Below are 144,179 nucleotides of genomic sequence, written 5' to 3' on the forward strand. Positions count from 1 at the left end.
TGGCAGTTGTCGTGCGTTTCACGTGTGCTGCTAAAATAAACTAAATGTGCGGCGGCAACGTCTTTGACCAGCGTAAGTGAAAAGTCGGCACGCATTTCAAAGTTCAACGATAATCTTTAAAGATAAAACTTTAATGTCACTGTAAGTAAAAAATTAACAGTTAGGGAGATTTTTTTAATTCAATGGCATTGATTGCACGTCACAGGAGAACAACCTCGTTTCAGTTTGAGCTGGCAGGTCAGTTAAGCTGGGGCAGTGAAGTGACCTCGCAGCCTTGGCTCTGGACAGTGGCCTTCTTTTTTTTTCTGTTGTTAAGATAATATTGACGTATGAAAGCTATTTTAACGAGCCACCTTGACCGAAACGTCACGTTCTCATGACACGTCAGTACTATACGTAGGTAACAAAGCTATCGATAATAAAAACGTAAGTAAAGCTTCAAAACTACGTCAGCACAGCAGACGTAAGTACTGAGAGTTTCAGGTGTCTTCCGATACAACGTTTTCTATTCTCTGGCAACTTCTTGTCGAAGGTAACTTCGCCGTCAACGTCACTACTACACCTAGGTAACAAAGCTATCGCTAACAAAAACGTGACGTCATCGTAGCTTGCACACGTAAATGAACCAGTAAGTGAGGCTTCAAAACTACGTCAGCACAGCAGACGTAAGTACTCCGAGTTTCAGGTGTTTTCCGATACAAGGTTTTCTACTCTGGCGAACTTGTCGGAGGTAAGTTCGCCGTCAACGTCACTACTATACGTAGGTAACAAAGCTATCGTTTACAAAAGCGTGACGTCATCGTAGCTTGCTAGTGTAAATGAACCGGTAAGTGAGGCTTCAAAACTACGTCAGCACAGCAGACGTAAGTACTCGGAGTTTCAGGTGTTTTCCTATACAAGGTTTTCTAGACTCTGGCGAACTTCTTGTCGGAGGTAACTTCGCCATCAATGTTGTTTCTTTCCTTGCAGAATCGTACAATTTCATTGGCAGCTGACGACTCATAAACGTATTTCGTTTTGTTTTGTTTTGTTTATATGACACTTTTAGGGCCAGTGGCATTACCGAGGGGATTTGGTTATGAAAAAAGGGGAGCAAAATGTACAGGTTATATTCAGTTCTTGATCATACGATTCTGGATAAAAATTATGAGTTAAAAACAATAAGATAGAAAGTTTTGGTTAGGTTTTCTATATACAGTAGCTGATGAGATGTAGATCAGGTTTGCAAAAATGAAAAAGAACAATACAACAGTTGTCATGCTCCTGGGTATAGAATATTAGCAAAGGCTGCCCGAAAACGCGTATGATATTATCAATCGCTTTAGCCGATTCTGAAATCGTGTTACAAGGTATATGAGATCAAAGACTGCTGAACGGCACCTTTCTTTGGTATAATATGAAGAATTCCTGTTTCTTTCATGTGATCTAACTTAAATCCTTATTTCATAACGTATTGTTTTCAGTTACAATTGCATGACTTCACTGTGTTTAACTATATTTCAGTTATTTTGTGTGATTTGTGGGAAGACGTAATAAGTTTTTCTGTGTGTGTGTGTGCGCGTCCGTGCGTGCGTGCGTGCGTGCGTGCGTGCGTGCGTGCGTGCGTGCGTGCGTGCGTGCGTGCGTGCGTGCGTGCGTGCGTGCGTGTGTGTGTGTGTGTGTGTGTGTGTGTGTGTGTGTGTGTGTGTGTGTGTGTGTGTGTGTGTGTGTGTGTGTGTGTGTGTGTGTGTGTGTGTGTGTGTGTGTGTGTGTGTGTGTGTGTGTGTGTGTGTGTGTGTGTGTGTGTGTGTGTGTGTGTGTGTGTGTGTGTGTAGTATGTTTCACACTTAGGGGAAAAGTCGGACCGCCTTGCAATGTGTGTGTGTGTGTGTGTGTGTGTGTGTGTGCGTGCGCGCGCGCGTGTGCGTGCGTGCGTGCGTGCGTGCGTGCGTGCGTGCGTGCGTGCGTGCGTGCGTGCGTGGTCGGGTATACATTTCCATTTTACAGCAACTTTACACAATTGCTGCCGGTCGCCAATGGTCGCACTGTAGGAAACCGGGTCCCGTCAAGCTCCTCAATTTCTTCCGTGGTTTCTTGTATAGTGTACTTGCGTAACACAGAATTAGGAGTATTGTATTGTAATTAATTAAATTGTAATTTTCTCGAAAAGATTGGTTTAAACGTCCCCACATTGCAGATTAGGTTATGAGGAACGCTGTATTGTTGGTGGGCTCCGGATTACTGATTTATGGCCACCTGGGGTCCTTTAACGCACACCTAGATCTGAATACACGAGCTCTTTTGCTTCCGACTTAGGCTGGTGGTCATTGTGAGGCGAGGTATACGAAGTGAAAAAGGTTACACAGTTTTTCAGGATTAAGTAGCCCCAAACTTTCCGAAATAACGATATCCAGGAAACTTTACGACGAGTGGCAAGCGGGGTTTAGTTGTAGTGACGTAGTTTGTCGTCCCGAAGAAGCACTGGTGCTCATTAATCCGGAGTGCCTCACAACGGCGTGTCTCATAATCAGATCGTGTTTTTGGCGCATAAAAACCCAGATTTGTTTAGCACTGGTGCTATATGCGGGATGCCACAATGGGGAGCTCTGGATTTCTGCTTAGTCATCGCGACAGGTTATTAGCAGATGGGTGCAAGCGATACAAAATGTTGCACATCATCCAGCAAATGGCATAGGTAGCAGCCTCCAATGATCACGCCTTTGGTTCTCAGTTTGACTTAAGGCTAAGGCATCACCCCCAGCTACATTGTTTTAAATGTTATAGCATTTACTCACACCCTCGGGCGGAATATCGTCGGCTCCATTTATTTTCTCGAGCAGTACCTAATCTGCTTCCGCTACCAAGACTTCCGGAAGAAAAATAATATTGCTATACAGGTTCTGATAATTCTGGACACTGAGAACTCCATTATGCCCGAAGTATGTCTTCAATTCAAATGAGGCGGATTTAAAGACACATTCTTCGAATGAAATATTCCGCTCGTTCCGCGTTATTTTCGGACAACACGTACAACTTCTGACGCTGAGCGTCGACGTGCCTCGGCGTCGTACCTTGTAACCGAGAGAACGAGCACAGCGAAAGATGAAAGCGAACGCGGAGCGCAGCGGGAGATGAAAGAAGAAAGCTTGAGGCAGAAAGCGGAGGAGGAGCGGAGGGGAGACAGCCTGCGCATGCGCTGAGTCGCTGGCGGCCACGGCATCCACCACCGCGTGGGCGATCTCATCTACGCGTCCGAGGGAGGGCTATGCTTGTCCGCGGCGTCAGCTGCTGAGGTCAGTCCGCGGTACCAGCCGTGTCACGGGGATCACTGCTCCAGCAAGGGGCGATGGCGAACGGCTACGAGTAAGGCTCAATTCTAGTACGGCTCAATTACGAGTAATACGACTAAGGCTCACGCTCTCTTCGGTGTTGTCGCCGCTGACACTGGTGGAACGATTTCCCCGCTCTCATTGTTGGTGGAACGAAAGCGTGCGAAGAAACGCGTAGTGCCACGCAAGACGGGTGGTGCGGTGATGATGGCAACGATATGGCGTTGCGCGTCTCGTCCGTATATGGAAACAAAGCGCTACATTAGGAGGTCTGTCTGCGGCGGCTGCTGTGAATCGCGCCCACGCGTCACCCACGCGCTGCCCCTCGCGATCTCCCGAGTAGCGAGGCAGTGGCGCCACACTTCGCTCCGTTTGCAGTGTGCCGCACGAGACAGATTATCCGCGCCAGCTACGCTACTCACAGCGTTCTCTTTATTATATGAACCGTGCACCTATATATAATCCCGATAACAAAATACTGACACGTGAAATGAAAACACGTGTAGAGCTGAGCTCAAATTTCGCATTAGGGAGCATCGTAATCGTCGGTGAATTTTTTCTGGGCTCGTTTTCAAATATTTCAATTGAGCAGTCACTTCACTTAAGCTGTAATCATCGCGCAGTGTAACTTGTTACGCTTTCAACGGTATTTATTTATGCGGCAGCCAATCGAACCCGTGACCTCGTGTTCGATCAACAGCAGAACGCCATGACCACACTGTGCCACAGCGGCAGGTAATTTAATATTCCTACTTAATTTCCCTTTAACATTCGAGGTTGCGGAGCAGTAATTGTCTCGGTCATTCACATTACCAAGTCGCAGTCGGCACTACGTACAAAAGTGCAAACCCTCCTGACAGAGTAGTCCGTGTGTTAAAGCCAGGCATTCGTCTCACTTGCAAAGAGCATTTAAAACACTTTATCGAAACCATAGTCGTATTAAAAGAAGTGAAAGGTCACCATTGTGCATAAAATATTAAAACTTGTCTGCTGGTCCAACGCTCTCAAATGACCCGCCATACTCCGGCTGTCTGTAACACCGGGATAATGTCGAAGAGATTTGGAGTCGCGCTCGAAACAGCAGCGTAAATTCTTGGAAGCAGCAGAACAAGCTACTTGCGGTCAAGAATAGAACCAGCATAAAAATAAAACTGCATTAACATATAGCAGGTGTCTGAGGGCTGTCCATCAGAGTTTTGGAAAGAGGCATGTCCATTATGTGCTTTCACTAGCCCCAGAAGTTTCTCCTTGTAACGCCGTACACAGAAGACATTGTATATACCGGCCAAAATCATATAGCTTCATACTCTAAAATCTTCGAAGTTTTGCGTGGATTCTTTCCGCATAGTTGATCAAGAAAAGTTGTTCATGTTTTTAGTTCTACAAATTAAGCTCTCATCTCCGTGCCCTTTAGCCGCAAAAGCAGTTCATACTACCTGCTCTAAGCACATTAAAGCAACAAAGTGGGTTCTGACTTTCCTTGCTCTCTCTCTTTATCTTTCTCTCTTAATGCAATCAAACGTGAACACATAGTAAAAAGATGTCAACACTTCTTCTATTCGGACACTTTTATAAAGAATATGACTTGTTAAGTTTTCGTCAGTGAATATGCATTTGGCGGGAAAATCGGGAATGAAAGCGAAAAACCGATTGAAAAGCCAGGAGTCACAGCCGACACAAGCATGTGGTGAATAGCTAACAATTTGACATGTACATAATTACCGCGTTTTTCAGAAAGTACAAATGAAAGAGGAGGATACACGCTCTAAAGAAATTATAAGAAAGAAAAAAGATGTCACAGTTTCGCCCTAAGGGCGAAGCGATGAATGCGATAGCAACGCAGCAATGTCATACGAAGTAAGGTGAGCGGCTTTGGTAGCAATATGAATTGTAGTAAACATGAGCTGATTAAGTAAGCAGGTGTGCTGCGGCGTAAGTAGACCGACATGAAGAGAGACTCGATGACCACGAGAAGGCGCGTGTGAAACGGAGGTGTTGATGAGAAGCGCTTCCCGTGGGCAGCGCGTGCGAAGGGACACACCTGTAGCGCTGCACTGCCGATCCGGGCAGCATTGCATGTGTATAGCATGCGTTGTAAAATGTGGCCCGACTATTACTAACTGAATGAACAAGCGTGGTGTGAGCGCACACAAACAGACATGAATATATCACACTGAATGACTGCAGACAACGACTGTCAAAACGCTGGCAGCAAGCCCATAAGCCGCAGCGGGCGAAGGTACGTGCGGTCTATCGCTTCAACGGAAACAACTGAGCGGCGAATGCACGGCGCATAAAGGTCAGAGCCGTGTGGAGATAAGAGACGGTGCGGGCGAGCGACGAGCGCGGTTGTTGAGCAGAGTAGAAGTGCCACCCCCCCCCCCCCCCCCCCGCTCCTTTCGGCGCTGGCTTCCCGCTTCCTTGCTTGCGCGTGGGAGATTGAGTGCGTTCGATCTCCGTGATAGCGTGCGTCCCCGCACGCTTCCGCTCGGGCATACGGCGCGCGGCGAAGATTTTATCTATAGGGAACCTCACGGCGACGGCAGAAATCCGGTTGAAGTGTCCATATAATTGCTATCGTAATAAACGAAGGCAGAGGTGTTAACGAAAAAATCGTCTGTTCAGGTTATCTACGCTGGGGGAAGAGAATAGAAAGAGGAGAGAGAGACCGGGAAAAGAAAAAAAAAGTTGCCGTGGTTGTCCTCCAAGATCAACTCCTGGCCGTCCGGAGAGCTCACGACATCGGGAAAGCCTTTGGCCTACCGGTGCCTACGTGGGCGGAGCCACCGACTTAGCCTGGGGGCTTTTGCCCTCGGGCCCTAGTTTCTCTGGACCAAAATAAAGTTCTTGCCATGCCATGCCGTGCCGTGGTTGAACGTGGTTAAACCAAGTTTTTGGAGCGATAGCACGGTTTTGCTTGCTTTGGCAAAGGTCACAGACGCTGCTCGGCGTCGTCAGTAACTACCGCACTTACAATTGCACCACAAAACAACACACAGACGCTGCTCCGCCCGGCAGCCGCAGCGAGCGAATTTTCAACGCGAACTGAGCGCCGAAAGCACAGCGTAAACGAAGCTGCCAGTACACGACGCGCTTTGTACACATCGCAGATCGCTTTCAAGATATGGGCGTAGCAGCCGTTGGTAGTGGCAGGCCAATTACAGTTTCACCTTGGCTGAGCTTGAAGGTCAGATTTACGGAACCGGGCGTTTTCCGGATTTGTACCTGGCGTATAGCAGAGCTATCGCTCTAAAATTCACCGACGATTACGAAACTCCCTAATGCAAAATTTGAGCGCAGCTCTTTACATGTTTTCATACGCGACGCTATGTCAAGCGGGAACCCGTCGTCTTCCTTCTCCTCAGTGTAGCCACACTGTGGCGGCGGTTCCGTATCAATATGTTGGCTGGCGCGGACAATCCTCTCGTGCGATACGTTGTTAATGGAGCAAAGTGTGGCGTGACTGCCTCGATAATCTAGAGATCGAGTAGGCACCGCGTGGGCGAGGTTCACAGCAGCCGCCGCAGACAGACCTCCCAGATCATGATGATGATGATGATAGTCTGTGACCATTCCCTTTGTAACGGGCAGATAAACTGTTACCCTGTAAGAGTTACGGTAAACTGTAAACTGGCGGGTAAAATACGCGCGCTACTCTGGCGCCAATTCGTAGCCATCGTCGCCGCCCTACGCTTTTATTCTCACGCTTTCGCCATACCCTCCTCCTCCGCTTTCCTCCTCGTGGTTCTGCTGCACCCTCCTCCTCTGCCTTCCTCCTCATGTCTTTGATCCCCGCTGCGCTCCGCGTTCGCTCTTCCATCCTTCGCTGAGCTCGTTCGCTCGGTTACGCTCGCCGTAGGAACGGGTGCCTAAGAGCTGCGCTGCAAAACGCGGTGAACATGTGCACACGCTCAGACAGCACTACGCGAGAAACAAAGAAAGCACGCAGATGTAACGCAACGTTAGAATCAAAGTGACGCAAAGCTTGTTTGCGTTAGCGAGGTCGCAGCAGTATAGCAGATGACACGAGCGCAACCTCGTCGCCTGTAGCTCTCGGCTGTCTATCTGCGTCACTGATGACGAAGGCGGTGTACGATTCTTGTCGGGGGAAGATCGGTGATTAGAGGTTTGTGGCGCAGAGTATGGCGCCCACTGGGTATGTACGACATACCCAGTGACCCAAGCTGCATACTAGGCCAGGCAGCAGCCAGCTGCAAGTTTGTCTATTCGGGCAGATAGTCTATATGTGCGTCCACAAATACTCTATCCTGTAAATTGTGGAGGACGAAGGCCAATCCACAGGGAAGAGGCTTTCGCTTTAATTAAAGTGACAAACGTAGACTAACAAATCTATACAATACCCACACAGTGAAAATATTTGTCGTACGCCGTCGCGACACAGCTCTGCTGGCATGTTTTGTAGCTTCGGTATACGTACAACTGTTACAGGGTTCTGAATTAGGCACAACAAGCCATGTGTGCCTAAATTAGATTTATTAAGGCGAAAGCCTTATATGTCTCACATTGATGTCTCCGTTTCAAGGTCGTTTCAAAACCACGTCGTTGACACGAAATGGTCCTCTCAGGATAAGGGCGATAATGCGCATAAAACAGCGATTAGGGGTGGAAGAATGATTAAGCAAGTGAACTGAAGTGATAATGGGTATACAGAGAGGTGAATGAGAGGCGTTGGGCTTTGGCTCTTGGTTACATACGTTCGTCTGGTTGACGTCCCTGCCTTTCTTCTCCTTGCTTTCTCTCTCTCTCTCTCTGTTACTGTCTATAGAGAGCCATTCGGGCACATCATATACCTTCACGCCTAACTTCACATCATTCTATCCTCTTCACAAGTCTACACCGTCGCCTTGCCTCTCAGGGACATTTGCAACAGATCTATCTCCGATGTTCTGACTAGCGAAGTAAACACGGCTGGATGATATGTGCCACTTATGGAGATGGAACTAGAGATAGAGAGAAAAGGAAAGAGAGAAAAGAATGCCCCCAATATCATACGTACATGCGTGCATGCGTACATACATACATACATACATACATACATACATACATACATACATACATACATACATACATACATACATACATACATACATACATACATACATACATACATACATACATACATACATACATACATACATACATACGTACATACGTACATACGTACGTACGTACGTACGTATGTTAATGCGCATAGCATTCTTGGCCTACTTCAGCCATTTCGATCCTATCTATCTATCTATCTATCTATCTATCTATCTATCTATCTATCTATCTATCTATCTATCTATCTAGCCTCTTACGCTGACCCGGTGGTCCAAGTTGTCTACCAGTCCAGTTTGGGCCATGTGCGCATGATGCCGTCGTGTCGTTCGATCGTCGTCATTCCGGCTTCCTGATCTGACTCTCGTCACGCCGTTGTCTTCAGGCCTTCTAGCGGACCCAGTGGCGCAAGTTATCTAACAGCTTGGGCCCCTAGGTATGTGCTCATGCAGAGATTAAGGTGACACTACACCCTTGATTTTTTTTATTTCAACGCGCAATATACTTGAAACGCACATATTTTCGTTGTCCGGGTCGACGCAGTATAGTCTAGTTCAAATTAGTGTCAATGCTCACAAAAGCTGACGGGAAGAATATGCTTAAAGCACTTCCGAACAGTTGCGCATGTATACGACTTCATATCCGAGATTAATATTTCACGTAATCACTTGCGAATTGATTTGTGAGGGGATTTAAAGGCAATGTGGGCATTATAATGTCGCACGAGGATATACACAAATAAACTCCTGTAGCTTTTCCTATAGCAACCCCTTTAGAAGTTTTAGTGCAAATTTTCTATCACTTGTGTCATATATACAATACACGCCCCTCGATTGCGGGAAGCAAGACGACCTCCTTGTTCAAGACAGATTGCGTTTGTCTCACACAACGCATCTGGACCGATCAGCGGGCCGTGTTTACTTCGCTAGTCCGAACGGCTGTCACAAACGCTTGTGCGAGACAGGATAACGCTGTGACAACGTTGTCAGATACTATAAGGTTAGACGTCAGCACGAGAACCGCGAATAGCTCGTCAAGGCGTAAACAACCCATATGGCGCGGTTCACTTCACTTGAGAAGCCTGCTTGGAAAACTCAGGGACAACTTTTCGGCGGCTAGGCAACGGTTGGCCCGCTCATACGCGCAACCATTTCTGATAATCCAAACAAGAGAGAAGTTCACAGGAAGATGGAGGCGTGAAGTGATGAAGAGTGGTCGAACAAGGGAATGTCGCTGAAGCATTTTTTTTCCTGTAAATTCGAAGCGATTATGTTCATTGTTATTGCATTCTTTAAAAAAACCGGGCACACTGGGTTGGCGGCGCCTAGATATACGCGTAGAATCTTTTACGTTTTTTTTTTTTATCCCCACTTCCTGGAAGAAGCCAACAGCACCAACGTTTATAGAACCTTCTATAAAAGTTGAACAGCACTACCCGCACCGGTTCCCTTCTCCATCACAACACCAAACTTCCTCTTCCTTCCCCCTTCTTTTCAAGTCTTCTTTTTTTTTCAACTCCTTGATTTCGGTGGCCTGTTTTATACGCACCGGCTTATTCTACTCCTCGTCTGCCGTTGAGGCTAGGGGAGGGCGAGCCACGCCTACATAAAATACTGCTAAAAAAAAGTCTGTTGCTGCCCTGGCGAAGACAGGTCACATGTCTGTGTGACGTATACCTTGTTCTACCACTGCTCGTCATTTCGGTTAAGCCATTATTTGCGCTTGGTTCTGCGTGCGCGCCTAACATCGTTTTTCCACATGCGTTCAGCTAGCCTACTTAACTATCTCTGACCGTAGGCCTATGAACTGACCGTAGGGCAAATAAAGACAGATTTCCCCCCTCTGCCAGGAATTTCCGAGCCACATAGGCCGAGGAGCATCTGATTTTCAGGAAGCTTCGAATAGTGAAAGTTCGGACAAGACATTTCATGTGACACAGCGCTCACATTGCAAAACTCGTTTTATCGTAAATGAAGTACTCAAAGACTATTTGCGTGTTCAAAGGTAGCCTTCGGAATCCCTGAGTGGATGCATGTTAGCAGCGCTTGGACGAAGGATGGTTCGTCATCTGCGAGCGAGTGGCGCCGAGACAGAACGCGCAAAAGACACATAAGCAAGATGCTGATTGATTACTTTTTAACGAAGCCGTAAAACGTTAGTTTTACTTTAGTTGCTTCCTTTATTTTTCACAATATCTTCCACTTTTCTTAACCACAGCATTCCTCTTCGGTGCACGTACTGTACCCACATCTCCCCTCCGGAAAACTTCTTGCGGAAGCCGTGTCTCAATCGCAAACGCTGTCTGTCGGTCACCAAACGCTCCCATGGGAAAGATAAATTCAAGAATATGATTTTCGGCTAATGAAATTGTATCTTCACAAAGTAAATTGAAAATATTACGTGTGTTTAGATGAAAATGGAGATGACAATGTCAAGATGCTTTGAACGGCGTTGTCCGAAGAAGAATTAAGAGAAGGCTGCGACGGTGAAAAGTCCATAGGGAAAGTAGGAAACGAGAAAGTGCGCGTGGACGCTGGCCGTTTTCCTTACATGGCATGCATGTCACTGCTTGTGTGTGGCTGACCGCAGCGGCACAAACAGCTTCACGCATCGCAGTGTTGTCTGCTTCTACCGACAACTATGACGTGTCCGAATCCGCCATAACTTCTGCCATTGATTTCTAATCACCCTACTGCTAACAATCATTTTTAACTATAGAGTGGCTGAGGCACTCGCTCTCCAGCAAGCATCCATTCCCGACACTCAGATTTTTTTTTCCGGCATAAAAGAAATAGGAACTTACCTGACGCACCTGCAGAGTGGTCTTGGAGTTAACAGTACGAACCAGTTCATGTGAACTGATTGAATGAACTCATTCAGATTTGAAGGCCAGCCCGAAAATACAAGACGAAAGGAAGATAGAACGACATGACAGCAAGCCAAGTTTACTATCCTTCTACCAAGGTCGGGAAGCTCACTCATGAGTCGACTCAGTCTCGCCTTTGCTCACACCAACCAGTGAGTATGAGTTTGAGTGAGTCCGAATGAGCCTCGCTAGATCTGATTTTGATGAACCTGGGTCCAAGTGAGCCTGCTGAATTGGATATCTGATGTATCCGAGTCCGAATGAATGTACGGGGTGACCCGTATAAGTTTCGGGAATTTTCAAACATAACATGTGGCAGATAGCGTATTTCTTGTCCTTGAGCTGGATTATTCGAAGAAGCGGACATTATTAGCCCGAGAAATCGAAACACATATTCAAATAATTAATAAAAAATCACGAATTACCGTCCTAATTAATTATTTAGGGCACATATTGCAATATACGAATTGCAGCCGGTAAGTTTGCGAGATGTATCCACTTGAAATGAATCTCCAGGATGACACCAGTCCCGAGATATTATTTCCCAAAGTGTGGGACAAAATACATGGGCGTTCCAGATACTTTTGTGCTTCAATGCATGAAAGAGCATTTCCTTTAAAAAGTAGGCTGAACAACAGTGCATTTTTATGAGTGTGATGGCGCGTATCTCCAAACTTGTGTCATAATGAAGACTCATTCCAAGTGTATTTGTCTTGCAAACGCACCGGCTAGAATTCGTAAATTGCAATATGTGCCGTAAAGTAATTATTAAGAAATTAGTTAGTGAATTCCTTTAATTCGTTGAATATGTGGTTTTATTTCTTGAGCAAGTAATGTCCGCCTCTGAATAATCATGTTCGCGGACTAGAATTATGTCATCTGCAACAGGCGATTTTTAACCTAAATATTCTGTACGTGAGTCGTAGTGAGTTTTGTGTATTTTACCGGCATGTGAGTCCTGTATATTTGTATTACCTGTAGAATGGCTTTCCTTTCATAGAGGAAGAATTAAAATCATATAACGTGCGTCCCGCATAGCCGACCGGCACCGACGGGCAAACACGGAATCGAATTTCGCGCCTTTTCAGCAGTCTATGCTAACAATTGATTTAATCAGCTGAAAAGCGATATCAAGAAGATCGGCCCGAGCAAGGACAGTTTATCGGCACTTTGCTGACCGTTATTTGCTACTTTCAGTTTTGTTCTCGCGTAATGAGAGATTTTGCGGAAAACATGGTTTTGTGTTACGGCAACAGGCGTCACCATAGTCGTTTGCGAGTGGCGCGGGACGATGTAAACAGAAGCTGGCAGCATGCGCATGCGAACAACGTACAACGGCACCGTGACTGTGTTACAGTAGGTTCTACTTTAGGCGCTCATTAGTCTATAATTTCGTTGCTTACACAGTGGAAAGTTAGTGGCTATAGTCCAGTGTCACCGATTTGTATAATACAGCATTTATTGTAATAGTGCGGTCATTGTAGTGGCGACTTTCGCACCAACAGCCAGTACCATCGCGCGCCGTATGCACCATGGAGACCTCTAGCACGGACTGTCAGAGCTGTCGGAGCATGCTAAGCTTCAGGGACCTGAAAGAGTGCGGTCGATCCTGCCAACCGGGTGTACCAAACGGCGCGACGTTTTACTGCGGCCTTCGTGTCACTAAGGTCGTCTCCGTGGCCACGATACGATGTCGTAGGTACCTGGCGCACACAGACACATGGCTCGTATCTCTAGACGACGACACCGACTCTATGGAGGCGTATCTCGAGAACGGAGTGGCGAAAGCAGCCGGACTGTCGACGCTGGAACCGGGAATGCGCGTAGTGGCTACTGGCGCCCTGCGTTGGACGCGTGCTGGGTTTCGGTTGTCGCTGAGTGCCATCAGTTGCCTGACGGACTTGACCGAAGAGATACGACTGCGGCGGGCGCAGGTGGCAGCGTACCGTCACTGTCTACTGGCCGCCAAGGAACGCTGGGCGCGCGAAGCGGCCAGAGTGATGTTGTCCACAGTACTATCGTACGGCAACCGCCATCGTTTCGAAATCACCGAACAACACGTCAAGCTTGCCGTCGAAGCCGCCCTTACACACCGCCGACCTGATGAATTTCGGTCGTGTGCCGACAGCATGTGACTGCATCTGTGACTGATTTCTACTTTAACCTACTTCGCGTGCCTTCCCGACTTGCTGAAAAGGACACAATTTATCCTACCATTGCAACGCCCAGGTCGGGCCTGACATAACGTAGATATACGTAGATACTTACAGAATCTGTATTTCTTTATTTGCATAAATACACTAACCTGCACTTTTACTTTAACAACACCTCTGTTTTGTTGCCTTGCCATTGTAGAGGAGACGTGTATTGGTTTAACTGCTTGATGCCAACTGTAACCTGTGTCAGGAATGTTTTGAAACTGATTTGAAAGTTACATTTCTGTGATATTCAAACTCAAGAAATGGGTGTTATAGAGTAGCTTTGTGTGTGTTCAGAGTAGACAGCCTTGCAAGGGCTTCTGTGTGATAGGCGTGAGGGCTGTGTTCAGCAACCCACTGTTCAGTTTGTTTGTGCATTTAGTTAGATGTTACATGAGTGATGTAACAGTCACATATTCTAAGCAGACAGAGTTGTGCATGAGGCTAACAACAACCCTGAGTAATACTTAAAAAAAGATTCAGCAAGTATATGCAGACAAAGCATTATCAAAAAGTTGTGCCTATGAATGGCATGAATGGTTTTTGGGAGGGCGAAAATTCAGTGAAAGACAATCCCATAGTCAGGAGCCCGCTAACATCACATAAAGCCCAAACCCCAAGAGAGCGATTTTGTGTGCGACGTCGACGAGCAGCGGCTTCAAGCAAAGAAACGGGCCATTGCGCCATCAGATCTCTCGGTCTTGTCGCTCAATTCGCTCGGTTCTTGAAATTTAGAATTCGTCGCTCATCGCCCGGAAGTGCTATAGCGTGAAGCGGGAACTGGATGTACTATCGACGTCAAATGAAACGCAAACAGTGGAGTGCCTACCGGAAGGTATAGTGCGCGCCGTCCAGTCGTCACCTTTGACAGGCGTGCACATCCGGTTTGACTGCACTGCATGATGATGGTTGCCCCCCTATACTGCAATATTTTCGTTTCCGTTCTGGTTGTCTTTTATTTATAGCGACAAAAGATGACGGCGCAGTAATGATGACTGTGCAAACTGTATCACACGCAGCGCTATTTGAGTTTTATTTGACGCCGATAGAACGTAAGGTTTTGCCGCGCTTGGCGATAATACTTGCCATATGCTGTGATATTTTAGCTCCTGTTTTCTTTGATTTTTGGTTCTCACTTGGAAATAAAGGAGAGCCAAAAAGAAACGAAAGGAGGGGAGCATCATCGCGTAGTGCGGTGAAACCGGATGTTCGCGCCTGTCAATTGTGATGACTGGACGGCGTGCAATATACCTTCTGTTAGGCACTCCGCTGTTCGCATTTCATTTGACGCCGATAGTACATTCTACCGCTTGTCGCACGGAACGAGCAGACGACAAAATTTTGATACGTGCAAAGATAAGTACCTACTGCAAGACCTTCGGAAATATCTTATGCTGCTCTTTATAGTAAAACAGCATCAACTTAAATTAAAGCACGCCAGTTGCAGCACATATTTGCCGCCCTCATACTGGCAACACCGGGGAGACGTCCCTCGAAGTCGTCTCTCGTATGGAGTTTCGACTTTTAAGCGACAAGCGACCGCGTCTCCATCGAATTGCTTGTCGCCATCGTGTGCAAGATCGCTTGTATCAGGTTTTTACTTTACGCTGCAATATGAAATGTGTGATGCAGTTACTGCGTGAAAATGACCGTGTTGCTGTATACATGATATCAGATCTTAAATTTAATAGGGATGTGTATGCATAATGACTTTCAAAAATGGAAACTGACCACAAAAATTGTCCCTCAGGTATGAGCAAACGAACAAAGAAATCAAACAGTCGCTGCTAAACTTTAAAAAAGGGACCGAAGTGATCCCACATTTGTGTGAAGCATCACTGTCGCAGGTGAAAGTTGACGCTGTTAGCATTACGCTCAAATGTAGTGACAAAGCACCGAATGACTAGTTTACTGCTCACCTCCCTCTAAAATAGTATTTAAAATGGACAATGTTGATCACATTTTTTGATGCTAGGTGCTCAGTGCACCATGATATCCACCTGAAGGACAAACACCGAGCCAAACTTTACATTGACATGCTAAAATGTCTGTGCTAAGCAATTCAGCAGTGCCATTCTGATTTGATGTCGTCTAGACAGTGTTCCTTGTTGCAAAGGCAATGCAGTGCTCCACACTGCTGCATCTGTCCAGGAATACCTTGTCCAAGTGCCATATTCCTGCTCTACCACCTCTGCGATATTAATGCCAACCTGTTGCCATCCAATTCGTTTCCTTATGTGAAATTGCCGCTTAAAGGGGACCATCATGAAATACCAGCAATCAAAGCTACTCCAAGTAATGTGCTGAGGAGCATTCCCGATGAAGCTTTCACAGCTTGTTTCCATGGTGTCCATAAATGGTGGCAGCTGCATTTGGATAGCCGGGGGGTGCCTACCCATATCCAGTCAAATTGGCTCGTTCTTTCTGTCTGTGTCTATTCAGATCGCACTGCAAACATGAATGCAAGCTACCTACTTTGGCAATGCCTCGACTGATGAAGAATGCCGCCACCCTGCAGACTTAGTGCCTCAGTACAGAATGAGATGAAACTGAAGAGAAATTGCCAGTGTTGGTGGCTTGAACGTTACTGCCCATTCCGCTCAAACTATTATGTGCACACAGCTGTGCAGCAAGTATGCTTATGTTTGTCTGCGAAATGCTTATGCTGCGAAAGACGGAATACTGCCCTGGCTCCAATGCAGAGCCGATTGAGCAGAAAGTGAATGTGCGTCCACTTGGCTTAGTCGTTTTTACAGCCAAATGCACTGTGCATCTGTCGCATCTCTGGAGGCCTTCTAATTGTCCACATGCAAACCACGCAGTGACCGTGGCAGCAGGGCAATAGCAAAGATGCATCTTGAGCATCCGTATAATTGCTATTCCAATAAATTGTATTGGGTTACACCAATCAGCACCGAGCTCGAACCTTCATAAGGGTACATACACGCGAGGTAACGACGTTACAAGGTAGAAGAAGGAACAGGCGCACATTCGCTCATGGCTACAGCTACTTGGCAACGTAGCACAACCCAAACTTTGTCTATTTTAGACAGTAGCATTGGCATCTTTTTCTAGTGAAGTTTAGTGCAGTGTTCTATTGCAGAACCGCAGTTCAAGTTACCACTGCCCGAGGATTCGAATAAATAAATCTTTAGCAATATTCACTGATGCGTTTTCCAATGCTCTTACCACGTGCAATATTCAGACGAAAGTCAAACTGCCGCGTCTTGGTTTGCATCCAAATGTTCTATCAACTCTATTGCTTCCAAATGCTGCTACCTGCCCTACCGGCTACTGTGAGAAGTATTTAGCAGTCATAATTTTAAAATATTAAAGGCCATAATTGCTTAAAAAGAAGCTAGATCAACTTGAAGGCAAGTTTTCTTGAGCAAACGTGATTATGCAAGTTGTGTTTTGAGATGCGAATTGACAAACTTCCAAACAGACAACACAACAACAATTTGAATAGCGATCCTGTTGGAGGTTGATTTTCATGCGGCGTGCCTTGTTTTACACCTTCACATTAAGATGTCAGAAGAGGAATGTCTCCGCAAAGTGCGGTGGCTATTTCACTGACGATGAGTGGCCAGAGATGCCAGAGTTGACGAAGGAGCGGTAGCCAACATAAAGCACAACTATGATGCCATGATAGAGTTGGGTAAGTGAGCTCTGAAATCTTCTCCACTGCATGTCATGTCTGTGTCACATTTTTCTTTTTTATTCGTAACATTTAACATTTCAGGTCTTAAACGGCGGTGCAGGACTTCATGAAGCCCAAGCTGGTGGCACCGAAACCTGTGGCCAAGAACAATAATGCACGTGAGTATTTTCTCATGTTCATGTATACTTAGGAAATGTGAATCGCCACCATTTAATTTTGTGCAGGTAATTAAAGTATGGCACGAATGCCTTCCGAGGATGATGCCACATTAATGCCTGTAGGCTTTTAGGAAATTTCTCCACTCTGATTATAGGTGAATTTTTCTTCGCCGAGGGATTTTATTTTTATTTATTTTGTTTCAATGAGAGACCTGTATGGTTTTGCACAGATTATTGTGCTGCAGTCACGTTGGTGGCAGCCTATGATCTCTCAAATCTACCTCTACCATGCATATGTTTCCGCAGCTCATGCATTTGCTTATAATATGGGTGCACACTTGAAGCAGCTTGCAGCTTTTACTGTTTGCACCATTTTTCATGAGAATTCTAAGTTGGTTTGCAGTTGGTTCTTATTCAATATGTGTTCTGCCCTTATATCTATTGTCCCACTGGCTGTGCTGTACCACATTACCAATGCTGCACCACATTCCATTTCCAGGGCCAATTTCCTGCAGGAAAATTCAGCAAAAATTTAAATTATTGTTTACTGTGGTATGTAAGTTTGATGCTTATTTGCAATAAAAGATAGCAGGGCTCGACCACATGTTGCCAAATTTTATGACGTCACAAGGAAAAAGTACACAAATTTATCACAACCAGTTTACCCCATTTACGCTGCTTTCTGGCGTTCCAAGGGCCGGCGGGAAAAATTAGCAAGTGGGCTTGTTGGTAATCCATGGCTAAAGACATGCAGTAAGCTGCAGAAACGACACAAACACAAGAAAGAATAAGTGCAGCTTCCAACAAAGTTTATTACGTAGAGTAGATATATTAAAAAAAGCCAGCGGGGGGGGTGCAATCCTGTAATACAAGCAAGTAACAGGAGCCAGCTGATACGTAAAAATGCCTGTGTGCCGTGCATTGGGTGCACATTAAAGAACCCTAGGTGGTCAAAGTATATCCAGCGCTTCACATAATCGGATCGTGGTTTTGGCACATAAAACCCCAGAATTATATTTTTTTAAACCAAGTTGATACTGTGTGAGTTTAGAAGTTGCCACCCTGAAAGCCATGCTACGATGCATGATTAAAAAAACATAAGCTCATTATCAGACAATTCAATAGAGGGTGAACACACGATTCCCAAACATGGCGATTTCCACGGCCTCAGTAATTTTCCTGGTGACCTTCGAGTTGTTAATGCCAATCAGGGTACACTTATCACCCATGCATGCACCCACAGTTTCTGCAATAAGAACAGATGACCAGAGGCAATGTTGTGAGAATTATTTGAATGCTCGCTAAGCCTGTTCCCTGCACTTGTCCTGTTTAATTTTTATGTTTCCTTTCCTTAGTGCACTGAATATATTCGATCAAGTCAGCTATCGGCCAGATGAAATCACTGTTCTGTTACTCGCCACATGTAACCTACCAATCCCACAAATTTAACCCATTTTTGTTTACACTGTGGCTACACCTGGCATATCTCCAGGTGCCCACACGTAAATACAAAAATAACAAAAGAAAGAATTTGCTGCGTTATACGCAGCATAAACATCACCTGTGTTTTGTCGTATGGTAAAACTATTGCTAAGTCTGTTTTTCTGCAGCCTTTTTCAATTGACTGTGTCAGCAGCCTTGTAAACTTTGTCTTTTTCCAAAGAGATGGTCTTTCAACTTTATCGCAAGAGAAAGCACTGGAAGCTTGAATTGATAAGCCAAGGACATATTCTAGGATGGTCATTTTTGGTTCTTTGTGTGCTGATAGGCTGGTTAAGCAAAAATGGTCGAGCTGATTGGCTGGTTGAACAAAACCACTTGAATAGTGCAATGCGCTGTGTGCTACATCACGTAAAAGTGATAGTACTGCTAAAAGTGATTGTGCGAGAATACATCTCCTAATTGGCTTCCTCTGAAAAACCGAAAGCGGTACAGTATAGTAGTCGCACGCGAAGAATAAAAGCCCCATTTCTTTGTTTATTTGACATCGTGTGTATACTTTTGAGCCTCGTCGGTAGCTCAGATGGCAGAGCGTCTGCTATGCAAAGGCGGTGGTCCAAGGTTCGATGTTTGGACTTGGATGCGAACTCCAAGTTGTTCTTCGATAAGATGAAGATCGCTTCATTTGAAAAAATTGTTCTGTTAGGTGGATGACAATTTTCTTCTTGAATGTTGCTGCAATTTTTGCATACATAATAAAATGGAAATCAGACTGAAATGGCACATATGTACAATCCAATAAACTCGCCAATAATGTACACATTCTTTGTGTCAATGCTTGTTAGGCAAGACAGTACAGATTACAGAACAGTAAACTATGGCATTGTGTGATGTGATCATGTGCACACATGCCTTGTGCATTACCAACACATATGCACTTAGCAACCACCTTTCCAACAAGAGGTCTACTTGGACATACCCATAATTGGTAGTAGACTGTAGTTGCAACCGCACATGAGCTTATATTCCAGGATCTTTCTTCTGCGCCTAATTGCAACAGTCCCCCCCAAAAATTAAAAAACAGATTTTGTTGCAGGTTGTATGTAAACAGTGGAAAGGTGTATGCAAAACCCACTGTCAAAGTTGCGCTCTCATTCTGATATGTTGATAGCGCTTCTGATTGTACCATGCAGTGCCACTTTGAGCTTCATTCTGTGAATCCAGAGGAGAAACTCGCATGATTTGTCGCCGCTACTGTAGATGTTGGAACTCCAATGTGCCTCTTTGAATATGACTGCCTTGCACCACTATTGGCCTGTATTTTTGCTTCCATTTTAGGAAGACATCATGCATCTGCCTTAATATGCTATATTGATGCTAATGTCAGTGTTTCTTCTTTCTATTATTATAAATAGTTATTTTTTTGTGCTTGTGAATAGGAACCCAAAAAAGGGCAGAAAGAGCAAAGACAACAGTGCTGAGGCAAAACTCGCTCCGTGCAGGAAGAAGAGGACAGCTCCCGTCAAAGACTGCGCCATCCCCATGGAGAACAAGCAGTTCGTCAATGGCAGCACTACCGACCACAAGGGTATGTGTTCCCTAACCAACGTGTACATATTGACACTTCTAAATGCCTATTGTGGAGTGTTGCTTGCTGCAAAATCACTTCGGGTTTTCTTAAGTTCCGGAGGCCTTATATGAAACTTTGCAAATATAGAGTGTGTTTGTACGTGTCTATGAGTGTGTGTGCTGTCCGTGTGAACACAAATAGCCCATACACCAGGCGAGTGGCAAGAAAGACCACTTAGGCCAGCAGCCCTATATGTCTGAGAGGCATGGACTTGCTTCGCACACCCTTTCACAAGTGTACACGAAGTGCCTCCTATGGTTCATCTAGTGTGACCAATTGGGTCATGTTTGGTCAATCTGCATGCTAACAGGGTTGTGATTTCATTCTCCCAGCCCTATTTTCACAAAGCTTGTGATTAGCAGCATACATTAGATGTCTGACTTAACTCTCAAGCATATTGGGTTCATGTGAATATGGCTGTCACCAGCAGCCAGAGATATCAGCAGTCACCTAGTGAGTTATCTCTATGCAATGTTCACGGAGGATGAACAGATGTAAATAATTGTGCAAGAATCATTGAAGATGATTGTCCATATAAGCATTCGGCGGGCCACAGAAATGAAATGGACACACTGTCATCAATTCCAACGTATACAGCTGATGTTGATAACGGTGTTCTGTGATGACAGCACAAGTTATTGTCGACATGTTTTGTTAGATGGCATGACAGTGTGACGAATATGACATGACAGCTTGACGTAGATGGCATGACAGCTTGACGTAGATGGCATGAAAGCATCCAAACAAAGCTGTGGTAAGCCAACAACACGAAACAATGCACCTTGACAGATAACGTGAAGCAGACTTTGGCGGGGAACACACCCTGACACCGTCACCTTAGGCAGTGGAGAAATGAGACACAGCCCCATCATCAACTACAGTGTATAAACCTCACACAAAAGAGCTCTCATGCGACAGTGCATGCACATGTATCAGAGAGCTAGTTGGCATTCAACGCTGAATGCCAACTAGCTTTCTGGCCAACCCTTGAGCTCCAGAAACATATGGGAGCCTTTCCCTCTTCCTCGGGGATCTCTTTTCTGTCTGCTGGCTGCGCTTCCATGGCTGCCTTCTCCTCTACCCTACGGCACTAACCTCTCCTCATTCTATCAGCGGAGCAATTCTGGCTGACTACAGAAATGGCGGAAAAAGCCAAAGAAAGCTATTTGCTCTAAAGGTTACAAAATCAGCCTTTCGTGACACTCATACACGACTGCCCTGACAAAGACAAATCCCTTTGTCGAAATGTTGCCTCCAGCCTAAGACATCCCTTGTTCAACCACTTTTTATGATTGCAAATCTCCATTCTTCTTGTGAACTCTACGCTTGTAATTGGAGGTTATAGTGTGCAATGGTTCGCTGTATACTCACGCTGCCTAAAGTTGTTTTAGCAGACTGCTACAATCTCTGTCACCTGTCAGGTTGGCGTAGCTAAACTGCTACAGGTGCATCCTCAGCGCTACTAAGCTGGCATACACAAAACTGGCATGCGGATGTTAGACGGTACCTGTAACGGAAGAATGGTATATTGCCATGGGCTAAAACACTAAGTTTACCAGCAGTAACTAACTCCAAGTGCACGCTCTGCTTCAGGTGCCGACGCAAGCCATGCGGATGGTTAAATGCCATCCTAGGCACACTCAGAAGAAGGTAAACTACGCTGAGTGTGATGGCAGTGAGCAAGAGTCAAGTGACAAACTATTCTGCGAGTGTGTGGGCTGAAGCGACTGCAACTTTGATGCCATATAATTGATTGAATAGCCAATTGGTTGATAGATTTGGCCTTACACCTCAAAGTATCGCAATATACTAACTGCATGGTATGTCATTGTGGAGGACTTCAGATTAATTTCGACCGCCTGGAGTTCTTTAATGAGCCCCTAACGCTATAGTAATATGTTTCTTGGAATTGTGCTCCAATCATAATGCAATGGCCTCACCTGGTATTCGAACACGTGAACTGCTGTTTGATGTCTGTGAAGGACAGCTCATGACGTCGTGTGGGATGAAAAAAGATCACAGATACACATACCAGAGGAGCTGTCATACCAGCTGCTTATTTTGGTATTGGAACGATGGAACGAGAAATCTTAGGAAAGAGCGATGGAACGAAGAATCTTAGGACTAACGTTAAGAGACAGGAAGAGAGCGGTGTGGATCAGAGAACAAACGGGGATAGCCGATATTCTAGTTGACATTAAGCGGAAGAAATGGAGCTGGGCAGGCCATGTAATGCATAGGATGGATAACCGGTGGACCATTAGGGTTACAGAATGGATACCAAGAGAAGGAAAGCGCAGTCGAGGTCGGCAGAAAACCAGACGGGGATGATGAAGTTAGGAAATTTGCAGGTGCAAGTTGGAATCAGCTAGCGCAAGGTAGGGGTAATTGGAAATCACAGGGAGAGGCCTTCATCCGGCAGTGGACATAAAATATAGGCTGATGATGATGATGATTCTGGTATTTTAGGCAATAGAGGTTGTCCACATTGACACCGCGCACATTACTTTCCAGAAGAGCCCGCCACTTATGGACAAAACTATGGGGAAAGCCAATTTAATCTGTGGTAAATTTCGGTTACGGATATTTCAAATCCGGTGCTACGCTGAGGCTTTGGCAAGATTGAGGCAAGACTTTGTGTTAACTTATATTATTTATTAACTGAAATTGTTATTTATTGTGCAAGCAATGTGCACAAAGAGCAATGAGAGCCTTCTCTCTGTTTTGTTTAAATGCTTCTAAAATTGATTCTTAATGTACTTGCAGCTTAAGTTAGTAGTGTGATCATAACCTTTTTCTACGTTCAGTGGTGTTATCAAACCAATTGCCAGAAATTTAAACAGGTGTCATGATACTGAAGAACAAAGAAAGAAAACACGCAACACATTTGTATTGCTCCATGCATTGCAGCCTCTACAGACAACAAACCTTGTGGCAAGTTTCACTATTCTAGGCGGCAACAGATAGAATTGAACTACACGGAAGCTGAAAAGGACTTTGAAGAGAACACTGATGTCGATAACAGTGATGAGGACTCATGCGATGAGGACTCATGCAAGAGGATCACTTACGATCACTTACCTCTGTAAGTGATCCTCTTGCAACATTATTGTTATCTTTTTTTCCTTTGCGTGAGCTCTTCTCTATTCATGGTTTTCAGCAGTTGAGCCTTGTCAATGCTGAAATCAAATGTGCCAGAACAACAAAACATTGTTACAGAAATAAGAGTTGCTCGACAAGCTTAAAAGCTCTCACTCTCCCTCCTTCGTTAACTTAAGGAGAACACTAAACAGAAATATTAAGTTACCCGAGTCAGATTAAATATATCTGAACGTGCTCTTCCATTCACAATCGTACCGTGGGCAAAGACTTGACGTTGACGGGAATCCGAGTTTGTTGTCTAGCAATCAAAAATTATCAGACTTCATTTAAAGAAAACTAAAGGCTCAGCCTGGTATTCTTTGGGAAGTTTGCTGCAGTACAGGACAACCAAAATACCACATTTACTCGATTGTAATGAGGTTCTTTCCAGATTTTCGTTGCTTGAAGCCGACCCTAGTGCTACAATCGAATACCGAAATTAAAGTGGTCTAAAAAATGCCACAATGCATGCAATTCAAATAGACAACTCCAGTTTTGTCCATTTCGCAATATATGCTGGCAGCATGTGCATTGAAACCAAATCCACCAGCTGTCGAAATATTTTAACAGCGGAGCTGTTTAAGCCGGCTGTAATGTGTGCCTCCTGCCACTGCGTTGCCTAGCAACTCCCTCGCGGAGCGTCGCTCGGGAGAGAAAAAGAGAAAATTAGAGCAAAAGAGAGTGCGCGTGTTGCGCGTTATGCTCGAGAGAGAGAAAGAGAAAATGAGAGAGAAACAAATTGTAGCAGCACCAACGAGGCAACGCGCAGATGTGCTGCCAACGCCAACCGCGCTTCTTCGTTACCCCGCATTAGTGCCGAACGCTCGCAGTGTCCGTGACTGCAGCAGGCGCCTCTGGTGGCGGCTCGGCCGAGCTCCCACCAGCTGCATGCTACTGCGCATGCGCCGTGACATCATCCCGGCGTGTCGTCTTCTGCGCGTCGCCCGTACACTATGCATAGCTTCGCCCCACTTCTCCTACGTGTGCTCGGACTGCAAATGATTCGCGAGGCGTTCCCCGATGCCACGGACCACGAGGAAATGCTTATACACTTCGTATAACTTAGCATCACCAGCTAGGAACCGATCAGCTCTGTTGTATCTTTAGCCTTGCGCCGCTAGTGCAAGCTACCCTGATTTTTTTTTCTTTGTTTTCATTTACGCTGGCACCTCGCAGGCCTTGTGTTCATTCTTATAGCAATCTTTTGCTGTGTTCTTGCAGTCTCACGTTCATCTCTACGTCTCCTCTACGACGGTAACGTGTTGTGCTCAGTATGATGCTCAATTCAAGAGGAAAGCCATTTTGATGGCCAAAGAGATGGGCAACTCATCCTCTGCTCGACGCCTTGATCTCAACGAGTCGACGATCCGCTTATTGCAGCTCCAGCGGATGGTTCTCGTCAAGTGCAAGCCTGACCATAAAGATTTTCAGAGGCCCCACCATGGTCGGCACTTCCAGTTAGAGCAGAGTGTCACGGAGTTTGTTACTGAACAGCACAGCCACCTGATGGGAGACAGTATCAACCTGATACTGTCAAGGAGAGCGACGTTGCTCGAGATATGGGAATACCAGGGCAAAATTCAAAGCGTCTCATGGCTGTGTGCAAAGGTTTATGCAGAGGAACGGCTGTTCCCTCTGGCAAACTTCTATTTGACAGAAACTGCTGGGAGATTTCAAATCAAAGCCACGAGAATTACAGCGCTATGTGATTGACCTGCGCTGTTCATCAAGGATGCCACTGGGGCATATTGGCAACGCAGATCAAACGGCTGTGTACTTTGACATTCCAATGGCCAGGACTGTACACAGCATTGGTGCCCCAGAAGTCTGCATTAGGACTACTGGGAATGAAAAGACAAGGTTGACTGTAGTGCTGGTGTGCCTGGCAGATGGCCACAAGTTGCCACCGTATATCATTTTTCGTTGAAAGACAATTCTGAAAGGAACCTTCCCCAGGGATGTGGTTGTTCACTACCAGAACGGGTGGATAGACGCATCACTAGTTCTTGACTGGGTTAAGACAGTGTGGTGCGCTGTTCTTCACCCTGCTCTTGGTATCTGCTCTTGCATCTTGGTATTGGACTTGTTCCACGGGCACTTGACCTTTGAGATGAAGAAGAAGCAGGCAGGGGCAAAGACGCACCTTGTTGTCATTCCTGGCTGGATGGCATCCATTCTGCAATCACTGGACGTGTGCCTAAACAAGCCATTTAAGGACAGAGGACAGGACGTGGGAGATGTACACCGATACGCTTGATAGTTTTCTCCGCCCATATAAACAACTCATAGGGGGTCAGTATTTGAGCTTTGTATGGCCTCTGGATACTTGCTCTTGCTGCCAAGCACTTTACAGTTCCACCAACACCAGTCACAAGCACTCTTGCCATGTGAGGTGGCAAAAAAATTTCATTCTGCTAAAAAATTGAAATCGTTTTCATGGCAGCAAAGGTTCATGGCGTTCTTTTTTTTCTTGTACTGAGAATCCGCACCATCGGAATAGTAATGAATTTTCTTAACTTCTAGTAGATAATTTTTCAACTCTAAAGCTGATTTTCCCAATTTGCACATGAACATAATGTTCGCACGCTGTTTGAACTGCGACATTGCACCGACTGCCCACGACTCACATCCACGTCACACTGCGCAGTGGAACCTGTCCGGACCTGCTCTGCCCGCGCGCAAACATACTTAGCCCCCTATCCAAGCGTGTGCACGCTATCTTATCACTCGTTCGGCTTCAACGAAGCACTGCCGGGAACTTTTTGACTGCCCGTCGTATACTCATTGTAGAGTAAAGCAGTGCTGTCTGGTGAAATCGCATATCCAATGCAGGTTCCTATGGGAGTCCCCCAGCACGCCAACAAGACGGTGCCTGGGGCCTTGTCTGCCTGCCATTAAACCATAAAGGGCACCCAGTATGGTGTGTTCACCCTGAAGCTGCTGCCTAAGAGGCTCTGCTTTGAGCCATACGAGGAGAGTTGAGGTGGACAACAGCGTAGATCACGGCTACATCTGGGAGGTGTGTGTTATCTGCAATCACTGGTGAACAGCGTACCAGGCCAATCACAGTCACCTGAGAGACTATGGTGCAGGGATTTGGTCAACCACGATAAACAACCATGATTGCGAAACAAGGAACATTATGAAAGGACAAGACACATCGCGGAGTGTCGCATCCCTTCATGCTGTTTCTTGTCCAGCAATTCAGCCATCAGTTAATGACTTTGTACTAAGTGGCTTGTATTCAGATGCCCTTGTGCGATGCTGCCCATCGCAGTGGCGACGTGTTCCTGGTGAATGGCCGCCCGTTGGACCACTGTTATTGGAATACGATACATGAACTGCATGACCGATGACACCCAGGAGAACCTGGTTGCCTTCGAACACCAGGGGGCCATCTACTACTGCACTTCCAGGGTGATGAACGCCAGAGAGTAGTTGTTTCTTGTGGTATGGGGATGAGTTTGCAAAGCAGCCTGGACTGATCGGCACTCAGGCAATGCCAAAGCACAGGGCCAAGGTGCGTAGGAGTTTGCTTGCTGTTGGGCTAGTTGGTGCTTGGCAAACAGTAATAATTTTAGTGCTAGAAGTACGATCACAGAAAGGGAAATATGTAAAGACAGAACGAGTGCTTACTTTCAACTGTTTATTTTTGCAGACAGTGAGCTTTCTTCTTTCTCTCAACAGGTGTGCATGTGCTCGCACCTTGCTTCGCATCATCAAAAACTTCCCATACAACGCATTTCTGATTCAAACAACTTCACAGGTGTGTCACTTATGCAATTGCTGTCTTTCTTCTTTGATGAAAAATGCTTCCAAGATTTTGTGAGCTGCTTTGTTTTTTACTCTTTCCTAGGATCCACATCTCCACAAAGCGTGGCTGAGAACCACATGAAGTCACATACATGCTTCAGTGTGCTCTCCTTATGCTCGGCATTAAGCGAACGTTGTTCGCTCACTTTATCATTGACGCAGCACTCGTCTGACGCAGCACCTCCTGCACGTTAACACTATTTCATAGACCACCTCTGTGGCACACTTTGTGTATAGCCGGGCCTGCTTCCTTTTACAGCCTTTCGGCTACTGAGCAACTTTCTCCGTAATGCAAGGGCACAACTTCGTCAGTTTCCTTGGTGCCATGAAAGCCATCGGTACACCACTTTCATCGCTTCAGGCCGTTCTCTCACCCTTTGTGCTTGAGCCGTGCCACGTTTAGCCTTCTGCAGAATGCTTTCTGCCACTGCAGGCAACGAAAGAGGGAACTCGGCACCCTTCCCTGAAAGGGGGCCCCAGGTTAGCATAAGAACAAGCAATGTGCTTCAGCGTTTTGGTATTTACACATCCATCATCATCCCCGACATCATTACAGTCGATGTACAGACCAAAGTTGCAGTTAGACATGTCTGGAGCATGTCCAGTGCTGCCTGAAAAACTTTGGATTCTTTTTATCTCCAGATAATATGCTGCCGGCAACGTTCAAGTTTTTATAATATACGTGGTTCGATGTGAGTTTTAAATTGCTCACTTTATTTCGCTGCAGGATTATCCGACGCCATATTTTAATTTTTTTAAATCAAATCAAGCATTAATGTAACGACACATTCTGATGTTAGAAGTGTAACTGAAACGCGTTCCTTTTGCAATAAAGTAACTTGTATAGGGAACTCGTTCCAAGATTGGGAAGGAACAAGGAATGAGCTTTTGTTCCTGTTTTAGAGGAACGTGTACAACACTGGTTTCTGCCAAGCACGCTCAGGTAGCGGAATTGGTTCCAGTGGCGCTACCGCAGGTTTTGCTGACTTGTCTGCCACTTGACAGACAATGCAAGAGTAGATTGACTGCTCCACCTGTTTGTCAAGTCCTGGCCACCAATACTGGTTGCGAAGCCTCTGTTTCGTGCGAACAATTTCCTGGTGGCCTTCATGCACCGTCTCCACGAGCGTAGATGTCAGTGCAATCGGGATAACCAGGCGCTCGTCCCGCAATATCGGGTTGTTCATGAGTGCCAGCTCATCCTGCTGGCGAAAAGGGGCACAGCTAAGGTCGAAGGCTGCATTTCACTGGTCACTTAGTTGTGACGCAAGTCATCACCTGCTGTAACAGTGAGTTGGACTGAACAGCTTTTTGAAGTTGTGCATTCGTGATGCAGGTGGAAACTAGAAACATGACTTCTTCCTCTTGTTCTTGTACCCCCGAAACAGGCAATCGCGATAGCACATCCGCCACCTTGTTATCACTTCTGCGGTGGTACAGCGCATCAAAACTCTATAAAGACACGCCAACCACCTTGCAATTCTTGTAGACCGGCGACTGGTGCCTCCGGATGAGAGGAGAGTAACCAGAGCTTGATGGTCTGTTCGAAACATCCTTCCCCAAAAAAACGTGCCAATGTTCACACGCCCATACTCATGTGAGCGCCTCCTCCTGCCCTACGGAGTACTTGTTCTCAGCTTGCGACAGAGTTCGAGATGCGAAAGCAACTGTGCGGAGTTCGTTTCCGTACCTTTGTTGGAGCACAGCTCCAAGCCCGTAGTCGGAAGCATCTGTAGTTACTACCGCAGGTAGTGAGGGGTTGCTCATATGCACCGCCTTGCATGTTTCGTGTAGTTGCTTCACCTCACTGAAGCCTTGAGCTGGAAAAGAAGCTCCTTGACGAAGTAACTGGCGAAGAGGCTCTACTACGTCAACAAAGTGGCGACGAGCTGACGAGTCCGAGGAACAAATACAGCCCAGTGATGTTCGTGGGCGCTGGAGCGTGAACTACAGCCTCGACCTTCGATTTCAAGGGTGACCCCTGTGGCTGACGACATGTCCCAAGAATGTCAGTTCTTGGACATTATAAACAAGCACTTATTTTTAAGCCGCAGGACAGCTGCCGAAATGTGGTGCAGAACATCTTGGAAGGTTCACAGAGAGCTCAGCCGCAGATTTACTATAGTTAATGATGTCGTCTATGTAGCAAAGTACACCCCTGCAGCCCCTCAGAATTGAAGTCATCTTCTGGAAAGCGGTTGGTGCAGAGGCGAGGCCAAAACACACTTGACGGAATCGAAAAAGGCTATCGTGCATAACTAATCTCATCAGGTCATGGCTTTCAGGCGTTAATTCCAGTTGATGATAAGCTGAGGCCAAATCAATTTTTGAAAAGAGTGTCGACCCTGCTAGTTGGTGTAGAAGGTCGTCAGTGTGTGGGAGAGGAAATTCGTCAACGATGATAGCTCTGTTAGCCTCACGCAGGTCACACAGTCAAATGCTGCCGTCCTTCTTTATAACAACCACCACAGGGGATATCCATTCAGAAGCATCCGTTTTCTCGATTATACCTGCCTGCTCGAGACGGCGTATTCCCACGGACACCTGCTCCCAAAGGGCCAGAGGAAGTCAATGCAGCATAGCGGCTATGGGAATCGCATCCAGCTTGCGGTTGATGTGATAAGCAAAACCTTTTACAAGTCCCGTCTTGTCCGAGAACAAGTGGCTGAATTCCTCACGAGACTCTGCAGGCAGAAGATCAGAAGCAGAACTTTTCATTTGCAGGCATTACAATGCAGCTCCCTCTATGTGCAAGTCCAGGCTGCTGATGGCGTCCAATCCGAGTAATGCGGTTCCCTGCTGTACAACATGCAAGAGAATGAAGATAATGTGCTGCTTGTTTGCAGGAAAACACCCCTTCACCATGGTCTTCACCAAACACCCCACAACCATTGCTCAAATAATGTGACATCTTCAGCCACTGCCGTCTCCTTAAAAACAAAATATTGAACCAATTAGATGAGCCCAATCAACTAGTTCTACACAGTGCATGAACTGGATTGCCAAATCCTTACACGATCTCTAACCAGAGCTGCGACTGTGTTTTTGCATCTCTGACAGCTTACAAAGTCTGCGCTCACAGTGAGACTGCAATTTCCACAGTGTAATGCGCCATTCTTTTTTGCGGCATAGCACTTCACTTCATGGTCGCTTTAAACATAATCACATTGTATGGTATGTGCGAGAATTCAATAGCAGAAAACTGAGACACACGCACACACATATTATATATTATGTGTGTGTGTTCCCCATCTTCCCCATCAGGAACGAAGACGGCCCACAACTTTGCACGAGGCCAGGCGTCGTCATCGCCAACTACGCCGGTCGCTGCCGCTGCTGACGACGATAATTAGGAGCAGCCAAGCCGCTACCGGCACCGGAGCCTCAGCACCAAACTCCACTGATGAACTGACATCGCCACATTGCGTCGGATGATGGACATGTAACCTGTGAGCCCTCTGCTAAAATCTCATTGTTTCTTCATGCACTGTGCCCTGTTATGTCACATTAGGTCTTTGATGTTATTTCCGTAAACTGTTTGTTTTGCTTTTGTTGTATTTCTTGCCTGTACTTTGATATATAATTAATTCCCAATATAAGTTTTGATTGGGTATTTGCATGTGGTGTCTCGTGACCATATCTCGTGTCCATTCTCCTTGCGTAGCACACCTGCAGGCGTGACACTAAAGTTTCTTACGAAAACTGGCATCCACGACAGAACTTGCTCTTCTTAAGACCCTATAGAGCATCACCTTGCTGGTGTGTGGCGGCTGAGAATGGATCTCGCGAAATTATTGCAACTTGGCAAGGAATTAGGCAAATCAGGCCCAGACTTAAGGAGCTTGATAGATGAGGAGCGGGCGAGAGAAAGAGACCAGCATACAGCTGATCGCGCCGCAGCTAAGTAGGCAGAGGAGATATCCAGAGCTCGCTTACAAGAATAAAAAGCAATCCTTGAGCTTAAGCTGAAGTTACAAGAGCAGCAGGGAAGGTTAGCTCCCGCGGCTGGCACTGATCCATCAGCTAGCACTGTTTTCAGTACTAGTTCGGCGCAGGGTTACCAAAGGCCGCACAAGCTCATTGCCCCATTCAACGAGGGAAGAGACGAGTTGGATGCGTATATCCAACGATTTGAGAGAGTGGCCAACAGCCAAGGGTAGCCAAGTGATAAATGGGCATTATCTCTTAGTTTGTGCTTGACTGGAGAAGTGCTGAGCGCCGTGGGTCGTACGGCAGCAGACGACATAGTGGGCTCCGCCAAGCTGAAGCAAATCCTCCTACAGTGTTTCCGATACACTGAGGAAGAACACAGGGTGAAGTTCTGAAAGGCCAGAACTGAAAACAGGGAGACAGTTTGCTGGTCGTTTTGCCGGATACTTCGACCACTGGCAGCAAATGGCTAAGATGGAGCATACCTATGAGGACCTCCGAGACGTAATCATTTCGGAACAGTTTCTTCGGCGATGTCATGAGAAGCTGACCATCTTTTTGAAAGAAAGGGGCTGCAGAGGTCTGGACAAGCTCGCAGAGACTACGGACCATTACCTCAAAGCACAGGGTCTGATCGTCCTTGGAAAACGCAAAGAGGAAAAGGAACCGGGAAGGTTTGCAGGGCAAGCTAGGGTCTCAGACGGACAAAATGCAAAGTTTCAATGTTTCCTTTGCAATAAGTTAGGGCATAAAGCGGCAGACTGTTGGTCGAAAGCAGGACCACCTAATCCAAAAGGGGCTCCCTACCCGAAATGCCGTAAAGGTGGCCACAAGGAGGATGCCTGTCCTTATGATGCGGGCACAGGTGGCCAAGCGTCGTGCACTATAACCGCTGAGAGCGGCTTAAGGGCTTTAGAGAGAAGAGGCGCCTCTCCCAGTGGCTCTCCAGTTGAGACGCAAGATGGAAAGAAAATGAAGTCGCAAATAAGCAGAATGCCAATGGCCAATGGCATGCTTGAGGAACATGGCGTGATTGTATTACGCGACACTGTATGCAATTCAGTGATAGTGAAGCGCTCACTAGTGCATGAAGAGAAACTGACTGGAAAGATTCACGTGATCACCTTACTAGACTGGTCGGTCATGCGTGTCTGAGGCTGAAGTAAACATCAGCTCCCCATTTCTCACCGACAGAGTGACTGTGACATGCATGGAGAATCCACTTTATGATGTGGTTGTGGGACATGTTGAGAGCGCGCATGATGCTTCTGCTCCTGACACTGGCTGGAAAAGGCTGCACGATTCTTTGGGTATGAAGAGCAGACTCCAGCGGAACGAGGCGGCTGGGCGAGACAATCAGCCGAACTCGATGTTAGATGCTATCCACGATGCCAGTGCCAAGAAAACCAGCGACGAGACCCCGGTCGCCGTCGTCACAAGAGCAGCTTCTCACACCTCGAATCCATTCCCCGTGATGCCAATCAGTCACTTGCAACTAAACCCTTCTGATCTGATAGCGAAGAAGAAAGATGATCCCACGTTACAGCGCTGCTTCGAAGCAGTCGGTAACAGGGTACTACCAGATCAGCCGAGATTGAGTTTGTTCTGATGAAGGGGGTATTCTCTTCGGGAAATATAAGCTGCCATCGAAGAAAGAGATGGAACAGCGTGTTGTGCCAGCCGAACTGCGCGAGTTCATTTTGAAGATGGTGCACGGGGGAATTCTGGTCATCAGGGAACCAAGAGGACATCAGATCGAGTGTTCGAGGAATTTTATTGGCCGGGTGTGCAATCCGACATCACTCGTTTTGTAAAATCCTGTGACACCTGCCAGAAAACTGTCCCGAAGCACTTGGTGGGTCAGGTGGCACTCGGAAGCATGCCAATAGTCAAGACTCCTTTTCAGCGGGTTGCCATAGACATTGTCGACCCATTGTCACCAACTTCTGAAAAAGGAAACCGATATGTCCTTACCATGGTTGATTATGCAAACCGTTACCCAGATGCCATTGCCCTGCCAAGCATTGAGACAGAGAGAGTCGCAGAGGCACTTCTGGAGATGTTCTCTCGCGTGGAGATTCCCCAAGAAATAATCAATGACAGAGGAGCATCGGTCATGTCGCGAGTTATGAAGGAACTGAACCGGTTACTCTCATTCAGGCAACTCCCAACTACACCTTACCACCCTATGGCTAATGGACTTGTGAAGAGGTTTAACGGGACACTGAAGCAGATGACCCATCGAATGTGCTGAGAGCCCAAAGAATTGGGACCGATATTTGGCCCATTGCTCTTTGCATACCGTGAGGTACCTCAGAGCAGCTGGGGGTTTGCGCCATTCGACTTGCTCTGTGGCCGATATGTTCGAGGACCGATGGCCATTTTAAAAGAACAACTGGACAGGTGATCATAAGGATAGCGAAGCAATGAAATCTTATGGATACGTGATGGAATTGCGCCAGCGTTAGGAGGGCACCTGCCGAACTGCCGAAGAACAGCTCAAGAAGGCGAAAATGGCACAAAAGGAGTACTACGACAGGAAGGCCAAAGCACGCCAGCTGTCTGTAGGGGATAAAGTTCTCCTCCTACTGCCATCTGATGCTAATAAGCAGGATACTGACGTGGAAGGGTCCGTTCACGGTTCTCGAAAAGTGTAACGAGGTGGATTGCATCATTTATCTTGAAACACGCACAAACCTGTTCCATATCATTGTGCTAAAAAAATACAAAGAGAGGTCAACAAGAGATGCAGAGCGCAATCAGGCTTCAGTAGCACTCGAAGGTGAACCTTGTGAAGAAGAGGATCTCTCTTTCTTGCAGCTTCAGCAGCAAGAAACGTTTAGAGATGTCTATCGGAGGAGATGACTGAGGAACAAAATTCGCAAGTTAAAGACCTTCTAGAGGCCTACCAAGGTGTACAGACGGATGTTCCTGGAAAGACACACTTCATACAGTGTAAGCTCCAAGTTATGATGGAGGCGTCAATTCAGGCCAAGCAGTATCCGATACTATTTGCTATTCAAGAAACGGTGCAAAAAGAAGTACAGCAGATGCTCCGGCAGGGAATAATTGAGCAATCGGATTCCCCGTACCAGTCGCCTGTGGTATTCGTAAAGAAAAAGGATGGGGCCATGCGCCTTTGCATTGACTTCCAGCAACCAAGTCTTGCTTTCCAATAATGAGCCAATCCCTAGGGTGGACATGATGTTCGCAAAATATGGAAACTGAGACTATTTTTCAAAATTTGATTTCTCCAAGGGGTACTGGCAGGTACCGATGACAGCGTTTGCTTGTTCTTCTGGACTTAACCAGTTTCAGCTTTATGCCCTTCGGCATTAAGGCAGCACCAGCCATCTTCACGAGGCTAATCAGGAAGCTTGTGGAACCTTCTGAACGTCCATCGCTATTTCGATAATGTGCTCATTGCCATGAAAACTTGGGAAGAGCATGTAAATATAATGCAGTCATTTCTTGAGCGCCTAGAACAAGCCAGTCTAACGGTGCAGCCAACAAAGAGCCAGGTTGGCTTCACTTATGTTAACTTCCTTGGACACATCGTTGGACATGGCCTCCTACAACTGCAAGCCGAGACGCTGGAGAAGATTCAAGCTGCAAAGCTGCCGGAAACGAAGAAAGCAGTGCGGTCATTTCTGGTCCTTACAGGCTATTACAGAGACTTCATCCTCAACTTCTCAGAGATGGCCCCCCTTTTGACAGAGTTTACCCGAAAGAAGGGGCCAAGGGGCCAAACAAAGTGATATGGGGCAAAAAAGAACAAGAGGTATTAGAACACCTAAAGTGGACACTTTCCAACCAGCCGATTTTGAAGGCCCCCGACTTCACGAAGCCATTCGTGCTGCGCACTGATGCCTCTTCGAAAAGCGTAGGGGCTGTCCTCATGCAACACCATGACAAAGTTTTCCATCTAGTGGCATACGCAAGTCACCAACTGCTGCCACGTCAGGAAAACTACTCGACGATTGAACAAAGGGTCTGACGCTTGTGTGGGCAGTTAAAAAGCTTCATGTATTCTTCTTGGGCAAATCATTCATTTTGCAATGCGACCACGAGCCTCAAGCCCATATAAACTCCGCGAGACATGTAAACAATCGTGTGCTGCGCTGGAGTTTGACTCTCATGGAATATGAGATCACTGTGCAATACATGAAGGGCAGTGAAAATGTAGAGACCGACTACATGAGCCAGGTGTAACCATCGTAACACCATATCCTTCCCATGTTTTATATTTTTATATGACGCAGTGCATTGGGTAGGGCGTGAGTCTCATTGTATGAAATAGTCATTTTTTGAGGTGAGCGAGACATTTTGATCTGTACGTGCATGCATTTCCATGTATCCTTAATTGGACACACTGTCGCTATGCAAGTGAGGGGAACGATGAACAGGTGCGCCCATATTTGAGTTTGTGTCAGTTTATGTGTGACCAAGACAGTGCAATGGTGAAAAGTTGTACCCCCGGACAACTTTCTTAAGTGGAGGGTGATTATGGTCACTGGAGTACTTCTCTGCAGGACACCAAATACTGCCCCGCAAAGCAGCAGCCAGACAGTGGCATCGGACGACCCGACGGAATTCTCAAGACCCTCCCCAGACAGCCAAACATCAAAAAGCAGACTAAAACGAAAGTGCTTTGGCACAGGACGTCTGGAGGAGAAATAGGCGAAAGAAGAAAGCACCGCCCCCTGGCCGGGCGTCGGATGACCGCGGGTCTGAGGACAGCAGTTGGAGGAGAGACGCATTCAACTTCGGATCAGGCAGGCGCTAAGAGGCCCGCAGGAATGAAGATGACCCGCAACTTTGGGCAAGACCAGGCGCCGTCATCACCAACCCCGCTGGTCACTGCCGCTGCCGATGACGATAATTAGGAGCAACCAAGCTGCTACCTGCACCGGAACCACAGCACCAAACTCCACTGATGAACTGAAATCGCCGCATTGCGTCGGATGATAGACATGTAACCTGTGAGCTCTCTGCTAAAATCTCATTTTTTCTTCATGCACTATGCCCTGTTATGTCACATTAGGTTTTTGATGTTATTTCTGTGAACTGTTTGTTTTGCTTTTGTCATATTTTTTGCCTGTACATTGACACATAATTAATTCCCAATATAAATTTTGATTGTGTATTTGCATGTGGTGTCTCGTGTCCATTCTCTTTGCGTAGCACACCTGCAGGTGCAACCATATATATTCGACTCGGGTAATTAGATTTTGTAGCGTTAGCTACACTGGCATAGCCAAGCCCGTTTCGCGCGGCACATCAAGAGCCGTGCTGCGCATGCGCAAGGATCAGTGATGTCACACGGCTTGCGCACCGGAGCCATCGGAGCCGGCACCTCTCGCGCACTCCGCCGCTGGTCTGCGCATTCCAGAGGAGTGACGTCGTAGCCGTGGTAGACGCACTGGCGCCGGCGCGCGCTCGCTGTACAGTTGCCGTCTGACACTGCGCTGGAGCCGCTGCGCTTCTGACTGGCGTTTGCCAGTGTGGTATAGCCATGGAGAAGGAGAGCGCAAATGCTGCTCAACAGCGCTGAATAACGGAGAAGCTTGACTCATAAGAATAATCTTATCTTAAGAATAAGCTTAAGAATAAGCTAAGAATAATCAGCTGAACCTTTGCTAACGCTACGTATATCCTGGCATAGCCGAGCTAAGCCAGTGCTTTTTTTTTGGTTATTTCGATACCAGCCAAAAGTCCCAGCCAGTGCCTATGCATTTCTATGGGCACAAACTTTTGTTATTCGGGTCCTATGTCCTTCGCCGGATAATTCGAATGTGACCAGTCAGCACGCATGCACCAGATCTTTATGGTGACCCCAGTAGTGACCCCTTTGGAGGAAGCGTGTGTCTCGACGGAGCTTATGGGACAGTGAAGGAGTGGAAAACGCCTATTCTCGGCATCCCTTAGGAAGATTTTCAGGCAATAACCATAGCTCACAATGTCCGATTACAGTATTTACCCAATTCTAATGTGTTTTTTTTTTCAGAGAAATTTGGTTGAAAATTGCCTGCTCAGTGCAAAGAAATAGAAACCAAAACTGCCTTTATGGTGTTTGTCTGCTTTACCACACAACTTAGATCTATTTCTGCAAAGCTGACTTTAGAAAACCGACTGCCATTGAGCAATACACATTAAGACCCTGGCTCATTTTTTTTTTTTTTTAAATTGGGTGCGCTTTAGATTTCTACTCTGTTAAGAGCTTTAACCCAACAGTCGGCAATTCGCTGGTCACTCGGAGAACGACTGTTTCTGGCGATTTTTCATAGATAACAGCACAATGCAGGCTACTTCTAGTTGTTTTGAATTTTACACACTAGATGGACATATTTGTGTACGCTTTCACTAGGAGTTGTTTGTAAAACAATGGAAAGATTTCTGCTCGTCAGACTCCACTCTGTTGTTTTACCGTTGCAATCAGAGTAACAGGCTCGAAAAAAGGGGTACAGGCGTCCGAGTGGGCTCACATTTTTCACCACTTACCACCGAAAACCATAACGCAGAACCATTCAATGCTGTGCTTAGTTTTCGAGGGCCAAGGTCGGAAGCCCGAGAGGCGTTCCGGTTGCAAAAAAACACAAAAGTACACTCCTCATTCCTGCTCATTTTAAACTTTTATTGGGCTCGCTTTCTAGTTCTTTACCACATCTGACACGAATGCCTTTCGGGAACAAAATAAGTCAGACGTTTTGTAAATGCGATGTCTGTAGCAGATTTTGGAGCAATTTTCTTGCAGTGCGGAACACCAGGTGCGGCAGAGCGCCAAACGGGCAGTAGCGAAGGGGTTAGTCATTCCTACATTAGTTTTCTACTTTGTGTACATAAAAATTGGGCATGTGTTTGATTCGATGATGTGTTAGAATCAGGTCAATACTGTCAAATAAATCAGGGGTGTGTTCTGGCGTTCTTTCTGCATCTTGTTTAATACAACCTACCGGTTAGTTTGATCAATTTCGTCAGTCCCATCAGGGTCAAATTGACGGAAGTGGACTTTATAATGAAATGGTGAAATACGTTGGGGTGTATAAATATTGAATATTTTCAATTTCTAAAAAAAAAAGTTACATATAAAGGTTCCTTGAAGTCCGTTTGGCAGCAAAAGGCTTATTGATGTTATTGGATGCGTCTAATACTGTTTACTGGATGTCAAGTCAACTGAGAAGCGTTGCGTTGTGAAACAAAGGAAAAGTTATCGTATCTCGTGCTCTATTACAATGACAGTAACGAAACAAAGGAACAGCAGGTCACCAGACGCCTGTAGTAGAGTGTAGTGCTCGCTCATTAAGTAAAGTACAACACTTCAAAACCACAGATTGTTTTGAAGAAACACGAACATGGTTAGATGGGCAAAATGATAAATTGCTTTGCATAAACCAAGAAAGCAATTTCGTAGGGTGCTTAAAGGGTTACATGCTTATTTAACGACTGTTAACTGTGCATAAGTGATACCGCCCATGCATTTGCTCATGGACTGGTTCAAGTGCACAATAACCGAGGTTCTTCTGCTACAGGATCATTCGTAAGAGCCTCCACTTTCATCGGACCCTGTAGAAAGCAAGAATTGTTATCGCTACAGTATTCAAACAGAACGCCTATTCGACAACATTGAATCGAATAGTAGCAAGAAATTTGATTCGTATTTGAGATTTCGAATATTTGCACACTCTACGAAATATGTTTACGTAATGGCAGAGTTCGACCTTCTTGAAGCTAATCAATTTTTCTCCATTTTTATAAAAAAAACTGTGAACCTTAAAGTAAAATTCTCAGTCTTGCAGTTGGTAGGATTCAGCTTTCTCTCTTAAATACTACAAATTTCATTCACATCATTTCATTGGTTTAACGGGAGCGTTTGTGTGTGTTCCACATACATTTGAATATGAAAAGCAGAGTTGGCCCCACAGTAAAGTTTTCTTTTAAATAAACTAAAAAAAGCATGTGTTATATGCATGCTAGGCATTTCTGACCGTGCTGCCAGTTGCATACTTTCCAAGGAAATCGTGATTCAGCTTAGGTCAAGCTCATTTCTGTCAGCCCTTACAACATTTATTCTATAGACCGCTTGCACTAAACTGGTCCTCCGAGAAGATAAAAAAATATTACAATTTAACATGCAGGGGCTAGTGTTTGACCATTTGGTGGCACTGCATCTTGCATGCCAAAAATAAGACTTCATAATCGTACGAACGAGCAAGGATTATGATGTTTAAAACATGCTGCGTACATTCTAAAGGGCAGCCGCAGCAATATTTTGGGTCAACTAAAAAAAACCTAAATTCTGATAGTGTACTGTAGATACACAGCAGATGCCACTCACAATGTTATGTCTGAAACGTGAGTGGATGATTCACAGAAAGCACGCAACAATCAACAAGAAATTTCATTGCCACACACAGGACCTGGAGAATTGACATCCACCTTAGCACCACGTAGGCAGGCGAGACAGTGAGAATAGCACATGTGTGGGGTTTTATCTGTGCTTAACAGGATCCATAATGAAGATCACCAACTAGACCAATATGCCATGTCACGCTGGCCATGACCAGTGCTACAATAAAGGACACCATACTGATTTTGACTGCTCAAGGTTCTTTATGTGTACCTAAATCTTAGTACACATATGCATTCCTGTGCTTACAAGTGCAATCATCATTGTTATTAATCAAAAGGGTTTACAAACTGCAGGGCTGGGGAGCAAGGTGTGACATAGTTAACTTACAAGGTAACATTATTTCACACTACGTTGTTTGCAGTTCAAAGCACAGATCTAAGTTAATCCAAACACACTAGATGATGAGTATCCTTAGTTTACTTTTTATTCTCTCAACGTTTACTACTTTCCAGTTGGTCTTTTCTAAAACGCTTTGTTGCAATGTAATAATAGCATAACAGAACATGAACTTGTGTGAGAGTGCTTTCCATAACATGATAACAAACTGCTGCAAGTTTCCATCTTGGATTGAAGACGTGTCACAATATGGCAGCTAACTCCTTCTGTTCCCCTCAGAGTTTGTCTCCTAAGTACTGTATGTACACCTATGCCCTTAAGGTGACAAATTTTGATTTCGCACCAAAATGCACTGCTGCTTTTAGAGAAAGCAACAGTGCATTGTATGTTAAAAGCACTGTATGTTCAGCTGCGCACAGGTTCCTGTAATAACTGGCACTTGTAACACATGACGACTGGACCACCAAGGGGAACTGGCACATCAGTTTCCCGATGCAACATAATTGTTGCAAGGAGTCCAAGAAAAAGGTTTTCGCCCAGCATTTGATCAAACTCCAGACATATATTCTGTGCCCTTGCATCGTGTAAGTATATGTCTCCGCAATACCCAGCACGCATAAGAAACTCTGTTCTGTCTTGAGTCCTAAGATGGTCCAAGCGGGTTCCCCTCAGGCCAGCACGGAAGTTAAATGGAGAGAAATGAAGCTGATCAAGCAAGATCCCTGGCAGTGCTGAATAATTTTTCTCGCAGAATGGTTTTTTACCCAATAAGAAGCTACACTTTAGTGAGCAAATGCAAGTTGCTTGTGTTGTTTGCTTGCTCCTCGTGTACTTAAACAGCAAGTTGTCTCTTGCAGTGGGCCACGTGCAGTCCTCTGTATTTATTTGCCGCAATGACAAAAGAAAGCAATTCGTTTTTCAAACGTAAGGCAGTGTTGCCGCAGGCTATACAAATACAGTAGTAAATTATTGGCTTGCAAAATGTGTAGAAATTGGCAGCTTCTATATGCTGGCAAAATAGGCATTCTCAATGTTAGTTTTTGCCGGTACGGTTCTGGTATTATTGTTAGTTCTACTGTGAGCCATCTGTGAATCAGTAACACAATACAATCACCTCTGAAATTCTAGGCACAGTGGGTTGTTTGTAAGAACACGCACACAGCCAATCTTGGATACCATAATTATTGAATACAGTCAAATGCCTTTATAACAAAGTGCTTGGGACCTCCAAAATCCTTTGTTATACAGGTCACTTCGTTGTGAAGGTCGCACATTGTATGTATGTACCACTCACGATAGAGCAGGCTAAGCACGTTGAACAATAAAATTTATTGAACAGGAATTCAAGATAGACTTTGTGAAATAAGTCGCAAATTTTTCTTTGCACACTTTCTCTGGCAGAATGTGCGACTGCAGCCAACCTTATTGTGCTGAGGTTCACAGCATTCCCTGCGGCGAAAAGCAGGAGCGACTCAAATTAAAACTGCAGATTGCGGAATGCCTCTATCGCATCCTTTGCCGTCAACATTCTCGGTTTGGTTTACGGGACTTTTCACTGGGGGTTGACTTTGTTGACATTCGCATCCTTACCGCCTTATGGGGCTTAGAAGATGTCGTAGGTCCTCAGTTACGATTGCATCATCATGTCATCAACTGCGATGCATTCGTCAGCCGTCGTACCCGTAGATGCGTTACAAATAAGTATTGTTTGAGTTGAGCGATTCGTGGAGCAGTGCAGCAGAACTACTACTGATATCGGAACGCTCTCAAATGTGTTAGTGTCCGTTAAAGCTGACGCAGAAGGCACCTTGGTGACATCTGCGGAGGGCTGTGGTGGCATCGCTACATGGCATTCGTTGTAAAGCAACAATTCATCCATCGGGGATACCTAAATTGATTCATTGTACAGGCAAATTCGTTGTAGAGGTCTTCGTTGTAGAGGCGTTCATAATGGCAAATAAATTCTGTGGAATTCCGCAAGGTGGAGCAAGTATTGTGAAAGGGCAAAATCCCGAACAGGTACGAATTTATCTTCAACTGCAAAACAGTCTTTCTGAGAAACCTGTATGTGTTTCCTTTGTAGCTTTGTGCTACATTCTGGTGAATGACAATTTTTCCCTTTCAGGTGTTCACAATACATGTGAAAGATAGGAATTTCGCTGGGACATAATAAATCCTTTGTTATACAGGTCATTTCGCTAAAAAGGCTTTCGTTGTAGAGGCGTTATGTTTTCCTGTACTTGCCCTGTACAGCAAAACAAATCAATTTAAATTATTAGAGCATGCGTCACGCCAGGTTCGGTGCCTATTGGCTGCCCTGATACTGGCAACGCCGTGGAGACGTCGCTCAATGCTCGCGTGGGGTTCAACTTGTATGCGACGAGTGGACGCGACAGCCATCTTGATCGCGTCGCTTGTCGCCATCGCGCCCAGGATCGCTTGTGTGGGGGTTAAAGTCGCAGTGCGATAAGATTGTGGCCTCGTCTCCACTTCTAGTCACCGCATCCGCAGCGGGTGCAAAGAGTAGGCGACTCGAGTAAGCGACTCGTGCGAGCCTAGTTCACCACGAGGACAAATTCGCCGCTGCTGCCGTTCTTCGTCACGCCAGCGTTGCGACAGCAACTGTGTTCCCGGTCATCGAGTGATATGGTTCATGTTTTCCCATGTGCGCCATGCTTGTTAATTTAATTAGTAAGCGAATGCAACTTTGCTACCATGGAGGAAGAAAAAAAACTGAGGAGAGGCCCTACTCCCTCCGCACGCTAAGAGAAAAGTGTGGAGGAAGTGACATAGTCATGGTATCTTTCTTTATTTTTTTCACGATTTTTACGCTGTAGCAGTCATGTTTTATTCTAGGTCACTCTAGCCATGTTGTCGTGGCACAATGGCGGCTTTGTTGTGGTGTGTGCGCTCACACGTGTTCCGCCGTAGGTTTCGTACCGTGGCAAAGGCATCGCGTGGGCAGGTTTGTATTAGTCTCTGTGTTTTGTTCCATGTTTTATCTGGACCGTGCTCTCCTGGATGTTGCCGTTTTTTCATGGGCGTCGCCATTGCGTAGGCAGTGGCGCCATCTATGGGCAGTTGGTATGCTGGCTTAGGCGAATGCCCGTGTTGTATGCTATGGTATACGCTCGGCGGCAGTTTCTGGTGGATTTTTTCGCACTCGTGCGGTCTATTTAGCATGAAATGGCGTCTTCTACGTGAGGTAGGGTCCTGTGAGGCGTAGTGAAGGAATTTAAGTCTGAAGTAATTAAGCGGCTGGAGTTTCTGCTGTCGTTAGGGCGGACGGAGCACCCAGTGCGAGGTGTGCGCGTTTGTTTGAGCTTACAATCAGCCTCGGATATCAGTTAGATATTTCGTAAAATTCGTTTCACGAATGTTATCATAGTGCAACATTCTCAGCACTGTAATTATAAGCTCTGGTTTAGCTGCAACAAGTAGTTACGAAACATTTGATGATCCTAACACCGTGGGTACCGTTCTGCTGGCGAATAAGTTGTACTGTTTACTTCGACAAGCGTTCAAGTTGTGATCTGTGGATACATTGGGCGACTGCCTTGTTTGTTGGGCAAGGTTTCCGCCCACAAATAAAATAGTTTGGTTAATAATAACCCTATACCGTACAGTGTTAATCACTTAAGACTTAGAGATTGACTCCACCAAATAAGGAAATTTACTAGCCCGACGTTTCGGAACCAATTCGGCTCCTTCTTCAGGGGGCATTCTTCGGAGGTGGCGGTGTGCCGCTTTTAAAAGGTCCGTCGTAACAAAGGAGAGGAAGGGGGAGAGAGCGTAAGGTGCGGAGACACTTGGCAGGGCACCTGCTCTAGACAGACAAAATAGGTGGTGGGGGTGGGGGGGGCTTCGGCGTCGCTGGTCGGCTGGGTTGACCGATGCTGGGCGCCCTTTAGTCGCGGGAATGCGTTGACGAGAGACGTTTTGGTGTTGCTGACCTAGAGCGGGGGGGTCCTTTCTTCCCTTCGTCGCGTCTGCAAGGCCATGAACAGACATGAACAGCTTCAAGTGTTAATCACACTTTTCGAGAGGTCGAACGAGCAGCTACAGACTGAGCGAGCTTCCGAGACAGTATACTATAAATGCTGTGTTATAGATCTGTTCTATATAGCGCATGGTCCAAGCATGCGGCACGACCATGCGAAGTCTTATTGCGTCGTTATCACCTGTTCTGGTTTATATTTTGCCGCAAAAGGCGGACATATAAACTTTTTTTTTCCGTTTTTTTTTTCTTTTTTTTTTTTTCATTCTCGTCAGTTCAGTCATCTACGACGCATTCACCCATCTTACGGAAATTGTGTCCTTACAAATAGCTGTTGGATTCTCTTTATGTGATCCCCTTTGTATATTGTGCCTTACAGAGCAAAATGGAAATGTCGATCGAAGCACGATGCTTGTGTATATCATGTTGGTTTGCCAACCGGAGTGCTCGCAAAGCCTTCGGCCTCTTGTGGGAGGCTAACGTAGAGATAGTGATTTGAAGTCTACTAGACCTAACATGGGTGAGAACGATGCCGGTGGCTGATGGAAATGTTTTACAACAACTCTTCGTCGTGTGGAAACCGATACATCCAACATAGTTCACAACACATACACACACCGTGGCTGATGATGCGCGTCGCATTTTTGCACATCCAAGAGAAATTTCCAGATACTGTAGCTACTGCTGCACCTAAAGGCTAGACGGTGGTTGTTCGACAACCTTGTAAGAACTGACATCCCGTAAATTGCACTCGGAACTAGCTAAAACACCTCCAAATCGTTCCCGCAGCGCGCGACCGGCAACACATTCAAGCCGCGCCGCGCCGGCTCGCCCAAGCCAGAGAGGAGGAAAGGCTCGTCGCGCGCCCTTTCCTCCTCGCCCGATGAAAAGGTCTATAGGTGGGACTGAAGGAACTCAAACACATGAGATGAATGCGCATGCAACGCTGTACGCAATGTACCGCGCCACGGCAATGGCCACGGACTAAGGAATATCTGCGGGAAATTTTGCCCTCTTCGTCGGAATCATACTAACGCGCCATTGTAGACCGAAACCACTGTGTTTCAGAATCTGTACAATGAACGCCTTGCAGGTCATGAGTGACAGTCGTGCTTTTGACAACACGGTCGAATTTGTTAAAGAAGCACTGACACAAAAATTTTAGAACTTGTTTTTTCTGCTGTAATAAGTAGCTAGTGACCCAGTAATCACGACGCGAAAACTAATTTGCTTCACAACACGACAGGTAATTATTTTGAGTCTTCTTTGCAACGACCAGTCCAAGTTTCGGTTTCAGAGAGCAACGAGATGGGAGAAGAGGGATTGTAAACACAGTGAGCACGTGATCGCACAAAACTTTGACGTGTCCAAGCTAGCGCGCTCGCAGGTGAGCGAGCTTCGTGTTGCTAGTTCGTCTGCTACGCCTGCACGAGGTTTGCGATATCGTCGCCGTCCTCGTTTTCGTCGTCCAGTGGCGACTATTATTGCGATAGCAATTATATGGACACTCAAAAGCAGATTTCTGCCGTCGGCGTCGCCGTAGCCGTCGCCGTCGCCGTGAGGTTCCGTATGACGTCATTTGGAGAAGAAATCGTCGCCGCGCGCCGAACGCTGTATGTGCGAGTGAAAGGGCGCGAGGGGCGCGTCTTTCACGGGGAGTGAACGCACGGCGGAGAACAAACGCGCGTTCCGCGCCGTGCTCGCTTAAGGGCTGCAGAAGTAGGCGTCTCTTTTCTCCTTTACAATCACCATATATGTAGAGCAAACGCACCTTCTTCCGACGCGCGAGAAGCCGTGGGGGAGGGGGAGGGAAGGGAGGCGACGTTTAGCTGCGGCACCAAGTGCCTATTTATATCACAGGCTCCGGCAAGTCACCAACGCCGCACGCATTTTGAGCGAACGCGGGCAAAACGCCGATGGCGTCGACAACAGTTCTGCGTGTTGCCGATGCTGCTGCATGTCCAAGTTTATACAGCTGATAAAGCTAATATCATTACTCCGTATAGCTCTCTACAAGTTTGCTATCGCAATTGATGCTTCGCCTTTCAGGTGAAACTGCGACCACTTTTATTGCGATAGCAATTATATGGACACTTGAACCGGATTTCTGCCGTCGGCGTCGTCGTCGCCGTCGTCGTCGCCGTCGCCGTGACGTTCCCTATAGATAAAATCTTCGCCGCGCGCCGTATGCCCGAGAGGAAGCGTGCGGAGACGCGCGCTATCACGGAGAGCGAACGCACTCAATCTCCCACGCGCAAGCAAGGAAGCAGGAAGCCAGCGCCGGAGGGAGCAAGGGGGGGGGGGGGGGGGGGGGGGCACTTCTCTGCCAACAACCGCGCTCGTCGCTCGCTCGCACCGTCTCTTATCTCCACACGGCTCTGACCTTTAAGTGCATTCGCCGCTCAGTTTCCGTTGAAGCGATAGACCGCACGTACCTTCGCCCGCTGCGGCGTATGCTTGCTGCCAGCGTTTTGACAGTCGTTGTCTGCTGTCATTCAGTGTGATCTCTTCGTGTTTGTGCGCGCTCACACCACGCTTGTTCATTCAGTTCGTAATAGTCGGGCCACATTTTCCAACGCACGCTACACACGCAATGCTGCCCGGATCGGCAGTGCAGCGCTACAGGTGTGTCCCTTCGCACGCGCTGCCCACGGGAAGCGCTTCTCATCAACACCACCGTTTCACACGCGCCTTCTCGTGGTCATCGAATCTCTCTTCATGTCGGTCTACTTACGCCGCAGCACACCTGCTTACTTAATCAGCTCATGTTTACTACAATTCATATTGCTACCAAAGCCGCTCACCTTACTTCGTATGACATTGCTGTGTTGCTATCGCATTCATTGCTTCGCCCTTAGGGCAAAACTGTGACATTTTTTCTTCAACACAATCAACGTCTGCACATTTATGACGCTCATAACTGACAGTACAATTAGTTTTGCCGACAGCGTTGGTATAGCGATGAGAAAACACGTTAGCAAGGCGAGCCGCTTCGTAGAGACGATTGCTGCAGCGGCTGCGCTGACCGCTTGCGAGCCAAAATCACGCCAACGCAGTGGCGCACCGACGCGGGGGGGGGGGGGGGGTGTAACCTGCCCCCCCCCCCCCCCCCCCCCGAGGCCGAGTTAACCCCCCTTTTGTTTAACCGCTTGTCTTTCCTTGCGCATTTCAGTGCTGCAACTAAGATGTAAGACGCGCAATCGTCTGCACATTCGCAAACTTGCGCAAAAAGCGCATTTTGAAATTGAAATTAGTGCTGTTTAGATGGTATTGGCAAACTAAGGCAAACTGTCAACCCCCCCCCCCCCCCCCCCTGGCAAAGATCCTGGGTGCGCTACTGCGCCAACGACTAACCATATCGCACAACGTTTCATAACATGCACACTTTCGCAAACTGACACTTTCGAGGTCACTTTAAGAGTTATCTCGTGTCAGAAACAATTGAGCCGATTTTTGTGCTGCCGTCAGCGGCGAACGAGGCCAGCGTCTCGACCAGGGAGAAAAAAAGCACCGGTACTACAGTGGCTAGAATACCGGGACGATCCGGAGTGGCGAGAAACTTGCTCGGCGGCCCCGCCATAGAGAAATGGCTCCGCCCCGACGGCAGCGCAAACTCGTGACTTTTGGTTATTTACAATCCTTCCTTGATGTCAATGTCGCGAGGTGCTGCGCTTTGCGGGTGGGTGCGCGCACGTACTTTTAAAATTGATTTTAAATATGTTCTAAAAATTAAGCTATATTCGCCGCTGATATTTTGCAGACGATGTGTGTGTGTCCACTTAAATCGATCTCGCGAGTTATCTCGACTTCAAATATTTGCGTCAGTACTCCTTTAAGTTCATTATGAACTTCTTTCAACATGACGTCGACAACAGTAATGCGATGACACATCGCGATTACATCTTTCGGTCGCTGCGGAGCACGTACTCCCGAGCAGCCCGGTTGCGCGCAAGCGTGGCGTGGTTTCGCGAGAAATGTAAACAAGAGAGGAGAATCTTCCACGACATGATGGCGGAGTAACGCCAACTTCCGGCGTAACTTGGCTTCACAAAGAGTGACGTCAGGGCCCCTCCTCAGTTTTTTCCTTCCTCCATGACTGCAACCATAGCCTCCTCGATAAACTTAGAGTTATCGAGGAGGCTATGCTGCAACTTATGCGACCGATAAAACTACGAACCTTGCGTAGTTGTCTAATACCTTCTTCAAGGGGAAAAAAAAAAAAAAAAAAAACACAGCGCGAGAGAGACCAGGACGAAAAGAAGACAGGTACAACAGACAGACGCTAACTTCCAACTAACATTTTATTTGAAGAAACAAGGGTTATATACATGAACATGAATTGCACCACCGTGACGTCATGAACACTCTATCGCATCAAAAAGACGATCTCTTTGTCGGCAAGTGCCACTGACGGGCAGCTAATGCACGTGCCCCCGGCCCTCGCGATGTAAAGAGCTTCCAAAATCTCCCTTAAATTCGAGTCTATCTCCGGAACGTGCCAGAAACTTGGTACCATAAAGATTCGGACTGCATTTGTGACGCTTACAATGTTCAGCCAAATGACATCCCGCATTGTTATTAACGGCCCAGTTGTGCTCTCGCGCCCTTTCATTGTAACATCGCCCCGTTTGCCCAATATATACCTGTTTGCAGCTTAGGCGGATTTCATACACAACATTTCTGGTCCAACGCGTGTATTGCGCAGCATGTTTGTTAGGGCAGGGGTCAAATTTTGCTTTGGTCACTATCGGGCAAAATTTTGCCAGTTTACATGGCGCACTAAAGACAATAACATTGTGCCTCTGCGCAACTTTCTTGAGGTTGTGGGACACCTTGTGCCAGTATTTCATTTCATTTCATTTTATTTCCTTTCAGCTGGTTTTTCTTTGTCGAATCCCTCTCTTACATGTTTAATCTTTTGAAGAAGCTTATCGCAGGCGCTATTAACCAAATAAGACGGGAAACCGGCTTGGCTGAGCCTTGTAACCTGGTTCTTAAAGCTGCTTTTTTACTTTGTGAATGCAAGATTTATTTAAAGCTTTCTTTAGACACGTCATTGCAACTCCTCTTTTTATTAATTTGGAGTGGGCACTGTCATACGGTATCAACTGCTTCTACAACCTTGGCTGGTATTCCCAACAAACATGCGTGTTCATTAACGTGAGCTTCAAATCCAAGAAACGAATGCAATTGTCAGTTGGCCGCTCACACGCGAAGTTGCATTCGTTTCTTGGATTTGAAGCTCACGTTAATGAACACGCATGTTTGTTGGGACGGCACTCCATGTTGCTCGTTCGCGGTGCACGTTTTTTTTTTTAATTTTTTATTTATTTGCTTTTTCGCTGTGTGCTCGTAGTTTGGTTTTGCGCTTCTTCGGTGAAAAGTCACCCTAACTTTACTGAAACCAAGAGACGCTGCTGCCCTTCTGCTCGAGAGCCTTGGGGGGGAAAGGGAACGATCGAGATATATAGTTAAATGACGACCATGGCCTGGCCACCATGAAGGCCTTTTGTGTCTGTGTGGCCTGATCAACATCGCCATCTAAGAGATTTTGGCCCGACCCGCTAGCGTTTACGATGACCCGTTTTCGACCCGACTTTATCGGGTTCATGTTAAAGCGGCTATAACGAGAAAAAAAAATAAGAAAATACAAGGAACTCGCCGGAAAGAGACGCTGGAACACGTGGTTCTAACCAAACGAACGTGACATCACCGGAGAATTCTGTGGGGCGTGAAAAAGGCGGGGTGAGCACGGATCAGAAGCTGTGGGCGAATACCGGAGCCTTGAGAGGCAGGTTTTGTTAAAAAAACATGTACTTATATATCGGATGTTTCAGCGAACACTTTCAAAAATTCTTAAAGGTTGCCTGTGGCAGATAGCACAATTCTAGTTTATGAGCTGGTCTACTTGAAGAGGCGGACATTACTTGCACAATAAATTGAAATGCATAGTCGACTAATTAACAGAAACCTTCGGATTAAATTTTTAGCTAATTACCGCATGGCCCATATTGCAATTTACAAGTTCTAGCCGTGGAGTTCGCAAGGCGGATCCAGTTGGAACGAATTCTCAGGACGACACCAGTTTCGAACTTTGCAGGAAAATGCATTGGCGTTTCTGTTACTTTTGTGCTTCAATGCATAAAAAGACGTTTTGTTAAGAAAGTAACTGGAACGCCAATGCATTTCTCTGCAAAGTTCGGGAATTAGAATCCCGAAACTGGTGCCATCCTGAGAATTCGTTCCAAGTGGATCCTCCGCACGAACTCCACGGCCAGAATTTCTCAATTGCAATATGGGCCATGAAGTAATTAGTTCAAAACATAATTAGATAATGTCTGTTAATTAGTCAATTATGCAATTCAATTTTTTTGTGCAAGCAATGTTCGGCTCTTCGAGCAGACCAGCTCATAAACTAGAATTGTACTGTCTGCCGCAGGCAACTTTTAAAACATTTTGAATGTTTACTGAAACACCCTGTATATACAGCGCGGTGCTATGAAATTCTTGTAAAAGAGTGTTTCGTGAGAGTGGCTTTTTACTCTAAAAGATTCTCTTAGGTACGTTAACAATTATTTCACGGGCACTCTTTAACAATTGACAAGTGGTACTTCGTACAATGCACTATCCGCAGCGGTCCCGGCTAAAGCTGGGGGTGGGTATCGCCCCCATGACAACCCCTCCCTCCCCCTTCGGACCGCCGCTAGCGCTCGCCTTGCTTTAACAGAACCCCCCCCTCTCCTTACACGCGGAACAGAAAGTTTCACGAGGTGGGCTCCAAAAGAGCGACATGAATGAAAGGGAAAGCTTGAATGTTAAAGCAAGGCGAGCGCTAGCGGCGGTCCGAAGGGGGAGGGAGGGGTTGTCATGGGGGCGCTACCCTCCCCCAGCACGGAACATTGCGGCCTGTACCTCATTCCGGATCGTGAGGGGGGACCTCCACACACAGATAAAGATGGGACGAGCACGTGCATAGAACTTGGGGGCATCGTTGCTCTGAGCCACCAGGCCTTTGTGTCGTCGAATAGCTTCTCGTTTCTGATATTTGACCGCGAATGGCCGACCACGCTGCGCGGAAGAATAGCATTCCGAGAATACTGCGACTTGCTTGTCTAGGAAACGCATAATAAGCACCCCCCCCCCCCCTTCCTTCTTTTTATTTATCTTGTGCCTGACTTTATTATGTTAATAAACTTGAGAAGAGCTTGCTCTTAGGCTAGTTTGTACACGCTGTTAGGAATGAAAACAAGGCAATAAACGGGACAAGAAAGACCTACAGCTACGCTGATTTGCGCACGGCAAAATATATAAAGGATTGGGGTGCTGGGCCAGGGAAGCTAAGAAGCGGCCACAACACACAGGTCGGAGGGCAGTTGGACGAATGGCCTCGAAGTCCACGCAGAAACAGAAATATAAGAATGCTAGGGGCCGCCGCGCCGTTCAACAATCCGGTGAATGTTCAGAGTGCGACAATGACTAAAGAAAAAGAATTTTAAGACGGGGAGTGGGGTGATGGATTCGACGAGGGGGGAGGGGAGTCGCGCATAAAAGGCGTCCGCCGCGAAATCAGCGGATTATGGACATAGAGTGAGCGTCTCGTCACTGCCCGATCGCTCAACACCAGATGGCCGTGGCCAGTCGCATAGCTGAGGCTCACCTACCCCGTAGTAACGTGCTGCTTGCTGCGGAGTGCCCGTCCTAACTAACTGTCTCGGCAATTTTCAGAATAGATGGGTGTCAGGAGACACGACACTTCCGAATCTCTTGGAGCTACTGGCCCTTATTTTACTGCGAACTACGGACAACGTAATATTCACAAAGGCTTCTAAACAGGAAGCAGCCATGTTTGACTTATCCGCGAGTGTGATAAAATAACAATATGCGTCGCGTAATGACTGCAATACAATGGTCGCGAGTTACTTCCAAACATCTCTTCAAACAAGTCAGACGGAGGTCACCGAAAGTGAGTGAAACTGACATCATATGATGCTGTCGAAGTTCTAGCGCGAAGCTTCGTTCCTCTATTTTTAAATCTAGAATAATATAGCATGCCCACAACGCTGAAAGCGCGATTGAGTGATATGCGACTTGCAAAATAGTACCCTTCCTCGTCCGTACGTAGCCGTACCACTCACTAGAATATTTGGGCTGCAACCGTCAAGTCTGGCCTGCAAACAACAAGACACACACATAGTGCGCTGTCTTGTTTTTGTTTGGCCCCGTTGTTAGGGCTGTTCGTTTTTAAAAGCCATGTACCAGCTAGGTCATCGACATACGTTATATAAATGCATCAATTCGTAGACGAAGTGTTAGATTTTGTTATGATCAAATTTAAACATAGCATAATGATGACATAGCATATATATATATATATATAGAGAGAGAGAGAGAGAGAGAGAGAGAGGTATAGGAGGGGGAGGAGTGGTAGTTTCCAGCGCCAACTACCCCCCCAATAAATTTCTGGCTACGCCACTGCATTCGACAGCTTCTCTTCTACCACTCCCAAACCTCTCTTCTCTGCTAAGATTCCTCGACAGTAAGGGCCAATCAATAACGACAGTATATTCCTTCTCGGTGGGCAGGTGTGGGGGAACAATCACAATATTGAATTTTCAGAGTAATACTCTTCAAGCCTTTCTGTCCGCCCTTCTTCCCTGAGGGGGGCCGAACTTCGAAATAGAAATGCAGCACATTGAGCGTTTTGGATTGAGGAAAACGCCTTGCATGTCATAGGGCCCCTCCCGAGGCCACATAGCGAATTACTGGAGATTGTTACGTGCCCTCCTGGGAGCGTTCTACAGCAAGTATTTTTTTTAATTGATTCGTTAATAGCCGAGATAGAAAAATTTCAGTGCTGGCGAGCCCACGATTTCAGGGTGGCAAGCGTCACCGCCAACAAGGACACTCTCTCCACTTGCCCCGTCTAGCTTCTGCAAGCGAAATTCCTTCCATGCGTTCTCCCATGCCATAGTCCCTTTATAGCTTTTCAAAAAGTATTGAGAGACTATGCCCATACCGAAGCTGGAGAATCGTGTGACGCATGTATCATGGGCGCTGCCTTCTCCGTTTTTTTTTTCTTTTCTTGTCTTGTTTTCTTTCTTCTTTTTTTTTTTTTTTTTTTTTTTACAGTGAAGTTGTTACGGGTTAGTTCCCCCAGGATCGTGTCCGCTTGTACAGAAAAAAAAAAAAAAAAAAACTATAGTCATCAGCATTTCAGCTCCATGTGCGTGGCGGTTTCCCGCCAGTTGTGCCTTAGCACAGGTGTCAAAACGGATGACTAAGATGAGTGATAGGTCGTGACATCACGTGCTTGTCAGATACGTCACGATTAACGATAATAAAATCTCGATATGTGGGTATGAGCCAAGGACAAGAAAAAAAAGAGATAAACAAAGAAAGAAGGAAGGAAGGACGGTAAGAAAGAAATCACGTGTGGCTCATACCCGCGTTGGATATGTGGGTATGAGCCGCCGAGAGCATGAGCGGGAGCTATCTCACAGGATCCTGACGCTGCCGTGCAGTGTGCCGCGGCTATGAATTTACGTTGTGGCTCGTACGCTGGTCTATGACAATGGGGCGGACTTGGCGCAGCAAACGCACTACTTGGCCATCGCGCCGGGCGAAAACAAGACGCCGGTGTCCTTGCTCTTTGACGAACATGCCGAAGACGCTCAATATAGTCAATAATGATAATATATAAATTCACTATAGCAGACCCACCACAGTAGTGGAAGGGCTCTGATTTTTTTTTTTTTCGCTCGCTTTTTTTTTTTTTTTTCCTGCGCGGCGCACTTCCGCTGACGGTCGCGCGCGCGAGCTGCTGCGTTTTTGTCTCGTTTCGTGCAGCACACGATTTTGTGCGCTGTGCCAACACCACCTAGATAGCACAAGGCCTACGCACTCCGTTCTACGACGTTATGCTTTCCATTGCCAAGGCTGGCGTGACGAAAGCGGTGACGTCAAAATCACCGTTGCTTACACGGGAGCATCCCCATTAGATTCTATGGCAGTCGGGCCAGGTAGGATGACGTGATAGATCGGAGTGCGTAGGCCTTGAGGTGGTGACGAGAACACCTGACTGGCCGTATAAGTCAGTGCTACACGAACACTGAGGCAGACGCAAGCGCATCACGAGCACAATCGCGCGCTGGAACACGGTAGAAAATTACACAGTTTCGCTCTCAGCGCGAGCGACCGCGCGACGTTCAGTAAGTAAAACAGAAAACACGCAGACATTCGGTTTGTGCGTTTTATTATTTCTGTAAACTTTAATTCGTCGACCGAAGCGACCGAATACACAAATAACAGAGGTTGCCTTGAATAATTCTCGAAGTGCCACGCGTCAGTATGAGCGACGTCACAGCATATACACGTACGGAGGCGCACTTGCTGATATACGTCATAATCCCCTCCCCCCCCCCCCCCCCCCCTTGGTGCGCGGCGCCCGCGAAGAGAAGGGCAAACGGCATGTAGTTTGAAGTTTCAGCTAATTCCGCGGCGCATAGCGATATACTTCCTAGCCAGGCGCGTAGCCAAGGGGGGGGGGGGGGGGGGGGGGGGGCTTCAGCCCCCCTCCCCCCCCCTGAAATTTTTTCGTGCTGTCGTGTACCGTCGACCAAAATAACCACCGGCGCCGGGAATCATTGTGCATTTTGTCTACAATGTCTTTTTGACGCTCGAAAAGACATTTCGGCGAGCAAATTGCGAACTCGGGCTGGATTTCGTGGCAACGCCCATGCACCTGGAGTCGCATAAACGTAAGGAGCCCCAGCCGAGCACAAAGTTTCAAGGGCTTTTCGATAGTGAGCGGGCGCGTCGCGGCATCTTGCATCGGCCCCGGAATCTACGGAGCGCATGGATTTCAATTCCGAAACTTGATGGGTATGAAGTTCTCATAAACTTTTGACGCGAAAGGTGCACTGACACTTCCAAAGGCGTGGTTCTGATTTTTAATTCTGGAACTTTGTGGGTATGAACTTCTTATGAACTTGGGCCAACATGCGCGCACTCGAACGCGCATATCCAAGCCGTTCCAGAAATGGAAGCACGCACTCGCAATCTTCCACACACACGAAAATATTAAATATCACCGTGACTGTCAGCTGCCAGCTGGCATCTGATAACTTTCTCCAAACATTTTCAGGAAGCGCGCCCAATGTGATCGATCAGCTGGACCAGGGCAGGCAAATTAAAATAAGAGAAAACAGAAGAAAGTTCATGGCCTATTAAATTTGAGACAGTTCTTTTTTGCGGGTGACAAGGTCTGGCTCTCCGTGGCGATAGGGACACTGGTCCTATGGATTTAAGCAAAGCCCCCGCTGAAAATACTGGTATTTCCAGAGCGCTTCTTCGCATGGGGGCGAGCTGATTGTGGAGATTTAAACCAGATGTACAAAACCAAATTATAAGAATTTGTGGTGAAATTATCAAAGAAAGCCTAGATGCAAAAGTGAACACTGCAGGCTGCTTCTCCGTACTTGCTGACGAAACGACGGATATTGCTGGATTCGAACAGCTTACTGTTTGTGCAAGGTACCTAAACAAAGACGTCAACGATATCGAATGAAGAAAGGAAGGAAGGAAAGAAAGAAAATAAGAGGTGAAAGGCAGAGAGGTTAACCAGGTTAAGTGTCCGGTTGGCTACTCTGCACAGGGGGATGGGGTAAGGGCAGAAAAAATTAGAAAACAAGAGAACATTAAAAAGAAAAAGAAACGTATCAGTCAGCACATTCTATAGTTTTTCACTAAGTCCTGCTTATCTTAAAAAGCGTACGAGCGCTTTTAAAGCAGTTCGTTCTGACGTCGACTGGGACCAGGGACCCAGAATTCTGGCTTCCGTAAGGGGACGGCTCTCTATCTTGTCGAGCGTGGTGCTGAGGAAACGATATCTGAAGCAATGTATGAGGAACGCATGGTTATGCTGGCGCTTCTATACGCCCACAGAGACGTCGCCATCAACGTGTCCGAAGTTACTGAACGCTTCGCTAAACTTCCCCGCCGAGTGAAGTTTATCGTTTAGATAGCCAAGCAGCAAAAATCAATGCATGTAAAATATCTGTTCCTTCACGTTCCTATATAATCTCATAATTATGAAAATGTATGACTGTTCATTAGCTTTTAAAACCACAGAAATTTTCACCATTTATTGTAACAACATGGTTATCAAAATTATCATGCGAATACAAAAATTACGGGGACATCAATTTGACCGACCTTGCTCATTGAAAGCCCGGCACACGCGGCGTTTCCCAAAAACGCACTCGGATGTTGGGTAAATCAACTTGCAGCATCATCTGTGGCTTTCGTTTGTCCTTTTCTTTCCTTTTTAGCTACATGCCTTTACTTCTTTTTTGAAACGAAGCAATACCCTTCTTTAATTTTGGGTGCAGAATAATCGTTGCCGCTGTGCAGGCAGTTAAAATACGCATTTTCGTATTGATTTCTGAATTCCTTTTCTATTATTCTAGCTACATGGTGCTGCCGCGACCGCAGCATGGCCCAAATGCATATCACGAATTCTGTTATCATAGTTTTGTTCCTGCCTGGATCGTCTGTCTTTGTACTCGTATGCATGAAGTTTACTATCTGTGACTGCGCAACATGTTTATTTGTCTTGCTTGACGCAACATATAAAGTGACGTTTCCTTAGATACGTAGATTTATTGCAGATTTATTCGTATATTTAAATATCTTGTTGCGAGGTTTTGTGTATACAAGCAGCGAACTTGGTTTCCAGCGACACGTTCTTGCTCTTTATCTTCGCATTTGTATATTCCATTCTATCTTTGCATTTCTAATGTATATTTTGCAGAACTCCTGCTTTTTATATGTACTCACTCTTGCGACTATAATTTCGGTGCAATTACAGTATATGACCGGTAACATCTGCTCCTGCGCAATCCATTGCAACGAAGGACAGCGTCATTGAGGTTTTTCCCTGGCCCTTGCATATGTACAAAAATGTAAACAAGGTTGTTGAATAACAAAGGTTCATCAAAATATTTGTGCTCAACTTGTTCATTTTATGGCCTTTACGTTTGTCATATCAGCTGCATGTACTCCTTTGCTCGTTTGGAACTGATAGAGTTCTAAAGTTCGCGTGGTATTTTGTTTACTTATTAAATAGAAAAAACAAAACGCGGAAGCATTGATATCAGTTATTTCTGCCGACAATTTTTGGGACATACGAACGTATTCTTGTATGAAAAAATACATATTGTACTTGTCTTCACAGTGTGTAGCGTTCAATAATTCGTTGCAGGATCTAATATACAATGGCATTGGCAATGGCAATGTAGTTATTATTCATGTATTTGATGCCTCGACAACTTCTATACGGAGGAGGCCGCGCTGCAACTTGAGCCCCCCCCCCCCCCCCCCCCGAACAAAATTTCTGGCTACGCCACTGTTCCTAGCAGACACAATCGTGAGCGTGCATTCTATGCACTGCGCTTGCCAGTTCAAAATGGCCAGATCTGGTGAGGGGCCTTTTAAGATATTGTTGTGAATGGTCATTTGTGCCGCGGAGATCACCACATTTGTCAAGCTACTTTTAGCCAGTACTTGTGAGCTCCCCCTTGGTTTTATTTTCTCTTGGTTTTATACGACTGTGACTAAACCAAATCGGTCCCCTCGTTACCCCCTTCTCGTTCACTCCCTACAGAAAAGCGCTCGCCCAAACCGGACGCCCCGCGTTTTCACCCTGTCAGTTCAAAATAATAATCGTGTTTCTGCATACCGATAAGTCGCCTCGGAAAGCTTGGCATTTCGGAGAAGACGCCATGACTTTGTCAGGTCGTTTTTTTTTCTTTCCTTTCCCCTTTCATTATTATCTGCACACCAACTCACTGACACTCGAGCTGCTCAAGCGGTGCCTCTTTCAGCCGAATCTGCATGGAGAAGCCACGGCGCATATCGGTCTAAGAATCCGGAAACAAGCATATCTGCGCGACACGCCCCCTCCACGCCCCCAGTGAGCTTTCCTCCTCGCCATGATTCACATGGTGTCGTTGAGTCGTCTTGTTTCCACCCGTTGTCCAGTACTCGCTCAGAACTCTCCGCGCTGACAGCCAGTGACACCGGCCTTATCCGTCGGCGTCGCAGTGTCCGACGGGATACCGATGTAGAAGTGGCACCGCAGACGCACATCGTCGAAGCTCATCCACGGTCCACCTCTACTGTCACGGTAAGCGAGTGTTTCTTTCCTTTCGGTATACGTTTCCCTGTAGTCGCTGAACGAGTCAATTCTCAGGTTTAGTGAGGTGTGGTTGACAGTTGAACGACTCTGTATACTGTCTCATACTGGTGAGCGTTGAGTCACCGTCATACCAGAGTCCTTCTATATTTAAGGTATTAGTATTAAAGGATTCCGGTCATACTTAGCCCTAACGCACCTTAACGCATTGTCGGCTTCTCCTGCGGACGTTGCTGGTTATTTCTGATTGGTATGCCTCGAGCTGCTCCTTGAAGCGCGTGTTTGTTAAATTTTAAGCTGCTACAGTCTTGAAGTCCGACGACGGTTGTCGTGCGCAAAAGACACGGAAAGCCAAGATGAGCGGCTCGTTTGTGTCTTTCTGGCCTTTCGTTTTCCTTCGCGCTGAAGCACGTTGTATCGGTGTAAAATAATATGTAGCCAGGACAATGTAAAAAGATAGTGCGGAACGCACTGTCTACCAAACTTTCCGGCAAATGGTGGAGGTGCGGGAATAAGAGAGAATCGTTGCGGCCACTAAACCTAAAATATGTTTGTGTCCACTAAGCATAATTTATATTGCGAAAAAGGCTTTGTTACTTTTTCTTTGCTGCTCGAAGCAACAGCCTATGCACCTTCACACGACCGAGGGTTCACTGACGGCCATACAACTTTTGGGGGGTGGATGATTCATTGACCTTTTAGAAGGCATGGGGGTCGACCACCCGTTTCACTTGGCGCTATTTTGCTTGCGGCTTCGCGCGTGCAATTTTACGATATTCCGAGCTGTTTCGGAACTTTCTTGCGAGGTCGATCAGTGCGGCATGAAGAAAAAACCACCAGCAATGCTCGCTTGTCAAACACGTGACGTTGGCTTGTCCGCTTACTCTCCTCGTTTATTCAGTGTAATCATTCCAAGCGCGATAATGTGTTATCCTAACAGCTTCTAACTTATTTTACTTTCTATTAACAAAAGTACAGTTAATAATTTTACGCCAACAATATCTGAGTGTTAGGCGCTCGCAAATCTCATGTGCAATGACAATGCGAAGGTATACGTGCACCCATTGTAAGACGCCGATGTCCGAGACAGCTCTAATAAAGACTCCGCGCTTGAGAACTTAAGGCATGAGTCATTTAATGACATCTTTTTGTATGTGGGGGGGATGATTCACTGTTGCGGTGTGACTGCGCGAAGCGAAGCGGATTCTCCCTGGCCGATTAGCGCTCTTCTTTCGCCCGTATCTTGAGTAGTGATTTATCGCGAGGTGATAGAAGCAGTTGGCTATGCTTGCAGCTCGAGCTCAGCAAGTGATTTGTTCCGCTCGGAACTTGCGGAAAAGGAGAAGGAGAGAGAAAGGGCAGGGAGTTAAACCAGAAGCGCGTGTGTGAAAGGTGGGGGGGGGGGGGGGGGGGGGGTCTTTTTTTTTGGGTGTTGGCGTGAGTGCGTGTATGTGATCGTATTTGCTCGTGCTCCTAAGTTGTTTGCATAAGAATGGATAGTTGGGCGCGAATGGATAGCGCTCGTCCTGTCTTCTTCCGCCTCCGTCCGTGTCTTCTTCGCGCTTATATCAATAATATCCTAAGTTGTTATCAAGAAAAAAGAAGAAAAAAAAAAGAAGACAGACGCGCATTCAGTCGCTACCCTAGCAGAGTAAAGGGGGTTAAAGGGACCCTGAAACACATTTTTATCGAAGTCGCGAAATGCAACGTCTGCAATTCGGGAAGCAGACAACTTGTTTCAGTCGAATGTTGAGTGTGCACAGCTAATCGAAATTAGGGAGACCCGACGGCTACGTCACTGATAAGCAGTGTGGCTAAATTTAAATTCTAGGCGGGCAGTCGAGTGTTAGCAGATGATAGTCAACTTCTTCTGGAAGTACGTAGTTCCTATTGAAATTCGATTTTTCGCGGGTATTTGGCTTACTTCAGCCTGTTTATTAAATCGTCAATAAATAGACACAATAATAGTCCGAAGGAAGAAGCGCACTGATCCAAACACCCTTCCTCATTCATGCCAGCTATCAGCCAATAGCAACCGTCTGTGGGAATCTTGCATGCGACGACAATGCAAGCAGTTGGCAGCTTCGAAACGGGTGAGGAAAAGGCCGCGTTTGGAAAGAAAGTGCTTGAGAGAAAGATGATTTTGCACTCCGCTTGTGAGCTCCAAGCGCCGCGTACGACGCAAAATTTGGCTTAGTTGCTCACAGCATCGTATGCTATCCGCGGACCGTTTTTTCTTTTTTTATCGAGACTACGGGGAGGTTCAGGACCCTTTTAAGGAACGAAAAGAAAGAAAGGAGAGGGAGGGAAGGATGCATTAGCAGTGCAAAAACATAAAAGAAAGGCGCCTGTCTGAATCGTGTTCCGTGCAGCAGCTGTGGCCCACGTGATCGCTTTCGCGCGGGCTCCGTGATAACGCCTGCGAACCGGGGCGCTATAGCCCAGCTAGGGGGACATCTTTGCTAAATATTGCACATTTGTAGGCCTTAATATTCCTGACGAGCACCAGTTTGAGTTTGATAAAATATACCCCCTATGGCATAGTGTGCTCTCAAACGCGACCGTTCCTGCTCGGATGGACAAACGTATGTACTGACGAGTGACTCATCTCTGAACAACGCGCGCAAGGCTAGATTTAGCTCCGATTACGTCATGCGTGGTCAGAATTACTACACAGTTTTCAACTACGCCTTTTCTCATCGCACGTGTACTTTGAGGTCGCTGTCGCGTGCAATTATTTTTCACAACCATAAGAATAAGAGTGCCCATGGAAAGAAAAAAAAACGCGTAAGGGTGTAAAATGTTTTCTAGTATTATATAGTTCGTCTACGCGGCTAGAGTGGTCAGGGCGTTCCTTGCATGTTTCCAAGCCCCTCCACTTGACGCTTCCTGTAGCGGTGTTACCTAACGTAACTGAGAAAGAAGGAAAGGCGGGGAGGTTAACCGGGACCAGTGCTTCCTCACCTGCTAGGACTGCGCGCGGCTGGCTACCCTGCAGTGGGGGAAGAAAAAAATTAACAGAAGACAAAGTTCATTGTTGATGCCACCGACGCAGCGGATGTTATCTGCTCTGTACCACAGACAGTCACTCAGTCCGGTAGCCTTCAGAAATCGCAGCAGCGACTTTGTGGCCTTCTGCAGCTCTCATATGCGAGGCCATGGTCTCAAGATCTTGTACAGCGAGAAAGGTCGTCCGTCTAGCTGGTTTAGAGTATTGCGAAGGTTTTTCAAAAATGGGCAGTACCTAACTGAGGTGTTGCATAACTCATCGAACACTTTGCCGTTGATGCAAAGAAAACATCCCGTTGTCCATATGAAAACGTCGCGAACTACGCAGGCCCCATGCAGGCCTTCCGCCTGGCGCATAGGCGTTACTGATCTAATGGAATTCGTAAAGTACGAGTTACACACAACCTACAGATATGATAGTGCCGGATTGTAATTTGAATATACGAGAAAATAATTTGGATATACGAGAAAACATAATTCTGTTACGCGGAAACTCAAACACAAACCCATTTTCCAGCTGCCGTTTGAGGTCAGTCTTAGTGTTTTTGGCGCGGCTGTGCACTACCTCCGGGATCGGCCCGATGCAAGAGGCCGCGTTTTTACTTATCAAAGAGCGGCGCGCCGCTCGGTTCCTTGTAACACCATTGTTAAAGTGCGTTCACCCAGGACCGTGGAGGTAGCGTGGGCCTGGCGGTCTGGAGCTCGACCAGCAAGGAGGGACCCCGGACGAGACGAAAGGCGATCCATGTAACGAGTAACAAAACGTTTAATACATCGTCACGGAACAGTCAGCTCTACAAGCCTGCTCTCGGAGAACGACACACAGTCAAGCTTTCTCAAAAGCTAAAGGCGGGGGCGGAAGTGGGACTGCTTCCGGGAACTTTGTCGCGGGACAAATCAATGCTAAGATATGACGCGATCCTGAAGTCGTTGCTGGTTGTGGGCCCACTGTGTCAACCACGAGCCGACGAAAGTGCTCCGTAATGATGGGTACGAGCTTCATTGGCACTCTCAATTTGTCCGCTGACACGCGTCGCATGTCCGCACCAATTGATCTACGTCTCGGCAACAACCCGGCCAATAGCACTCATGCAACGGGCGGTCTTTAGTCTTAAAACCTGAGTGCCCTGACCACGAGTTTCCACGTGACAAACGCAACAGATCCTGACGATATGCCCGAGGCACGATCAACTGATCATACTCGATTCCCCTACGATCAAGGTACTTTCGGTACATAACACCGTCTCTTTCAAAAACGTGGCATTTTTTCTTGCAATACCTTCGCTTGCAGTGCCTCGGATGTTTTTCAGGCTAGAATCCTCTCCATGCGCGGCTATCAGAGTGTTGCGGCAACAGCTTCTTTAGGTTTTCTGACGTGGGCGCAATAAACAACTTGCTCGACTTTTCCAATTTCTCGGTTTCTCCATCTCCGGCCTTTGCGCATCAAAGTCACTTGGCTCCTCGGTCCGCGTTCGTGTGGCTCCATCTCGCGGTGTGACATGGCAGCACGGTTGCAGTGACAAAGCAAGCACTTGCAATTATCGGCCTATTTCTTTAACATGTGCGCCCTATAAAACCCTTGAGCATATCATTTATACAAATTTAATAAACCACCTTCAGGCTAACAACTTTTTCTGTCCCACACAGCATGGTTTTAGAAAAGGATTTTCCTGGGACACGCAACTAATATAATTTACGCATGACATCGCCGCAACGTTAAATTCTGGTGGCCAAATGGATTGTATTTTTTCTCGATTTCAGCGAGGCTTTTGACACTGTAACACATTCGCTCCTTTTGCTAAAATTATCGTGCCTTAACATATCGGCTAACACACTTGCATGGCTACAAGCCTATCTTTCATGCCGAAAACAAGGCACCGTTCTTGATGGCGCGCAATCATCCCAGGCTCCGTTCTGGAGCCGCTTCTTCTTCTTTTTTTTTTATTTACGTCAGTGATCTTGCTGAAGGTGTGACCAGTCATGTCAGGTTGTATGCAGATGACTGCTGCATATATCGCGATATTAAATGCACAGAGGATTCGGAACAATTGCAAAAAGACATCGACTCAGTATTAGCGTGGTGTAGCAATAGAAAATGAAGCGTAACGTGTCAAAGTGCAGTGTCGTTAGGGTTACAAAAAAAAAAAAAAAAAAGCAGCCTCTGCTTACGGATTACTGCATGGAACAGACACCGCTACGTGTTGTTACGGAATATACGTACCTAGGGGTCGTCATTAACAGCACACTGTCCTGGAATGACCATGTTCATAAGGTATCAGCAACAGCCAGTCGCGTTTTAAACTTTCTACGACGTAATTTCAGGAAAGAACCTTCTGTTCTTAAGGAAACTCTCTACGTATCATATGTACGCCCAATATTGGACTACGCCTGCACCGCCTGGAGCCCAGCAACTAAATTAAATATCGATGAACTGGAGCGTGTCCGGAAACGTGCCGCCCGGTTTGTGACGGGCAATTACAACTTCACGAGAAGCTCAAGCGAAATTGTCAACGCATTAGGATGGTTGTTACTTTCATCAAGGCGTAAATATGTCACATTATGGTTCTTCTATAACATATTACAGGACAAAACTGGGATCAATAAACATAACTACATAAAGTCACCTAGCTACATTTCATCCTTTGAAAGTACGCGAATATATGGGCCGAACAAACGCGTTTGGAAATGCACTTTTTTTTTTTTTTTTTGCTCGAACAATACATGAGTGGAATAGCCTCCCGGGGCGGATTGTTAGCTCCCCACTCATAGTCTTTCCCGAACATTTAAAAGAGCATGTGTTGACATAGTGTGTTTTTTTAGACCGCTGTTCTTGATGTCAAGGGCAATTTGTCCTGCCTATGTATTCGTACCATATATCGGATGCTGTTGAACTGTTTCATCTGTATTACATGCTGTCATTTATGTATTTTTTGTAGTAAACCCCCTACAACAATGCCCCTAGAGGGCGCTGTAGGTACATGTATAAATAAATTAATAAATAAATAAATAAATAAATAAATAAATAAATAAATAAATAAATAAATAAATAAATGGACCTCATCTACAAAGGAAAAGGTGATAAGAGTAAGACGAGCTCGTTTAGATCAGTTACGTAACTTAGGTGATATATAGAATAGCAATGCAAGTCATGGAAAAAGACGTGGGAATACTTTCTGTTCAAATCAACGGGAATTAGACAGCAGTTGCGTCACCACATGACATTGTGGCCAAGGAGGCGGGACGTATCGTGGCGGCACGGTGTAAATGTTGAGGGTTAATTAACGCCGTGGATTGGTATGAGGGTAACGTTTAACCACTCGTACCAGTTTTATTATAGCTCGCTGACACAAAATTCTTGTGATAACACATATCCTGAGAGATAACCTCTATGTCTAGGCGTACGACGAACACCGCTTCAAGTACCCTTTAATGACATTGAAGTTACATCTAGAGAGGTTTATACGCGTTATACGCGTGCCACACAGGCCCCTTGCTAGTGTATTAAGTTCCCTAATGATATTTGTTTCGGAGAAACTGTCAAATTTCCAAATTTAGTAATATTTGACACGATGGTGTTGAGGGAAGTACCTACAACACGTGACGCAATACCAAGACATAGTATTCCGGCCAGGAAGAACGCTCGTAGCGACAGCTTGTGGAAATTTCTCCAACCACCACGCGTTTGAAGCGTTTTATGTCACATTTATGTTCTTATATTGCAGGAATATAAGAAAGACATTCGTAGCCCTTCCCCTGTCGGGGAAATGGGGGTAAGCGAAGCTTGTCGTGTGTTTCTTCGGCGTTCCTCCGAACGAATTGCACTGACGAGTACCACGTTGTGCTCGAACCACAACCGGTCACGCGCACTGCAGCTGGCCCCGAAGTTCCGTTTGAGAAACTCGCGTTGAAACCTGGCCATCGCGCCGGGGAAGTTGGTTCTAGCGTTGCCGCGGCGTGCACCAATGTTGTCGGGTTTCTAGAGGGTTAGACGACGCTGACGTTTGGCCTCAACATCGCGCTCCCTCAACTCAGTGTCCGCGGCTCTTCGCTGACGTTTCGCCTGGGCTTCGGAAGCCCTCGGGCTAGAATCGGCGCGTCAGCGACGAGCCCTTTCCCGAGCGCATTCATTCTGAATAGATTTCCATGAAATTTCTTCAATATTAAATCTGTCCGTTACCTAAGACAATGAATGGCTCATACCCCCTTAAGCAATGGCTCATGCCCCCGTAAACGCGGCCTCCCCATTACGACGATTGAAGAGAAGTGAAATTCTACGCTGGAATGATTAGCGGCAACGCAGCCAGCTGTGAAAGCAGACGACGACGACGAAGGCGGGAGCAGTGGCACGAGCGCGTGCCGACCACTTGTGCAGCTCCGAGAGCAGCTGGTTTTTTAGCGTTACATCGACGGCGCAGGCTAGCGTTTACAAGCTTCGCTTGAAAAGGACTGCATATTAACGGTTACGTCGTTACCGGCGCTTTACACCAGCAGATGGGAAGAGTATGATAGGTGACTGCAGTTGTAGCTGTGACGCTGTTTCCTCGCTGTGTAAACTGCGCCACAAGATGCCGTTGTATTGATGGCGCCACTTTGGGTAGCGTGAAAGCAGTATGAACCTTATCTACAAGGGCAAATGTGATAAGGATAAAACGAGCTCGTACAGGCCAGTTACAGTAACGTCTGTGAGAATGGCAATGCAAGCCATAACATTAGAGCCATAGAAGTGGGCGGGCAAAAAAAAAACTATGTCTTGCGGGAGCCACAATATGGATTCAGATCAGGCAGACGTTTAGAGGATAATGTTTTTGTTCTAATGTCTATATGCACTGAGTTAACTTAGTGCAATGATATTTCAATACCTCAGAAAATATCTTCATGGATAGCATTTCTAGATGTTAGGTGATCTTACGGCAGTGTAGAAAAGGAATTGCTGTGGGATATTCTCAAGCGAGAGGGCATCGGTGACGATTTCGTGGAGCTGCTGAAAGAATTATATAGGGACAACCGAGTACAAATTGTATGGGAAGGCCGGAAATGCAACGAAGTGGCGGAAATTGACCGATGACTGAAACAAGGATTCTCCCTGTTTCCATTGTTGTTCACGCTTTATGTCAAGAGCATAGAAAGATGATTGGAAAACAGTGAATTAGGTTTTGATGTAACTTACACCCGTAACGGACAAAGGGTGCAACAGATGGTCCCCAGACTGATGTATGTGGACGACACAGTGCTACTGACGACGGACAGTGCAAGAGATTTACAGAGACTTGCAAATATGTGTGACAATACAGCGATAAATCTAGGCCTTCAGTTTAGCATAGAGTAATCTGGAATTATGATCTCTAATGAAGAGGCAAGCAATGACGTGACGTCAATTCAAGAACGAGAAAAGAGGTAGTTTAATGATTGGAAAATGTAGAGAGGTCGGTCGGAAAATGGAGCATCTGGCCTGCTCATCTACGTAAGGGAAAATTCAGATACAATTCAAGAACAAGTTGTATCCAATGTCAGTCAAGATAAATGCCGGGGTGCATACATAAACAAAAGAAATTTAAATTATGGGCAGACAATCGGGAGTCATGAAAACGAATTGAGAGAAACAGAACAGTAATTTGAATGCAAAGGTTGGGAACAAAAAAAATACCATGGAGATTTACAAGAATGCCAAAAAAAGAAATTAGAAAGCAAAATGTGTATGATAACACAGAAGGCAGTGCCTTGCTATTTGAGGTTCGAGTTGGTTGTCTGAAGACAAAAATATACCGAATAAAATATTCACAACTGGATGAGGCAGGTGTCGGCTGCAGCGAAGATCTTGAGATAACTCAGCATATCCTAATGCGAATGTGTATTCACCGAGCGAGACGCCTAGGTGACGTCCACTTTCCAAAAGCGCTGGGATTTAAAGCGGATGGAAGCATTAACCGAACAACAGTCGAGATAAGCGAAACAGGTTTATAGTATAGGTGCTCGTTGTCTTTAAAAATTGCGAATGTGTATGTTTATAAATTTTAGGGTATTTAGTTTTAGTTCTGATTATGAGGCATGCTGCAGTGGAAGGCTCCGGATTAATTCTGACCACCCGCGGTTCTTTAACGTATACCACAACGCAAGCGCACGGGCGTTTTAGATGCGAAGCAGCTTATGGCGGGGGCTTTGTCCGTTCCTCCCGCGGCGTCCCGCACCCCCACAGCGCATGCGCGTCCCCTCCCCCCCTCTCCTCTCCTACGCTCCCCCCTTTTCTCTCTAGGAGTCCTCTACTGTACGGAGCGGAGCCCGCGTGCCACACCCCCACAGCGCATGCGCGTCCCCTCTCCTCTCCTACGCCCCCCCCCCCATTTCTCTCCTCTAGGAATCCGGAGCGGCGCGCACAACAGGTGGTGCGACAGCTGCATACTCCGCTGGGGGCACCACGGTAGTTCCGCGGTATGAAAATGACGGAGCGCGCGCGCCTCATTCTCTCTCCTGTGCAGCGCCGCGATGAGCGCTCGGGCCGCTGCCGCGAAGCCATCTCCCGCTCATGCTAACCATCTCCCTCTGCTTCGCATCCACACATGGTTCCCTTTAGCGGGAGATGGAGTAATTTTTTGTATTTCGCCTCCATCGAAATGCGGACGCCGCGGCCGGGATTCGATCCCGCGACCTCGTGCTCAGCAGCGCAACGCCTTAGCTAACTGAGCCACCGCGTTTGAGGCGTTGAATAACTGTTGTGGTGATGTTTTTCAAGTATGAATATTAATTGAGCACTGTTTTTGTTGTTTTATTTTTTTCTTGCCTCATTTTGTTTGTGTTTGATTTCGTTGTCTCGTTTTTTGACGAGAATCGTGCTTTACGACGTGCTATTTCATGTATATGTTATGACAGCAGCCTTTCCCTTCTTCAATGCGCATATTCGCAGGCTCATCCTCTACATCCAGAGATATGTCGAAGAGGGAACGGGAAGAAGATGCATCTGTCACGGTTAAAAGAGCGACATGCAAGCACTATAAAAAAGAGCATATGATGGCCCTACCCCTAGTCGACATGAAAGGCGTCCGCAGCCGCCACACGGGCCTGAGCGTGAACTACGCACTACCGTGTACGGCTCGTCCAAACCGGCTGTGTCATGTCTGCAAGGATACTGCCGCCTGGAACGGCTTCTTCATAAACGTCGGTCTTGAGCTCCGAGAGGGGACTTGCGCAGCACTGTCGCTCCTCAGAGCACGTGAAGGCATGACCACAGCTAACATGGCCACGGATGAAGAGAAGGCGCAGGCGGCCACGTTGTTCTATTGGCTGCTGACTCAACACAGGTGCGTCGTGAGGGTGACCATCACCGATGACGTCTTCGGAGGCCACGAGCAGGTCGTGTGCCGCGCTCTCAGCGGCAGTGTGGGCAAGATCTCGGCGCTGACGCTGCTGCAATCCTCGGAAAGGGCAGTGGTGAACAACGCTCTCGTCACGGCTGTCCGTTCCATGAAGCACCTGGCGGAACTGAACCTAATGATCGACTCGCCGGAGCACTTCGCCAAACTTGGGCCTCTGCTTGGAACTGGCTCTTCCCTGAAGGTGCTTCGCGCGCTCCAAGTCAAGACAGGGCTGGGTGGAGCCAAGGACTTTCTCGAAAGACTCTATCGAAACGAAAGTATTTCCTTACTCGCGATCACGACAGCGATTCTTCAAGCTTCATGTGACAGCCCACCGCCAGATATCGGACCTGCCGCATTTGCTTGGTATGTAGCGAAGAATCGCTCACTCAGGGCTCTTCTAATGATTGCTCCAAAGAACGGGCCAGAGGTGGACGTCCGAGCCATCTGCCAGGCCGTGTCAATGAACCCGGTTCTGACTCATCTCGAGCTGGAGTTGTCCACACTGAAGGAAGAGTTCGCAACTCCGATTATGTACCTTGTAGGCTCTACCAGGACCCTAAAGCGTTTGAGCCTAACTTACGCTTTCGTCGATGAACGCTACCGTGAGGCTTTCATACAGGGTCCTGTGCACTGGTCGGTTCCATTGTTTTGCTGCTTAAGTTGTGGCACGATTCACGCGGAAGAAACCGATCGCGTCAAGCCTTGGATCCAGGCCCTGTTGCAGGAAAATGATTCCCTGAATGAGCTGCGATTCTCCATGTTCGGCTTCTGTACGTTGGAGTGCCGCGCTTTCCTAAAGTCTGTCGCCAAGAACACTACGCTGCGCAGAGTCACGATCCACCGCCTGGGCCAGAACGCTTCGGCGTTTTGCAAGTTCCTTACTGCGACGGGAGTTGTGGACAGAGTTAATGCAGACATTGTTTGCGACGTCGCATATCCAAGCACAATGGGATTGCCGGAATATGAAGTAGGCCAGCTTGCTAACGTGTCTTTCTGTGACCTTGAAAGCACACTCTCTCACGTGGCCGCGTGCCAACTCGTCACTCGCGTGCAGCTGAGAGTCTTCTCTTTCCTCTGCCTTACTGACATCATCGAGCCAGCTGCCTCGCCACTCATTAAACTAATCCGTAAAGCGCCCGCCTTGGCATCCCTGGTAATCCAGGTTGACCGCGGCTGTTGCAGCCGGTGCTGGAACGAGTGTGCTCCATCGTTCTGCGACGCTGTGCTGCATAACACGGCCATCAGAAGCCTTAACTTAAAGCTGCCGCAGAATCCCAGAATGGCCCTGCTTCCCTTGGCCGATCTGCTGCAACGTAGCCCTTGGCTGTGCCGATTCACGCTCGAGCCTCCCTCGCCCGAAGCCTTCGGCGAGTTTGTCCGCGAATTGTCAAAACCGAAGCTCGAAGACAACTACAACCTGGCATTGGTGCAGCTCACGCACAACGGACCACTTCTGGTCGAAGAGAAGCTTAGAATACAGAACGTCGTGCGCAGAAACGTCACCCTTGCGACTCGGGCCGCGTACTTCGTCGTTGGGTCTGCCGACTTCGGAAACAACGACGTCCGATATTGCAACAAGGACACCGCAGAAGCGCTGGAAAAAATGTCCGGTTGCCCAATCCTGGTAGAAGAACTTTGCGTCTTTCAAGGTATAAGCAAGAAGCAGGCGCTGGGCAAGATTGCTGCTAGCTTGACAAGCACGGCAGACCTGAACGAATTCATGCGACTCGCCGGCGTGGTTCGCGATGAGATCGTCTGCCTCGACTCTGTTGACGGCAGCAAGCAGTTGGACGATCTGAACGAATACTGCCTACGTCATATTCGGACGTACCTGAAGATGAGCGACATCATAGATTCACCTATGTAAGCTTTCACCGGTGAACTGAATGAACACTACCATAGAGACGCGTCCGCTAGTGGCGCACCAAATACACCGTTGTGTATCAGCCGCGTTATTTCAGTACGTTTAGCTGTACATGTCATCATTTTCATCACTGTGTATAATTTATATTGTGAAACACATGAATCAACCTCATCTGTATATTAAAGATAGTTTCACCCTTGTCCTTTATTACATTTTCTTTAAAACAGCAGTATAAGTGCTCTGATTTTGATACTTCACCGCTGCAATTATATTAATGCGGCAGCTTATTCTAGCTACGTCGGTCACTTTGTATAGTTGGATGATCTCGCACAGCAAACTGGGGCAGATACTCAGTTCCACGAGTTGTCTATACAAGCTTGGACTACCAGATATAAGCTGACTGCTGCTTGCCGTGCAGACAACATGGGCCACTGCGTGTGTATCCGAATAGGCAGCTTGCTATTGGCTGGCATAGTAGACATCTTGCGTCACGGGGTATGTGCCACTTGATTATAGTCAACTTTGGCACTGCGGCACTGCGCATGTGCATTGGTATGTGCCCATTATTGGTCAACCTTCCAGAGTCAATGTGTCAAGGGGACACAAGTGGTATCTTTAAATATACTAAAGCGATAGCGTCCCATCCGCAACAGAAACAGAGGAGCGTCGGCGCTTGATGGATAGTCATTGCAACGAAGCTGCAGCCAGAGTACTAAGGTTAGTGGGGATTGCTAAGAAGTTTCAGCTGGGGGTTTAGTGATTAAATGATAGGATGCATCGTGGTACCAATCGGAATTGTGATTGGTGGCCCGATTGCCAGTTGTTCGCCGTAGATGCGCCCACAAAGTTTCATGATCATAGATGGTGTACGAATGTGCGGCCGGCTACGCACGAAAGTTATTGCTGACTTTTACAATCTTCGATGGTTTCTGCCATCATTACTTTTGTCTCCTTGATTTGATCCTTGTATTGGCAGAGAAGAGACCGACACCCGCGGTTGCCCTGGTCGAACACCCCCCCCCCCCTTTTTTTTTTCGCTGCTGTCGAACACCTTTTTCTTTTTTTTCGCTGCTGCCGTGGTCGCCTTCTTCTTTCTCGTTCTCTCGTGCCACGCATGGCGTTTCCCGCCAGTGCTTTTCCCGCGTAGACTCAACATCCAGGGCCTCCCAGGGCCGCGGTGTTCCCGCCAGTGCTTTTCCCGCGTAGACTCAACATCCAGGGCCTCCCAGGGCCGCGGTGTTCCCGCCAGTGCTTTTCCCGCGTAGACTCAACATCCAGGGCCTCCCAGGGCCGCGGTGTTCCCGCCAGTGCTTTTCCCGCGTAGACTCAACATCCAGGACCTCCCAGGGCCGCGGTGTGCTCGTTTGCCTCCAAAGGGTACAACCGCTGTAGCGGCGGCCGGACTTGCTGGCCGTTTGGGTAGGCGATCTTGAAATGTCTCTCGATGCCGTCCCGGCCTGGAAACACTTGGGCTACTTCGTCGAGTTTCCACTGCAGCTCCGGCACGTTGTCCTCCTTCGCTATTGCCAAGTCGCCGACGCGCATTCGGGACGAAGACGCTGGCTGGTAGTGATGAGCTGAGCGGAGGAAAAGCAAATATTAGACAGTTTTAGTTTATAGTTAGCGTAATAGCGGGGTTAAGGAAAATAGCGTTACCGTTCCGCAAACGAACTTTGCAGAAAGAGAGTTTTAGTATAGCGTGATAGCGTAGTTTACGCGCGGGACGCTATTCCATTACGCTTTGAATTTCGCATACGTAGGGTAGGGCACCTAAGTAATTCAATATGTGTGTGTGTCCGGAAAATGCGAGAGGCAGCGCGATGGAAGCCAGGAGCGCGTTGTATTTTTACTTCCCATGTCCGCCGATCTGCAGCGAAACAGACAAGCAGTACAAGCTGTCTACCATAGCCTCCGAAATCTTCCCATCTCAGAGGCCATATGCCATTGTCACGCCTATCTTCCAACTTTACCGATAGATGGCGCTCGCATCTCTGAAAAAAATTTCTCATTAGCTTAGGCGCGTTCGAAACGAGAAGCGCTCTCGAAAATTCCTCACGGTTATCCAAAATACTCTGTCGTCGAAGCGGCCTGAGACTAAGCGAAAGCCGTTTACACAGTGATTTGCTGCGAATGAAGTGAACTCTACAAAAACAACGCGAAATTCAGTTCGAAGCGGGCGGCCGGGAGCGCCGCCATGTTGTACGTAAACTACGTAAAGCACGCAAACACGGTAACGTTAGCGTGCGTACGGTAAACGGTATGGGTCGTTGAGTGTTCTGTGCATGCGCATTTCGATCCCGCTATTCCGCTATGCCCGCTAATACGGTAAACGCGCTAAACTAAAACTGTCTATTACTTCTTGCATCGTTTCCATAATTGCTGCAGCAGCTCGTCTACGTCTTGCGCGGTGCAGCTAGGCAAACAGTTTGGGGTTCTTACTGGTAGACCGACGACGCGCTTGCCGCCAGTCATCCTGGCCCATCCAGCAACCCATCCGGGCCGATATCCTGTCGTAGGCCGTCAGAACGCTGGAACCTAATGGCGACGGCTGACCAGCGTGACGTGCGGCGACCTTGGCTGGGCAGGCAGTTTTCTGAACCAACTTGTTCCTGCAGTACTGCTCCTCGTGCTTCATGTCCATTGACGTCCGCGGTCCAGAGAAGGGTGGCTGGTTCCTAGAAGCGTTGCAAACAAACCTCAAAATCCAGGCGGTTACTCGGAGAACTCTGGAGAGTGAGTTGCAGTTTTCGAGGCCCAGCAGTGGCGTCGGTTCTTGTATGGCCTGCGCTGACACTGCGGCTGGGCACACGGACGCAAGTTCGCTGTTCAGGTCCTGCACCGTCAGTGTTCAAAGGCCAGTTACTGTCTGGTTCGGCCAACCACAGAGGCCTGGTCCACCACTTCGTCTCTCGTGTTAGGAGCGCTGCGGATACTCCGCGCTCCAAGCGTTTGGCGTTGCCATAGATCCAATGCAACGCTATCGTTGAATCAGTCCAGAAGGACGCAATACAGGCTGAAACCTGACATTTTCTGCATGTAATGCTATAATCTCGCCGCCAAAAGACAAGCAAGCAGCTCTAAACGCGGTATAGAGAAATCGTCTTCAATGGTGCAAGGCGAGCCTTGCCAATAAGGAGCCGGACGGTAAAAGCGCCGTCGGCTAGTTGTTGACGTACAAACACTGCGACTCCGCATGTATGAGCGCTGGCGTCAGCGAAGAATTCTATTGTCGTGCCTCCTTGGTTTAGCGATGCCAGTGAGATGCAACGTTGAATGCGAAGGGTAGACAGGACAGGCAGTTCCGATACCCAGTTCTTCCACAAATCTTCAACATCCGGTGGGAGAGGCTCGTTCCAATCGATGCCCTGCCGCCATAGCCGTTGAAATAGGAGTGGAGCTCTGACGTAAAATGGAGCAATGAAGCCCAATGGGTCGAATGGCCTGGCGAAGGCTTGTAAAATGGTACGCTTCGTTGATGGCTGAGTTGAAAGGTACGAGAGGACGGCTTACGTGGTGAGGATGATGTCAGTTCTGCGTCTGGGCGTGCTCCATTTCACACACACACACACACACACACACACACACACACACACACACACACACACACACACACACACACACACACACACACACACACACACACACACACACACACACACACACACACACACACACACACACACACACACACACACACACACACACACACACACACACACACACACACACACACACACACACACACACACACACACACACACACACACACACACACACACACACACACACACACACACACACACACACACACACACACACACACACACACACACACACACACACACACACACACACACACACACACACACACACACACACACACACACACACACCACACACACACACACACACACACACACACACACACACACACACACACACACTTATTCTAGAAACACACTTATTCACTGTGTGGATGAGGAAAAAAAAGTGGTACACAAATTATTACGTTAATGATAAAAAAAACTGCAGGATAAACTAAACACGCGGAAATGAAAAAGCAAAAAGCAAGAAAGTACACAGGCAAAAAAAAAAGAGAATGCAGAGAGCAAAATGGCGGCAATATGACGGCAGCCGGCAGCACATGGAGTAGAGGGAGAGTGTACTAGACAACATGGAGGAAGGAATGAACACAAGCACATCGCTGTTGTGGAGAGTATGTACAGTTCGCACATATCAAGTGGCAAAAATACTTTATTGAATAATTAATAACACTCATATATAGTACTTTAGAGCATTTTTGTTTTATTTGTTCGTTCTAACCGTGAGTACCAGCACACTGTGAACAATAGGGCATGTTCGCGCTGTTTCCGCTTCCGTTGCTCAAAGGCCATCGATATTTCGATAGAGTTGTAGGGTGCTCCGTTGACTCGATAGACTATTGACTCGGCGGCCTTCGAAACCATCCGTGTAGCAGCTCGAACTTGACCTTTTGAGTCAACTGACTATCGGTTGGAACATAGGCGGAAAGCTTTCATTTTGCCGAGGGGGGGGGGGGGGAGGGGGCTGGGGCCCGACCAGCTTTCCGAAACCTACCAACGTATATATATATATATATATATATATATATATATATATCCATCCTCTGCTAACAATTTTCTATTTCTAGCTTTATGGCGAATACAATTATATCGACACTCCAGGCAAATTGTCGCGGTGGTCGTCGCCGTGATGTTCCGCATTAAATCCAAAAGCCATATACATGAGCGACCCATACCTGTGGGTGCGGGAAGAAGCACGTAACAGTGATCCGAAAAGGATGGCGGCTTGACGGCATTATTTCCCACGCGCTCAATATTCGGGTTAGTTGTAGGTCACGTAATCAAACGCGAATGGGAAGGAGAGCACGCGTCTTCTCCTCTAGCCCTGCCGTAGCTGTGAATGACTGTGCGCGGCTGACGCTTATGGGGCCGGCGCGCCATATCTAATTGTTGGTAATCATTGGTGGGTGCAATGATAAAGGGCGAGCAGGGATGGCTGCTAACTTGCTGCCTTCCTTGCCGGGCTGTCTTTCTGCGCCCCTAGTGTTGCAGAGTTAAGAGACAGAGGTCATCGCAAATCACTCACAGAAGCCGTCAGTAGTGAACATAAAAATAGGCAGATAATGATGATGAATCTCATTTTCAGAGTTGCGGTGAATCGCGCGGCTGTACGAACCATTCGCCTCCGCTGCCGGCGTTCTTCACAATGCTTGCGTTGTGAAAGCGATTGTACGAGGCCATCCAGTGAGGTATTTACAGGTTTACATGGCCCGTGCTGTACTATGTCCACTATGTCCACTATGCTTATTATTTTAATCTTAGGTGAATGTTTACTGCAATTTATATGGCCACTATAACTAATGTATAGACTCGTGTAAGGGCCACACTTTTCTGTCGCGATTTTGACGAGCCTTTCATGGGACCAGGCCATTTGACCTCATTTTTCCAACTACGAGTATCAAATCCGCCGTAAACCTCCGCGATCGCCTCCTCTCGACATCCAGTAGCGACGAGCGAAAGTACGCTGCGAGCGACAATTCGCTGTTGAGCCCCATCAGAATCAGCGCATGGAACGCGATTGCTTCTCTGTTGGATGTCCTTTTTTTAAATATTGGCTGTCAAGTTATGGGTGCAGCACTTACACGGGTGCGATCCTTACACGGATTTGCACGGTAAGAATCTTCCTTCGTGTCTTCTACTTCGCTATCACTAATACTGCTTCGCCTTCCCGGCCAAACTGCAGTCTTTTTTTTTAGTATTTTGAGTCCGAGGATAAGCGCTGCTGCGTATGACTTCTAGACTTCTATTTATTCTGATTTTTAGTGAATCCGGCTTGGCATCATTGCGGTTACTGAGTGAATTCTATATACAGGGTATTTCAGCGAACAGGTTTCAAAAATTTTAAAGGTGGCCTGTGGCAGATGGTACAATTCTAGTTCATGAGCTCGTCTACTCGAAGAGGCGGGCATTACTTGCACAAAAAATTGAAATGCATGATCGACTAATTAACAAAATTAACCAATTAGGTTGTTAGCTAATTACCTTATGGCCAATGTTGCAATTTACGAATTATAGCCGTGGAGTGCGGATTCACTTTGAACTAAATCTCAGGCTGACACCAGTGTCGAGATATTAATTCTCTAACTTTGCGGAGAAATACATTGGCGTGCCAGTCACTTTCTCAACAAAACGTCGTTTCATGCATCAAAGCACAAAAGTATGAAAAGAACAAATTATGGGATTTTACGTGCCAAAACCGCGATCTGATTATGAGGCACGCCGTAGTGGAGGACTATGGAATAATTTAGACCACCTGGGGTTCTTTAACGTGCACTTAAATCTAAGTATACGGGTGTTCTAGCATTTCGCCCCCATCGAAAGGCAGCCGCCGGGGCCTGTGATTTGATCCCGCGACCTCATGCTTAGCAGTCCAACACCATAGCCACTAAACAACCACGTCGGGTAAGCGCAAAAGTAACTGGAACGCCAATGCATTTCTCCGCAATGTTCGGGAATTAATATCGCGAAACCGGTGTTCTCAGATATGACATCAGCGATCATTTGCCAGTGTTTTGCTTGGGCTTTCCTTCTGAGAAAAATTACGTTTTTCCTAAAGAAAAAATGGTGTATCGAGCAATAACTGACGAAACCTTGATGACGTTTCATAACTATATAGCAGAAGAGAACTGGCATGATGTGTTGAAGCAGCGCAGCGCCACACTAGGTTACTAGGTGTTCTTGATGAAATTTCAGCATTGCTACTATTTGGCCTTTCCACTCTGAGAAAGTGTCCAGAAAAGCAAACGGATTAGAAAACCATGAGCTACTAGTGAACTGTATAGAAGAATCAAAGAGAAAAACCGAAAATGCCAACAGTTTCTTAAAACCCGAGACCAATGCGTACTGAATGAATTCAAACAACTGAGAAACAAATTCAACTCGGATCTAAAATACGCAAAGTCCAGTTATTTCCAAACTAATTTCCAGGACGTTCAAAATGACAGCAAAAAGACATGGGAGCTACTAAACAACATATTAGCAAGAAACCAAGCTGGCTGTGGGGTGAAGGAAATTTGCATTGACAATGTGCTTCTAACTGGGAACGATTTAGTAGAAGCAATGAATCGGCACTTCGTCAAAGTAGGTGTTTATTCAGGACGGCATGACACTTCCAGTGACTGCGTACGTATAAATAGCTTGGTGGAGTCAATCATGCTTGCCCCTACGTCTCATGAAATTGAAAAAAAAATAATAGGAAATCTAAAAAACCAAGTCGCTTGTGGTGACGAGGGGGTAAAAGTTTTGCCCATTAAGCATGTGGTATGCTTGATAAGCCCCATATTTTCGCATATAATAAATCAGATGCTTTTTAGCGGAGATTTCCCAGATGAATTGAAGATCGCAAAAGTTACACCTGTCTACAAAGGCGGTGGTGAGACCAACATTAATAATTACAGGCCCATTTCAGAGTTCTGACAGTGTTTTCAAAGGTATTCGAATACGTCATCAATCACAGGCTAAACGGCTTTTTTAAGAAGCACCGAGTAATAACAGAAGCTCAATACGGCTTTCAAAAAAACAAATAAGCGGAGACTGCGCTAATTGACATCAAGGATAAGATAATTGAAAATATAGGGGAAAAAAACTGCTCACTCTTGGCTTATTTATAGATTTTAGCAAAGCCTTCGACGCTGTTCAACATAATATTTCGTTAAGAAAATTAGAAAAATATGGCATTAGAGGGATGGCGCTAAAACTGATTCAGAGTTAAGTAGAGAAACGTTATCAATATGTATGTGTTAACAATTCGTCCTCCAGCAAACTCGAAGTACAACAGGGCGTTCCCCAGGGCTCTATTCTGGGACCCCTACTCTTTCTTATCGATATAAATCATGTTACAGCTATACATGGATCCCCGCAATTAATAATGTGTGCAAACGATACTAATGTTTTTTTCACCGGAGGAACCATGCAACGTTTAGAGACCTCTGTTAATGACTACTTATTACAGTTATCTGCATGGCTTCATAGAAATTGTTTGACTCTAAATATCAATAAAACAAAGTACGTCATTTTTAAGCCAATTAGTAAGTGTGACTGCTACCCGGTTAACATTAGTTTTGAAGGACGTTTGCTGGAACAGGTTACTGAACAAAAGTTTTTAGGTGTCTGGTTTAGCCACAACCTCTCATGGAATACTCACGTTATTCAACTAAAATCAAGCCTGTCTCGCACCATTGGGTGCATTTACAAAGTACACCATCTAATACCGAAACGTTTAAAACAAGTACTATACTACTCACTGGTTTACTCTAGAGTGAGCTATGGAATCTTGACTTGGGGAACAACAACAGTTACTAACTACCACAAACTTAATGTATTGCAAAAGCAAATATTGCGCATACTGGAAGATTTTAAAGGCAACAAGCAGTTATTGAGAACACAGCCGTTATTTAAGAAATATAACATGTTAAAGGCCGAACAGGTGTACTACCTTAAGCTATTGCAATTAGATCCATAAATACAAGTTACATATTTCCACAGTGCCCTGCTCAAGTTCACACAGTACCCTAAACCCAAAACGAAAAATGCCGCAAGTTAGAACCAACTATGGAAGGCAAGCGTTATCTTTTCAAATAACCAATGCGCTAAACAGAACGCGTCCAGCACCGCAAGAAGCACCGCATTCGTCACCAGCGTAGTCGACAATCACGGGACCGTAATAAATGCATCGTAGGTTTCCAGAGTGAGCGCTGCGGAGGCAGAGGAACTAGCGATAGCGTTAGCCATCACGACGAGACCGCACTGGGATTGCGTCATAGTTCTGACGGACTCTCAGACGGCATGCAGAAATTACTCCAGGGCCAAAATTTCCAGGGCTGCACATCGCATTCTGAATGGAGCGAACCAGCTGCCACCATACATACAAATCGTGTGGACTCCGGGGCATGAGTCCTTACGCGGCAATCAGCAGGCACACGCCTACGCCTGAGCGCATGCACACCGGGAGCCGCGAGATGACCGCAGCCGAGCAGTTCCAACCAGAGCCCATACCATTATCCTACACTCACATCCTACAACACTATCGCCTTTCACTAAGAACACTACCCCCACCTCATAATTCTCTGACGCGAGAGGAAGCCGTAATATGGCGAAAACTCCAAACAAACACATATCCACATTTGAGTCTTTACCACGCCATACACCCTGCGCTGTATTCCTATAAATGTCCACACTGTGATCAATGTGCAACACTTTACCACATGGTATGGGCTTGCGCAAACTCACCACAGCTCACACCCATAATACGCCCCACCACACGGCAATGGGAGGCAGCGCTGTCCAGCTCCGACTCGACGGACCAGCGCAACCTGGTCAATCGAGCGAGAATGGCAGCTAAGGCCGCTGGACTCCTGGACTGAGGGGACCACCCACTGCAGAGCGGAGGAGCTACCTACGCTCGCGTGCTCTTTGGATTCAAGTTTATTCTCTCTCTCTAAACAGAAAAGACTTTACTAAAGGTGTACATACATTTAAGAAATACTGTAGGAAGTTTCTTGTGAACAGCGACATTATGTTTTCATTACTGTAAAGTACCTCAAAAAGTGCGCTTTGTTCTCCCTTGCCATTCTTCTCTCAGCTTCTGCAATCTTGATACACGGCTGTGAAATTGTGCTTGGTTCTTGTGACTTGGGTTTTTGTGATGAGTGCCATGGCTATGAATGATGGTGTTGAATGTGCTGAATTGCTGTGCTCTGTATTTATGTTGCAGACATTATGTTGCGTATGTAAATATTTTGTACTAATTATTTGCTGTGATAACTTCATATTCCAGCAGTGACTAGTCCCCTTTTAATATTGCCCACTGTCTGAACCTATGATGCCTGTCTCACTGAACTTTGTTATTGTATCTTGTCTGTGTATATTGTGCAAGGGGGCCGGGGCCCTAGTCAGGTGCTCTGTCGCCTTTAGCCTCGGCCCCCTCTTAGACTGTGTCTGAGGAAACAAGAAAGAAAGGAAGAAAGAAAGAAAGAAAGAAAGAAAGAAAGAAAGAAAGAAAGAAAGAAAGAAAGAAAGAAAGAAAGAAAGAAAGAAACTGGTGCCATCCTGAGAATTAGTTCCTAGTGCATCCACCTTGCGAATTCCACGGCTAGAATTTGTAAATTGCAACACGGGCCAAAAGGTAACATGTTAAAAACCTAATTGGTGATTTCTTTAATTAGTCGATTATGCACTTCAATTTTTTGTGCAAGTAATGTCCACCTCTTTGAGTAGACCAGCTCATGAACTAGAATTGTGCTATCTGCCGCAGGCAACCTTTAAAATATTTTTCTGAGAGTGTTTGCTGAAACACCCCGTATTTATGGCCTCTGCATGCAAGATGCGATGTTTCCATCCCTAATGCGTAAATGTTGTAAATAATTAGTAGAGCATTTTTTTCTTTTATTTTGTCGCCAGTCGTTAGCACTGCCTACTGGAAAGAGAATCAACATTGAGACACATATCACTCACGTGCTTTTCACACGCCGTTGATAGTAGACTCTGCCGAAGGGGTCACTGAAGTCTGCAGGCTTTTTTTTTTTTTTTTTTTCAGGGTGAAAAACGCACGCAAAGTAATTTGAAGAGAGGTGAACATACATCAACATATTCATTCTTTACGTATAGGCTATCCATTTAGTTGGCTACTTCCATCTCTTTAAAAAAAATATAATAAACTTTGTCCTTTGTATATATTTAAATATATTGTGTCTGTGCGTAGTGTTCTCAGCGGGAAATTAAAAAAAAATGTTAAAGTGAGGAAACACGGATGCGGTAGCCGCCGCTGGTGTTTCTATTGCGCTTGTCCTCCTATTGTCAGGATTTGCCGAAATAAAGCGAAAGTATAAATTAAAAGTTGCAGTGGCTTAGCTCGGCTATGCCAGGATATACGTAGCGTTAGCAAAGGTTCAGCTGATTATTCTTAGCTTTCCTGGTTGTCTAGATTGTCAAGGATTAGCTTGATTGTCATTCTTACTGCTGCTCCAATGACACACACGCGGTATACGTATTATGTGGCACATGTATATTTATTTTTGCTCAACGTCACGTTGCTTCTCTATTGCCACAAAGACGGCTCGGTGATCAGTGAAGTAACACGCTGCCATCTCTATGGCCCGAACACAGTATTTGGAGTTGTCTGTCTGTCTCTGATAGACAAGATCAATGGTGCTTCCCCATTGGGTCGTCTGTGCAGTTGGAAGACTGGCTAAGTCGCGGTTAAACTTGTCCTTCAAAGGAACACAAAGAGAGTCTGGAGCACGATTGAAGTCACCAGCCACCACACAGTTCACTTGCCGCACGACTAGGTATACACGTTAGAGCACTGCACGGGCCGATTTTTGCGGCCCGGGCCCGGCCCGGGCCCGTTTTCACATTGGGTGGCCCGCCCGAGCCCGATCAAAAATTTTATGGCGAGACCCGGGCCCGGCCCGGGCCCGGAAATAATCTACGTTACCCGCCCGGCCCGGCCCGCCACCCCTTTACCTTAAGCCCGAGCCCGGCCCGAGCCCGACTCGAAACCGGCCCGAACCCGGCCCGAGACCGAAAAATACAGGTTTTTCAGAGTTGAGAAGCCCGAGAATAACTCGCAGAAAGCCCGAGCCCGGCCCGGGCCCGCGTCAAAAAATCCGAGCCCGGCCCGGGCCTGGGTCAAAAAGCACACGCCGTGCCCGAGCCCGGCCCGAGCCCGTGAAAAAACTCCTCTACCCGGCCCGGCCCTGGCTTTCGGGTTAGCCCGAGCCCGTGTAGTGCTCTAATACACGTAGCCACTACGTCTATAGTGCCTTTAACGGAATTGTTCGGTGGCACATACACGGCTTCGATTATCACACCACTTTCGTCAAGCTGAACGGCACAGGCTTCACCCTTAGGCACCGCTACGTTTGGCACTTCACTGGCAGCAATCCCATGCCTGACATAGATGCAGACTCCCGAGCTTCTGGTAGCGTCAACACGACTGGCATAAGCATTTGCGCTCTCCTTCTCCATGGCTATACCACACTGGCAAACGCCAGTCAGAAGCGCAGCGGCTCCAGCGCAGTGTCAGACGGCGACTGCAGGCGAGCGCGCGCCGGCGCCAGTGCGTTTACGACGGCTACGACGTCACTCCTCTGGAATGCGCAGACCGGCGGCGGTGAGTCGCGCGCGGCGGCGGCGGAGTGCGCGAGGTGCCGGCTCCGGTGGCTCCGGTGAGCAAGCCGTGTGACATCACTGATCCTTGCGCATGCGCAGCACGGCTCTTGATGTGCCGCGCGAAACGGGCTTGGCTAGGCCAGTGTAGCTAACGCTACAAAAGCCGTGCACGTCCCCGCCAACGATGATGCCGTATAAGCTTTTAGCCACAACAAAGGTGAAAATGTGGAGGCAACGCAAGAGAATCCTCAAATTATGCGGGTAACAGAACTCCGGTAATTACATTTTAGGGGCGGGGGGCTCAGCCCGCCCGGGAAAATTCCGGAGGGGGCTCGAGCCCCGGAGCCCACCCGTAGTCGGCGCCTACGGGTTGGAAGGCCTTCCAAACGCCCGTGTGACACGGGTATTATTCCAGTGTTAGAGCTTGTGATGTGGCCGCTATCAGCTATGCTTCCTAGTTCGCGACATAGCTGTAGGTTACAACAGGCTTATATTTTGTGTAAAGGGGAAGGGGGTCATGGTAATTGCAATGTGTTACAAAACTGTTGCGTTCCTGTCCACTGCAAAGCGTTGCAAATAATTACTGAGCATTTGTACCCGCTCCCCCTCTATTTTCATGCGTCATAAGACGTTCCTACTTGGTTTCAGCGATGTCCTCCGTGAACTACACCAGACACTTTGTTTATATTTGGCGAAAATAAAGGGCGCTTTATCGGCAATATGTAGGTGAACTTCAAAAACAGGGACTAGTTATGGCATTTGCAGGAAATTACGCGTGCAAGTGTTCCGTAGCTTTATATGAATGTGTTGTACGAACAAAGCAGAATTTATCTCACTTCTCTGGAAGAACTGTGAACTCAACCGAAATGAAACCTAGCAAAAATTGAGTTGCAAGAAATAAATGCAAATTCAAATGTTTTCTCCAGCCCCCATAGTTCACCATATGTTATTGATAAATAGATCTATGCCTGTTCAATATAAAAAGTAACTGACAGACGCTTTTGCAGACTCTTTCAGTTATTTAATAGTAATTCGCAATATATATATATATATATATATATATATATATAGAAAGAGAGAGAGCGAAGAAAAGAAAGAAAGAGAAGGGTCAAATAATTTGCGGTTTGCCCCCCTCCCTCTCCCCCCAGTCCAGAAATACGCCACTGCAAGTCGTCCACGTAGAAGGGCCGTTGAAGGCGAGCTGCAGTGTCCGGGTGTTTCGTCTTCCATGTTTTGAGGTGGTGCTGCAGGGTTGCTGACAGCAAGAACGGGCTAGAAGAGCAACATGCTGGAAGCCGAGGGCAGGTTGCGCACCTTCATCGACCTGGAGATGAGACTGGCGAACGAACTTTCCAACTTCGGGGACTCTGACATCGTGGCGAACGAAGAGTCGCGTATAAGCGTACTATACGCGGGAGAGAAAATCATCAGTTGATCGATGTCGAGTCTCGCCTAGCGGAAGGCCACGTGGCCGGGCGCGAGCAGCGTGGGCTCGGAGCTCGTGATCGCTGCACGCGAAGTGCGATGCCGAATCGAATATGCAGATATGACGGTCGTTCAGCGCAAGTCGTCCCCGCCTTAAGCGCTTCGGAGGCCCAGCAAAGGTCAGTGGCCTCGGTAGACCTCCGCAGGGCTTGCCTCTGACTCATCACCTACGTGGGTCGCGACCGCGCAGTACTACGTTCGAAAATTGTGGACGCTCCTGGTGGGTCGACCCGCGGCCTCGACCCCCGGGCTTTCCCCCGGGCCCGCCGGGGTTGCCACCGGGCCGCTCCCCCGGCGTGCGGCCCGGTTTCCCGCTGCGGTCTACCGGACTGACGCCTCCCGGTGGCTCGCCTGGCCGGGGTCTACTACCGCCCGGTGGCTTGCCTAGCCGGGGTCTTCCGCCCGGAGGCCCTCCTGGAAGGGGTCTGCCTCCTGGTGTCTTGCCTGGAAGGGGTCTGCCGCCTGGTCGCTCGTCCCTGCGACCCGGCTTCCCGCCAGGTCCACCGACGGGTCTCACGCCTCCACGTCCGCCGGGCTTCCTTCCGCCGCCCCCGCCGGGGCCTGAGGAAGGAGCGCCGCCCGAGGGTGCCGCGCTGCCGCCGCCGCCGCACATGAAGAGCATGCACATACACATGCACATGGAACATACAAATGAAGAGCAGGTTGTCCATGTCCGTCTTGTTCTTGATGTATAGGTCCAACAATGGCGTCCGCTGGTATATCGGCGCGAAGGTACATCGTAGGTCATCACAATGGCGATGGAGCTGCACACTTTTCGTCGTTTTTGGATCAAGTTGTCCACCTTGTAGTCGTTAGGCATATCTGACAGTGGCGGACTCTACGGTGTAGTTGGCGGGAAATAGCGCGGTCGGTCGATGAATGTGAGCCCTCTGGTGCAAGACGTCGGCGCTATGACGTATGATCGGGTCGTTGACGCTGTGCATATGCTGCGTCTCAGGGCTACGGTTTCGAGCACTGCTTTGCCGGTGATGGTCGGTTTCCACGCAGTGGTGGCGGTCTTGCGAGGAGCAAGAGATCGGCGATTCATTTCGCTGTTTTGTATTTGATCTACTTTGTCGAGGCTCAACGGATTGCGCGTTTAGTTTTGGGGCAGATTTTCGGGCAGAGTTTCGTTTTCAGGCGAGTCGAACGTGTCGTCGGTTCTGGTCGCGATCTGAAGGGCTCGTGTAGGCGATCACCTTCGCATTGTTAAGGATGAGCTGACGCTGTACCCTCGCCTCGGACTGGTGCTTCGGTTGTACGCGCACTGTCGGTGGTCTGGCGTTTGCGCTGGCCTCGGTCTGGAGCCATCGGTTGTGGTACGTTCGTCAAAAGGTCTGCCAGGTTGTCTGAGCTCACGCAATGGCGCCAAGTGTAACCTTGGGTGAAAGTATGAATCTCGCGACTACGGTTCCTTACGAAGGTCTTCAAGCCAGAGATCCAATTAACGCTATCGTTGTATCAGTCCAGAAGGAAGCAATACAGGATGAAACCTGAGGCATTTTCTGGATGTAATGCTATAATCTCGCCGCCAAAAGACAAGCAAGCAGCTCTAAACGCGGTAGAGAAATCGTGTTGAGTGCTGCAAGGCGAGACTTGCTAATAAGGAGCCGGACGGTAAAACTGCCCTCGGCTAGTTGTTGACGTACAAACACTACGACTCCGTATATGCAAACACTGCGAAGTGGCACAACTTAGGTGAAACGTATAGGCGAGAGAAAGTCATTAGGCTGCTTATATGCTGGACCCGCACCTCTATCATACCGCTTTCGAAGATGTTACTTTTAATGTGCCACCGATTAGTCAACAATAATAATGACTCAAGAGGAGTTATCGTTTCCAAAGTTTAGCTAAACATCATGAACTCAACTCTTGAAATGGTGCTTTTATTGACACATCGGCAGTTTGAACATTTGTCATTTTTTTTCTAGCGTGCTTTAGCGTACACGTTAATTAATTACGATTATTTATTCATTGCATTCCGTGCGCACGTGTAGAGTTGTAATAAAATGGCAGTATCTGCAAAGGGAAACATTGTACCAATGTTTGTAAATGCTGCGGCTAGTGTTATAGCACAGGTGCTATTTATTTATATGGTAATAAAGTATGGTATTCGAACGTAAAACCCCTGAATTCAATTTTATTTGAAGTGTAATGATAAAATTTTGCACGAACGAAGGGTCAAGAAAATCTTCATCTTAACCTAGCGAAAGACGCGCGTCTCCTGAAGCTTCTTTCCCACCAGCTTGACATGACGTCGCAAATTTTGACAGAGTAGGCTACACCTTGTCGACTGATTATCGGCAAAAAAAGAAAAAAAGAAACTACTTAAAATCAAAGGCACCAAGGGCTGAGCCTAGCAAGGCTCAAAATTCCAACCAAATCCCCAAAATGCAAGAATATAGACCCGTGACGTCGCATTGACATTCCCGCTCAAAGGTGCAAAATTTCAGAAAGTGACCATTTAATCAAGATTTCTTGCCAAGCGAATAAAAGCATAATTTCGAAAAATGGCTGCGGCAGTCCTAAACTTTTAAAAACATTCGTAACCTTAGTCAATAATGCAGTCCGTGTAGTCCGTAAATATTAACATTTCCTGTTACATGCAAGAAATGCCAGAGAAAAACGACTTCCTGCAATTGCGAAAGCGGTGATATCAGACGTATTCTGCATGAAGCGCTACTAGAAATTAAAGTCGACGGAGAATTAGAACATATACTGCTATATAACGCTTCGGGCAGCTTACAGCTCTGCTCGTGCTAGCCAACCGCATTTATTTGGCGACAGGGTTGACACTTGAACCACTTGGTCAAAAATTTAATGGTAGAGCTCAGCGGTTAAACCAACTTAGGAGGAGCAAGATCGTGTCGCGATGAGGCTGGCGCTGTCAAATGACATTTCATGACGGGAAAATTATTATTTTCCCTCCGGTGGTTCTGAGGCATGCATGCAAGAACCGCCGTAACATCAACACGAAACACAAAAAAAAAAAAAAATAGCTGCGGCTTAGCTCAGCTAACCCTGGATATGCAAAGCGATAGCTTGGTTTAGCCTGGTTAAGTGTTGGTTTCACTTGGTTAACCTTTGATTTAGCTGTAATTATTATACTAGCGCCTCCTCTATTTTTTCAATGCCAGTGAAATCGCTCGCTCCGCAATGGGAATTGAATAAAAAAGTTGTCGCAGTTTCACCTGAAAGGCGAAGCATCAATTGCGATAGCAAATTTGTAGAGAGCTATATGGAGTAATGATAGTAGCTTTATCAGCTGTATAAACTTCGACATGCAGCAGCACCGGCAACACGCAGAACTGTTGTCGACGCCGTCGGCGTTTTGCCCGCGTTCGCACAAAATGCGTGCGGCGTTGGTGACTGTTGCCGGAGCCTCTGATATAAATAGGCACTTGGTGCCGCAGCTAAACGTCGCCTCCCCCCCCCCCTCCCCCCCAAGGCCTTTCGCGCGTCGGAAGAAGGCGCGTTTGCTCTACATATATGGTGATTGTAAAGGAGGAAAGAGACGCCTACTTCTGCAGCCCTTCAGGGAGCACGGCACAGAACGCGCGTTTGTTCGCCGTGCGTTCACTCCCCGTGAAAGCGCGCGTCCCTTGCGCCCTTTCACTCGCACATACAGCGTTCGGCGCGCGGCGACGATTTCATCTTCATTGACGTCATACGGAACCTCACGGCGACGACGACGGCGACGCCGACGGCAGAAATCTGCTTTGGAGTGTCCATATAATTGCTATCGCAATAAAAAGCCCTTCCATTGGAGTGTAGATGGAAGACTAGCGAAGCTGTACTATGGTGGGAATTATTTCCAATGATGACTATTAAGATGTGATGGTGTAATTCGTTATTTGAACTATTAAATAATGAGAAATATATATGATCCGGTGGTTTTCATTTATTTAGTGACCATAGGGACCATGACCTTATGGCCGCTACGGTACACCGCCATAGGGTGTACGGCAAAGGCAGGCACGTCCTTCATAAACACGTCACCAACGCCGCGCGCGTTCGGTGCGAACGCGGGCAAAACGCCGCCGCCGTCGACAACAGTTGTGCACATTGTTTGTGTGACCGCACACAACCACTGTCAAAACGCTGGCTACGCGACGAACGGCTAAACACCGTTGTCGACACTGATAGGGGAGAGGCGGGCGAGAGCCCAGAGAGTGTCGGCGGCAGAGGCCGGCAGGGCTGCGCGCATGCGCCGCAGTGGGAGAGCGGGCACGCACACGCAGTCTAGGGTGCCTCGATGGCCTCCTCGCCCACCACTCCCCTTCCACTGGGAAGTCGCGTTTGCTCTCCGCCGTGCGTTCGCTCCCCGCGAAAGCGCGCCTCCCTAGCCCTTGCGCGCTTTCACTCGCACATAAGTCGCGTTTGCTCTCTGCCGTGCGTTCGCTGACCCGTGAAAGCTCGCGTCCCTCGCCCTGGCGCGCTTTCACGCGCACATACAGCATACGGCCAATGAGAATTTTAGATGCGAAGCATCTTATGGTCGGGGCTATGTCACTGCCTCCCTCCCTCCATCCATCCGCCGCGCGACATCCACACCCGCCTGCCACCTCCCTCCCTCCATCCATCCGCCGCGCGACATCCACACCCGCACTGCGCATGCGCATCCTCCTCCCCCTCCTCTCCTTGTATGTATATGTATAGTATATGTACGCCGAGCTCCAGCTTCCGGAACCGGAAGCCGGCTTCTGTTTCCGGTTCTGGTTCCGCTTCCTCTTCCGGTTCCGGAAGCCAGCTTCCGGCTTCCGGAGAACACTTCCGTCGTTTTGCCCGAATGATCCCCCGGTGCTTCGCTCACTAATAATCATTGACTTCGTCCTCTCATTCTCCTCCCGCAACGCCGCGATGAGTGCCACGGACAGCGCCAGCGTCAACGCCAGTGTCAGTGCCGTGGACAGCGCCGCGGAGAAGAGGGCTTGAGCCGCTGCCACGAAACGGCAGCGGCGACAGGCCGATCTGAAAATTAATGGGAACTTGAGTCGACCTCGGAGCCGTTGGTCCGCTTTAGTTCAGTTTGTTGCCGCGTGTGACGCTACCTAGAGGGTACGACGAAAGGTACGACAGCTTGCGTCACGCGTGCGTCTGAGCGCGCAGCTGTCGTTCGGGAGGAGATGCGGTAACTCTTCACGCGTCTGTCAGGATTACTTCCTCTGACTTCCGTCGTGAGGCGCCACCCAGAGGGTCTTTAGGTACTCTCCCCCACGACCGTAAAGCAGGCGCGCTGCCCGACGGGGGAAGTAGGAAAGTGCGATCAGAGAGGGTGGTAAACCGACCGCATCTGGCAGGCATTGAAAAAAATGTCACAGTTTCGCCCTAAGGGCGAAGCAATGAATGCGATAGCAACACAGCAATGTCATACGAAGTAATGTGAGCGGCTTTGGTAGCAACAACACGCAGAACTGTTGTCGACGCCATCGGCGTTTTGCCCGCGTTAGCTCAAAATGCGTGCGGCGTTGGTGACTGTTGCTGGAGCCTCTCATATAAATAGGCACTTGGTGCCGCAGCTAAACGTCGCGTCCCTTCCTTCCCCCTCCCCCACGGCCTCTCGCGCGTCTGAAGAAGGCGCGTTTGCTCTACATATATGGTGATTGTAAAGGAGAAACGAGACGCCTAATTCTGCAGCCCTTAAGCGAGCAAGGCGCAGAACGCGCGTTTGTTCTCCGCCATGCGTTCACTCCCCGTGAAAGACGCGCCCCTCGCGCCCTTTCACTCGCACATACAGCGTTCGGCGCACGGCGACGATTTCATCTCCAAATGACGTCATACGGAACCTCACGGCGACGGCGACGGCGACGCCGACGGCGACGGCGACGCCGACGGCAGAAATCTGCTTTTGAGTGTCCATATAATTGCTATCGCAATAAAAAAAAGGTTGTCGCAGTTTCACCTGAAAGGCTAAGTATCAATTGCGATAGCAAATTTGTAGAGAGCTATACGGAGTAAGGATAGTAGTTTTATCAGCTGTACAAACTTGGACATGCAGCAGCACCGGCAACACACAGAACTGTTGTCGACGCCGTCGGCGTTTTGCCCGCGTTCGCACAAAACGCGCGCGGCGTTGGTGACTGTTGCGGGAGCCTCTGGGGGCGGCTCGGAGGTTTTCGACGAGATCAGAACGGGACACTCGTCGAGCAGCGTTGGAAGTCTTTACCACCTTCCCGCCTCACAACGTTTTTATATAAATAGGCATTTTGTGCCGCAGCTAAACTTAGCCTCCCCCCCCCCCCCACGGCCTTTCGCGTGTCTGAAGAAGTCGCGTTTGCTCTACATATATGGTAATTGTAAAGGAGGAAAGAGACGCTTAATTCTGCAGCCCTTAAGGGAGCACGGCGCACAACGCGCGTTTGTTCTCCGCCGTGCCGTTCACTCCCCGTGAAAGCACGCGTCCCTCGCGCCCTTTCACTCGCGCATACAGCGTTCGGCGCGCGGCGACAATTACATTACCTTTGACGTCACACGGAACCTCACGGCGACGCCGACGGCAGAAATCTGCTTTGGAGTGTCCATATAATAATTGCTATCGCAATAAAAAGGTGCGGCCTGCCGCGTGCATCGAAAACGGTGTGATCCGCCGCGGCGCCACACGCCGGGGTCTGTTGTCTGGCATCGACATAGCAAATGCGTCAGGAACGCGCTTCGAACGCCGTCGCGCGTGCATGCGAAGCGTTCCATCCCCCTCAGCTAGCGCCGTTCGGCTCAGCCAAACGGCCGACAATGCAACTACAGCCGTCACGTTCGCTCGCATAGCAGCGCACCCGACGCGGCAGGCCGCACCTTTTTTATTGCGATAGCAATTATATGGACACTCCAAAGCAGATTTCTGCCGTCGGCGTCGCCGTCGCCGTTGCCGTCGCCGTCGCCGTTGCCGTGAGGTTCCGTATGACGTCAATGGAGATGAAATCGTCGCCGCGCGCCACCGAACGCTGTATGTGCAAGTGAAAGGGCGCGAGGGACGCGCGCTTTCACGGGGAGTGAACGCACGGCGGAGAACAAACGCGCGTTCTGTGCCGTGCTCCCTTAAGGGCTGCAGAAGTAGGCGTCTCTTTCCTCCTTTACAATCACCATATATGTAGAGCAAACGCGCCTTCTTCTGACGCACGAAAGGCCGTGGGAGGGGGGGGGGGGGGCAGGGAAGGGAGGTGACGTTTAGCTGCGGCACCAAGTGCCTATTTATATCAGAGGCTCCGGCAACAGTCACCAACACCGCACGCATTTTGTGCGAACGCGGGCAAAACGCCGACGGCGTCGACAACAGTGCTGTGTGTTGCCGGTGCTGCAGCATGTCCAAGTTTGAACAGCGGATAAAACTACTATCCTTACTCCGTATAGCTCTCTACTAAGTTGCTATCGCAATTGATGCTTCGCCTTTCGGGTGAAACTGCGACAACTTTTTTATCCAGCGGCCGTGGTAGTGGGCTCAGAAAAGGGCGCGGGAGTTGCATGTTGCCTGCCGAGAGGGGGCGCAGCAAGACCTGAAACTTGGCTCCGGGACACGGCGGCTGCCGAGTGGGCGGCGTTGCTTTTACCATTTCTCTTCGAACTGCGGTTTCTGCACTACTGACCTAGCAATTATTTGTAGGGTAAAAAAAAAAGTTGTCGCAGTTTCACCCGAAAGGCGAAGCATCAATTGCGATAGCAACTTAGTAGATAGCTATACGAAGTAAGGATAGTAGTTTTATCCGCTGTACAAACTTGGACATGCAGCAGCACCGGCAACACACAGCACTGTTGTCGACGCCGTCGGCGTTTTGCCCGCGTTCGCACAAAATGCGTGCGGCGTTGGTGACTGTTGCCGGAGCCTCTGATATAAATAGGCACTTGGTGCCGCAGCTAAACGTCGCCTCCCTTCCCTGCCCCCCCCCCCCCGCCCCCCCCCCCCACGGCCTTTCGTGTGTCAGAAGAAGGCGCGTTTGCTCTACATATATGGTGATTGTAAAGGAGGAAAGAGACGCCTACTTCTGCAGCCCTTAAGGGAGCACGGCACAGAACGCGCGTTTGTTCTCCGCTGTGCGTTCACTCCCCGTGAAAGCGCGCGTCCCTCGCGCCCTTTCACTCGCACATACAGCGTTCGGCGGCGCGCGGCGACGATTTCATCTCCATTGACGTCATACGGAACCTCACGGCGACGGCGACGGCGACGGCGACGGCAACGGCGACGGCGACGCCGACGGCAGAAATCTGCTTTGGAGTGTCCATATAATTGCTATCGCAATAAAAAGTGCTATTTTCCGGACCACTGCACACGGCTCTGGGAAGATTGCAATGATGTCAATTGAATGTCTGCTCAGTTTGTTTTATTGCGATAACAATTATATGGACACTCCAAATAGGATATCTGCCATCGGCGTCGCTGTCGCCGTGAGGTTGCGTATGACGTCAATGCCGATGAAATCGTCGCCGCGCACCGGACACTGTATGTGCGAGTGAAAGGGCACGAGGGACGCGCGCTTTCACGGGGAGCGAACGCACGTCGGAGAGCAAACGCGCGTCCTGCGCCGTGCTCCCTGAAGGGCTGCAGAGTCTCTTTCCTCCTTTACAATCACCATATATAGAGAGCAAACGCGACTTTTTCCGTCGCGCGAAAGGCCGTGGGGGCACAGGAGGGAGGGGAGGTGACGTTTAGCTCCGGCACCAAATGCGTATTTATATAAAAACGTTGCGAGGCGAGAAGGTGGGTAAGATTTCCGACGCAGCTCGACGAGTGTCCCGTTCTGATCTCCTCGAAAACCTCCGAGCCGCCCCCAGAGGCACCGGCAACAGTCACCAACGCCGCGCGCGTTTGGTGCGAGCGCGGGCAGAACGCCGACGGCGTCGACAACAGTTCTGCGCGGTGCTGGTGCCGCTGCATGCCCAAGTTTATACGGCTGTTAAAACTACTATCCTTACTCCGTATAGCTCTGTACTAATTTGCTATCGCAATTGATGCTTCGCCTTTCGGGTGAAACTACGACAATTTTTTACAGTCATTGCGCTTCTGCGCGAAGTTTATTTTCCCTATTTCAGTGCCACAGCCTAATCATACGCAAAGGGTTGACCCGTTACCTTCGTCATGCCCTTTGCTCTAACCGCATCGGGTTTGATTGGTAAACTGCCGTGGTACACTACGCTGCTGCAGGAAAGTAAACTTGCCAAGCGCTCGCATAGGCTCGGATGCCAATTTGCTCAGTATTTATGGATATGCAATCTCAAATTACTTGTCTACGGCACGCGTGCACGCTCGCTGTTACAAGACCCCGTCCTTACCATACAATGCATCAGATTAAATTGGCCAAAACAAACAGATAATTATCGGGCTAATCACATAATTAGTCGTAATTAATTAGGCAACTTCTCAAATATTAAATTGGATTAAAATTGTCAATCGGAAAACTGTAGAGCAGTATGAAAAACTCCCGATGCAGCTTTCTGTTCCTTTATGCATGCTACATTAGTGTTTTTCCGAGCGTGAAAGAAGCCCGCGAATACACGGAAATTACCGCGTGACGGCCGCTCGTATTCGCAGGCTTTTCTTTCATTCTAGGAAAAACACTTTCATGTAGCATGCATTGAGCAACAGAAAGCTGTATCGGGAGTTTTTCATGTTGCTTTGCAGTTTTCTGACACATTTAATCTAAGTATATATTATTTGAGAAGTTTCCTAATTAAATACGACAAATTACGTAATTAAATGGAATGCAAGAAATAATCTATCTCCAAGCGACGGTAAACAGCATTACCTTGGTTCTCTCCAGCTACGTCGCATTTGCATATTTTAACACGAAAGTGTTTTATGCCGGGGTCCACCAAGACTTCACTGACGTATTTCCGTCACGGAAATACGTCATAGAACATAATACAAAGAAAGAAACCAGAAGAAAAAGTTCCACAAACATGCAAAATTTGGAAATCGAACCCACGACCTCTCGGTCCGCGACGATAGATCGCCGAGCGTTTAACCCATTGCGCCACAAACGCTTTTTTTTCTTTATTGTATTGCGCCACAAACGCATTTGCAGAGAGCTACACAGACGCGCCTTATATATCTAACACTCCTCCGTGTACCCGCGCTCTTGCTCGGGGCGGTGCCGCCGCCTACGAGCAGAAAAGAGAAGTACTGCATTATGACACTAACGCGCACCGACAGTGAACGCTTCGGTGGTCTCAGCACTACGACGCCTCGATGCCAGCATTCGAAGGGACGCTGGCATCAAGAAGCACTACCAACGCCAGGTGGCGTTCACCGTACTCAGCACAGCGGAGCGTGGCCTCCGCAATTAGCTCTGAAAATGTTTCTGAAGTTGATCGCGGAGGCTGCAATTACGACGCGCTGTACGCGCTGATTTGACTCGGTGACGATTCAGTTACGTGCTTTGTCTTGCGCGTTGTATTAGTGTGTCAGTTACGTGCTTCGTCTTTCGCGTTGTGCTAGCGTGTGCAGCGTAGTGCAGCTTCCATATGCACGACGGTTGCTCATGGTCATCGACGTCGGTAGTCGTGATGGAGGAGACGTGCCACCAGGCGTCAGCGTGGGTGCATCAACGCCTAAGGGCGCTTTAGCCACAAAACACCAATAGACATTATATATCAATGTGCAATAAACATTACACTACTTCTGTGAAGACACGTTTCACTTTCGTGTTCTATACCGATTCCTATATAAGAGGGATCAACCACATTTTTTTTAAATATTGGTGCATGATTATTGGGACGCCCTGTATATCGCTGCTCGAAATGTAGTTCGCAGAGCGCGCATGTTTCATCCAATATCTGCACGGTGAAAGTTCCGTTCCCACTGCTTTGTTCGTTCTTAGTCTCGCGGAACAAGGATGGCTTCGGTGCTTCTTTCACGTCACTGTACCCCGTACGGCACTCGGGCGCAAAACCATAGACACTTTTAGCAGAGCGTTGCTTAAGCTCCGCTCCGCTAACATTTCAAGCACACTGCTGGCTGCACGAACTGCGTTGATTTCGCTTGTTGGCCATGCGCGTCTTCCAGAGACGCTTGTCACGCGCTTAACGTGGCTGTAAAACGACAACGCAACCAGTAGACGCTCACACGGCTTCGTAGCGGAGCGTGGGCAGCGTTCTTCGTTCCGCTGCCGATGTGAGCGTTGTGCGCGCGCGCATTAGTGTTCCCGCTAGCGTTCCGTTGAGCGGCTTCGAGCATACGACGGTATGAGCGGAGGCGACCTTGAACGCTCTGCTAAAACTGGCTAGTAGTTGCGGCGACGGTTAAACATTTTCGCCTACCCGGGACACACGTCTGTAACGTGGGCGAACGCAGCACCAGCAACGCGCAGAACTGTGTCGACGCCTTCGCACCGAGCGCGTGCTGCGTCCGTGACTGTTGCCGGTGTGTCTGGCGGCGGCTCGGAGGTTTTCGACTGCACATCAGAACAGGACACTCGTCGAGCAGCGTCGCAAGTCTGCCACCTTCTCGCCTCGCAGCTTTTCTAAATAGGTGGGTCTCTGTTTGTGGATCTGTGCTTGCTCGTGCTTGAGCAACTTCTTCTGCACGTGTAAAACGTGCATCCTATATCTGCAGTTCTATCCGTTGTCACCGAAGCTTGTGTTCTCTGCATGCGCAACGCGAATTGTGTAGTACTTTCTGGAAGACACCAGCGATGACTCTAGAACCTTCGAAGACTCATTCATAAAAGCCGACGCGCTTGACCGGCAGATCAGATTGATCGGCTTCGAGTGTCGCGTGTTTTGCGGGCACAAGTTCGCCCAATAAAAAGTTAGTTTCGTCATTCACAGTTTTGCTATTGTGTTACTGACCGTCACTACCACGTCACAGTCTGGCATACGGTGTATACTAAAGGTCCTAGAGGTTGTCTTTCAAAAAGACTGACGTAACGTTTGGCCGTACAATATTAGCTGCTTAATGCCGTGGAAAGGTATAGGACGAAACCGAGGTGAATAATGAATGACTGTAGGTACCTCATTCGTTGAGATACAAGTCGTGCTTTTGAAATATAAGAATTATAAAGGCACGCGGCCGAGAACAGTCTTGTATTAGCAGAGACGCGCTCTACGAATGTCAAAAAGCAAGTCTGAGGTCGTGGTTTCGATCACCGCTGTGGCTGCCGAATTTCGAACGGTATAAAATGAAAAAAAAAAAGAACACTCGTGTACTTATTAGATTTCGGTGAAAAAAAAAAAAAGACCAGATGGTCAAAATTATTTTGAAGTCCCTCACTACGATAATAATCAGATCGTGTTCTTGGCTTCTAAAGCCACAGAAATTATTCTGGTTTACAACGACCCATGAACTTCATTGCAGCCGCCCAGCCTAAAGCATAAGCAAATGCGTTCATTTTGTGAAAGTATAGTGATTAAGTACTTTGATGTGCTCATCATGGGTGGTTGCATAATAGAATGCAAGGAAAACGTGATTTTTAGCAATGTGAGAAAGAGAAGCATAGTGACCCATCTCACTAAAAGAAAGGGATTGTTTATTGCTAAAATATATAGTGGTCACTTGAGTAAAACCAGAGGACGGCAGCCCGGAAACTGAAATGTAGTTCAAGGCAGTTCAGGAACACGTTCACTTGCCTGAAGCCACAGGAGGCCATGCACACAAACGTGACAGCTTTGACGACACAAAGCTCAGGTTATGTGCTTCTTATAAACATCAAAAAAGGTCAGTTCAAGTTCACATCTGCGGCGGTTTTACTGCTGTATTCCATCCCTCTCATCACATCTGGCTGGTAAAATCAGTGCAAGGTATAAGTGCTAGGCCACAACAAGAGAAAACTCCGAGTTAACATTTTCCTAACATTTGGATGCTCAGTGCAATACGATTGTTGGAAACGACACACTGAGTTTGAGCAGGATTCTCAGCATCGGCAAACGCTAAGCGCAACCGAAATGTTTTTGCAGACCGTTGGAGACGAAGACACAAATTTAAGCGTCATGGCTTAGATGAACAAGGTTCTTGTCGGCATTTTGCTGCGTTGTGGATCGCGGACAGGGCTTAAAGTCTGCCTTCAATAAAGGGGGGAAGGGGAAGGGGTGGGGGGCTCACAAGGCGGCAACCAGTATATCAGAACTTCGCGGTTGTCTTACGTTTATTTACTCAACAGTTTCAGTTGGTGGACCAACCTTTTTCAAGGGATACAGGAAATTCTCGCAACAGTCTCTTTATATCATCAGGTAGAAGCACACGAAAAAAAGAGAAAAAAGAAAGAGGGAGAAAGAAGACATGAGCGAGAGAGCCGATGGCTTAAGAGATTACTTGTTGGTAACGGGGCTCTTCACGGCGCATTCCCTTCATCATTGGCAGTGGACAGGTCGTCCACACTGCCCCGTTATGCGTCCTTTTATATACATGATTCACGAACACGCAAGCCATTTGGAGTTGAACGTGCAAAAAAAAAAAGAAAAAGATAGGGCAGGGGGGCAGAGTCAGTTCGGCGGAGACAAGGAAAAGGGAAAAAAAAACGCTAGAAAAAGAAATGTCGATAAACGAAGAAAGAAGCTGCAAATATAAAATCACCGCATCTCCACGAAGTGAATGATGAGTGGGCGAAGAACCGGGGTATCATTCGGGTAACCGTGGATCCCCCATACATTGCCCACTCGAACATGCAAATGAGTGACAAACGTGTGTGCAGTATATACAATGTTGTTTTATTGGTCGTATATGGTATTGAGGTGCGGACATCGTTTTCCCTTCATTAAGACTGCCTTGTGATCAGTGCAGCTGCTCGGCGACGCCGGCAAGCGGACCCGAGGTGGCAAGAGCGCGGGAAGCGGCTGCAAAACGCCGGAAGTGTTCTCTACCTGAGGTTGGTGGCACCGGATGCTCGGTTCAAGCGCGAGCTTCGCGAGCCCTCAGCTCAGGGTCCGCATGCCGGCGTTGCCGTGCTGCTGCAGCAGCTTCGCGAGCCCTCAGGTCCGGGTCTGCTTGCCGGCGTTGCCGTTTTCCTGCAGCTTCCCGCGCCCTAGACTCCGGGTCCGCTTGTTGTTTGCGTCGCCGTACTGCAGCAGCTTTGCGAGCCCTCGACTCCGCTTGCATTTGAGCCGCCACTCTTGTCTTTTCATCCATAGCGGGCGCGCCGTTATCAGAAGTAACCGTTATCATCCATGGCTGAAGAGAGAAGGAGAGCGCGCGTCGGGAACCGACGCCCTTGTGCGCCGACCGTTATCACCCATGGAAGAAAGGAGAAAGAGAGCGCGCGTCGGGAACGAACACCCTTGTGCACTGCAGCGCCCCTAGCGGACTTCATGCAAACCAGAGCTACGGACGACGACGACGACGAGGGGGGACAAGGCTCGGCCCTAAGGTGTTTCGCCCCTAATAATAACGTGGCGAAATACGCATGAAAACAAAAACAAGCCACAGTAATGTGGGTGGGTCGGTCCGCTCCCCCAGTGCAGTAGTGGGCATTCTCAGCATCACCCACGTATGCGGTTTGCATATGCAGGGAATGACGCGCACGTCTTATCAGGTTTCGCGATAGAGAGTAGCGGCACGGTAACCGGTTGTATCCACTTTTTTTTAAAATCGATATGCTGGTAGTGAACACCATTCATTGTTCTCCCGCCATCGCTTGCCGCAACAAGTCCGCTTGCGGCGAAGACGTAGTATTTTCGACTAATCAGCAAAAATCTCGAATTAAGTTTTAACTAATTACCGTATGGATCCGCCTTACGAAATCCACGGCTAGAATTTATAAATTGAAATATGGGCCATATTGCAATTTACAAATTTTAGCCGTGGAGTTCGCAAGGCGGATCCACTTGGAACAAATTCTGAGGATGCCGCCAGTTTCGAGATATTAATTCCCGAACTTTGCAAAGAAATGCATTGGCGTTCCAGTTACTTTGTTAACAAAACGTCGTTTATGCATTGAAGCACTAAAGTAACTGGAACGCCAATGCATTTCTCCGCAAAGTTCGGGGATTAATATCTCGAAACTGGTGTCATCCCGAGAATTCGTTCCTTGCAACCTCAGCGGCTAGAATTTTAGTTGGTGGATTATGCATTTCAATTTTTTGTGCAAGTAATGTCCGCCTCTTCGAGTAGTCCTGCTCATGCACTAGAACTGTGCTATTTGCCACAGGCAACCTTTAAAAATGTCTGAAAGTGTTCGGTGAAACATCCTGTATATATGAGCGACTAGAAAGAATGCTTACGCACTGACAAGTCCAGCTTGTCATGTAATGCGTAAGCATTCTTTCCAGGGAGCTCCTGCAGTATTTTTCTTATATTGCCGTTTTATGTGACAAAACCACGATTTTAAGAGACACGTGGTAGTTAGGACTTCGGGTGATTTTTACTAACTGGTGATCTTTGCCACGTACCCAATGCACATTTTTGCATTTCGCACCCATCGAAATCCGGCCAAACGAGACGGTAGGCCTATAGCTCCCTGACCGCCGCAGTCACGGCCTACGGCGCTTCCGATCTGGCCGCAGCTCGTCATATAGTGCGCTTACTTTGACAAAGCGATTAATGTGGCCAAATAAGTTTTTTTTTCATTGTCGTTGGTGCGAATAGCAAACGAAACGTACTACTTGCAAGCTAGCCGAACCAGCCTCGCTGAGACGGTCGGTGTTTGCTTTCCGTCTACTAGAACGAAACGCGTTGGATCATTGCCCACGGCCACTGTTTAGTACTGGGCGCTCCTTTACGCAATAGGTGCACATTCGACATAATTTTGATCTATTAATTATTATTTTAGGTGAAAAACAAACTATAGTCGATTTCTATGTCGCCGTTAGCGACGATAGGAGCGATCGCCTCGGCTGGGTGATGGGACCGGCGAGGTGTCAGATCCATGGCGACACCGGCTTTGTATAGGCCTCCGGATTCTGTGCTGTTGGCCGCGACCGCCCGTTTATCCGACCACTGTAAAACGATATCCGAGGAATTGGCCGTCCGCCAGGGGTCCGATCCGTGGCCGCATTTTGTCAGAAGTGTTTACAAATCGTTTAGGACAAGTCGGACGCCAGAATATGCCGCGTGTCTCGTGCTCCTGCGGTTAAAGCATTGCCGAATTCGCGCTTTCATTCGCGCTTGCATCAGTGTCCAACTCTTGAGATGTTATTTCACTCACGAAAATTCATTAACATGTTTAGGCGCATTAATTACGCAGCTGTGTACATCCAGCCTGCGTATGTGAACGTGTGCTAGGCAATCTACACCGCTAATGTGACATGCTTTGAGGTGCATCTGCTCGCTTGACCTACATTCAAGGCTGATCCTAATGCAAATTTCCCACAGTGTGGTAAGAAATTCTAATGACATGCTATTAATGATCTTAGTCCCCCTTGTTGGCTAATGCATGCCACGCAACGTAACACAGAAGCTTAGCTGTTACGTAATCTTTGGTTTATAGTCGATGAGCTGGTACCGTTTGAATCCAACTTTCGTCTTTTACCTCGACGGCCCATTGCTTGCAATGGTTTTCACCAGCAGGAATCCTATGAAAACCTGAGCTTCTTGCGTCTTTCCGGCCCAGCCCACCAGGACGCAGCTCGTCGCATACTGCGTTCCATTCGCTCTAAAACTGTGAACCGCACACGCACCCGGCCGTGAGGCCCAACTCCTCGGCGGCGGAGTGCCACCGTGCGAAAGCCCCTCTCGACGATAGCCACTCTCGACGATAGCCACTTTCGACGATAGCCCCACCGCATATTCGTGACGTAGCGGTGTCCTCTAGGTCTATAAAATGCACGAACTGGAAGAATTTAGGCGTTCCATATCTGCTGTATAGCGATGTTTTTCAGCTAACTATTAGTTGAGAGCCAGTCTTATGTTTTCTTTCTTTCTTGCCCCGTATTGTTTGACACCATTGTTTAGTTTTTGCCTATAGAAACTGTGCTTTAAAAAAGAGTACTTTGTGTATACATTCTAAAATGAGCATTTTTCTCTTGCAATGCATTTTCGCAGGCTCATCCTTGACCTCCAGAGATGCCAAAGAGAAAACGCAAGCCAGGTACTTCCACCATGGTTAAAAAAGAGAAGCAGAATAGCATGGCTCTACACCTGGTCGACATGGAAGGCATCTGTAGCCGCCACACCGGACTCAGCGTGGACTACAAGAAACCATGTACAGCTGGCTCAAGCCGGCTGTGTCATGTCTGCAAAAACACCGCCGCCTGGAATGGCTTCTTCATAAACGTCGGCCTCGAAGTTCGAGAGGGGAGCTGTGGAGCACTGTTTCTTCTTGGAGCAGGTGAAGGCATGACGACAGCTAACATGGCCACGGAGGAAGAGAAGGCGCAGGCGGCCACGTTGCTCTATTGGCTGCTAACTCAACACAGGTGCGTCGTGAAGGCGACCATCACCGATGACGTCTTCGGAGGCCACGAGCAGGTCGTGTGCCGTGCTCTCAGCGACAGCGTGGGCAAGATCTCGGCGCTGACGTTGCTGCAATCCTCGGAAAGGACAGTAGTGAGCAATGCTCTCGTCACAACTGTCCGTTCCATGAAGCAGCTGGTGGAACTGAACCTAATGATCGACACGCCGGAGCAGTTAGCCCAACTTGGGCCTCTGCTTGGGACAAGCTCTTCCTTGAAGGTGCTTCGCGCCCTCCAAGTCGAGACGCGGCTGGATGGAGCCAAAGATTTTTTGGAAGGCCTTTACAGAAACAAAAGCCTATCCTCCATCTCTCTCACGACAGGGATTCTTCAAGCTTTATGCGTCATCAGATGGCCACATCTTGGATACACCGGCTTTGCTAGGTATTTAATGAATAGTCGTTCACTCACGAGTATCCAAGTGATTGCTTCAAAGCATGGGCCAGAGGTGAATGTCCCAACCATCTGCCAGGCCGTGTCATATAACTCGGTTCTGACCCAGCTCGACCTTGAGTTGTCCACACTCAAGGATGAGTACGCCGCTCCGATTGGGAGTTTCCTGCGCTCTACCAAGACCCTCAAGCGTTTCGGCCTTACTTACAATTGTGTCGACGAACGCTACCGCCACGCTATTATTCCGGATCCTGAGCACTTGGTGGTTCCACAGTCCTACTGCTTGAAGTGTGGCACAATTCACGTGGACAAGACCGATCGCATCAAGCCTTGGATCGAGGCCCTCTTGCAGGAACATGTTTCGGTGAATGACCTGCGATTTTCTATGTTTGGCTTCTGCACGTTGGAATGCCGCGCATTCCTAAACGCTCTGTCGGAGAACACCACGCTGAGCAGGGTCACAATCCACCGCCTGGGCCAGAACGCTTCCGAGTTTTGCAAGTTCCTTACCGCGGCGGGGGTTATGGACAGAGTGACCACCGACATTGTTGTCAACGTCGCATATCCAAACACAATGGTAGCACATGAAGTAGGCCAGCTTGTGAATGTGTCGTTCTCTGACCTTGAAAGCACACTCCATCAAGTGGCCGCGTGCCACCGTGTCACTCACGTACAGCTGAGGATCACCTCTGTCCTCTGCCATTCTGGTATCATCGAGCCAGCCGCCTCGCCACTCATCCAGCTCATCCGTAAAGCGCCCGCCTTGGCGACCCTGGACATGCTAGTTGACAGCAGGTGTTGCAGCTGGTGCTGGAACAAGTGTGCTCCATCTTTGTGCGACTCTGTGCTCCACAACACGGCCATCATAAACCTGAGGGTAAGGTTGCCGCAGAATCCTTTAATGACCCTGCTTCCCTTGGCCGATCTGCTGCAACGAAGCCCAGGGCTTTGCCGATTCATGCTCGAGCCTCCTGGGCCCGAAGCCTTCGGCGAGTTTGTCCGAGAATTGTCAAAGCCAAAGCTCGAGGACAACTACAACTTGGTTTTCGTGAATCTCAAGGCCAGCGAACCAGATCTGGTAGCGGAGAAGCTCATAATACAGAACGTCTTGGACAGAAACCTCAGCTGGGCGACGCGCGCAGCAGACTTCGTCGTTGGATATGCCAACAAGGACACTGCAGAAGCGCTGGAGAGAATGTACAGTTGTCCGCTCTTGGTGGAAGAACTTTGCGCTCGGCAAAGTATAAAGAAGCAGCAGGCCCTGGACAAGATTGCCACGAAAGTGCGTAGCATGGCGAACCTGAAGGAATTCATGCGACTCGCCGGCGTGGTTCGCGATGAGATCGTCTGCCTTGACTCGGTTGACGGCACCATGCAGTTAGACGATTTGAATGAATACTGCCTGCGTTATATCCGGAAGTACTTGAAGATAAGCGACATCATAGATTCAACTCTGTGATATTGGCCCGGATGACTGAGCGAACACTTCCAAAGAGATGCGTCCGCAAGTGGCGTATACCAAATACAGTGTTGTGTATCCGCCGCCTAATACAATGCAGTATGTTCCGCTGTAAACGTCATCACTTTCATCAGTGTGTATGATTCATTATGTGAAACACATGGATCAATCTCCTCTTTTTAATAAAGATGGTTTCACATCCTCTCCTCTATTTGGTTGTCACTGCCGATTATGTGGCACAATTCATCTGAACGTTAGGGCTGCAGGGGGAAAGTAATTTGGTTGTTTGTATGCTGGACCCCTATCTCCATCAACCATTTTCGAAGATATTACTTTGAGTGTGCCTCGATTAGCTTAACAATGGGCTAATCTTTCCCCAAGTTTAGGTAAACATTCAAAACTCAACTCCTAAAATGTCGCTTGCATAGACACATTGGCAATTTCATGCATTGTTGTGTTTAAATTCTCCTTTTCCCGCACGTGCTCTAGCGTGCGCATTTATTAATATTTATTAAATGCGAAGCATTTCTTAGTGAACATTTGCTACTTCGGCAGTATCTATCTATCTAGCCGCCTACGTCTTTGTGCTCTCATGGTCGTTTCTTTAACTTGGTATATAACAAAATTGGTATACCATGACAGGAGTTTATTATGACACAACATAAATTATATGTGATTTCATGAATGCCATGACATGCGTGTCATGTAGGTCATGAAACAGCCGCCTACGTCCTGGTGCTCTCATGGTCGTTTCTTTAACTTGGTAGGTACCAAAATTGGCACAGTATGACAGGAGTGCATGGAGAACATAAGTGATAGGTCATGGCATAAATGTCATGACATGCGTGCTATGTAGGTCATGACAATGACGCAGCAAACAAGATTAACACTCAAAAACCACTGAAATAGGTTCGGACGTGGGCACTAAGTGAAGGAAACACTAAAGGAAGCTGGTAGAAGTAATAGTCATGATCATGACTCATCATAAATGACAATGACTCAGCGAAAAAAGATTAACACTCAAAAACGAATGGAATGGTTTCGGATGTGGTACTAAGTGAAGTAAAAGGCTAAAGGTTGATGGTCGAAGTAATATTCATGACCATGACTTAGGTTTTCGCCTTAACTTCTCTAAAGCGACTACTGAGGACTCATGACATGAATCTCATGACATGCGTGTCATGTAGGTCATGAAACAGCTGCCTACGCCCTGGTGCTTTCATGGGCGTTTCGTTAACTTGGTAGGCTCCCCGCACACAGCTTCGCATAACGTCGATTCCCACAGGGCGTGGGATCTGCCGGCTTTTTTCATATTGCTCTACAGTTTTCTGAGACATTTCATCTAATTATATAATACTTGAGAAGTTGCCTAATAATTAGGACTAATTATGTAATTAGATGGAATGCAAAAAATAATCTGAGTATCTCCAAGCGACGGCAAACAGCATTACCTTGGTTCTGTCCAGCTAAAGTCCCTAAATTTCCTAGTCTTTTTAAGTAGCGACATGTACTCCGTCGGCCACCATTATCTTCCTAGATAGCATGCGACCATCAACGGCCGCTGCTATCTACGCTGCTCGCCGCAGCGTGCAAATTGTTGCGGGGGACAGCGTTAGGAAGAACATGGCTGCCGGAATGAGCGCCGCCCAATGATATTCGTCGGCGGTGCTTCAAAGCTTGTCGCTACTTAAAGAAAGCAAAAAATATCTAGGGACTTTATGTCCAGCTACGTCGCATTTGCTTTTTTTATTTGTTTGTTTGTTCGTTTGTTTGTTTGTTTGTTGATGTGCGGGAAATTATTTAAGCACAGGTTATCAATCGGTGAGCTGAACACTGTGTAAGCGCATCGTTTATCGACCTGTTAGATGAGGAAGCACATTTTGGAAGACTAAGTTTTGCGTATTGATCAGGTGTAGCGCTTCTGTGCATGGTGTATAAAGGTGGATTTTCCTGGGAATAAATTATGAAAGTTCGCGCATTGTGTTGTCAACGTCACCCTTCTATCCTCGTCCGCTGGCGCTAAAAATCTTATCTAATTTAATATTTCCTTTCAAATGCAAGTAATCTTATCAAAATTGGTGCATTGAATGCCGAAGAATAATTTTTCTCCGTTCCCTCGTGTTTAGATAGACAGCTTTTTTTTTGTAGGTTTGGTGAGCTAAGAAAAGATAAAACACTGCGGGTCAAACATTTTACACGAAGCATCAACCCGGTGGCACTGCAAACTGAAATTTCATTATGGGAACATTTCAAGTGGACCGTGCGGTAGGCTTCCAGCACATGCGCAAGAACCTACACAAAATCAACATGAAAGAATGATAAGATGCTAACTAGGAGATGTAATTTCCTTCAACTGAGGTGGCGGGACATCGCGCTCACGAACGTGTTACAATGACTGATGACATTCGTTACCTTGGCTTGGGGATCGGCAAAAGTCGACCAAGAAACACGCTCCAAGTGCTCGGCGTCTGTGGAAACGTCAGAACCTCGACATCTGTTTCAGCTGCACCATTGAACATGGGCCATCAGACTTAAGACACGAAGAAAGGCTTGACTGAAGCCAGATGTACCTAAACACTAGAGAAGTTGGGAGATGGGCAATAAGTTTGCGGAGACATGGCTGCAGTTCCTGCATGATGGAAAGTTGCGAGCTTATATCTGATTGTCTATTATCCCGCGTAAGCCTTTGGGCAAATCAACCTAAAAAGAAAAGGAGATATGATAACCCTACTGGAAAAAATGTTAGAGTTTCGCCCTAAGGGCGAAGCAATGAATGCGATAGCAACACAGCAATGTCATACGAAGTAAGGTGAGCGGCTTTGGTAGCAATATGAATTGTAGTAAACATGAGCTGATTAAGTAAGCAGGTGTGCTGCGGCGTAAGTAGACCGACATGAAGAGAGACTCGATGACCACGAGAAGGCGCGTGTGAAACGGTGGTGTTGATGAGAAGCGCTGCCCGTGGGCAGCGCGTGCATGTGTAGGATGTGTAGGATGTGTGCATGTGTAGGAGGCATGTGTAGGACACACCTGTAGCGCTGCACTGCCGATCCGGGCAGCATTGCATGTGTAGCGTGCGTTGGAAAATGTGGCCCGACTAACTGTGGTGTGAGCGCGCACAAACAAACATGAATAGTGCAATGAATGAGTGCAACATGAATAGTGCGCTTTTGCGACACTGAATGACTGCCGACGACGACTGTCAAAACGCTGGCAGCAAGCGCATATACGCCGCAGCGGGCGAAGGTACGTGCGGTCCATCGCTTCAACGGAAACTGAGCGGCGAATGCACAGCGCATAAAGGTCAGAGCCGTGTGGAAATAAGAGACGGTGCGAGCGAGCGACGAGCGCGGTTGTTGGCAGGGTAGAAATGCGCCCCCCCCCCCCGCTCCCTCCGGCGCTCGCTTCCCGCTTCCTTGCTTGCGTGTGGAAGATTGAATGCGTTCGCTCTCCGTGACAGCGTGCGTCCCCGCACGCTTCCGCTCGGGCATACGGGGCGCGGCGAAGATTTTATCTATACGGAACCTCACGGCGACGGCGACGGCAGAAATCCGGTGGATTTCTGCCGTCCATATAAGTGTCCATATAGTTGCTATCGCAATAAAAAATGCGAACGTGAATATATGAGGAATTTCGTACATGATTGTTGCTTCGTAGACCAAACAAGTTCTCGTTCATCTGTGTATGACAGACATATACCAGCGCCCAAGGAAATTGAAAAGAGGTGCAGAGAGAACAGTGACAAAAAAAAAAAGGTAGAGAGCTGTCGTCCATTTGCCTCTGCACGTCTTTTCATTTTTATTATTTGCTAGAGCATGTTTCTGTTTAAATTCCTACCGTATCCCAACCGCTTGCCTTAGCTTTTGTATGAGATCTCGCAATTGTCACTGCAAGAGATTCTCGTTAAACATTGTGCCGACATATAAATAGCCAAAAGAAAGGTTTATTTTTTGTCTAAATGTGAACAACACACCGAGAACAGTATAGTATAAGTATAGTCAACGATAAGAAATATATTCTGCGGCAACATTTTCAGCTATAGGAGGTAAACTGGACACAGAAAACTGGAAGTTGGTTTCAGGCTATAGACACCTATGGTTTCGTTTGGAATTTGCACAGACAGTTCTCGTCATATGTGAACCACAGGTGCACATTTCCCTTGCTTTAGATGATGTGTGAATGATTGAATGAATGAATAAATTCTTTTGTTAAGAAAAGGCAGGACCGAAGGTCGCTGGTGGGGGAGGAGGGACATACGAGGAGAGGTAGACACCCACTAAATCGCGCGAGCCAGGCCGCTAGCAACGCCGAAGTGGGCTAACTTTACTAGGTGACCGGGTTTTCGAGAATGCCGTTCTGTAAATCTTCAATGTGGCAATGCAGAAAAAAGATATTGCCGTTGTCTCGATAAATATTTAACCTGGGACAGTGTAAAATGAGACGCGGCAAGTTCGCTTCGCATACGGAGTGGCAGAAGGTGCATATTGGGGAGCCAGAGGCGTCAGTGCCCTTCTTTTGGTCAGCCAACGTCTGCCATTTGTGAATTATGTCAGGGGTAGTAGCTTTGTTGGCAAGTGCTTTATTTATGAATATTTATTGGGATCGGCTGAGGGCGAAGTCTCTAAACATGTGAGGAGGAGTGAGATGTTTGAGTATCTCCCTGTTGTGTGTGACGTCACTGCAGTCAGAGATCTTGCATCGGTCTTTCTCTGATTTCAAAAGAAAGCGAGTGCGTGGCAAACTTCTTTTTCCTCGTCGTGTGTTTCTGCTCAAAACCAACAAACGATGCTTGCTGCCTCTAATTCTGTGTTGGCCGCTGATATTTAGGCAGAGACCTCGCAATGTATGCCGAAAGTTAGCAAGAAAAAAAATGTGATCTGCCGTGTTGCCTGTAGGCAACACTTTCCAATAAGGGGTTCACAAGATTTGTGCGACCTATGAGTGGCGTACACCTTGAACGAGTTCAATTTTACACGAGCCAAGTGCAAATTAAATAAACGAGCTGAAAAAAATTGGCACCTCATTTTCAGATACTTGAAAGAATGCGAACGTAAATTTTGTAAGCGTGCTACTTGCACGATCACTTTGCCGTCCGCGCCGCAGTGTTGTGTCAATATATGATCGTCTGCGCCGGAAGCATATCCCAGTACCTGGGAAAGTCATCCACCACCTAGGTAGGGCGAGAACACACCTGTCGTTTTAAGTATACTTGTATATGCAGTGTCTTTATCTGCACGTATGTCTGACCGCGAATGACAAAACGGGTGGGATCTCAATATACTAAAGGAAAGAAAAGGCTGCCGCGGAACTTGTATGCGCTTGAAGAAAAACAGCAGACAAATCAGGTCTCAGTGTGCTTCCGCGAAGTGAGGAAACAATGATGTGCCGCTTACGCTTGACCGTTGCATTGACCAATGCACATACGTGTTTGATTTTAATGGCTGATAGCGCCGAGTGCAATACTTCCGGTGTCGATGGGACTACAGAACACCTATTGTGTTACTGACCATGTTTTGAAAAGGAAAGATGTGACCTCTGTACAGCTCTAAATCTGTTGGGTAGAAAACCGTTAACCTTGAACGATATCTTGGGACCATGGGACTTTTAAAGGCAAGCAAGCCTACACGCACCTAGGAGATCGCACCTAGGTGGTGGATATCTTGGGACCATGGGACTTTGAAAATCAAGCAAAGCAAAGCAAAGCAAAGCAAAGCAAAGCAAAGCAAAGCAAAGCAAAGCAAAGCAAATCAAAGCAAAGCAAAGCAAGCAAAGCAAGCAAGCAAACTATCTCGGCTAGCTATATTTCGTCCAATTTTCCACGATTTCCGGGCGCTTTATGCGTCCTGCCTTGCGGCTATGGACGCGGAGCCTCCCGCAGTCCTGTGTGGCCAGAAGTCTACCACGGCAAGCTCTTCATTGACAAGGGGCACCTGGTCCACCTGGTCCACCAGCAGTGAAGACTCCACTGACGCTCCTGCTCTCGTGGCCATGGATGCGGATCCTGCAATCCCGCCGGGCCAGAAGTCTACTTTGACAATTAAGCTCCTCAAGGAAGCGAGGTACTTGGTCTAGCACCAGCGAAGACACTGAGATTTACTCAGTTACAGGCGACGACTCATCGGACGACAGCTTTGTATCATCACCCGGGACTACATCAACCCTGCATGCAAAACCTGAGCGCTGGTCGCACACCATCCTTTTCATCCCTGTGAATAATTCCATCAGCCTTCGAGGATTAAACAGGCAATCTCTCTCCGTTTTCCTTGAGGGAATGGCACCAAACGAAATTAAGGAGGCACGAATAAACACGCGAAAGAATGTCTTGGCTGTCGGCACGATCTGGGGAAATGCGCTGGATAAGCTCCGACAGATAACAGAATTGGGAAACATCAAAGTAAGACCGGCTGTACTAATGGAAGAAAGCTGCACTGCCGGCGTAATCTACGACATTGACCTGGAAATTACGAACTCAGACCTGCCCATTCTGATTAAACCGGCGTATGAAGGAGTACTCATAACGCACGTATGCCGCCTCGGAAACAGCCGCTGCGTGAAGATAGTTTTCAAGGGCGACTCTATCCCTTCGCATGCCAAGGTTGGTCACTTCCGACATGCTGTTCGGCCGTTTGTCCCTAAGCCGCTTCAATGTTACAAATGCTTCAAGATTGGACATGTCGGGGGCGCCTGTGCAAAATCTGCAGTGTGGCCTCGGTGCGCGGAGTCGCACACTGCAGACGTCTGCCGCGCAACCAACATTACATGTGGCAACTGTAATGGTTCTCATGAAGCCACATATAAAGACTGCCCGCGGATCAAAAAAGAATTTGCTATCCTGAAACAGATGGTTAGGGACAGCTCATCTCACAGTGAAGCTTCTGAAAAGATCCGGCGTCGACGTCGACGTCATCGACGGAAACGTACAACTCAAGGTGCAGTTCATGCACAGATTGTGCCAACAAGATCAGCTTCGAGCACAAGCAGACCCGAGATCACAAGGAGGCCTCCAACGGAAAATCCTTCCCTTGTAGAAGACTGGCCAGCGCTCCCGAGCGCTCAGCCTTCCAAGGAGACTACACGTTTGATGCCTCCATCGAATCAACCTTCAGTTGATGTTCTGCCAATAGTAGACCGCCAAATCATCCCGATGTTGCGGTCCATAATTGATGTCATCAGAGTAATGCTGACCAGCATGGAAACTCCATCCGCTCGAAGGGGACTAGAAGTGCTGGACTCGCTGAGCCCAGTCCTAGCAACCCTCGAGTGAACCATGGCTAACAACCACCAGTCATTTCGTAAGGAGGTCAAAGAAGCATCGATTATTCAGTGGAACGCCAGAGGTCTAAGATCTCGCATTGCTGATTTTCGCCAGTTTGTACATGTTAACCGACTTCCAATAATCATTATCTGCGAACCAAATTTAACACACCCTATCAGACAATCCGGCTACGAGTCAATTACGTCCTCAAATAACAACTGAAATAGCAAGGTAGTCGTCTTTATTCGCCGTGAGCTTACTTACGTCATCCAGCCTGTGCAACCTCATGACGACAATCAGTATGTCTGCTTAACCGTCAAAAATAGAAAGCTCACCTTTACATTTGTAGGCGCGTACCTATCTCCATCAAGCCCGTTTGACGCCAAAATACTAGAAGACATAATAAAAGCGTCTCCTGGTCCTTGGATTATCACCGGGGACTTTAACGCCCATCAGACCATTTGGGGAAGCTCAAAAGTCAACGCAACCGGACGAAGACTCGCTTCGTTTTTCTCCAATCATGACCTCTTGCTGCTCAATGACGCTAGTCTTACGTTTCTACGGGGCACAGTGTACAGCAGCTGCCTGGACTTGACCTTTGTATCACGCCGCTTTGCCACGCGCGTTAAGTCGTTTTTGGACATTGAGACACATGGCAGCGATCACATCCCCACTTACCTCATCGACGGGATGTCTAACACTCACCCGCCAAGCACACTACGAAGAATTGATTGGACTGTGTTTAAAAACCACCTGGAGGACGCTTGTCAGAAAGGTCTTTTATCTGGACTGCAGGAAGCTATTAAAGAAGCGGCGCAGACCGCTATGTGCACGCTCATGTGCTCATCGAAGTACTCGCAATTCGACCTGGAGTTGGAGCGACTTCTGCTATTCGTCGTCGCGCCGAACCGAGATACCGACGCACGAAGTCCATTCACGATCTAAGGACAGCCCGGAGCACTCAAAAGAAGACACAACGCCGCATAGATAAACTGGAATCGGAGCGATGGACAAAGTATTGTGAGTCCCTTGACCCCCGCAAGCCACTGTTTCAAATATGGAGAACTGTGAGAGCCCTACGTTCTGTTCCGGAACAACGCTTTCCATTCAAGGCACTAGCACTTTTCCAACGCCAACAAGACCTCGACGTAGCGGAAGATTTCTGTGCCATGATCACAGGCCAGTCAACGAGGTCAAGTTCACTTACCTTTGACTGCGTTCCGGACACACGGGACTCACGCATGGATCTGCCGTTCACCACTCAAGAGCTCGACGCGGCACTTGCCCTATGTAATCGGTCGTCGTCACCTGGACCAGATGCTATTTCTTAGCGTACCTTGTGCCACCTTGGTGAACTAGCGCGAAGTGCCTTGCTGAACATCTTCAATGAGTCCTGGGAGAATGGAAACGTTCCTCAAGAATGGAAGACCAGCCGCCTGGTACCACTCCTCAAACCTGGCAAGTCTCCTCTAGAGATTACTTCCTACCGCCCAATCGCGCTGGCTAGTTGCATTGTGGAGGTGATGGAACGAATGATCCTCGCCAGACTTGAATGGTACCTGGAACGCTATGAAGTTTATCCAGACGCAATGGCTGGCTTTCGACGTCACCGATGTTCCATTGACAACGTCATCGATTTGGTTACTTACGTTCAACATCAAAAGACGTGTAAGTGATTATCTGTCGCCATGTTCCTCGACATCAAAGGAGCATATGACAATGTTCTTCATGAGGCTATTTTAGAGGCTCTGGAAATGGTTGGCCTCGGCGGTAGGCTTTATCGTTGGACACGCAGTTATTTACATATGCGGTCTCTATTTGTGAAGACTGAAGACGGCCCAACTTCTCAACACTATACATACCGTGGAGTACCACAGGGTGGTGTGTTGAGCCCAACATTCTTCAATCTTGTGCTCACTGCCCTCGTAGAATGCCTACCAAATACGGTGAAGTTGTCGATATATGCGGATGACATATGCGTCTGGGCATCAGGCGTGACGCGTCCTCAAGTACTTGCAAGGCTCCAAAAATCTGCGGCGTTGATAGCGACGTACCTTAATGAACAAGGCCTCAAGATTTCCCCAGAAAAATGCGTATTGATCGCATTTAGCCGGAAACGAATGACACCATACACCATAACCATCGATGGACAAAATATCCCTTACGTCAGAACGCACAGGTTCTTAGGGGTAATCATCGATCGTGACCTTTGTTGGAGTCCCCATGTCACCAACCTAAAGATGCGCCTGACAGCCATATCTCATCTCTTCAAGTTTCTTGGAGGAAACTCCTGGGGTACTTCAGTACACGCGATGATACAACTCTACAGGACGCTGTTTCTCGGGTATCTGCAGGTACAGCTTGGCAGTGCTGACCAATATCTGTAGAACTAACATTCGTACAATCGAAAGTGCTCAGGCACAGGCACTTAGGGTCTGTCTAGGGTTGCCACGATGTACACGAACATCAGAAACCATTGCAATTGCGCATGACTACCCTGCCAAGATTCACATTATTATGGAAGCGCTCAGAGAACACGTCAGGCCCCTTGATCGCGCCCCTTCCCACTATCTAGCCTCACTGCCAGAGGACCCACCACGCGCCTCTTTTTGTCAGACGATACTGCCTTATCGTATATACCTTCCATCAGGTTACACAACTGCAACGAGAGTTTTGTTTCCTCCTTGGTGCTTGGCTCAGCCACAAGTTCGACTGACAGTGCCTGGAATTCGAACGAAAGCCGAACTCTCATCACCAGCTCTCAAGCAACTTTCGCTGATCATGCTCTAGGAAAAATACAGTGATCATACCCATCTATACACTGATGGTTCAACCACCATGGACGGTTCTGCAGGATCAGTGTTTTTTCCTGCGAAAGTCGCCACCTTGAAATTCAAGACATCACACCAGACGACATCGACAGCCGCGCAGCTTGCTGCTCTTCGTAGCGCACTTCGCATAATTCGTGAGGAACCACCTAACAGATGGAGTGTTTTCAGTGACTCCAAGGCAGCGCTACATTGCTTGCTTTCCGCCTTACACCGTGGGCCCTACGAACAACTAGTCCTCGAAATCCGAGAGCTCCTTCATTGCCTCGTCGAGCAAGGACACGACGTAACCTTTCAGTGGCTCCCTAGCCACTGTGGCGTAATGGGCAACGACTATGCTGATGAAGCTGCTCGATCTGCTCATGAAGACGGCGCACAAGAACCAATCCCGCTGTCAAGAACAGATGCAGCAGCGAAACTTTGAGTGCTTGCAAACGATTCCACACAATCGTTGTGGAACACACCTAGTTTGCAACACACACGTCTGCATCGACTGGACCCCTGTCTTCGACCTCGACCTCCACATGGACTATCCCGACCCGAAACAACAGTACTTTGCTGATTGTGGCTTGGTGTCGCATTTACAAAGTAGTTTGCTTTCCGCGTTGGATGGGAGGATAGTGCTGCGTGTGACCACTGCGGCGACGAGGAAACAATCGAGCACGTACTTTGTCACTGTCCCCAAAACAGCGCACATAGGCAGTCATTCGCGACCGCGCTGGCACGTCTTGACGACCGGCCGCTTTCGGAGCAAACAGTCCTGGAACGCCGGCCTATACAGTCGTCACACAACAAGTCAGTCAAGGCACTCTTGAAGTTTTTGCGATCGAGTGGACTATCTGACAGACTATAGTTCTCACAGACGTTTCCAACCTCCTCCTTTTTTTTAATTCCATGAATTTTTTTTTCGTGACTGATTTTCTCTTCCCTATTCTTTCCGCCTTTCATTTCCCCTTCCCCTTCCCCCAGTGCAGGGTAGCAAACCAGAATCTTTTCCGGTTAACCTCCCTGCCTTTCCCACCACGTTTCTCTTTCTCTCTCTCTTTTTTTGGGACCATGGCGTCGCATATCGCAGCTACAAAAGCTCACAAAAGCGCTGCCGTGATTTTTGAAAACTAGCGGATAGAGTGATCGTCTGGGCTCCGGATTGAGGGACTTTCAGTGATACAGAGCAGAAAACTGTTACCACGTCGGCGATATCCACAGCGGACTTTCTTTTTTTTTTTCATTCAAACACCCTAAAAGCCCATAGGGCATTACATAGGGGTGTTACAATAAATCAATAGTAGTGACAGTAGACGCATTCAAACAGGTAATGTTAAAATAAAAACACAAAAAAGACCAACCGTAAACGCAGTTGAAACGACACATCCTAAACCTTGAAGACACCTATAGCCATTAAGAGGGGTGTTATACAAAATCAAGGTTACTTAGAATAAGTAATTCAAAAGAAAAGTGCTTGTTAAAATTCGCAAGGCATGCAGCCGCCGTTGCTTTTCGTCATGAAGACACTGCGTTGACGTGGGAAATCTCAAATTCAACGAAGCACCTTTGCGCATTCCCTAGGATTATGCAGGTCGTACAAAACATGTACATGGCTAACTATGTTGAAAGCCCTTCTTATCAACGAGAAAAACAGTCATTTTCGTCCTTCCTTGCGTTTTTTCAAGCTCCACGTAGGTAATGTGATATAAGAGAGTCTAGCTCACTTCGTTGTGCACCGAAACAGGACATTTGTTCACGGAAGCCTTTACTGATTTCTAGCACCACTGAAGTTGCTGTTGTGCTATTTTATATACAATTGATTAAGCTTACCGGTATACATAATAGCAAATAGCAGAATAATAGCAATAGAAGAAGCATACCAGACTTTTGACTCAGGATTGCCAAATTCACAAGCCTGTCCACGTCCGTTCTCTCGTGCTTGTTTTCTTGCTTTGGTGAAAAAATCGGGACTGCATTGGCGGTCGACCTTCCGATAAGTCGGGAGCGATGCACTTTCCCAGCTGTTGTTATGTATGTTGAAAAGCCCTGTATCTCTCATGGGTCCGAGGTTTCAAATCATGACACCATCTGGCTCAGGAGAAAGAATACTTTCTCACACCGCACAATGACTCACAAACCTCTCTCCACTTCTTGCTACAACTTTTCTCCCAGCTTCCTAGGCATTGCCGATAAAATTTTTCCAGCCTCCCTATATATTCATCCATGCGACCAGTGACGATAACGGCGTTTAACTCTTCGCCGTATCGCTTGCACTCGCCGATACTCGCTGTCTATACTTACATGTCCTTCTGAAACTTGAGGCATCTTGCTGCTATGTTCAATATTGGAAAGCAATGTGCTAATATGAATCTGATTGGCGCAGGCTTTTGTCACTTAAATTGGCTGTTTTCAGGCAATTCAGCACAAATGTGATCCGTGCGCTTCGACCACTAAAGAGATTCCATGAGGCCAAATTCCGTGAGCAGATATACGATGAACATAGGTCCATAATAAATTGGGTGTGACTCAATAACCACTGTCCATTGCACTTCAGATGCTGCAGCAGATGAGCAAAGCGTGACGTCGAATCCTGCGCTGTAAGACTGTTCACGAAAGAAGGTCGGCGACCCATCATTTAGAACACGTACATAGATCGTGGCGATCCATAGTAATGCTCTCCAAACGTATTCCTTGAGTATCGCAGTGTGTTCTGCCTCAGAGAAAATAGTGAAATCCCCACATACTATTGTCCTCCAGGACAGTGTAGTTCTTATTCCCATGTCTCCTAAGCAGGCCAAACACATGTGCGTCTCGGATTAACCTTTAGAGCGAAGCTGTATGCCTCTCGTCGCTCGGAATATTTCGTGGCGTAAACACAAAACTCCAGGTTAACAATTTAAGGCAAACGGCATCATATCTTTCTTGGCAATCAGGCATAGAACATATATATATATATATATATATATATATACATACTGAGTGACGTCACCACGCTTTCACATATAAATGGGAGACCCGTCTAGCAACTCATTGAGGTTGTTATAAGACTGTCATGCATAGACAACGAAAATCAATGAGACCAGAAGAACAGCGTGAATACAATGCTCGACCATGTGTGGTGCTTGATACAGCTTCGCTGGACATTCACGTTCGCAGGGCGGAATGGCGGCCTGCGAACGTGAGGTTCTCGAAAGAGGGGCTCGAATAGGTGCTTTGAAGTACAGAAATTGCCAATGTAAATTTTATACCCTTGTTCCAAATATTTGTTGAAATGTTTGCTAACTGCATCAAAAGCCAATCCACGTGGTCCCGATGTCTCCCGCTTGCCTGTGTAGACGAAGAACTGCAAAGTGTACCCAGTTTCTGATTCAGCTAAGACCCATAATTTATAACCCCACTTTGTCACCTTGTCACGAATGTACTGCCGGATTCCCGATCGTGCTTTTGATTTCACTATCCTTTCATCAACTGCCATAGCTTCCCGTGGTTGATAAAATCGTGCAGATGCCTCGTTTATCTGCTGGAGTAGAGTCCATACTATCCGCAGTTTGCCAGCTGCAGCAGCACTCTCATCTTCAGGGTCCGAGACTTGCAAAAAGGCAAGGAGAGAAAAGAAACGCTTTCTGCTCATTATTTATCCCGGGAGAAGGCCACCGTACATTGAGCCTGTATTCCAGTACAAATGGAGCCGAGGTAATTGCACGATGCCCATATAAATGAGCAATGCAAATATGAACCGCAACATTTCAGGGGGCGTGACCTCGAGCCATAAGCCGTCTGGTTGAACATAGCTCGGCTTCTCAAAAATCTTCATTCATGCATATTTGTTAGTATGTGCACAGAAAGCAGTAATCATATCAGCTGTAAAGAACAGCATAAACATATCCAGTGCGCTGATAAACAGTCGCTTCTCACTCCTGCGCGTCACGTCCAGGTGCGCGTTTCGGAGAAAACCTCACTCGGCACGGCGCGTTGGGCCGGACGTCTCCATAAGTAGTGGACACCCTAAAGAAAAAAAAAATGTCGCAGTTTCGCCCGAAAGGCGAAGCATCAATTGCGATAGCAAATTAGTAGAGAGCTATTCGGAGTAGGGATAGTAGATTTATGGGCGGCATAAACGTGGGCACATTCGCTTACTAACTGAACTAACAAGCGTGGTGTCAGCGCGCACAAGCAAACATGAACAGATCACACTCAATGACCGCAGACAACGACTGTCAAAATGCTGGCAGCAAGCGCAGCCGCCGCAGCGAGCGAAGGCTCGTGCGGTCTATCACTTCAACGGAAACTGAGCGGCGAATGCACACCGCATACAAAGGTCAGAGCCGTGTGGATATAACAGACGGTGTGGGCGACCACCACAGCCGCGGGCAAAGTACGCGCGCAGTTGTTGGCAGAGTAGAAGCTGTGCCCCCCGCCACCCTCCCTCCCGCGCTGCCTTCCCGCTTTCTTTCTTTCGCGTGGGAGATTGAGTGGCAAGTTCCCCTTACGCCCGGTTGCAAGATACGCCTTTGGTGCCGGAGCACAGCGTCGCCCCGCTTCCCTCCCTCCCATACCCCCACGGCCTTTTGCGCGACGGTCGCGTTTGCTTTCCGCCGTGCGTTTGCTCTCCGTGATAGCGCGCGCCCCCGCGCGCGTCTCCCGCGCGCTTTCGCTCGCGCCTACGGCGCGCGGCGTCGATTTTATCGCCCTTGGACTTTATACGGAACCTCACGGCGACGGCGCCGGCGACGACGACGCCGACGGCAGAAATCCGGTTGAAGTTTCCACATAGTTGCTGTCGCAATAAAATATAAACAGGTGTCATCACTTACAAAACGTCCACATCCCATAACAACATCGACATCCGAAACTATACTTACCTTGCCACACTAGTCGAAGGTCCGGGCTGCGTAGATGAGTCATCGCTGTTAGAGTCAAAATCTGACGATCCAATGTCCGTCACGGACTCCTCTCTATGGCTGTCATCGATAACATCAGCAACAGAAGCAGCGCAAGACTTTGTGAAGGCTTCTTCGGCGGCGCGCGACGCGCTTTCGGTGCCATGTTGCGAAACTCGACTCCGTATCCGCCGCTGCTGCTTTTTTTTTTCGCGAGAGTCCTCGCGCCGACGCGGCAAAAAAAATACAAGAAATTGCGCAGTAGTTCTCTTTTTACTCGCCTCATGGCGCTAGGTGTCCGAAAGAGCATGCAACGGCGTTGCATGTAGGCTCTTTAGTAAGAGCGGAGTTTTATTTTTGGCGCGACATTTGAAACCATCGATCCATAGTGATCAACGCTCTATGGTGCGGTAAGGAAAGAGTTAAGGGATCGATGCTATTCCTAAATCATAGTATATAGGAGGCTATGCCTAAATAAACGCATCACTGTTTTGATGATGCAAATATAACCTCACTATCAGGGAGGGAGCAGTCTACCTGACTGGAGCAGTATTTTTCTTTATTTGGGGTGTTGCGGAGAGCAGCGTAGCAACACCCCAACAACCACCGTTTCGCGTCGGCGCCCGGCACAGCGGCTTCCGCCGCGGCACTGGGGCACAACCGACCGCGCCGGCAAATAGAGAAGAAAAAAAACAGCTTCGCTGTAAAAAAGAAAATGGTGTTACGTCATCGAGGCGAGGCCCCGCCCCTGCACGGATTTGTTGTGAAAACAGTCTTACTCCGAAGCTCGCCATGGTGAGTCACATGATGCGTTGCCAAGGCTGCGGCGCAGCTGCGCTCAAATGATGGTCAAATTGCGGCGACGGATGGATGGAAAACTTTTATTGATCGAGCGATGGTAAGAATCGCGGTGAGTCTTCGAAGATTGGAGGTTCTTGGTCTTGCGGTGGGGGGGGGGGGAACAAACGATATGGAAAGTGATGTAAATATTTGTCACTGAGGCTGAGGGGCGTCGCGATCACCCATATGTTGCTGTCTTACGACGTCCATGAGCTGGGCTTGTGCATCGACAAAAGTCGACCAAGGCACGTGTCCCAAGTGCTCGGCTCCTGTGTCAAGGTCATATACTCGACCGATGCTTTCACTGTGGCCTATATTTTTACGTACTGTGCAACGTAAAAATTGCAGCACCTTGACCGCAATTGTTTACTACAATTCATATTGATACCAAAGCGCCGCTCACCTTACTTCGTATGACATTGCTGTGTTGCTATCGCATTCATTGCTTCGCCCTTAGGGCGAAACTGTGACATTTTTTTGGCTTTTTTTACGTACTGTGCAACGTAAAAATTGCAGCGCCTTGACCGCAATTCAATATGACTTGCAGCCCTATGCCTGTAAAATCAGGCGGCGGGGTTCCACGTGACGGCAGATGATATAGCACTCCACCGCTGCTCTTCCCGTTTTTCCGCACTTCGTTTTTCGTTTTCTCAGTAGCTTGCGCGAGAGAAGGAACAAGCAATGAAGGAAGGGCCTGGACAACACCAGTTAGCACAAGGCCCTCCGATCATGACGTCATGCTACGTGGTCCGACTGCCATAGAATCTAATGGGGATGCTCCCGCGTATAGGCAACAGTGATTTTGACGTAACCGCTTTCGTCACGCCAGCCTTGGCAATGGAAATTTAGGGCCAGGTAGCATGACTTCATAGATCGTAGTGCGTATACATGTAGGCCTGTGCTATCTAGGTGGTGTTGGCCTGGAACACCTTGGTCGTGATGTTGTATCCATGCCTTCCGCTCTATTCCGGTTCCCTCTTGAAATTCACCGTTCACGGCTGGCTGATCTCACTGATAACGCGGTCTGAGCGTCGCTCTGACCACAGAGAAGTCGTGAAAATCTCGAAAAATCATAGCATCCGGAAACTTCGCTGGTGGCTGGCGAGTGTCACGTGGTCTGATACTGGTGGAAAGCTAAGCATTGCCGGGAGGGGGGCGTCCCTTGCTGTGTAGTTATTTCGTTTTACGTGTCGTGTTTGCCAGTTTATTTCAGCGCTCATTGTTCTCTGCTGCTTGAGGTACGGACTGTGTATTTTCAGGTACTGTTGATGCTTCACATTTGTGCAATTTACATTTTGTTTATTTGAAAGTGTGCCGAACCGGCGTGTACATAGTGCGACAGGCACGGGAACGAACATCTGCGCGTTCAATTTGTGTGTGTGCAACAACCGAAGAATGTCATTCACTTCGTGCGCGCCGTTTATTCGTGCACAAAGGTGTACCTTGATTTTTTGGCGTTTGCGCGACGAAGCTGGCACTGAGGCCGGATTGTTGCAAAATTAGAAAGTACAACGCGATTTTTGTAGACGTAGCCTTGCACAGACATCCTGTTTGGCAAGTAATGCGAAACGTCAACGCTAATTGAATGCGACTGAGTTGTAGCGCAGACAGGGAACAAGGACGTGAGAAGGCACAAAAGAATACACGCACGTATTGCTAAGCAGGCGCCTTTGTGCCTTGTCGTGTCCTTGTTCACTGTCCGCGCCACAACTCACTCGTTCCAAGATGAACAACCAACAAAGCCACATCGCCGTTCTGATTGAATAGATCGCATTTTTAGGAAATTTCAGGATGCCTCTAGGCACATTTTATTCAAAATGATGCTGATTCCTTTGAGAATGCAGCACAACAATGCCGCTTTACTCAAGAGCACACTGAGCTGAGAAAACTTGTGGTAGATACTAGATTCACCTCTTTTCGTTGTCTTGCAAGCTCCACAACGCTATACATGAGGTCCAGTTCACCGTTGTTCACGCCTGTGTATGTTATATTTTAACATGTTAAGACATCTTGCTCAACAGCAAACACATTTATACAGCTGCTACAAGAGATTGGCTTATAAATAAATATGGAATTATTCTGTCGTACAAATTGATTGTAATTGCAGTAACTTTATAAGAGGTAATGATTCTCGTCGACTTCCAGAAGTGGGTAGCAGCAGTCAGCTATTTTAACATGTTCCCTAACAATGGAGCGTTAGGTATATGATTAAATGTTTCTCATGGCTATTTCATTTTAGTTAATAATAAAGCATTAAGCGGGCTTTCGGTATTACAGACAGGGGAACAGGTATATAAATATAGACGTTCGTTACCTTTGTTACGTTCATAACCTGTATATAAATATACAGGTAGTTCTCGCACAGCAAGGAATTTGCTTTGCGAGAATTACCTGCGGCTATACTAACATTTAATTCCCATAGAGCATATCACCGTGGTATTGATTGGATTTGCGCGCGTAAAGAAAGCATTTGCCGAAATCAGGACGGGGCTTTAAAAAATCAATACTAAATAAAAATTACATTACACTGGCACTGTCAAAGCATTTTGTGCAAGAATTCCCTATGGTTAACTTCACAATCTTCATGCATCATGTCAACGCTATATCTGTGTGATTTTAGCGCGTGACTTTTCTTCCTTCTTTTTTTCTTTTTTTTTTTTGCCAGGAACCAATCGCTCGTTCAAAAAGGTTGTTGTCAGACTTGTTTTTGTTACTAAGGTTTCACTGGTTAGCCACACTGCTCAAACATGGCATCAACACAGTATCGGTGCGCTATTTGTCCACGTAAATCTTTGCCGGAGGGATGCAATTTCCACCAGCAATAAGCAGCGGCGTGATGATGATAATTTATTGGCACTTGTTTGAAACGAGGCGGTGACAAAAGCCGCCTAGCCTGCTTGAGTTAATGAGCTATGCTATACATGCTTTTCATTCTAGCATTTTTGTGCACCTCTCTTTATTCTTTTTCTTTACTCAAAACATTTCAATCGACCTTGTACCGCTACCTATGCATGTGACGGATTCGGCCGTATCAATCCCTGCTTTTTTTCCCAACCAGTTCTCTAAACGTCTCGATGTCGCGATGGTGATGATCTTTTCGAGTCCCCTTTGAAACGGGGCAGTGACAAATAGTCACCTAGCCTGCTTTAGTTACTCATGTACGCTATATAACTTCGGTGCCTCAGGTATGCGATGCTTCGGTGGACAGCGCACCTAGCGGCTCGCGCTCGAAAGTCGAACCAATGTCTTCTACGCACAAAATGCTGGGCAGTGCGTCGAGTGGAACAAACTGAAAAAGACAGCGCGCGTCTTCTGATCTCCGAGGCCATGCTCTCCAGACACAAGTCGCAACGTCTTACCAGGTGAGTCGGTGCTGCTGTCTACCTTGTAGCGTGCGTATGTGTCACGACGTGGCCGTCCACACTCCGCAGATCTTTTCCCCTTGCTTTTGTCGTGCGCCCGGCACCGATGTAATGCGGCGTGCCCAGATGGCTTGGCACTGGCGCGGTCGTTTTTCGAGAAATCGAAATGCCTGTCCTGGGGTTCATGCAAACGTAGCTGTGAATTGACGAGAAATAACCGCCGGAAAGAGACGCAGAAACACGTGCATCAAACCAACCGAACGTAGACAGTCTCTGCATTACCGGAGCACTTTGTGAGGCATGAAATAGTCGACTGACCACGACCTGAAGGCGAACACCCGCATCGTGTGAAAAGTGTTTTGCTGAACGACGTGTAGCTATTTTATTACACCGAGGTGTTATGAAATTCTTGCGAGGGTATTTCGTGCGGAATTTTCTTTATACGCCTCAATAATCTTTTAGATACGATGAATATTATTTCAATGATTGTTTTTAGAGATCGACTGGCCAGAGTTCATTCAGTGCACGATCCGCAGCGATCCGGGCTTTAGCTGGGCAGCATGTTCCCAGAAGAGCGCAGTTAACCATGTCCACAAGAAAAAAAAAAAAAGAAACTGTGGCTCCAATCCACGCTGTGAAGGCGGTTGGACAGCTAAGCTGTAAACGACACCCACAACGATCAGCTATTGGGGCGTCACTTGAATTCACACACGTGGCTCTACAAACAGTGAAACCAAAGACAAGTGAAATGTACTTAAAGGGGCCCTGAACCACCCCTTGGGCTGAATGAAATAACATAGTCCGCCGGTAGCATACGCTCCTGTGAACATCTGAGCCAAGTTCTGCTGTCGTACATGGTGCGTGCAGCTCGCAAGCAGAGCGCGAAGTCACCTTTCTCGACTACTAAGTGGTTCGAAGGAAAGGTTGACGCTATCTTCTGCAGCCCTTAAGGGAGCACGGCTCAGCGCCAACACCTTTCTCTCAAATGCCCTCGTTTCAGCAGAGGCCATGATCCTCACTCTCTTCTGTGTGCTTAAATACGTAATAAAGCACGTTCCAATACGCGGCTGCTACTGGTTGCTGCGGTCGGTTACACCGCGGCCGCCGCGGGGAGCCGCCACGAGTCCACTGGTTAAGCGCATCGCGTTTGGCTTACGTTTAGCACGTCGTAGGCACCAAAATCAGAAATTTGAACTGCGCGCCACGGTGACGTTTCGAAGGCGGAGCGTTGTGGCCCCGCCCCACTCCGCCATAGCCTTCGCAGTGCAAGGCATTGAAGAAGGAAGGGGGAGCACAGCGGAGGCTGTTTGATTGTCAATAACTCCGCTTCTACTGAACGTATTGAAGTACTTTCTGCGGCAAAGTATTTCTGAAATAGCCTATTTCCAGCTCAAATGTTTTTCTCCACTACGAGAAAAAGTGGTTCAGGGTCCCTTTAACACAAGTCGTAATCCCTTTATTACTTCACAACGACATTATATTCACGCTGTTCTTCTGGCGTCTTTACTTCCCGTGGTCTGCCCATAGTAGTCTGGAATGAACTGAGTTGCTAGACCGTGGTGTCCTCACTGCGTGATTTCTATCCCGTGTGGTAGTTTTCCACTCGGAGTAGCTTACGCAACCGCAATCTTTACCGGGAGACACACGCGGGAGAAGGAACGTGCTCCGCATTATTCGCAGACGTCATTAGCATACATTGTATGGTTTGCATTTCACACGAGGGTTTTGAATGGCGTCAATCTCTTTCGAAGCAGCTCCAAACCTGATATTTACCGGAACGCGTCGGAGGTTGTTCCCATTGTTCACACGCGCCTTATCATCCATCATGTGGTTTTGATACCTGCGTTTTTTGCTTACGCCAATGACACGAAAATTTCCTTGGCTGGTAGAAGTATACAGCTTCGCTGTAAATTTTTTTGTGCACGCACCCAAAAAAATGTCGCAGTTTCGCCCGAAAGGCGAAGCATCAATTGCGATAGCAAATTAGTAGAGAGCTATATGCAGTAGGGATAGTAGTTTTATCGGCTGCATAAACTTGGACACATTCGCTTACCAACTGTATTAACAAGCGTGGTGTCAGCGTGCACAAACTAACATGAATAGATCACACTCGATGAACGCAGACAACCACCGAGGTTGATCCAAATAGGTCGCGAAGCTTCGGGCGAAAAGCGGTTCAGAACGAATGATCACCGACATCAGCAAGAGTGGTTATGGGAGCAGCGACTGAAGCGCGACCATGTTTGGAAGGAACAAAAATTAGGAATGAAAAAAACATATTTTGATGAAAACGAGACAGTTAGGTTCATTCAACGAAAATAAAATTCCTCATCAATTTATATACGCATGGCGAGAAAAGAAGAGATAACTCTATTTAATTTGATCATTATCAATAAATAGCTTTTTTCAGCGCCCAGCGTAATAGCGCAAGGCAGTGTAGGTCTTGAAGTGTGCTGAAAAGGCGAGCTCGTAAAGTTCACCTGCTACAATACGCCCCCCTCACATGTGTGTTTTGCTTGTCGACGTTTGTCTGAATATAGCGACGTGGTTGTTTCATTGTTTCTTAACCTGTTCAGTCAAAGTAGTGAGTTGCGACCGCCAGATAATTGTTTGATTTACTTGTTTTTGTGCGACAGCGCTGACCGACGGGCTTGGCGTCCGACGAAAGGACGGGCACTCTACGCCCAAGGCCTCCAAAGAAAGTATGTTCTGTGCAGGGATGCGATTTGGACACCTGTACGGCTGACCTTTTCCTGCATCGCTTTGTTAAATGAAAGCTGGAAACGACCATCAAGTCAAATGGCGGGGCATTTGAATATACAGCTCTAATGGCAGGCCTCCGAAAATAAATTGCGAGCCCTAGAGAACAAAATGACGTCACTTCTATTTGTAACGGATATATCGTCACGTTAATGTTTTTCCGCCGGAAGTGTTCCTTCCTCACACACATTACAGTGTAAAGTTCCTATATAGTAAAAGTACCCCCATATATATATATATATATATATATATATATATATATATATATATATATATATAGTGTGTGTGTGTGTTTAAGAAGTGAAAGCGCGCGCTATCATCGTCCAATCGGATTTACAGGAGAAAGAGAAGCGACGTTGTTCAAAGGATGGCGGTACTTTTCCGAAGGTCATCATCATCAGCCTATATTTACGTCCACTGCAGGACGAAGGCCTCTCCCTGTGAACTCCAATTACCCCTGTATTGCGCTAGTTCATTCCAACTTGCGCCTGCAAATTTCCTAACTTCATCACCCCACCTAGTTTTCTGCCGTCCTCGACTGCGCTTCCCTTCTCTTAATATCCAATCAGTAACTGCATACAATGGTCCACCGGTTATGCATCCTACGCATTACATCCATGGCCTGCCCAGCTCCATCTTTTTCTCCTAATTCCAATTAGAATATCGGCTACCGCCGTTTGCTCTCTGATCCACACCACTCTCTACCTGTCTCTTAACGTTAGGCCTAACATTTTTCGTTCCATCGCTCTTTGTGCGCTCCTTAACTTGTTCTCGAGCTTCTTTGTTAACCTCCAAGTTTCTGCCCCATGTGTTAGCACCGGTAGAATGCAATGATTGTACACTTTCCTTTTCCAAAGGTGTAGAGACTTTATTACAGTGTACTAGAAGGCTTATTAGTGGGCTCAGAGGAGGGCGCGGGCGTTCCACGTTGCCTGCCGAGAGGGGGCGCAGCAAGACCTGAAACTTGGCTCCGGGACACGGCGGCTGCCGAGCGGGCGGCGTTGCTTGTACCATTTCACTTCGAACTGCCGGTTTCTGCACTACTGACCTAGCAATTATTTGTAGGATAAAAAAAAGTGCTAATTTCCGGACCACTGCACACGGCCTCTGGGAAGATTTCACGTCGTTCCCGCGATGATGTCAATTGAATGTATGCCCAATTGTTTTATTGCGATAACAATTATATGGACACTCCAAATCGGATTTCTGCCATCGGCGTCACTGTCGCCGTCGCCGTGAGGTTGCGTATGACGTCAACTGCGATGAAATCGTCGCCGCGCTCCGGACGCTGCATGTGGGAGTGAAAGGGCGCGAGGGACGCGCGCTTTCATGAGGAGCGAACGCACGTCCGAGAGCAAACGCGCGATCTGCGCCGTGCTTAAAATTAAATTATGGGTTTTACGTGCCAAAAGCACGATCTGATTATGAGGCACGCCGTAGTGGGGGACTCCGGAAATTTGGACCACCTGGGCTTCTTTAACGTGCACCTAAATCTAAACACACGGGTGTTTTCCGCATTTCGCCCCCATCGAAATGCGGCCGCCGTGGCCGGGATTCGATCCCGCGACCTCGTGCTCAGCAGCGCAACACCATTTCTGCGCGGTGCTCCCTGAAGGGCTGCAGAATTAAGCGTCTCTTTCCTCCTTTACAATCAGCATATATAGAGAGCAAACGCGCCTTTTTCCGTCGCGCGAAATGCCGTGGGGGAACGGGAGGGAGGGGAGGCGACCTTTAGCTGCGGCACCAAATGCGTATTTATATAAAAACGTTGCGAGGCGAGTAGGTGGGTAAGATTTCCGACGCAGCTCGACGAGTGTCCCGTTCTGATCTCGTCGAAAACCTCCGAGCCGCCCCCAGAGGCACCGGCAACAGTCACCAACGCCGCGCGCGTTCGGTGCGAACGCGGACTAAACGCCGACGGCGTCGACAACATTTCTGCGCATTGCTGGTGCTGCTGCATGTCCAAGTTTATACGGCTGGTAAAAGTACTATCGTTACTCCGTATAGCTCTCTACAAATTTGCTATCGCAATTGATGCTTCGCGTTTCCGGTGAAACTGCGAAAATTTTTTACAATCATTACGCTTCCGCGCAAAGTTTATTTTCCCTATTTCAGTGCCACAGCCAGTGCCACAGCCTCGCATAGGCTCGGATGCCAATTTGCTCAGTAATTATGGATATGCAATCTCAAATTACTTGTCTACAGCACGCGTGCACGCTCGCTGTTACAAGACCCCGTCCTTACCATACAATGCATCAGATTAAATTAGCCAAAACAAACAGATAATTATCGGGCTAATTACATAATTAGTCCGAATTAATTAGGCAACTTCCCAAATATTAAAGTAGTATAAAATTGTTAATCGGAAAATTGTAGAGCAATAATGAAAAAATCCCGCTACAGCTTTCTGTTCCTCAATGCATCATACATATGTGTTTTTCCGAGCGTGAAAGTAGCCCGCGAATACACGCAAAGTACCGCGTGACTGGCCGCTCGTATTCGCAGGCTTCTTTCATTCTGGAAAAAACACTGTTATGTAGCATGAATTGAGGAACATAAAGCTGTATCGGGAGTTTTTCATGTTGCTCTGCAGTTTTCTGACACATTTAATCTAATTATATAATATTTGAGAAGTTTCCTAATTAAATAGGACTAATTACGTAATTAGATGGAATTCAAGAAATAATCTGAGTATCTCCAAGCGACGGCAAACAGCATTACCTTGGTTCTCTCCAGCTACGTCGCATTTGCATATTTTTAAATATTGGTGCATGATAATTGGGACGCCCTGTATATCGCTGCTCGAAATGTAGTTCGCAGAGCGCGCATGTTTCATCCAATATCTGCACGGTGAAAGTTCCGTTCCCGCTGCTTTGTTCGTTCTTCGTCTCGCGGAACAAGGATGACTTCGGTGCCTCTTTCACGTGGCTGTACCCCGTACGGCACTCGGGCGCGAAACCATAGACACTTTTAGCAGAGCGTTGCTTACGCTTCGCTCCGCAAACATTTCACGCACACCGCTGGCTGCACGAAATGCGTTGATTTCGCTTGTTTGACAAGCGCGTCTTCCAGAGACGCTTGTCACGCGCTTAACGTGGCTGTAAAACGACAACGCAACCAGTAGACGCTCACACGGCTTCGTAGCGGAGCGTGGGCAGCGTTCTTCGTTCCGCTGCCGATGTAAGCGTTGTGCGCGCGCGCATTTGTGTTCGCGCTAGCGTTCCGTTGAGCGGCTTCGAGCATACGACGGTATGAGCGGAGCCGACCGTAAACGCTCTGCTAAAACTGGCTAGTAGTTGCGGTGACGGTTAAACATTTTCGCCTACCAGGGACACACGTCTGTAACGTGGGCGCAACGCAGCACCAGCAACGCGCAGAACTTTGTCGACGCCTTCGCACCGAGCGCGCGCTGCGTCCGTGACTGTTGCAGGTGTGTCTGGCGGTGGCTCGGAGGTTTTCGACTGCACATCAGAACTGGACACTCGTCGAGCAGCGTCGCAAGTCTGCCACCTTCTCGCCTCGCAGCCTTTCTAAATAGGTGGGTCTCTGTTTGTGGATGTGTGCTTGCTCGTGCTTGAGCAACTTCTGCACGTGCAACACATGCATCCTATATCTGCAGTTCTATCCGTTTTCACCGAAGCTTGTGTTCTCTGCATGCGCAACGCGAATTGTGTAATACTTTCTGGAAGACACCAGCGATGACTCTGGAACCTTCGATGGCTCATGCATAAAAGCCGACGCGCTTGACCGGCAGATCAGATTTTCGACGACCGCCGATTGTGTTCGGCGCTGTCGTGATGCTTCGAGTGTCGCGTGTTTTGCGGGCACAATTTCGCCTAATAAAAATTAGTTTTGTCAGTCACAGTTTTGCTATTGTGTTACTGACCGTCCCTGCCACGCGAGTCTGGCATACGGAGTATACGAAAGGTCCTAGAGGTTGTCTTTAAAAAAGACTCACGTAACGTTTAGCCGTACAACATTAGCTGCTTAATGCCGTGAAAAGGTATAGGACAAAATGAGGTGAATAATTAATGACTGTAGGTACCTTATTCATCGAGAGACAAGCCGTACTTTTGAAATATCAGAATTAGAAATGGCACGCGGCCGAGAACATATTGTATTGGCAGATACACACTCTACGATTATCAAAAAGCAAGTCCGAGGTCGTGGTTTCGATCACGGATGTGGCTGCCGAATTTCGGACGGTATAAAATGAAAAAAAAAAAAAAACACGTGTACTTATTAGATTTAGGTGCAAAAAAAAAAAGACAAGATAGTCAAAATTATTTTGAAGTCCCTCACTACGCCGAATAATCAGATCGTGGTCATGGCTTCTAAAGACACAGAATTTATTCTGGTTTACAACGACCCATGACCTTCATTGCAGCCGCCCAGCCTAAAGTATAAGCAGATGCGTTCATTTTGTGAAAGTATAGTACTTTGCTGAAAAACACATTTCCCTTGCATTCTATTATGCAACCACCCATGATGAGCACGTCAATGTGAGAAAGAAAAGCATAGTGACCCATCTCACTAAAAGAAAGGGATTGTTTATTGCTAAAATATATAGGGGTCACTTGCGTAAAACCAGAGGATGGCAGCCCGGAAACTGAAATGTAGTTCAAGGCAGTTCAGGAACACGTTCACTTGCCTGAAGCCACAGGAGGCCATGCACACAAACGTGACAGCTTTGATGACACAAAGCTCAGGTTATATGCTTCTTATAAACATCAAAAAAGGTCAGTTCAAGTTCACATCTGCGGCGGTTTTACTGCCGTATTCCATCCCTCTCGTTACATCTGGCTGGTAAAATCAGTGCAAGTATAAGTGCTAAGCCACAGCAAGAAAAAACTCCGCGTGAACATTTTCCTAATATTTGGATGCTCAGTGCAATATGATTGTTGGAAACTACACATTGGGTTTGAGCAGGATTCTCATCATCGGCAAACGCTAAGCGAATCCAAAAATTTTTTGCAGACCGTTTGAGAGGAAGACACAAATTTAAGCATCATGGCTTAGATGAACAAGGTTTTTGTCGACATTTTGCTGCTTTGTGGGTCGCGGACAGGGCTTAAAGTCTGCCTTCAATAAAGGGGGGAAGGGGAAGGGGTGGGGGGCTCACAGGGTGGCAACCAGTATATCTAACTTCGCGGTTATCTTAGGTTTATTTGACCAACAGTTTCGGTAGGTGAACCGACCTTTTTCAAGGGATACAGGAAATTCTCGCAACAGTCTCTTTATATCATCAGGTAGAGGCACACGCAAAAAAGAGAGAAAAGAAAGAGGGAGAAAGAAAAAAATGTCGCAGTTTCGCCCGAAAGGCGAAGCATCGATTGCGATAGCAAATTAGTAGAGAGCTATTCGGGGTAGGGATAGTAGTTTTGTCGGCTGCATAAACTTGGACACATTGGCTTACTAACTGAATTAACAATCTTTGTGTCAGCGCGCACAAGCAAACATGAATAGATCACCCTGAATGACCGCAGCCAACGACTGTCAAAACGCTGGCCGCAAGCGCAGGTTCGCGCGGTCTATCGCTTCAACGGAAACTGAGCGGCGAATGCACAGCGCATAAAAAAATGTCGCAGTTTCGCCCTAAGGGCGAAGCAATGAATGCGATAGCAACACAGCAATGTCATACGAAGTAAGGTGAGCGGCTTTGGTAGCAATATGAATTGTAGTAAACATGAGCTGATTAAGTAAGCAGGTGTGCTGCGGTGTAAGTAGACCGACATGAAGAGAGGCTCGATGACCACGATAAGTCGCGTGTGAAACGGTGGTGTTGATGAGAAGCGCTTCCCTTGGGCAGCGCGTGCGAAGGGACACACCTGTAGTGCTGCACTGCCGATCCGGGCAGCATTGCATGTGTAGCGTGCGTTGGAAAATGTGGCCCGACTATTACTAACTGAATGAACAAGCGTGGTGTGAGCTCGCAGAAACAAACATGATAAGATAGGTATCTTGTGGGCCCAGGCCTCAAACACACATAGATGGCACAATGAACACAGAGAGGCTTTAATGACACGGGGACGGGACTATGACGACGTACACGATAACACACAAGATTCACTCCTAGGTGGTCTGTCGCTTACATAAGCGTCCCTGTAGGAGGCCGTCGATTGCGTTTCGTTATCACGTACTCACGTCACGATGAGTCGCAGTGATGACTCTAGCAGCGGGTGGCGCAGGGGATGGAGGCCGGGGCGGAGGTCCGGCACACGACGAGCCAATTGTTATCGCAATAAAAGACATGAAGGAGAGAGCCGATGGCCTAAGAGATTACTTGTTGGTAACGGGGTTCTTCACGGCGCATTCCCTTTATCATTGGCAGCGAACAGGTCTTCGACACTGCCCCGTTATGCGTGCTTTTACATACATGATTGACAAACATGCAAGTCATTTGATTTGAAAATAAAAAAAAGAAAAAAAATAGGGCAGGGGGGCAGAGTCAGTTCCGCGGAGACAAAAACAAGGGGGGGGGGGGGAAACTCGCTAGAAAAGAAATGTCGATAATCGAAGAAAGGAGCTGCAAATATAAAAACACCGCATATCCACGAAGTGAATGATGATGAGTGGGCGAAGCACCGGGGGATAATTCGGGTAACCGTGAATCCCCCGTGCATTGCCCACTCGAACATGCAGATGAGTGACAAACATGTCTACAGTATATACAATGTTGTTTTATTGGTCGTATATGGTATTGAGGTGCGAACTTCGTTTTCCCTTCATTAAGACTGCCTTGTGATCAGTGCAGCAGCATGGCGAAGCCGGCAAGCGGACCCGAGGCCGCGAGAGCGCGGGAAGCGGCGGGAAAACGCCGGAAGCGTCCTTTACCTGAGGTTGGTGGCGCCGATGCTCGGTTCAAGCGCGAGCTTCGCGAGTCCTCAGCTCCGGGTCCGCTTGCCGGCATTGCCGTACTGCTGCAGCTTTGCGAGCCCTCAGCTCCGGGTCCGCATGCCGGTGTTGCCGTTTTGCTGCAGCTTCCGGCGCCCTAGACTCCGGGTCCGCTTGTTGTCTGCGTCGCCGTGCTGCAGCAGCTTTGCGAGCCCTCGACTCCGCTTGCAGTTGAGCCGCCGCTCTCGCCTGTTCATCCATAGCGGGCGCGCCGTTATCAGAAGCAACCGTTATCATCCATGGCTGAAGAGAGAAAGAGAGCGCGCGTCGGGAAAGACCGCCCTTGTGCACCGACCGTTATCATCCATGGCTGAAGAGAGAAAGAGAGCACGCGTCGGGAACGAACGCCCTTGTGCACCGCAGCGCCCCTAGCGGACCCCATGCAAACCAGAGCTACGGACGACGACGACGGGGGGGGGGGGGGGGAGGAAGGCTCGGCCCTAAGGTGCTTCGCCTCTAATAATAACGTGGCGAAATACGCATGAAAACAAAAACAAGGCACAGTAACGTGGGTGGGTCGGTTCGCTAGCTCCCCCAGTGCAGTAGTGGGCATTCTGAGCATCACCCGCATATGCGGGGGATGACGTTCACGTCTTATCAGGTTTCCCGATAGAGAGTAGGGGGGCGGTAATCGGTTGTATCCCCTTTAAAAAAAATAGAGGTGCTGGTAGTGAACAACATTCATTGTTCTACCGCCATCGTTTGCCGCAACAAGTGCGCTTGCGGCGAAGACGTATAGTGTTTTCGACTAATCAAAAAAATCTCTAATTAAGTTTTTAACTATTTACCTTATGGATCCGCCTTGCCAACTCCACGGCTAGAATTTGTGAATTGCAATATGACCCATATTGCAATTTACAAATTCTAGCGGTGGAGTTCGCAAGGCGGATCCCATTGGAACAAATTCTCAGGATGCCACCAGTTTCGAGATATCAATTCCCGAACTTTGCAGAGAAATGCATTGGCGTTCCAGTTACTTTATTAACAAAACGTCGTTTATGCTTTGAAGCACTAAAGTAACTGGAACGCCAATGCATTTCTCCGCAAAGTTCGGGAATTAATATCTCGAAACTGCTGTCATCCCGAGAATTCGTACCTTGCAAACTCCGCGGCTAGAGTTTGTTAGTTGGTCGATTAAGCATTTCAATTTTTTGTGCAAGTAATGTCCGCCTCTTCGAGTAGTCCTGCTCATTAACTCGAACTGTGCTATTTGCCACCGGCAACCTTTAAATATGTCTGAAAGTGTTCGGCGCAACAACCTGTATATATGACCGACTAGAAAAAATGCTTACGCACTATCTGACAAGTCCAGCTTGTCAGATAGTGCGTAAGCATTCTTTCCAGGGAGTTCCTGCAGTATTTTTATTATTTTGCCGTTTTATGTGACAAAACCACTACTTTAAGAGGCACGTGGTGGTTGGGACATCGGGTGATTTTTACTAACTGGCGATCGTTGCCACGCACCCAATGCACGTTTTTTTTTTTTTTTTTTTTTTTTTTGCATTTCGCGCCCATCGAAATACGGCCGAACGAGTCCCTAGGCCTATAGCTCGCTAACCGCCGCACGCGTCCGATCTGGCCGCAGCTCGTCATATAGTGCGCTTACTTTGACAAAGCGATTGACGTGGCCTTAAATAAGTTTTTTTTTATTTCATTGTCGTCGATGCGAATAGCAAACGAAACGTACTACTTGCAAGCCAGCCGAACAGCCTCGCTGGGACGGTCGGTCTTTGCTTTCCGTTTACTAGAACGAAACGCGTTGGATCTTTGCCCACGGCCACTGTTTAGTAGTGGGCGCTCTTTTACGGAATAGGTGCACATTCGACATAATTTTGATCTACTAATTACTATTTTAGGTGAAAAACAAACTATACTCGATTTCTATGTCGCCGTTAGGGACGATAGGAGCAATCGCCTCGGCTGGGTGATGGGACCGGCGAGGTATCAGATCCATGGCGACACCGGCTTTGTATAGGCCTCCGGATCCTGTGCTGTTGGCCGCGACCGCCCGTTTATCCGACCACTGTAAAACGATATCCGAGGAATTGGCCGTCCGCCAGGGGTCCGATCCGTGGCCGCATTTTGTCAGAAGTGTTTACAAATCGTTTAGGACAAGTCGGACGCCAGAATATGCCGCGTGTCTCGTGCTCCTGCGGTTAAAGCATTGCCGAATTCGCGCTTTCATTCGCGCTTGCATCAGTGTCCAACTCTTGACGTTTCATTTCACGCACGAAAATTAATTAACACGTATAGGCGCAATAATTACGCAGCTGTGTACATCCAGCCTGCGTGTGTGAACGTGTGCTAGGCAATCTACACCGCTAATGTGACATGCTTTGAGGTGCATCTGCTCGCTCGACCTACATTCAAGGCTGATCCTAATGCAACTTTCCCACAGTGTGGTAAGAAATTCTAATGACATGCTATTAATGATCTTAATCACCTTTGTTGGCTAATGTATGCCACGCAAAGTAACACAGAAGCTGTTACGAAATGTTTGGTTCATAATCGATGAGCTGGTACCGTTGGAATCCAACTTTCGTCTTTTACCTCGACGGCCCATTGCTTGCAATGGTTTTCACCAGCAGGAATCCTATGAAAACTTGAGCTTCTTGCATCTTTCCGGCCCAGCCCACCATGACACAGCTCGTCGCATACTGCGTTCCATTCGTTGTAAAGCTATGAACCGCACACGCACCCGGCCGTGAGCTCCAACGCCTCGGCGGCGGAGTGCCACCGTGTGAAAGCCACTCTCGACGATAGCCCCACCGCATCTTCGTGACGTAGCGCTGTCGTCTAGGTCTATAAAATGCACGAACACGAAGAGGAAGAATTAAGGTGTTCCATACCTGCTGTATAGCGATGTCTTTCAGCTAACTATTAGTTGAGTACCAGTCTTATGTTTTCTTTCTTTCTTGCCCCGTATTGTTTGACATCATTGTTTAGTTTTTGCCTATAGAGACTGTGCTTTAAAACAGAGTACTTCGTGTATACATTCTAACATCGGCATTTTTCTCTTGCAATGCATTTTCGCAGGCTCATCTTTGACCTCCAGAGATGCCAAAGAGAAAACGTAAGTCAGGTACTTCCACCATGGTTAAAAAAGAGAAGCAGAATAACATGGCTCTACACCTGGTCGACATGAAAGGCATCTGCAGCCGCCACACCGGACTCAGCGTTGACTACAAGAAACCATGTACAGCTGGCCCAAGGCAGCTGTGTCATGTCTGCAAAAACACCGCCGCCTGGAATGGCTTCTTCATAAACGTCGGCCTCGAAGTTCGAGAGGGGAGCTGTGGAGCACTGTTTCTTCTTGGAGCACGTGAAGGCATGACGACAGCTAACATGGCCACGGAGGAAGAGAAGGCGCAGGCGGCCACGTTGTTCTATTGGCTGCTGACTCAACACAGGTGCGTCGTGAAGGCGACCATCACCGATGACGTCTTCAGAGGCCACGAGCAGGTCGTGTGCCGTGCTGTCAGCAACAGCGCTGGCAAGATCGTGGCGCTGATGTTGCTGCAATCCTCGAAAAGGACAGTAGTGAACAATGATCTTGTCACAACTGTCCGCTCCATGAAGCACCTGGTGGAACTGAGCCTAATGATCGACACGCCAGAGCAGTTAGCCCAACTTGGGCCTCTCCTTGGGACAAGCTCTTCCTTGAAGGTGCTTCGCGCCGTCCAAGTCAAGACGCGGCTGGATGGAACCAAAGAATTTTGGGAAGGCATTTACAAAACCACAGGTCTATCCTCCATCTCTCTCACGACAGGGATTCTTCAAGCTTTATGCGGCATCAGATGGCCAGATCTTGGATATACCGGCTTTGCTCGGTATTTAATGAATAGTCGTTCACTCACGAGTATTAAAGTGATTGCTCCAAAGCATGGGCCAGAGGTGGATGTCCGAACCATCTGCCAGGCCGTGTCATATAACTCGGTTCTGACCCAGCTCGACTTTGAGTTGTCCACACTCAAGGAAGAGTTTGCCGCTCCGATTGGGAGTTTCCTGCGCTCTACCAAGACCCTCAAATATTTCGGCCTCACTTACACTTGTGTCGACGAACGCTACCTCCGCGCTATTATTCCGGATCCTGAGCACTTGTCGGTTCTACAGTCCTACTGCTTGAGGTGTGGCACAATTCACGTGGACCAGACCAATCGCATCAAGCCTTGGATCCAGGCCCTCTTGCAGGAAAACGATTCGCTGAATGAGCTGCGATTTTCCTTGTTCGGCTTCTGCACGTTGGAATGCCGCGCATTCCTAAACGCTCTGTCGCAGAACACCACGCTGAGCAGAGTCACAATCCACCGCCTGGGCCAGAACGCTTCTGAGTTTTGCAAGTTCCTTACCGCGGCGGGGGTTATCGACAGAGTGACCACCGACATTGTTTTCAACGTCGCATATCCAAACAGAATGGTAGCACATGGAGTAGGCCAGCTTGTGAATGTGTCGTTCTGTGACCTTGAAAGCACACTCCATCAAGTGGCCGCGTGCCACCGTGTCACTCACGTAGAGCTGAGGGTCACCTCTTTCCTCTACCATTCTGGTATCATCGAGCCAGCCGCCTCACCACTCATCCAGCTCATCCGTAAAGCGCCCGCCTTGGCGACCCTGGTCATGCTAGTTGACAGCAGCGGCTGCAGTCGGTGCTGGAACGAGTGTGCTCCATTTTTCTGTGACTCTGTGCTCCACAACACTGCCATCATAAACCTGACGGTAAAGTTGCCGCAGCATCCTTTAATGACCCTGCTTCCCTTGACCGATCTGCTGCAACGAAGCCATGGGCTTTGCCGATTCACGCTGGAGCCTCCTGGGCCCGAAGCCTTCCGCGAGTTTGTCCGCGAATTGTCAAAGCCAAAGCTCGAGGACAACTACAACTTGGCTTTCGTGAATCTCAACCGCAGCGAACCAGATCTGGTAGCGGAGAGGCTCATAATACAGAACGTCGTGGACAGAAACCTCAGCTGGGCGACGCGCGCCGCCGACTTCGTCGTTGGTTATGCCAACAAGGACACTGCAGAAGCGCTGGAGAAAATGTACAGTTATCCGCTCTTGGTGGAAGAACTTTGCGCTCGGCAAGATATAAAGAAGCAGCAGGCCCTGGACAAGATAGCCACGAAAGTGCGTAGCATGGCAAACCTCAACGAATTCATGCGACTCGCCGGCGTGGTTCGTGATGAGATCGTCTGCTTTGACTCGGTTGACGGCGCCAAGCAGCTAGACGATTTGAACGAATATTGCCTACGTCACATCCGGAAGTATTTGAAGATAAGCGACATCATAAGTTGAACTCTGTAAGCTTGCCCCGGTGGACTGAGCGAACACTTCCAAAGAGATGCGTCCACAAGTGGCGTACCAAATACAGTGTTTAGTATCCTCAGCCTAATATAACGCAGTACGTTCCGCTGTAAATGTCATCACTTTCATCAGTGTGTATAATTCATATTGTGAAGCACATGGATCAATCTCCTCTTTTTATTGAAGATAGTTTCACATCTCCTCGATTTGATTGTCACTGCCGATTACATGGCGCAACTCATCTGAACGTTAGGGCTGCAGGCGGAAACTCATTTGGTTGTTTGTATGCTGGACCCCTATCTCCATCAACCATTTTCGAAGATATTACTTTGAGTGTGCCTTCATTAGCTTAACAATGGGCTAATATTTCCCCAAGTTTAGGTAAACATTCAAAACTCAATTCCTAAAGTGTTGGTTAGACGCATTGACAGTTTCATGTTTTGTTCTTTTTAAATTCTCATTTTCGCGCAAGTGCTCTAGCGTGCGCATTTATTAAGAACATTTATTTATTTGTTTGTGCCATATTTTACCGTGCGTACATGCACGCAGTGCAATAAATAATTTTCACGCGAGAGCTTAAGGTAGCCTTTGGAAAGAGACAGGTAGTATTAAAGCAATCATGACGTAGCTTCGTCTATTTATGCAATCATATATTATTCGATCCCAAAGTGGTGAAATCATCAGTGACCTTTAGAATATGGCAGACGAGAATTTCGTATGCCGTACTTTATACAAGAAGGAGGACGATGAAAATTTGCATGAATATATTTCAGGAAATTTGTAACTTCTAATGAAACCACTTTTTTTGACGTTCGGAAAGATGCACCAGCATGAAGTATTTGAACCAGATTTCCATGAGCTCAAATATTTTCACTGGGTGAGACCTTGGCGACTGGTTATGAGTAAAAAAAAAACGAGAACATTGCATCCTGGAAGGGCCAATGGCTCAGCCTATCAATAATCCAGTGGTCGCCTAAACGGCCCATACGGAAATGTACTTGGAAACCCGTACCGTCACTCACATTCCGGCTCCGACATTTCAGCTAAAAATGTAAGCAAATGAGGTCGTCATTGTGTGCACTAGTAATCAATTTCTGCCGAATGAGTGGAAATATAATTTCAAATTGCTGCAGGAGTCTAATAATCTTAAATACATTCATGGCCTAATTCTAGAATATTCTGTACTGTCGGTAGATTTTAACATTTCTGACAAACCCTTGCCGAAAGCCTGTCGTTGGGTGTGCTAAGAGACGTCGAAAGCCGTTTGTGAATTGTGAAGAGGCAGTGATGTGTGAGTTGCCGCAGTCCTGTGGTAAAAAATACACAGGGAAAACACGGGCAAGGCGGGAGATGAAAAATCAAGGCAATGAGCAAAACGAAAATGAGGCGAAAGCAGGAGCCAACGTTTCGACAAGTGCACTTGTCTTTTCCAAGGTCTCCTCGGCAGAGTATATTAAGAAGACAAGAAGTACATAGGACCGACAGGACGGTGTCTTGATGACCTCTTAAGGAGGCATAGTTTAAATGTGAAAAAATATCGGGACGGTCATCTGTGTGTTCACTCTGATGACTGTGGCTGCGCTCCTTCGAAGATTGTGGTTCTGGCCAAGCGCAGAGGAAAGATGTGCGGGAAAATATTTAAGCACAGGTTATCAATCGGTGGGGTTGACACTGTGTAAGCGCTCCGTTTATTGACCTGTTAGATAAGGAAACACTTTTTGGAAGGCTAAGTTTGACGAATTGATCAGGTGTGGCACTACTGTGCATGTTGTATAAAGGTGGATTTTTCTGGGAATAAATGATTAAAGTTAGCGCATTGTGTTGTCAACGCCACCCGTCTATCCTCGTCCGCTGGCGCTAAACATCTTATCTAATTTAACGTTTCCTTTCAAATGCAAGCAATCTTATCAAAATTGGTGCATTGAATGCCGAAGAATAATTTTTCTCCGTTCTCGCATGTTTAGATAGATTTTTCTGTAGGTTTGGTAAGCGAAGAAATGATAAAACACAGCGGGTCAAACATTTGACACGAAGCAACAACCCGGTGGTACTGCAAACTGAAATTTCATTACTGGAACATTTCACGTAGACCGTGCGGTAGTCTTCCAGCACACGCGCAAGAACCTATCACAAAATCAACATAAAAGAATGAAAAGATACTAACTAGGAGATGTAATTTCCTTCAACTGAGGTGGCGGGACATCGCGCTCACGAACGTGTTGCACTGACTGATGACATTCGTTACCTTGGCTTGGGGATTGGCAAAAGTCGACCAAGAAACACGCTCCAAGTGCTCGGCGTCTGTGGAAACGTCAGAACCTCGACATCTGTTTCAGCTGCACCGTGGAACATGGGCCATCAGACTTAAGACACGAAGAAAGGCTTGACTGAAGCCAGATGTACCTAAACACTAGAGAAGTTGGGAGATAGGAAAGTAAGTTTATGGAGACATGGCTGCAGTTCCTGCATGATGGAAAGTTGCGAGCTTATATCTGATTGTCGATTATCCCGCGTGAGCCTTTGGGCAAATCAACTTAAAAAGAAAAGGAGATATGATAACCCTACTGAAAAAAAAAATGCGAGCGTGAATATATGAGGAATTTCGTACGTTATTATTGCTTCGTAGACCAAACAATTTCTCGTTCATCGGTGTATGACTGTCACGGAGCGGCATATTTTCGAGAGTGTTCGAGTGGTTTTGACGCTGATTACCGACACGCCGAATTGCGGGCGTCAAAAACGTGGGCTCCTGACTGTACAGCGAGGAGAATCGGCCGTTTTTCGTCCATGATGAAAAGGGCGCGGCCAAGACTGTTGGGAGCTAGGAGCCGTGAATTAGGAGAACTCTACATACTGGCAGTTTCCCTACATAGGGAACTAGGGAAAGGAGAGGCTATTTAAGCGCAGGTTTTGGGCCCTGCTGATTAGTCTAGAATTTGAACCTATGCGCTGCTGAGAAGCCGTCGGGGGGCTAGTGCCGTCCAGTATCGCCTGTGCCGCCTGGCCACGTTGGAACTCCGAGGAACTTGTTCACGTACGAGACGCCAAACCAGCGTCTGCAACGAAGCTCACGGTAGTTCTCCTCAAGTTAGCTCAACCTGCTTGAGGGAAGTCGTCAGATCTAGACTCCCGGGAAACCCAGCCCAGCAAATCGCATCCACCTCGACAACATAGGACCGCCAGCATTCTTCGGGAAAGCTTTGTGCACCGACTTCACGGTTTATGGACTTGCTGCTGCTGCCCGGCCACGCGTATGACATCGTTTGTTTTCTTTTGAACTTTGATTTCTTTTCAACTTTGTTTTAGTGAAATACTGTTAAGTGTATTCTTTTGTATTTGATCCTCGCACTGTTTCATTTTTTATATCTACTGTTAATTGCTCGTATTTATTTGTCTTCATCATTGTGTATATTAAGTTCAGGTGTGTTAGTCTGTCTTGTGTTTTCCTTATTATTTTATTTTATTACTTTGTGTATATTTATGAGCCGATAAATATCTTGTTTTTTTGTTTACTCCCGACTCTGACTCTTTTCACTGTGCTCGCTTGCGTACGGAATGACCAACCGGCTTGTCTACCCCGTCGATCGACTTCGCGCCGACGACAAATCGGAGACAGCTGTGACAATGACATACATAATCCAGCGCCCAAGAAAATTGAAAAGAGGTGCAGAGAGAAAACAGGGACAAAAAAAAAAGTAGAGCACTGTCGTCCATTTTGTCTCTACACGGGGGAGAAAAAAAGGTAAAGGAAAGACAGGGAGGTTAACCAGAGATTATCTCCGGTTGGCTACCCTGTACCGGGGGAGGGGTAAAGGGATTCGTCAGGAGATACAGAAGTGTATAAAAAAAAAGGGGGGGGGGGAAGGAAAGGAAAGAAAAGAAAATCGCACACATACACACAAAACAGAACTGTTTCTGTCGGCATTGTCACGCAGTCTGCGAAGGCGTTCTAGTGTTGCGCAGTGTCAACATCCCATCCTACGTCACACAGTGTAGAGTCACAATTTGACGCAGCAGTGCCTTCAGGGCGGCTCGCGCTGTTGTTCGTGTAGGCCAGTTTCCAAGGATGTTGATTTGCGTTATTGGGCGTTTGTCACGTCTTCTCATTTTTATTATGTGCTGGAGCATGTTTCTGTCCAAATTCCTACTGTATCCCAACCGTTTGCCCTAGCTTTTGTATGAGATCTCGCAATTGTCACTGAACGACATTCTCGTAGAACATTGTGACGACACATATAAATACCCAAAATAAAGGTTTATTTCCTGTCTAAATGTGAACAACACATCAAGAATAAGTATATTCAACGGTAAGAAAAATATTTTGTGGCAACATTCTCAGCTATAGGACGTAAACTGGACACATAAAACTGCAACTTGGTTTCAGGCTATAGACACCTATGGTTTCGTTTGGAATTTGCACAGGCAGTTCTCGATGCTGCAGCAGATGAGCAAAGCGTGACGTCGAATCCTGCGCTGTAAGACGGTTCGCGAAAGAAAGTGTGCGACCCATCATTTACAACACGTGCATAGATCGTGGCGATCCATAGTAATGCTCTCCAAACATATTCCTTGAGCATGGCAGTATGTTTTGCCTGAGAGAAAATAGTGAAATCCCCACATACTATTGTCCTCCAGGACCGTGTAGTTCTTATTCCCATGTCTCCTAAGCAGGCCAAACACATGTGCGTCTCGGATTAACGTTTACAGCGAAGCTGTATGCTTCTCGTCGGTCGGAAAATTTCGTGGCGTAAACACAAAACTCCAGGTTAACAATTTAAGGCAAACGGCATATCTTTCTTTGCAATCAGGCATACAACATATGCATATATATAAATATATATACACTTAGTGACGTCACCACGCTTTCATATATAAATGGGTGACCCGTCTAGCAACTCATTGAGTTCATTTTAAGAGTGCCATGCGTAGACCACGGAAATCAAAGAGACCAGAAGAACAGCGTGAATACAATGCTCGACCATGTGTGGTGCTTGATACAGCTTCGCTGGACATTCACGTTCGCAGGGCGGGATGGCGGCCAATTTTTTTAATGCGAGAGCATTACTTGACTCGCTATACTACTCCGCCGTCATCCGTAAGGCCGTGGCAGAAAAGAGGCACACAACTAACGTCATCTTCATCTAACTGAAAAATAGTGGCCACAGTGAGGATTAGATCGTCTGCCCCGCCGCCACTGCTATCGCTCCGTATCCGAGCGCGCTAACCACAGCACCAGCGTTGCATTGCGTCATCTTTGCAACGGGCGACGATTATGAATATATTCGAGGCTGTGCGCGTGGTCGGGCTCTGCCTAGCGGGCGATTCACTATATGGCGCATGATAGGAGCGGTGCCACTGTCGGCGCTGGGGAGTCCTCATCGTCCGAAGTTGAATTGCTCGCGTCTCCATCATCAGATGCGACAGCAAAGCGTGGCAGGAGGCGCCATTTCACTGCCGACAAAGTACGAGACCGTCGCAACACAGCGAAACGTGCGAAGCGAGCTGCAGCAGCGAAACAACTTTCACCACCAAAGTCCCCAACAATGCGAAAGGCACAGTGAGCACGGGGAACTGCAGCGGCTGCAGCGAGGCAGCGTGCACTCCCCAAGTCCCCGACAGCGCCCGGCAAAGTGGCGTTATCGTGCTGAAAGGTGGTGTCATTGAGAAAGAACACTCAATGCGATGGACGTGAAACACTTCTTTAATGAGCTCTCCGCACATAAACTTCAGGTGAGAGATGGCGATATGGTCGGTTTGTGCGTCTCGCGTTGTTGCGACCTCATAAGCAGCAACATTACACTCGGACTCATTATGCAGCAGCACTAAACTCAGCAATATTCTGCCGCAACACTAAACTCGGTGACATAACTCGGCGACAAGTAATGCTTTCGCATTTACACATCATAATAATTGCTTAGGTGCCCCCATAGTTTCTCATTTTGAAATGTTGCTTGCGGCACACCACGTTTTCTATTCTGAATAACGCAGCCATGTTAGCACTTCTAGTGTTCCAATGCTGCCTGAAGCTGGAGCCAAAAGAGTCCATTCTGCGCATCGTCCGAACCTTCCAAGGGCAACTGGACGTAGGTGCGTGACTTGACGTGATACTCGACGATGTCGCCCATCTCAGACTCGTCTACGTCATTCTTCTTTACCAACACGATACCATCACAGCGATCGCTTTCGGAGAGGTGGTGGTGTGCCAGTCTCAGCTCGAACATGCACCAGCGGCTACGACAGAACTCGCGGCTCAACACGAAAACCGATGTGCGACTCTGCGTTATGGCGCGGCAGATGTTTTCAACAATCGGGAGACCCGGAATAAAGTCTCGCTCGGCCACGCACAGACGGAACCGCATGGGAGGTGACTCTAACCTTGGAATGAGTACGTCCCGAACCCAGTCGGCGTCCGAGGTGTGGTAGGACAGGAAGCCGTCCCAGAGAAAGCGGTCAGAGTTCCTTTGCCTTCGATATCCTTTGATGGCTACCTTGAGGTACAGCAGGCCGTACATGCAGTACCGGCGGTTGCGGTAGAGAACGTTGGCCAGCACGGTGATGCTCATGAAGGAAAGGATCACAGGGACGACGTATGTCCTGTATTGGTCAAGCGGGCCGCAGTCATCTTCTGACCAAGTCACGTATCGGACGTCCTTCCCGTATTTCTCCGGAGGTTGTGCACATGAAACGCAATTGTTGCACATTGCTGGGTGCATTTCCAGAACAGAATGAAGGTTTCTCAGCTGGCAGCTGGAGCAGTCCCAGGGATTGTAACTCACGTTCACGTGGTCGATGTCGTACAAGTCACGCCGCATGTCATCGTCTATCCAGGCGAGTTCGTTGTCCGCCAAGTTGAGGT

General features: G+C 47.6%; 4 protein-coding genes across 7 annotated transcripts in view; 3 read left to right on the forward strand and 1 right to left on the reverse strand.

The window, feature by feature from the left end:
• Positions 1–12,549: 12,549 nt before the first annotated feature.
• On the forward strand, positions 12,550–70,554 carry LOC125939999 (uncharacterized). Of its 4 annotated transcripts, XM_049655646.1 has the most exons (5): positions 12,550–12,591; positions 17,176–17,252; positions 20,195–20,280; positions 26,296–26,983; positions 68,051–70,554. In XM_049655646.1, the coding sequence occupies exon 5, from the start codon at positions 68,074–68,076 to the stop codon at positions 70,366–70,368; it is 2,295 nt and encodes a 764-aa protein (XP_049511603.1). In that variant the 5' UTR covers positions 12,550–12,591; positions 17,176–17,252; positions 20,195–20,280; positions 26,296–26,983; positions 68,051–68,073; the 3' UTR covers positions 70,369–70,554. The 4 variants fall into 4 exon arrangements, 3 of the variants coding, with proteins under 3 accessions (XP_049511603.1, XP_049511604.1, XP_049511605.1); XR_007463230.1 differs by lacking the exons at positions 26,296–26,983; positions 68,051–70,554 and adding an exon at positions 21,916–22,019; XM_049655647.1 differs by lacking the exons at positions 12,550–12,591; positions 17,176–17,252 and having other exon boundaries at positions 19,959–20,280.
• Positions 70,555–83,862: 13,308 nt separating this feature from the next.
• LOC119463898 (formin-2-like) lies at positions 83,863–84,757 on the forward strand. The gene is made up of 2 exons (XM_037724719.1): positions 83,863–83,966; positions 84,253–84,757. Exons 1-2 carry the CDS (start codon positions 83,863–83,865, stop codon positions 84,755–84,757), a joined length of 609 nt encoding a protein of 202 aa, XP_037580647.1.
• A 16,259-nt stretch (positions 84,758–101,016) lies between these two features.
• On the forward strand, positions 101,017–137,314 carry LOC125939905 (uncharacterized). The gene is made up of 2 exons (XM_049655428.1): positions 101,017–101,589; positions 135,692–137,314. The coding sequence occupies exons 1-2, from the start codon at positions 101,017–101,019 to the stop codon at positions 137,312–137,314; spliced, it is 2,196 nt and encodes a 731-aa protein (XP_049511385.1).
• A 5,698-nt stretch (positions 137,315–143,012) lies between these two features.
• The window catches only part of LOC119463899 (toll-like receptor 2), an 8,076-nt gene continuing 6,909 nt past the window's right edge, over positions 143,013–144,179 (reverse strand). Inside the window, exon 2 of the mRNA XM_037724720.2 lies at positions 143,013–144,179. This exon is cut by the window's right edge and continues 1,441 nt beyond it. Within this exon, the coding sequence (XP_037580648.2) occupies positions 143,326–144,179 (854 nt within the window). The 3' untranslated portion in view covers positions 143,013–143,325.

Source organism: Dermacentor silvarum, chromosome 9 (assembly GCF_013339745.2).
Source record: "Dermacentor silvarum isolate Dsil-2018 chromosome 9, BIME_Dsil_1.4, whole genome shotgun sequence".
NCBI lineage: Eukaryota > Metazoa > Arthropoda > Arachnida > Ixodida > Ixodidae > Dermacentor > Dermacentor silvarum.

Coding starts and splice junctions, on each gene's coding strand:
- LOC119463898 (XM_037724719.1), top strand. CDS start 83,863: ATGCTGGAAGCCGAGGGCAGGTTGCGCACCTTCATCGACCTGGAGATG. Junction 83,967..84,252: donor GACATCGTGGCGAACGAAGA/GTCGCGTATAAG, acceptor GCGACCGCGCAG/TACTACGTTCGAAAATTGTG.
- LOC125939999 (XM_049655646.1), top strand. CDS start 68,074: ATGTCGAAGAGGGAACGGGAAGAAGATGCATCTGTCACGGTTAAAAGA.
- LOC125939905 (XM_049655428.1), top strand. CDS start 101,017: ATGGTTAAAAAAGAGAAGCAGAATAGCATGGCTCTACACCTGGTCGAC. Junction 101,590..135,691: donor GGACAAGCTCTTCCTTGAAG/GTGCTTCGCGCC, acceptor TCTTCCTTGAAG/GTGCTTCGCGCCGTCCAAGT.